The sequence below is a fragment of the Melospiza melodia genome, chromosome Z, assembly GCF_035770615.1.
Source record: "Melospiza melodia melodia isolate bMelMel2 chromosome Z, bMelMel2.pri, whole genome shotgun sequence".
In the NCBI taxonomy this organism is placed as follows: domain Eukaryota; kingdom Metazoa; phylum Chordata; class Aves; order Passeriformes; family Passerellidae; genus Melospiza; species Melospiza melodia.
In genome coordinates, this window is record NC_086226.1 from 17,924,021 (window position 1) to 18,068,199 (window position 144,179).

The window sequence follows — 144,179 nt, forward strand, 5'->3', positions numbered from 1 at the left end:
TATGCAGACACCTGGAAGTGGGTCATATAAGTCCTAGGTGGCCAGGATGGGGGGATGTAATACATGTACATATATAAACAGCAGTTGGTGTGATGCAAACAAGAAATATTTATATGGTATGGGTTAGTCATAAATTACTTACTACAAGCGCACAAGGGTTATTCACACCTCAAATATACAAATTTTTTTTTTCCATAAATTTATTTATACTTACTTGACATAACTAAAATTTTATCAAACTTAAAGGAATTTGTTATTTACTCCCCAAACATGATTTTCTTAACTCCTTTTGTTAGTTGTTGTTTGTATTCAGCTTCATCTCCCATGGCATTTTACAAACTCGGATATGTTTCCTTTCCATTAAATCATTAAGAAAATGCCCTGAATTTCCCATGAAACTATCATTCTCACCTAGGAGATAAATATCTCATTTCTCTGATTCTGCAGAGTAGGGCAACTGCAATTTCAGATTTGTCCTCTTTTTCTGCCCTCACCACTACATCTGGGTAGTAGGGTCATCTTGTGTTCAGCTTTTTTAATACTTGCCAAATACTTGTCTGACTTGCCAGTCAGACCTGGGAAAACATGGAGAAGAAAGATGTGTTGGATGCCAGCAGCTGGAAGACGAAGGTGTTTGTGAGGAGAAAATGGATGGGTGCACTAGCAGTGAGGTAGAGGAAGTCTTCCTGAAATGGCTGAAGTAAAGGCAGAAAAAGGCAGAAATTGGTGGGCCATGAGAACAGGTCAGCTGAGATCAGTGTGTGGATGAGATGGAGCAAGATCACAGCCAGGCACTGAGCATGAGTTCAAAGAGAACTGCCAGGTGAGCAAGTTATAGAAGAAGAATTCAGAATTGGATTTCCTGGAGAAACAGGTGTTCTGGAGAAATAGATGTCCCACGTGGATGAAAAACAGGCAAGGAGTGGGAAGAGATTCATTTGAAATGAAGCCTTAGGAAGGAGATCAAAGGGCATTCCTGCCACTGTGGCTTGGACACATACTTAGCATTATGGGGCAGGAGGAGAGGGGGACATGGAAACACTATATCTGCCTGAGACCCTTGGGAATATTTTCACTGCCAAACCTGATGTGTTTCTGTGCATGTACAGAAGTGATATCGTTATAAGGTGCAAACTTTAAGGTCAGGAGTTGAGGTGTTTGTGTAGCTTAGACACCTCAGGGTGTGGTGAGTGACTGAATTGGGATTTTCAGGATCACTTGGATTTAGGCTCTTCAGTTTCACCTCTCTTGATGCAAGGAAGTGATTCCTTTGCAGCAGGTGGTGGCTCCTGAAGTTGGTCTCCAGCAAAAGCAGGAAAGCAGCCCCATCTTAGCCCACCATTTGCTACCCCCATTTCCACCATCCTGCAGGAGCAGCTGTCAGAAGGGGAGGATCAGGTGCAGATGAAGGAAGGTTTCCCACAGGACCAAAGTTGGCACTGTAGAGGTAGCACTTGGATTCTTGAGATTTTTTCATTTTACCTATCACACGATTAGCCTCTGAAGACAAATCAAGGGGAAGTGCCTTTTCTGTGACTGCTCCAGGACTAGGGAGAGGATGAATGGTGCCAGTGGCACATTGGAGGAGTTTGTGTTGAGTTAGGTTAGGTTAGGTTAGGTTAGGTTAGGTTAGGTTAGGTTAGGTTAGGTTAGGTTAGGTTAGGTTAGGTTAGGTTAGGTTAGGTTGGGGCCAGCCAGAGGCAGAAATCCCAAGATGAAGCAGATGGGTTAGTGAATACCATTGTACCTGTGAAAGTGCTCTGGACTTGGATTGACTGTAGTCTTTTGTCTACACAGATACAACAGGACACTATAATCAAAGTAAAAAATTCAGGAGGAAAACATGCTTTTGAACTATTTCTTATCTAGAAGATTATAAACATTTTCCACTGTGGGAAGGGAGAGTTAGTGTATTCATTCAAGGCTTGCAAGGTATGAATTCAGATTCTCACTAAAATCATAAAAACACACTGGGTTTCATGCCCTATGCATGTTCTCATTGCAGCTTGTTCCTTAGACACAGGCTCATTCCTGTCCCCCAGAAGACTTTATTTACTTCCACAGCTGCTGTGTCAGCATCCGCACCAGTCTTCAAGCTCTGTTTGTGGTGTGAAAGAACAGAAAATTATATTCTGCTACTTTATTTTAAAATTGCTTTAGTGTAATTTGTTCATGTGTTCAAAACTTCACACGAATTGTCAAGTAGTATGTGCTTATCCTGCTAGTGATTAAGAACCTTTTTACATCTTCAGTGTATGGGGTGTCTCTTCTGTCATGTTAACATGTTTTAAAGCTTTGCTGCCTCTCCTAGCTGCTCTTTGGTGCCCACATTGCCAGCCTAACCCATTTCCATGGTGTTGCATTGGCTGCTGTGTTTTTGGAAACTGCAAAACTGTGTTGGTTTATGCATATGCTGCTGGTACATCCAGATGTTTGATGGCACAATTACTATTTAGAAACAAATAATCATAAAATATCATTACAAAGAGGAGCTATTTTCTAAGCAGCTGGTTGTTTCCCTTGTCCTGGTATCACTGATGAATTTCTTGCATTAGTAGAGTTCTCACAAGATAGCAAGAGTGTGTATCCTTCAGGTCTCTGCCCCATGGGCAGTAAAAAGCTGTGGGATTTTGGAATAAACTCAGATTTAAAAATCAGCCTATGGGTATTTAAGATTAAAGTAACTTGCAGGAATTGCTGCAGAATGTTTTAAATTAGTTTAAATATAGTTTATAAAACCTGTATGCTTGTTAACATCGGCGGCATTGCTGCATGAACAGAGCCCTGCTGTGGGCTCAGCAGAGCTCAGGTCCATTCCTCATTTTGGCTGAGCCACTTGGTTTGCAAAAGCATAGTAATGATGACTTCTCCCTTACAAAACTCTGTTAGATGTGTCTTTGCAAAGCAGTGAGGAGAAGGGGGTATTACTGATGGCTTGCATTGTGCTGCAGCATGTTAATATCTGTCAGGTATATTAGTATTTTTCAGGTTTATAACCTGTGGAAGCTGTGAGGCTTGAACAGTTGGTTTTCAGTGGTTTCACCCAAGAAGTCTTGTGGTTGTAAGTTCTCTCATAAAGTGATGAGTTCTGAGCAAGTTAAAACTTCCTTTATTTAAAAGCCAATTTTCCTTTCTCCTGATTGAGAAAATAATTGTTTCAAATGCTATCTACTTTATTTGTGCTCTTGCTTGCAATTTTATATAGGTGTTTTTCCTAATTCATGATAGAAAATATTCATGGGCATTTAAAAAATTGTCTCACTCACATGTATTATTCAATTGCTTCAGACTTACTGTGAAGTACCTTGCTAAGACAATCAATTTTGTTGCTTAGATAAAGCCAATGAAGTCACAGAAGCAACGAGCCTGGATAGAAAGAAACTCAGGAAGTTACTTAATTTGTCCATATTGCCCAGGGTGAGGTCAGCTATACCCATAATATTCCTAAGACATGGTTGTCTAACCTATTCTTAATTTCCATTGGTGAGATCCTGCACCTACCATTGGTATGTTCTTAGCCCAAAAATATCTTTGTAAGATGTAACCTGAGTATCCCACCTTGCATTTGTCAGGTAAGGAATTTTTATACTTGAATTACATACAGTAAGGGTAAAGTTACAGGTATGGATGGATAGATGGAGGGATAGATAGGCAGACAGACAGACAGACAGTGTTGTTGATACACATACTATGTAGATGGAGATGGATATATGAAGATTGTATAGAGATAGGGATAAAGATAGCAGTAGAGAGGTGAACACATATATCAATATAAATACAACTTCAAACCCTACCTTCTTCTCTCTGCATGGTACACCATTTTAACACGAGTTTTAAAATCTATGGTTGCATAATATTGCACACATCTTTACTGGATCTCTTCTTCAAGGAAATGGCTTGCTCTCCTGCTAAAATTTATTGCATTGGAAATTGCTGCCTCTGAGAATGTTGTTCAGACACCATCTTTACCTTCTTTAATATATACTCAAAAGAAAATTGCTTGGCTCTGGTGAACCAGAAAATGACCTAACTTTGGGTAACCTGTGCTCAGGAGAGAATGACCTCACAAGTTTTACTTATTTGGCCAGTTCACATGTAGAGGAACAATCAAATGACCTGTGCTCATAGGACTGCCCTTAATATTAAATAAAGGGTAGTGAAAAATAATGATGGTCGTGTTAGAACTCCTATCTTTTTCCTACTTTGCAGACCTTGCTTGCAATGAGCTTTTGTTTGCATCTTTGCATCTTGTTGCTCAGAGGACAAGAGAAATTTACAATTTGTTTTTTTACTGTTTTTAATCACTTGCTTCTTGTGGGAAGTTGGTGTGCTGTAAACAAGGAGTGGAAGAAAAGTGAATTGCAAGTATGGGAGTTCAAAGGTGAACTTTTTTCTCAGTAGGATGCTTGTTGCTCTGTTTTCATCATCCCACTAAAGATTATTATAGATAATAAGTGTCCAACAAAAATAAGAACTGCTTTGTGTCACAGTAGATAATAACTAAGTAAAAAATTTCTTTAGTGTGTGTAGTCTAGTTTCCAGCATTGCCATGATTTTTCTTTTATTGAGTCTTAACCAGTTTATTGTGTGTCTAAGCCCACTTAATAAGCTGTATTTCATGTCTTCAAATGGTTCTGTTTCTTCCCTCTTGGCTTCTCTAAAGAATTCATGTTCCTACAGTTACTTTCAGATTATTATCATGTCCATGACTACACAAACGATTACTTCTTAGCCAAACTAAACACATCAAAGCTTGGGGATTGTTTTGAGGTTGAGTTGTTTTATGTCCCCACAGAAATTACTGTTTTCATTTCATTAGTTGGTGTTTAGCTTATGTCTTAATTTTGCCTAAGTTTTTAATCTTTCTTTACCATTGTGACATCTAGGAGTGCTTAAAGACTCCTGAGGTCATTGAATCTCAATGTTCTTGAGCTTATGGACTCATTCACAGTTTTTCCTGAAGCTCTTCTTTTCCTAGTCAGAACTATTGCATGATTTTAGTCAAGATGTATTTTTTTAAAATCTCCTTTTCTGTTAGCTTTACTGGGGATGCTCTGAGAGCTTCTTCTGTTTTGGATTTGAGACTTGGATGTTTACATCAGTAGACCAAAATAGTCAAAAAGACACAATAATTTCTTCCCATGCAGATCAACAGGGTAAAGGAATTTTCACTAGAGAAACCTTACAAATTAAAAGTAGTTATGTCATACTTGATCGTATCTGATTTACTGGAGAGTAAAAAATTGAAATTCCTGTTCAGAAATAGCTTTGTGATACGAAGTAAGTTGTTAGCATACAGAAAGATGGATGCAGGACAGGCAGGTAGCATCTCTTATTCACACCTCAGTGCATATTTGAACAGTATTGTTATGTTGGTACAGAACTGAATACCTAATAATTAAAGTAGTTCCTCAATGCGTGTGTGGATAATATGATAAAGGAAGAAATTTCCATTGATTTATAACTTTCAGGAGAAAAAATCCTTTTTGAAAGGTTTGTCACACTTGTCTACCGCAGTCAAATGGAGTTGGCTTATCTGTTAGTTTACCTATAAAGGACAAATTAATTGTGTTGCTTTTCGTGTTTAATAATGTTTAAAGTGTTTCGTTCCTGCAAATGCCCACAAAAGTCTATATTTCAACCTCTGTACCATTTGAATCAAGTTCTGATAAGACTGAGTGCCTTTTAGATACCTAGCTTGAATCATAAATGTAAAAGCAACCTGTCTACAGACAAGGTGGCTAAGCTACTTGCATTGGCATTTTGCAGCATGACAGGATCTCAGCGTAGATCATGATCACAGGGAGCCAACTCTCTGCTGAGCAAGATCTTGTTGAAGAGCAGCAGAATTCTCCATCCCAATGGGGACTAAACCCCAAGGCGTGGAACACCCTTAATTCATTTTGAAGTCCACGCTATTTAGCAATGAGCTGTCACTTAGAGAAGCAGACCTGAGGTCAGCCCTGTGGCTAGTATCTGTGGAGAAGCTTTTCAACCTGGAAACTTTTCTCTGCAGAAATATTTCAGCACTAAGGCATGTATGAAGATCTCTCACAGCTCCTGTGCAGCAGGAAACCTTTGTCCCACACATCTTGTAAACGCAGTGGGGGGCCACCATTGTGCTGTGCATCTTCTGAGCACCGCGGGAGGAGGCTTTTGTCTGACACAGTGGGCAGGCACTGTAGGAGGGCACCTTTGTCCTGCACAGCCAGTAATCGCTCTGCAAGAGTGAATTATGGTGATTGCAGAGCTCTTCTCTCTCCAGACACTCTGCTTTCAGATGGAGGAATTTGTCAGCCTTGCTAGGTGAATAGCTGCTTTTCCTGAATGGAAGTGGAAAGGAAAGACAGTGAAAGTGCCTTTGCATGCGTGTGTGCAAATGGCCATCAGGATCATTCACATAGTCATATTGCATTATCACCCCTGCAGGCACCATTCCCAGTTTCAGTCTTTGCTTTTCCTCTTCCCTGTTTTTCCTACCCATTTAGGCTGGCCTTTTGATTATTATTTCTTTGTTTCTTCCTATGTTTGTACTATCTCCTATTCAATATACTATTCTTATATTCAGTATCTATATCCTCAGTATTTTTTCAGATTACTAATAACCACATTTAAAAGACTTGAGCCCAAATAGCAATCTTCTGGGACTTCATAGGTATCTTTCCAACCCCATATTACTTCTTATTCTTTGTCTTCTCAAATGCTTTAACCACTTATCTAAAAGTGAGCCAGTGCCCATTTTCTAGAGTCCAAGATGATGTACAATGGGAAAGGCATAACGTGACATCTGTGAGATGGGATGGGATGAGATGAGATATGAGACAAGATGCTGAGTCTGGACCCTGTAGATGTGTGATGTGTACTGCAGTTTCTGGTGGACATGCTGCTGGCAGCTAGAGCCAGTGCAGGTATGGCAGCATATATTTGGGAGCTGCATTACTGTAGATCTCAAGTGATTGGGGGCCCCTTGACTGGCATAAAGCAACTAATTTGCAAGTGAGAGGTAGGAGTGACCACAGCCCATTAGAGCAGTGAGGGTCATAATCCATTTTAAGTGATTACATTGGTTCCCACTGCCTCAAGGCTGCCACGTTGACCTATGTCAAAAACACAGCAGTGGATAAGTCTCTCACCTGCTGATTTTTGTTATTCAATTAAGTTTGGGTTTTATCTGTTCTTGTCAAATTTGAGCCTGTTGCGTCTGCTGTTATCCTAGAGGTGTTTGTGATTTTTTATAATGTTGATCCCTTTCTTTACTGGTATTCAGATATGAATTTTATGTGTGTTAGTTAGTTTCAATTAATCCTCCATTTCTCAAATTAGAAATTTCTTTTCTTCTCATTCCCACCCCAGTCCTCTGGTGCCTACCTGATTGTACATGAATTCTCAGAAATAATTGCCAGTAGTCCAGCAAGTTCATTAACTGATTCCCTGAAGACCCACATATGCATGTCATCCAGACCTGATAATTTGGATATTGAATTTTTAAAAGTATTCCCTTACCTGGTTTTTTGTATCAACAACTGTATTGTCAAGTTTTCATTATTTCTAGTTATATATCTCTTTATGGTACTTGGTAAATTGATTCTGGAACTTGTTCATTCTTTTACTGTCGTTACTCATTTCACCTCACACATTATTGGTTCCACCATCTCTTTGGAGCTCCTTTCCAATGATGTTATGCACATGTTAAAATATATATTCATTTCTCTCTACATCTCTTCATGCTGGCAAGTGGGAGGCTGGTTTGCTTTTTGATGTTTTTGTCATTTATTTCAGTGGAGCTAGGACTAGGAGGGATTTATACTTTTTTGTTCTGCAATTGTTGCCTTTGCATATTTTAGAGTATTCTTGCTGTTTCCCACACTTAACTGGGTTTTTATATCTTTTCCATGCTGCATGCTTCTAAGATTTCTCAAAGAACTAATGTCTGAAATCACTACATGCTGTGTAACAGCCCGTCAATTAATACAATATATAGAATCATGGTTTATCATCACAGCTGTTGAAATTAGTGAGCACTAAGAATATCTGTCTCGGAGGACCTTGTCTTTAGAGCAATTGCTTCTTATTATCTGTCTCTTAAAAATTATTATTTCTGTTAAAAAATAGATGACTGTTCATGCATTTAATTTAGATCTGTGTACTACTAAATGCACAATTGAGATTGCAGTTGTCAATGGTACTTTGGCAAAAATCTTATGGTCAAAATCTGTTGTCACCCTTAGGACATAATTCCACTTGCTTCAGTTGAATTTTCCAAGCCTTTGGTATATAAATCATAAATACACAGTGTGTGCAATGTTAAATTTTTAGAGTCTCTCTTTAGTAGTAGTTAAATGTGAATATGTAAGGGCAAAATTTGACCTTTAGAAATGACTGTAAAGGTCCAAGGCAGATACTTAGCAAGCTTTTCTTATTGCAGTATTAATCAAGCAAAGAATCATCATAATCGTGGAAACTAAATATCCATTGTAGTGATTTTATCACCAGGGAAATTGTTCATCTGCCAGTAAGATTGTTACTAGGAAAAGGAAAATAGGGAGTGTTAAAATTGCTTTAGACTGCTGAATCATTGAGTCCCTCTAGACTCAAAGCTTGAATTGTTTTTTGAGAAGAGTGGGTTGAGAGGAGTTGCCACAGGAAAGCTGTAGGTTAATCAGTTTCAGTAACACTAGTGCATATGAGCATGATCTCTCTTGGGAACATGAGGAAAGTGCATGGGAGAAGGCAGGATGAAGAAAGACACAGGGAGGTTTCAGAAACTTGTTCTTTATTTTTGTTTTGTTTTGGCTTTTTTTTTTTCCTCATTTTTTCTGGATGACCCTTTTACAGAGGAGGAAGGTTGTTGATGAAAAAGGAAGAAGGGGGAAAAAACTTATATTATTCACAGCCTATATTTTCATCTTAATCCAGTGGATATTAATGATGACTATTACAACCAAGATGGAGAATGCAGACAGGCAGAAGTGAGAAAGATGTGATTGTGTGGGAGATATCTGTGTAGGGACCAGAAAGCCACATGGAAAGATGTTTTGCCTTCAGGGCTCAAAGAGGTGTTCACCATATGCTGGGAAGGAGGTGAAACCCCTGTGCAGGAGTGTCCTTACAGTGTGTTAGGACAGCCTATCCCTCCCTAAAATCAGCTTTGGTAGATGACTTTTGTGTGCCTGGTGGCAGTGGGCAGTCACAGTATACCCAGCCAAGCCGTAACCTCAGGGATGTGTCTGTTAGGCTGCAAGTTTTGCTAGAAGGGAAGCTTTATCCTCCTGCTGTGGTGGGCCACTTCTGTGTTTCCCAGGTGGGGAACAATTCTTGACGAGTATTGCTGTGAGGAATCTTACAGGGGATGGGATGGGTGATCTGTATTGAAAGCCACCTGCAGGATAGAGTTAGAGAAACTTCTGTGTTGGACAGGACCCTTGGGATCATGGAGCCCAACTCAACACAGCACTGCCAAGCCCAGCACTTGATAGGATGGACTACCTCTCAGCAAAAAGAATTTCTACAATGATAGGTGAATTTAAAGGTGGAAAGCATTTGTATAAAAGGAGCATGTGGGAAATTTCTGGAAGATGTCATGAATTATCTCTGTACAATGAATATGAAGAGGGAGAGGAAAATCTGTGTGTGCACATGACATGGATGCTCTTTGTACAAAAACATCTCTTTGCATGAGAAGTAGTATCTTTCTAGAGAGGGCTTTTTTGAGGGTTGGTTTGCTTGTGTGATGGCTGCCTTTGAGGGAGCAGGGACGTGCAGTGTGGCAGATAGTGCCTCCATCAAAGACTTTCTGGGGAGGGGGGTGGTGTGGTGTGTGTGGACCCACCAAGGATGCTCCATGGATGGATGCCTAGAAGGTTCTGACAGGGATGTGAAGCTGGGAATGCAGAAAATGCCATGCCACAGCAGCCATCTCATATCCCCAGGTACTGATGGCCACCCTATGTCCTGCAGGGACCATCATCCACCCTGGACTGCATCCCTCTCCATCTGCCAGGCTGTGGCCACTGTGTCCCTCATTGTTGTCACCCTCAGATTGTGATCCTGTCGCAGAACTGTTGCTAGGCAACAAATGTGGTTGCTGGGTCTCAACGAATAGGTGAAGGGGAAAGTGAAGTGTTGCACCATTGTAGAGTAACCATAGCAATGACCTACTATCACAGACTAAAGAATTATCATTAGCAATGTTAAAGTATCAAACAGAGGCCCAGGATCCAAAGACTACCAGGCAGCATCTCTGCATAATTGGGTTACCCAGGAAGAGGTCCCAACTCTTTCACACCCCTTGGCTGCCTATCTCCATTGTCTTGGTTTTGTTTTGGGGGTTGGTTGTGAGGGGAAGGAGGAGGGAGTGTGGTTGTTTAAATATAGCAAATGTGTTGAGGAAGGCACTTGCAAAACAATAGAAGCATATAGCAAAATAAAATACAGAGATAAATCTGTGTGCAGAGGGAAGATACAAATAGGAAAGGTCCACTTTACTGTCTCAATATTCTCTGTGGGAGCAGGTGCACAAAGGATGCCTTCATGATGCATGAGATGTAGTTCAGATCAAGTGTTACCTTTCACTTGAAAACAGATATGCCAGGCTAAAAGTAGTATAAAATGAAAAATAAATAATATAAAGTATGTCTGAAAAGCAGACACTTTCTTTCTTCCAAGGTAGGCCAGATCAGGTGGTGCTTCAGTGACCTTTTATTAGCAGAGTGCTTTCGGACCTTATTTTCCCAGATACGAGACATGTTGAGGATCTCTGATTGTGATGTGGGTGGCTGTGCATGTGCATATATGTATGTTTGTGCATATGTCTGTCTGCTTGTGTGTGCAGTTGTTCTTGTCAGCTGCCCCAGAGCTCAGCAGCAGGACAGCTCTGACCCTTCCGAGGCTCCCTCCAGACCAGCTGCAGCAGCTGGGTGTCTTCTGTGAGTTTTGCATCTTTGCATTTTATGGAGCATTTATCCTGTGAACACCCAGTAAGTCAGAGAACGACCCCTAGTCAAACTGTCACCTTTGTGTTTTGCAGGTACAGAACGCCATGAACTAACTTCTTGGAAGAGTTTTCCATCTATTTTCAAATTCTTCAGTGAGGCTGTAAAGGCGAAGAACAGCTTGGTGAAACCAACCCCAACAAGGCGCTCCAACAGGATAAAATATGAAGAATTCTAAAAGGAGGGGAGGAAAAAAATCCACCACCACCAATGTCTTTGCTGCTTGTTTTCTGCAAGGAGTCTCCCAGCCCCTCATTAGATTGTTTTCTTCCTAGAGCACAGGGTCGTGATATATACATCTAAATAGCGTTTTGCATTATTTCTAGATGAGTGCAACTGTCAAAGCAATATGGGTTCACTGGTTGTGCTTCCTGTGGGCTGTAACTTGGATTTTGTGCTGCCCATCAGTGTGCAGATTAAGGCTGACAGCGGTACTGCACAGTGCAGCATGGTGCAGCTCTAATTGCCCTGACATGGCCCTGCACCAAGCTGATGCCAGAATTTAACAGCTTCTTGGCAGTCCTGTTGCCTGCAGGATATTTTGCAGCTTCCTTCTATTTTGAGACAGAACAAAATACAAATTACTCTTTTCTAAAAGATGGACCTTACTCAAACATGTTAACCAGCCTATGATTTTACACCTAGTAGCCTTCTCTTTCTCTGGGACCAAGTGGAATTGACTTCTAACTCTCTCATTTTTCTGCTGGCAAGAGTGTCCAAGAAGTTTGGCCCAGAATTCTAGAAGGGCTCTGTTGTTGAAGAGTTTTTCTCTTGCTAGATCAACAGCATTATCTGTAGATCTTCTCTTCCTTTGGAAAGCTCTACTTTAAAAAATGTGTATTCATTAACAGGCTGGATCACACTGTGAAATATGACAGGAAAAATAAAAAAAAGACACACTGCATATTCTTTTTGTTTATTGTTAAACACAAAAATGCTTCCATTTTCATATGCTGAGTTTGTAATGACTTGCCATCCCATGATTATTCCCTTTTCCCTAAACTCACAGGTTCCTCCTCACTTTTCCAGTCTCTCTGATAAAGGTTGGCCAACAGGGCTCTCTGTGTGGGGATTTCACACTGTCATGGTTTGACACTGCCGCAATGCCAGTGCCCCCATGAGAATACCCTCTCCCTGGTGTCTGCTGTGAGATGTGACCAGGAATAAGCAAAGCAGGCTCCTACTTAGAAATAAAGAAAACTTTATTAACTAAACTACAAGAAAATAACTAAACTACAAGGAAAGAAAAAAAACACACAAGGAAAATGAAAACTTCACAAAAGCATTTTCCTCCTCCCCCCACCAAATTCCAATATAATACATCTCCCAAATCACCAACTCTTGGTCCGGCACCACCCTTTAGAATACTCAATCCTCAGTTCATCAAGATGAGAAGGAGTCTTTCTTTGTGCCATGGACTTCTTGTCACACGTAGCACTGCCTGGAGATCCTTTGCCATCGTCACGTCTTCCTTCCATGCCAAGTGCTCTCACCACTGCACATGGACCAGGGCTGCTTCTAGGGTTCCTTTTAAAGATGCCTTGTCTCCTTCCAAAAAGGCACAGTCTCAGCTTTGGGACATCTGTCCCCCCCATGTTTTTTTCACCCCCTGGATTCTGAGGCATTGACCCCCCGGAGGCAGTCTCTGTATCACAAGGAAACAGTCCATGGCTATACAAAAAATAAGAGTCCAGCAAAAAATGCCCCTCCATCTTCTCCATTCTTCCAGCATCTCTCTTTCTGCCCAGACCTTCATCACTCTTCTAGGAAGGGTTAATGTTCTGTAAAGTTTTCATTGTCCACAAAGGGGTTAAAAGCTCCCACAAGCAGCTGGACATCGCTGGACATTGCTGCCTCCTCTGCCTCCTTCCCCCGCCTTTTCTCCTTCTCAGCTGTGCTGCCTGCTGCCGCACTTGTTTATCAAGTTTCAAGGTAACTCTCAGGCATGGCTCTGTTTCTCTTTCTGTCTCTGTCTCCCAGAAGTGGGAGGGGGGAATACTTCTCAGTAGTTCTTCGATGCTTCCACCCTTGGGCCCCTCAAGGTCAGGCCCACCTCTCCCAGGCCGCATGGCTCTCCCCTCCGCTCAGCAGCTGGGCCAGGGGAGGAGTTGAACTCTCTCCCACCAGAAATCCCAAAGAGAACCTTCCAGGGGGGAGCCCTGCTTTTAACCCTGTGATCTCAGAGGCGGATCCAAATGTCCCAATGGCCACATCAGGTGCCAATACTAAAATCTGAGCACCCATTGGTTTCACTACAGCATCCCAGAAATCCCATTTCCGGTCAAACCACCACACACACCATGCATAGGGGGGTATGTGGTTGTAGCCATAACTGTGGTGTTAGGCAGGTTTTCTGCACTAAAACTAAGGGAAAAGATGTGCTTGATGGCACGCCCAGTGAACAAGCACTAATTAAGCTCCTTTGGTGTTGATAATACTGAATTAAAGTTGTCCTTTCTTTAATGGCCATGCCCACCTGGCCTCTGATGCTGTTAGTGACAAGGAGGTGCCACTTAGACATGACTTTTGGACCCAGTCCCACCCTCTCCTACGCAGTGTGTCCAATCAGTCCTACAGCTGGGGGCCAGAAGTGGTGGTGGGGAGCATTAAAACAAGACAATGTCAAAGCAGGGGTACCCTTCTATGCCACGGAGCAAAAGCAGAAGCGCTCATAGTGACGTGTAAAGGGAAACCCAGCTGGGTTTGGGCCTAAATCCTCCCGGTGGGGGGCTCTCAGCACCAAGAGTGCTTACATCCATCCCTACCTGCTCATACTGGCAGCAGGGCTTCACTTCCCCAGCTGCTGCTTCCTGTCACCTTGCTATGTTTAAGCTCTGCCCTTGGGGAAGAGCAAACTCCTGGAAGGGCCACTACCTATGTGGAGGGAAGTGCAGTATCTGTCCCTGGAGGATTTTCTGCCTGGATGGAGGCCTGCTGCTGAAGTGAGAGTACTGTGCCCATATTCCTGTGGCGTCCAGTCTCTGCACTCACTCCCAGTCAGAGGATGCTGCTGCCTGTGGCCAGCCTGACCCTCTCCGTGGGGGTCTAGAACCCTCCCTCCCCAGGTCCGTGTCTACCCCAGCCCCCTGGACCCTGTGTGTTCAGGGACAAGGCAAGCATTTACATGGTGTGGTTTGGCTGTCCATGCTTCATCCCGCAGCCAGGGAAGACGCATAGGCCAGGGAAGTTTGCACATGCACACACCAGACCTGCCACTCTCCATCTCTGTGGAAGTGAGATGGACTCTCTAGGGTGCCCAAATATTGGAGGAGCAGATCTATTTTTTTAACTGTTGATGAGAAACAAACTACATTTTTACTGTAATGCTTATCATTTTCTAAAAAATTTTTCTTTACTGTGCCCTGGGCCCAGCTCACATTATCACTCCTGTGGGGGGGCTGTAGAGCAGAGGGGATCCTCACCACTGGTACTGCTCTGCTTGCAATGAACAAAAAATAAATATGCTCTCTTCTCTCCTTCTTGCACACTTTGTGTCCTTGTGTTGCGCTCCACAGGAGCCTCTGTCTCTGGTGGGTAGGGTGGGGGCTGCGTGGGCAGTAGCTCCACCAACCTCAGAATACATGCCGGGGGGGACAAGTGTGTTTGCAAACCGGACCCCATATGGTTGCAGGGTTGGGGCTGGAAGGTGTGAGGGGGTTGAGGTTCATTTGTTCCATGGAGTGGGCTGCATGTCCAGCCCTGTGGCTCAGCCCACATGCGCATGGGCTTCTCTCCACACACCCCACATCATCCATAGGAAGCCACATAGCGAAGTGGGCTGCACCCTCCTGTCCTCTTTACTGTTCAGAAACATGAAACCATAAAGTTACACCAAGGGAGGAGTTTGAGCAGTTTTTTGGGGAGGGCCTTTTGCAAGGAGCATGGGCTAGACACGGAGGAGGCAGTGTTTGCAGCCTCAGCTGAAAAGGGTGCATGGTCTGCAGAGAGAGAGGAAGGTGTGGGAGCATCCCAGCATGTGCCACCACATTAGTGTCACCTGGAAAGGTGACAATGGTAACGCTCCAGCACACTAAGGAGGGATGAGTGTTGATTTAGCCTATTCCTTTGGATTGATGTTTTTAAAGATGCACGCCACTGGCTCCTCAGGCCATGATGTCTTTAGGAGACAGAGATCTGACATCGATCTCCTCCTAGTTTCATCACAGCAAAGCTCCCTGACGTGTGACATGGTGCACCAGCCTCTGCCCTAGGTAGCTTTGGAGCTATGAGTTCAAAAGTGAACAGAAAAAAAAGCCCCAAAACACAACAAACCCCCAAATGGAAAACAACAACAGAAAACCAACAAAACCGACCCTGCAACAGGATCTAGCAAAACTCCTAGATCCTTGCCACCCAAAAGGTTTGCACACCATTGTCCAAGTCAAAATGCTGCCGTTAAAGCCATGGACCAATGAAAGCCATGCTTCGTTGTCAAGAATGGAGAGCAAGAAAGAAATGTCCCTAGCGAAGACAGCCAGCAGGCCCCCAAACACAGTAGGATTGTGTGGAAAAAGAAAGAAAAAAGGCAGGGGGGAAGCAAAGATATCCCTCACTTTCATTGTGCGTACATGGCAGCGCACTGGTTATAGTTACAGTTCTCACAGTGTGATTCTCCCAGACTCAGAAGAAGCCGCTGCTTTTCATGGAAATGTGCATTTTTCCTCTGTCTCTGAGAAACATCACTTACTGTGGGTAGTGGAGTATTTCTCCCCTCTAGAAATTTCATTCAGAAGTACAAATGAAAAGTGTCACATCTAAAACTGCATGGAGCCACATATTGCACCATTCTCAAGTCAACCAAACCAAAAATAACCTGCCAAGAATGTGTACATCCCTCGTACACCAGGGTAGAGCTATCTTACAGAGTGGAAGGATGCATGTGTGTGTGTGTGACTGCACGCATTCATGGATATCTCGATCTCACAGGGATGTGTGTGTGTGTGCATGTGTGTGTGCGTCCGCATTATGTTGATGTACTCGACAAAGTGTGAAAAATGTACTTCTATAAAAACTTGAAAGGAGATGTCATTTATCATTGTATCATCATAATACCACAAATTTCACTTTTCTGTTCCATTTTGGATTGCATGTGTTAGAGAGTATTTCACTAGATCAGTGACAGCTCTTTATTTGCATAATTATATGCTCTGGTCTGAAGAGAAAACTAACCCCCAAATTTCATGGGTCACCAAACTGCAACAATCAATGTTTTATCACATATGCTAAGCAAAACCTAAGGAGCCATATGAAGTTTCTTGTGGATTTTTTGCTCCTCAGAAAATTAAAGATGTGCCTTCTGAATAGATGCAAAATCTTTCCAAGCTCTTTGTAGCTGAATTCCATTTGAAGGGAAAACTAGAGATTAGCTCGTAGATCTGGATTTCAAACCCACTAGCATTCTTACTTCAAAGTGAATTCAGACAAGAAGATTTACTGCATCTCTAAATTTTGCCATTCTAAGTAATGTCATTTAAATTGTGACAATCAAAAAATTAAACTAAAAGAAAAAAATTTGATCAAATGTAAAAAATACAATCACCCCCTCTCTTATCAGGCCCATAGTGACCAGTGGGTTTAATTCCATTCATTCTGTGCAGTTTCCTTGTTTCAGCTGGGTATTATCCCTGTATACAGATATATGGTATATGTAAAAAACTCTTTCCTGGACTGCAGAATTTGTTCTGGTCTATCAGTTGCACAGTAACCACACACTGCAGTTAGGACATATATACTCCAAGTTTCCTTCTCAATCAAAATGTTATGAGGAGGAAAGAACCTGGGGGTGGGAACTGACTGGAAGATCAGTGAAGATCCCCCACATCCTCCTCTTCCCTCCACTCTAGTACTGCTAGAAAGGTTTACCTCTTTTTTTAAAGTCAATTTAATACAATATAATAAATATAATATAATGCAATGTAATAATTCACACAAAGTACAGGAGGACCTCTTAGAAGTGTAGGTGAGGTGCACCTATCCCAGGGGACATGCCACCCACACTTAACTTCACTGCAAACAACACAGAAAAAACCCCAAAAGCTTCTATGGGCTTCAAGCCGTAAACTGGTAGAAGTTTGCATAGGTTGCTGCCTTGCAGTTTGGCTCCTCTAAGCTCTTGGGAAGAATAAACTTCTATAAAGGGGCCTATTTCAAGTAACATGGCCTTCCGTGATCTTCTGAGCCCACGGTGGGAAGAGCAGTACCTGGGAAGGAAGGAGTGCATGTTGTGTGGGTTAAGAACCTGGAGAGAAGTCCTTCTGCTATCCTATCTGTGGCTTCTTTTTTTCATTTTTCTGACTAGCATCAACTCCAGAAGCCTTCCAGGGGTAAATGGGTTTCCAGCACCTGGGAAGTTCAACTTCTCACATTTTACTCCTGAGTGATCTCCAAACACCTGCTCCAGGCAGACACCAGCTTTGCGGCGCCTCCCCGCCTTGCAGGAGGAACAAGGTGAAACATGAGTGGGAAATAAAAGCAGTGCTAAAACACACCTCCTCACCCCCTTGTCTGACTGCTGTCGTGGGGTTCTACGAGATGCAGGGACAGGGTCTGCCCAACGCTGTTCACTCTCTCCAGGGAGACCCAAAGAGAGAGGAAAACCCACTCTGAAGCATCTTACCCCTCCACACTGTCTGTATTCCTCCTCTGGAGTCAAGTAAATATGAATACTCACAGACGATTGGTCTGCAGACTGGTTTGTTCCAGTGGAGACAATAGCATCAGTTATTTCCCACTGAATTGCAGCACAGGAGAGAGCTGACCCCTCTGAGGAGAGGCCTAGGTCATCTTCTTTTGTCATTTCCATTTCTCTTTGCCCATGCCCTACCTAATCCCCTAATGCCTGGTAAAGGGCTGTCTCCAGCTTCTGTCTTCTTTAAAAGTGCTATCTCTGCTACAATTACATAAGTAAGCTTCCTGCTCATCTCCCATCCTTCTGGGACTGCTTTCTGCTTTCTCCTTCCAAATCAACTTGCCAAGAAATTATGTTTCCTATAGTAAAGCCTGTGATGTTGAGGGTCATCCACGTCTCCCCACAACAAGCAGGTACAAAAATAACATACCCCATAATATAGTGTCCAGGCCTGCTCGCCTGCGGTTTGTGGAGAAAGGGACTAACATCACCAGGAACCTGCAAACACTGATCTCTCTGTTTACAGTGAGCCAAGTGTTGCCTATTTTGCCAATGGCTGAGGGCAATCTACCTCTCATACACTTCTTGATAGGTCTTTCAGGTGTTGGTGGGGTACTTTGTTCTTTGGGGTTGTTTGGGTTTTTTTGTATGGGGATGGCTGTTTGGATTATAAATCGTTTCCTTTGTACTTTCTCTCAGTTTAGCATGTATCCTCTTGGAAGGGGGCAGGGAAGGGGGAGTACAGAACTGCGAGCAAGGAGCACAGCGGGTGCTTATTGCAGTGTTTCCCGTGGGCTCCCCACGCCACTGAGCAGGTGCTGTGATCCAAGCCGGGACGGTCCCGACAAGCGGCGGCGCGGTGGGCAGACACCAAGGAGCGGGGTGCCGCTCTTGCCAGGGAGTCTCGGCGCTCCCACCCCGCGCTTCCCGGCGGCGGCAGCGCCCGGCGGCTCTCGGGGCGGGCCCAGCACCAAGGACAGCGCCCGCTCCGGCTCGGGGGGCCCCGCGGCCCCTCAGGCCCCCCGGGGAAGGCTCACTGCCCGGCCGTGCCCGGCCCCGACCGCCCTCCCCAGGAGCGCCCAGACCGCCGCGCCCCGCCGGGGAGGTTCCCGGAGCCCCCCTCGGCGGGGTGGGGGTCCTGAGGGGGACATCGCGCCGCTGCTCGGCCACTTGGCTGTCGTGACATACCTGAAATCGTGGGGCCGGCTAGGGAATAACTATTCGCTCGCCTGCGGATTCCGGACAAAGGGGAGAGAAAAAAAAGGAGGAAAATGTTTATTTCCCGGTTCACTTCTCCACGGTGGCAGAGGGGAACCAGGGGTGCTGGGGCTGTGTCAGGTCTGTGCCCCCCGACAGGGCCCGGACCCCACGCACAAGGTTTTCCCCACTCTTCCTCGCTCCGGGGAGCACGGAGCATCGCTCCCGCGGCCCCGGCTGCCGGTGTTGGCTCTGGCAGGGGCTCCTCACGGGCCCCCGCGACTCCGCTTCCTGCCCACGCAGGGCGGGGTGCCGGGACCGGGAATCCCTCTGCTCCCTCCAGCCGCCCCGCAGTCCTGCGGCCGCCGTCCCTCTGTGCTTTCGGGGCACGCCGGGGCTGATCTCGGGGGTAACGCCAGCGCTCCCCGGCCCGATGGAGCCTCCATCAACTCCGGCCGGGCGGAGGGAGTGCGGGTGCCCTCGGGGCCGGGAACCGCGGCGGAGACACCGGCGGTAGCTGTGGTGCGAAAGCACGGCTCTCGCTGCGGGAGGCTCTGGCTTGTTTTGGATACACAAACCCCCTGCCCCAGTTCCCACAGCACGGGGTCCTTCGCTAGGAATTTCGATACAGCGGAGACGCCTGCGCCAAAGCCCTTCTCCACTCACATGCGAAATATTTGACAGCACTGAATATTCTCCTAGATTTGTCTTTCCTTTCCTTTCCTTTCCTTTCCTTTCCTTTCCTTTCCTTTCCTTTCCTTTCCTTTCCTTTCCTTTCCTTTCCTTTCCTTTCCTTTCCTTTCCTTTCCTTTCCTTTCCTTTTTCTCTTTTCCTTCCTTCCTTCCTTCCTTCCTTCCTTCCTTCCTTCCTTCCTTCCTTCCTTCCTTCCTTCCTTCCTTCCTTCCTTCCTTCCTTCCTTCCTTCCTTCCTTCCTTCCTTCCTTCCTTCCTTCCTTCCTTCCTTCCTTCCTTCCTTCCTTCCTTCCTTCCTTCCGACACTTCCTTCCGACACTTCCTTCCGACACTTCCTTCCGACACTTCCTTCCGACACTTCCTTCCGACACTTCCTTCCGACACTTCCTTCCGACACTTCCTTCCGACACTTCCTTCCTTCCTTCCGACACTTCCTTCCGACACTTCCTTCCGACACTTCCTTCCGACACTTCCTTCCTTCCTTCCGACACTTCCTTCCTTCCTTCCGACACTTCCTTCCGACACTTCCTTCCTTCCTTCCTTCCTTCCTTCCTTCCTTCCTTCCTTCCTTCCTTCCTTCCTTCCTTCCTTCCTTCCTTCCTTCCTTCCTTCCTTCCTTCCTTCCTTCCTTCCTTCCTTCCTTCCTTCCTTCCTTCCTTCCTTCCTTCCTTCCTTCCGACACTTCCTTCCGACACTTCCTTCCTTCCTTCCGACACTTCCTTCCTTCCTTCCTTCCTTTCTTCCTTCCTTCCGACACTTCCTTCCTTCCGACACTTCCTTCCTTCCTTCCGACACTTCCTTCCTTCCTCCCGACACTTCCTTCCGACACTTCCTTCCGACACTTCCTTCCGACACTTCCTTCCGACACTTCCTTCCGACACTTCCTTCCTTCCGCCACTTCCTTCTGCCACTTCCTTCCTTCCACCTCTTCCTTCCTTCCTTTTTTGTTTTTATTATTACTTAATTATTGTTATTGTTGTTATTACTATTTACGTTATGATTGCTTTTGTTATTGATTTTTGTGTTATTTCCTTTTTCAGATTAGGTGGAAAGAGAGCTACCTTTCACTCTGTGCTGTGAAAAAAGAAGCTTCCAGATCTCCAGCAGGCCTAGAGCTATCTTGAGAGTTTTGCAAGAAAGTGCAAATGCTGAAGCTTCCTTAAGTTCCGCCCCAACTTCTTTGATTTTTACCTTAACTGCTTGTATTTAGTTGTATGATTTTGGTGGTTTGTAGTATTTAAGTGTTGGGGGTGGGTTGGTTTTTTAAAGATCTCTGTTATTCTCTCTGTTCCCAGCACCGTGTTTTCCCTGGCTGTTATCCCGAGCCGGCGCTCCCGGCCCGGCCCGCTCGCCGCTCGTGTCCGTGACCATGGACCGGCTTCCACGCAGAGCCCGAGCGGGGCTCGGAGAGGAAAGAGCTCTGCGGCAAGGAAAGCGCAGCTCAAACGCGCTTCCCCCCTCCAGGCTTCCCTTCTCCCTGGGGGCACAGAAAGTTTCCTGTACAAACAGAGCAAATGTGTTTTATCTTCCCTTTTGGAGATTTTCTCCTGCTGCTGTCTCTTTGGAAAAATGAACATATGTTCATTCTCCGACCCTAGCCCTAGGAGGAATCTGGAGTCCCCCTTGTCCTCTCTTCCCGTAACCTTTCAAAGTCGTTTAAAATTACTTTTTCTGTCTTTCGGCCATCTGTCAATGTCACATCCACGCCGCCTGCCCGGGGTGGGGGGAAGCAGGAGGCGGCTGAGGAGGGTCCCCCACACGCCGCTGCCTCGCTGACAGACCCGGCACCCCTTCGGCACGGCTCCGGGGGCCGGGCGCGACAGCGGACGGGGCTTGTCCTGTCGCCGGGCGGCGACACGAGGCGCCTTTGGGAGGCTCCGAACGCGCATCTCCCCAACGAGGGGAGCAGCGGGGCCGTCCGCTCGGAGGGCTGGGAACAGGAAACAAAGTGTAGAGGGGGCTTAGGACGTAGCCTTCCTCCTGAAAGTTCACTAGTCGCCGTAATCTTCCTCGTCAGCGTAGGGGGCACTAAGTAACCTTGCCGTGAAGATTTTTGTGCTGCGGAAGAACGAGAAAGAAGGGAAAGGAAAACAAATCCAAACTCCTGCGGTGCTGACAATGCTTCGGGAAAAGGGTTGCTCGTCTTTCTGGCGTGACACCCGCGATAAGGAGCGGGGCTGTGCCTTGGCCCCCGCGCACCGCCTGGCGCGGCGGGAGAGGCTGGGGCGCGGGGCCAGCGGGGAAGCTCCGAGCCCTCTGCTAGCTCTTCCCTGAAACGATTACGTGGCCGAGCTTCGCTGGCGACAAATTCGAAGCTCAGGACAGGCACAGCTTCGGTAGAAGGGCAATTGTCAAGGCTCTCTTCCCAGCTGGATGAAATTTAGAAGACTTCTTTATTTTTTTTTCTAATTTCCTGGGAAAATAGGAGGGATGTGTTAGCATGTAAGTAAATGGAGTTAGAACAAGAGCCAGACTCTTCTGCATATAAATTCTCATTATCAACTTTCAGCCTAGCAAAACTAGAGCCATTTGCTTAGCTTAATCTGTAACATATGTTTGCAACAGTAGCAGATTTTATGTGCGTGTGTGTGCGTGTGTGCGCGTGTGCGTGTGTGCGCGCGTGTGCGCGCGTGTGTGTGTGGTTTGGAACTGACCAAGTCGTAGATTTTCTGCCTGACGTTTTCAGCGCCTCCTAGTTACAGCGTAACACCTATTGAGAGAGAGAGAGACCACAAAGATCCCACAGCACCAAATCTGAATAATCCGACCCAAAATCGCTAGTAAAGTTTATCAATTAGGCCACTCCAACTCCTTCGGATTCATCCGAGAAAGGAGCTACCACGTTTCTGAGAAAATTAAACAAGCAATTCAGTAGCATCCCAATCATGCTTTATCTGCATGATTCAATGTTTACCATTACTATTTTTTCCCATCTCATATACCACTTCTCCTTAAAGTCTCGCAGGAAGGATAGAAGCAAACTGTGGTAGCCTCCCTGATCCGTTAACAGTAATGACAGCAGTGACAGCGCCCGTGGGGATCCCGCAGAGCACTGGTGGTTTGAAGCCTGATTCACTCTGTTGGCGTTATGTCCCACCACAACTTTTAAAACATCTGTCCTGCAGGAAGATATTTATTTCTGTACTGAAGTGACATTTAGTCTTTAAATATGGGGCTATAACGGAGTCCGAGCAAGATGAGGGGAGATTTTTTTGAAGTATAAACACACCTTCACACACACATGCACACCCAGTTTAGCATTATCAGTCTTTACATCGGCTATTGACGCTTGCCTTGAAAAAGAAAAGTAATAAAAATTACACAGAATGGCTCAGAAAGATCCAAGGCCCGTGATTTTTTTTGCATCTGGGTTTGGGATGCATCACGATTGTGTGGATTGGTTAGTGGCAGAGAGATACAGGGATAATTACAGAGGACTTGTTGGTATTCCTGCCAGACGAGTCCCCGAGAGCCTTTTCTGCGGCACATCACCCCCAGCCCACGGACCCGCGCCCTCAGCCGTGGGCCACCAGGGCCTGAGGCAGCCCCTTCGGGGCACCCGTGAAAGGGAGAGACCTCGCCCGTGCCTTCCCCGCCGCGGGGCACCGCGGCACAGAGGGCGCAGCTCCCCCGTCCACTACCGACCGGACCCGACCCGATCCGACCCGACCCGACCGGACCCGACCGGACCCGACCGGACCCGCTCCGCTCCGCTCCGGTCCCGCCCGCTCCGGTCCGGGCGCTCCGCGGGCGGCGCGCGGCGGTGCGGCGAGGCAGAGCGCCCCCTAGCCCCCGCCGCGGGAACGGCGGCCGCGGGGAGCGGAGCGGAGCGGAGCGGGAGAGGGAGAGGGAGAAGGAGAGGAGCGGGAGCCGGGAGCGGGAGCGGGAGCGGGAGCCGGGAGCGGGAGAGGAGCGGCGGCCCGGCGGGGCCGGGGGAGGCGCGGGGGAACGCCTCTTCGGCAGCGGAAGGGATGGCTCTGTTCTTCCTTTTAAAAATTACTTTTAATTAATTCCACCTGAACACTCCACGGGCTGTGGGATTCGTGGAGGGGAGAGCGGCGCGCACCTGCCTGTTCACCCCCAGGACTCGCCAACCCCGAACGCACGGAAAAAAAAAAAAATAGACAAAAAAAGCAAAGCGCCAAAACGCCTCCTCGGTGCTACCGTGAGGAGCATCGGCGCAACCGGGGTGCGGGGCGAGCGCGCCCAAAGAGCCGAGGAGATTTGTCAAGGGGAACCGAATAGGCTGCTTTGAATGTTACTTGATAGCAGCAGCAGTGCCCTGCGTGAAACTTAGAAACTCCAATGCCCTTATCTTCAGACAGACAAACAGGCGAACAAACTTTACCGGGTGTTTAGATCCTCCTCTCATAGACAGCTAAACAAAGGCAGGGCGTATTAAATGACCGCTGCGGCTCCCATCCCATCGAGTGTCACTTTTGTTTCTCACACTTATAGGTATCCCAGGGACAAAACCCCCTCAAACCAACCAACAAACAAATAGCTTCTACGTCGTGTTCGAATTATTTCTGCAAAATAATTCAAGTCGTGGGTGGTGTGCAGACACCGAAGCATCGTCTGCAAGCTGGACAGAGGGTTCCACTGTCGAGGAGTCGCCACAAACCATTCGCCCGAACCATCTCTAGAGTGTTTTGAAAAAAATTACTAACACCAATTCACGCCTCCGTGTAAAAATATCTTTATTTTAAAGCCGTTCTAGATTTTGCTCGATTATTTCAAAATCTTCTGTCATATTTCCTAACAGAAAACCATGCCGGTTTATCTACTGCGATATTGCTTTTTATTGTTCAGGGGGTTTTAGTATCTTATTGATTCATGATGTATCTGTATCATTCATGTTAGAATGTTACTGCAGGTCGCTAACATTTTCTTTCTTTCTTTCTTTCTTTCTTTCTTTCTTTCTTTCTTTCTTTCTTTCTTTCTTTCTTTCTTTCTTTCTTTCTTTCTTTCTTTCTTTCTTTCTTTCCTTTGTGGAAATAAATCTCTCATTTTTGTTCGTTCTCTCTATCTCTCTTGCTTCCCTTCCCTCCCCTCTCTCTTTCTTTCTCTCCTTTTCTCATTCTTTCTCTCTTTTTCTCTCCTGCTTCACTCCTTCTGTCTATCATACTTTCTCCCTTCCTTCTCCCTCTCCCCCTCTTCTTCTCCCTCCACCTCGCTCAGCATTTCTGGAAACAGAAAGCAGATGTGATTAGACAAGCGGCGCCCGGGGTCCCGTGGCGAGCAGGTGCACCCAACTTCTTCACACTCACTGTGAGCATTCTCAAAATGGAAAGTTATGACTGCAAAGGCAGAGATTCCTGCCCCTTTCGACCGCGGCCACCTGCATGCCGTGCAACTGCCTCGTGGTGCGGAAATGATGAAATTAGCATTGGATAATAACAGTTTGGGGCTATTTCGACAGGTCGCGATGCTCGGCGCGGGTGCGAGTCCCCCGAGGGCTCCTGGCGGGCAGTCCCCGGTGCTCGGGGCGGGGCGGGTGTGAGCGCCCCCGGGCTGCCCGCGTCCCTCGGGGGTCCCCGGCCGCCCGTCCCGGCTGCAGCGCAGCCAGCGGCGAGGGCACGGAGCTCTGCGCCCGAGGGAGCGCTCGGCACCCGGCGTGTCCGGCTGAACCTCGCTGCTGAGGCTTGCCCAAACGGAAAACCTCCTCCGAGATAGCAAGCCCAGCTGTTAGATTACCATTGATTTGTTGCTTTAAAAATAAATTTACACGCGCGCCAACAGCGCTCCGTTTTGTTTCCCCGGACTCAAGCATTTATTTCCACTTGGTGCTCATCTGACAAAACATTGTCCTTTAATTTTATTACACATCGATGAGAAAATTGGTCTGGTTTTTGGTTGAATTTGCCGTTGTGCTGCTTGTGGAGAGTTTTGTTATACAGCAAAAGCAAAGTCAGAAAATACACACAAAAATGACAGCCAGACACAGAAGCAAATATCAAAAAGAAAGCAACATCTAGTAGATGCTATTATCTAGAGTCCATATGCAACCAGGATGACAATTAGAAAAGGAAAAAAACCTTTGTAGCTTGGAGTATGCAGGTAGTCTTCTGGGGTTATTTTTTCTTTTTGGTTGTGTTTGGGTTTTTTTTTGTTTTATTTTTGGTAGTTTTTTGGTTGTTTGCGTTTGTTTTTTGTTTAGTTTGTTTTTTGTTTGTTTTTGTTTAGTTTGGTTTGGTTTCGTTTGGTTTGGTTTGATTTGATTTGATTTGGTTTGGTTGTTTTTTAGGTTTTTTTGGTTTTTTTTTTTTTTTTTTGTTATGGTGAAGACTGGGTCTTCGTTTATTTGCAGGAGTAAGAGATCTCTAATATCCCACGGTTTTGTGCTAATGCAGTCTGTGAAATATATCTACAGCTTCTGAAGGGAAGAAGCACAAGGTTCTCCATACCGTGCTGTCTTGCTTCTGTGCAACTCCCAATTACCAGATCTATCTGATGGCTGAACTCAGCGGAATTAGATTGTACTTTGAAGCAGCTTTTGCGGTACATTTCAGCTACATTTTGGTTTTCTTTAGTAGTCATTAAAAGGCAACTTCTTCATGGTGGCCACCACCATTGTGTCCTTCATTTCACACTCTCAGGGGGAAAAAAAAGAAAAAAAAAAAAAAAAGGAAAAGTTTTGACATCTTGGAATTGGGTCAAAAATATGATTTTTTAAAACCTGTGTACTGTATTGCTCATTCTTTCCTCCCCCCCCCCCCCCCCCCCCCCCCCGCACCCCCGGCCCTTAACCTGGTGCTAATCTATAATTTTAAAGCAGGGGTTGTTTACACTAATGAAAGCTCATTGACTGAGAGTGTGGACAGAAGGATACTCCAGCAGCATTAGGAAAGTAAAATAAGACGTGGACAGAGTGCAAACAAATCCTTTCCTTTCCCTTTTCCTTTTCCTTTTCCCTTTCCTTTCCCTTCCTTTCCTTTCCTTTCCTTTCCTTTCCTTTCCTTTCCTTTCCTTTCCTTTCCTTTCCTTTCCTTTCCTTTCCTTTCCTTTCCTTTCCTTTCCTTTCCTTTCCTTTCCTTTCCTTTCCTTTCCTTTCCTTTCCTTTCCTTTCCTTTCCTTTCCTTTCCTTTCCTTTCCTTTCCATTCTTTCCTTTCCTTTCCTTCCTTTCCTTCCTTTCCTTTCCTTTCCTTTCCTTTCCTTTCCTTTCCTTTCCTTTCCTTTCCTTTCCTTTCCTTTCCTTTCCTTTCCTTTCCTTTCCTTTCCTTTCCTTTCCCTTCCCTTCCTTCCCTTCCTTCCCTTCCCTTCCCTTCCCTTCCCTTCCCTTCCCTTCCCTTCCCTTCCTCCCCTCCCCTCCCTCCCCTCCCTCCCCCTCCCCTCCCCTCCCCTCCCCTCCCCTCCCCTTTTCCCCCTTTCCCCTTTCCCTCCCCTTTTCCCCCTTTCCCCTTTCCCCTCTTCACTCTTCTCTGTCCCCTTTCCCCTTTCCCCTTTGCCTTTCCCTTTCCCTTTCCTTTTCCCTTTTCCCTTTCCCTTTCCCTTTCCCTTTCTTTTCCCTTTTCCCTTTTCCCTTTTCCCTTTTCCCTTTTCCCTTTTCGCCTCGGCATGTTTTTTGGTTGTGTTCTAGACTCATTCCCACAAAGTGATTTTTCAGAGAAGTATCTAACAATCACTTTAGAGATGTCCAAATTAGGGCACTCACGCTTCTCTGGCACTAAGTAAAGACGTGACAGGTTTTGTTATCCACAGTAGAGTCAGACCTTTGTAAGAAGCTCCCTTTCTTTTCCATAAATACACCATCTACAAATAAAGACCTCCTGTCCTAAAGGCGTGACTCTTCTCTGTGTCCTCTGTCCACTGGCTCCACATAAACTCTGTTTCATTTAACATATTTAAAGTTTTTTTTTTACAGATAGTTAGGGTTATGGGTGGTTTCGGTGCCGTATTTTTTTTTCTCTTCAGAAAACTGTACTATGCTTTTCCTGCTTATCCCCAAGTCCACATTTCCCTGGATAAGCCTCGGTAGCAAAGAAACCCAATGAACCCGCTAAAGCAGATAGCAGAGGATCTCTGCAGATCGCTAGAAACTCCACTGTCCGTGTTAGCAGTGGTTTTCTGATCGGGCTCTGGGGGTAGAAAGGAGGGGAAAGGACAGAAGAGGGGAGGGGCTGGTGGGGGGGTGGGAGGAGAGGAATTTTAGCAAGCGCCCAGACGCCGAGAAGGGGCCGCTTCCTGAGCCCCCCTGCGCAGGCCTGCCTGCTCTGCCCGCCCCGCACACGGGCATGCGGGAAGGCTGCAGGGACCCTGCGGGCCGGCAGACACCGCACCTCGTCCCCTACCGAAACCGGCTTCTGAGGCAGCCCAGGGCAGGACAGCAGTGGGCCGCTTAGAGGTTCCCTCCCCAAGAGCCGTGTCTGGGTCCTGGGGGTGGAATGGGCTGGGGTTTGTGTTCCTCTCATCATGCCCAAGCCCGTGCGGGTGCAGCTGCATTCCCAGAGGTGCACCTCCCCTCCAGTGCCTCAGCCCCGCTGGGGTCGCCTTGCAGTGTGCCCGCCCTTCCCCAGACTTGATCGGTTTTGTCATCTCAATTTTGAGGACGCAAGGAGAGGGGAAGCACCTCGAAGCCCTTTCCGGGGGGAAACAGTAGAGGCTCCTTTTGGGTACAGAGAACATTTGCAAAACACTCCGGTGGCTCATCCGGCAGTGGCTCTGGCCTTTTACTGCAGACAGAGCGAAGAGACGTGGGTGCTTGCAGATCCCGTCCCCCTCTCCATACGAAGGACAAAGCTTGGTAAAATAGCCCGTGTGTGAGGATCGCCGGGAAGCACTGGCTGCATCCCCTAGACAAAGGTGGAAGCTGAGGAAGGAGAAAGAGGAGGGATCGCACCTTCTGGGCATCCGATCTGAAGAGAAGAGGAAGACTCTTGAGGACGCAGGAGAATAAAATCTGAGTTGGAGCAGTATTAAACACAGCATCCGAGGTGGCCTAAACGTAAAATACCTGCGCACATTTCCGTCTTGATACGCAATTAATTGCAGCAAATTCCTCTATAAATAATATCGTTGGGAATCCTTTAAGATTCAAGAATGCCTGAGGTTAAGTAGCTTTTAAAACGTCGGTTCTGAATGGCTTACGCAATGAATGACTACCTTCAAATCTTAAACCCATTGTAAATATGCTATACATATGGATTCCAGTTTATCTCTACCTATTTCTTTTTAAATGAGAGAAACGTTCTTTAAAAGTTACTTGTAACACTTTATTTTAGGAAAGCAGATGTTATTTTTTTACATAATATATTATGACCAAGTACATATGTAAATTGGAAACCATCCAGAACGCCTCTATTATTTGCTAAATGATTTTTAGTAGAGGCATATTATTCCTGGCACAACCAAGGTATAGGTTACATCAATAAAATAAACATCTGTGATTTTGCAGGAGAGGAAATAAACGTGAGTTCCTGTAGAAGCAGAGAAAGCATTCGTGTAGAGGGAAGCACACCTGCAAAGGAGTAAATCGGCTATTTACACAGCCACGCCGTAACAGGCGCTCTGCCGTAGAGGGAAAAGAAAAGGAAAAAAAGAGAGAGGGAAAGAAAGGTCTTGGAATTCCAGGAGAAAAACGAACGCGACCCTGGATGTAGCTTTCTGATATACATATCCCGGGCAGTGAAATAAAAGCCTTGGAATGTTTTCTAGACAAGGATTGTGCTCTGTCCCTCTCTCTCCTCTCCTAAAAGCAGTGTTAGCTCGGAGAAGATATTAGCCACAGTTTCTTCTGTCAATATTTAAGAATTCCCGGAGACTTCAAGGGGCTGAGTTTTTCCCTTTTCACAGCAAAATATCTGCGAGAGACGTTTGTGTTTGCGAGGAGTTTTACGAGGGGTCTGAGTACATAGGAGGAGCAAGGCATAATGCACGGCATGATAATTAACCGTATGCAATATTTATTGCCCTGTGTTGTTTGTTATCATGCAGGCGAGTGCACTCAATTGAGGTTTAACAAATATGAGCGTTATTGATCAAATATAATGAATAAATATGCATATGTATTATTTATCTCTGCACACATGTATACACACAGGAGCATCTCGTTATTGAGGTTGAGGAAAGCTGTCTGCCGCTGCTTCTGCCTTCCTGTCCCACCTTGCCTCTGTGCCAAGGGGCTGCAGAGAAGTTAGGTTTTGAGGTTTTTTGTAATATAAAGTATTGCAGATATGTGAAAAAAAAAATGTCACAATAAAATTGGTCTCAGCACCGAGTATAATTGTAACAAAACACTGCTGAATTAAAATCAAAGATCTCACTGGCTGGGGCAGCATCGTCGTGAACCATCTGGTGTGTATTAAAAGCAGTGCTGTAAATATTGCTGGAAACTAATGTGGCACCCGGATCCTATAGGCGCAGGGGCCTGCCGAGCTTTCCGTATGCTAGAAGTGTGGATGGTGTGGCACACGGAGGGAAAGGGGTCGCATCGTCCAGGAGCTCTTAGGGCATGATTTTGCATAATGCTGATGGAAGTTTGCCCCGACAGAGAGGGGAGGCAGAGGCAAGGGCGGCAGAGGCAAGGCCTCTCTGCCCGTCCTGCTCCGTCTGACGGCGATAGGACATGCAGCTCCTGACGTCACTTCGCATCAGGACCGGGGAGCAAACGTGACCCAGGCAGGAGCTCATCTGTTTCTCATCACTTGGGAAGTTTCTCTCGCTCCCCTCCCATCCTTCTTCCCTCTCCCTTTCTGCCCTCCCCGCCCCCCCGCCCTTTCTTTTTATTCCCTACATAAATTGGGGCAGGCCCCATCCTCACCCTCGTCCCATGCCCGTGCCCGTGCCCGTGCCCATCCCCGTCCCGGTGCCGGTGCCGGTGCCGGTGCCCGCTCCCCGCGGGGCAGCAGCGGCGGTCGCGGCGCTCCCACGCGGGTTCCCGGCCCCGCCGCCTCCCGGCCTGGCGCTTCCCTTCCCCCCCATTCCCATGCATTGTTCGCGCTCGCAACCCAACTTTGGCTGCCGATTCAAAGCTCGGCGTCCCCTGGCTCCTGCATTGTACTGAGGGTCACTTACTCTTTTCTCGGAGTTAGACTCTGCTCCTTAATCTCTCCTCTTCTCTGACTCCTCATGAGCTGTCGCGTTCTCCCCACGCACCCGAGCTGCCACAGAGGCTCGTCTTGATAAACCTGCTGCTAATCTCGGCCCGGTGCAACCAACACAGAAATAAAAAATCCCTCTCGCTCTCTGCTTCCCCACACACCTCCTTTTTTTTTTTTCGTTCCCCCCCTTCCTCTTTCTTTCCTCCAGGCTTCATTCCCTCAGAGTGCTGCCGCCTTTAATTATGGGAGATACATGTCTTCCCTGGGAGTCATTCATGGTTTTTAGGTGGAAAGGCGTTTTGGTGGAGTTATTTTTGAGCAGGGACCAGTGCCCTATATCCAGAGGCTTTGACTGAAGTGCAGATTGAGACATATCGGGTTCCTTATAAAAGGATCATTTCTTGTGGGAGGTTGGACACGAAGTTTGGACTCGTGACTTGCATTCCTGAGAGACATGCATATTTTTAAAAACAACAAAGCAAGCTCGGAAGAAGGCTTAGAAGAGGGGAGGGGGAGAAATAAAAGAAAAAACTTCAAGAAGTTACTAAGTTACAAACATCTGTCAACATGGACAATTTGTGTGGCTCTCAGGGGGAAAAAAATACCTGGTATTTTTTTTTTAATCACTTCAGGGAGTCTCAGCTACTTGCTGGAAGTTGATGTGGCTCTCCAGACGCTAAGAAATGCAGTTTGGCTCAAAACTGGAGCTTAAAGCGCTTTAGTGGCCTGTGAATTTAAATCCCAACTCCTTCTTTATCGCCTCTTTGCGTGGAGCTGGTTAAGCGTTTCAAGGGTGTCTCACCTCTCAAAAAGAACCACAGGTGGGGAAAGACAAAAGGAGAGCAAATGGGGCGACTCGTGTGTTTGTTGAAGGAAACCACTGGCGCACCCGATCCCGCAGTGCAGATGGAGGAAAAGTGAGAAAACAAGGTGAAAAGAGCAGCCCTGACTTGCTGTGAACCCTGAGGGGAGTGGGGATCCTGGGGTCCGCGGGAAGCGCCCCCCACTTCAATCTCCATGGGGAAGGAAGGGAAAAAATGATAGATAGATAGATAGATAGATAGATAGATAGATAGATAGATAGATAGATAGATAGATAGATAGATAGATTAGATAGATAGACAGATAGATAGACGGATAGATAGACGGATAGATAGACGATAGATAGATAGATAGATAGATAGATAGATAGATAGATAGATAGATAGATAGATAGATAGATAGATAGATAGTAGATAGATAGATAGATAGATGGATGGAAGGACGGACGGACGGACGGACGGACGGACTGGCGGGGCGGAAGGGCGGCGCTGGCCCCGGCAGGGCAGGTGGGCCGGCAGCTTGCTGCCGGACGCGGCGCACGGAGCTCGGGGCTGCGACCGCCGCGGTGCGGGCAGCGGAGGCGCGGGGCTCTGCGCTGCTGCCGGCAGCTCGCAGACAAAAGGAGAAGGCCTAATGGTGAGCTGGATATCTCTGTTAGTTGTCAGCGCTGGTGCACGGCTGCGGGAAATGCTAATCAGCGCTCGCCGAGCGGGATGCAGCCGGGGTCGGCTCCTGGCGCACACCCGCACTCGGGCTGCTGCGGGGTCTGTGGCACGCACACACCACGCAGCTCGCTCCTCGCTGCGGTCCACAGTGACCCCCACGCTTTGGTCTGGGCTTTGTTTGGTCCAGCGGTGGTGTGATCCACTTTAAAACGTCACATACAGCAAATACCTTCCTAAATAACATAACAACATAGCTTACAGCCAGCAGCCCCCTTCTTCTCTAAGGAGCTTCCCCCCACCTGCTCTTACACCCTTCTTCCTTCTTTTTAACAGCTGGGGATATTTTACACCTGTAGTTTTGATTTGGTCCTCTGCTTTGAGTTTGGTGGAGGGTTCTACAGAAGAGGAGGTTATTATTGTATGTCCAATGATGGATTATGCAGCTACCATTGAAATGACTAACAGCAAATCTAATGTCAGCCAGACAGTCCACCTTTGAAATGTTACTCACATTACCCTGATTTTACAAAATTTGGGCTAAGAAAAAAGCGGGAAGATATAATTTCCCACCATCCCACAATTCCTTTGCGAGGAATTGTTGTCATTCCTCGCAACTAGTTTTATAAACTGATTGGGCCCGTTATATGTAGTGTCTTTGTATTTCCAGTGGAGACCACGTGGAGTGGATGCCAGAGAAGAGATGCTGACATCCCTCCTCAAGCCTTCTTGGAATACCTCCACCACCCGCCTCCGCACACCAGCCCTTGCATCCCAGTGACCACCAAAACTGGTCTGGCGAGAGTAGCCAGGGTGCCCACCCTCCTGTGCCTTCGGCAGGTCTCAGGGAGGGGGTGTCTACAGTCCTTTCTCACAGGCAGAAAATGCAATTTATTTTCAGGTGGCCACAGCTCACACCGGGACCGCCGTAGAAAAATGTCCGGCACGATGCCCTCACTTAAAAAAGAGCGGAGGGTGACTCCACAGCCCTGTCAGAGACACCTTGGGAGAAACGGGAGGGAGGGAAAAAAGGGCAGGAGCTGTAAAGTGGGACCACCTTGGAAAGTGGTCGCCTTTCTCACCTTCGCAGTTTCAGACTTGCTCCCCGGCTGTTTTGCGCTGAAGGTGCTCAGACTGGAGAAGGAGTGGGTGCTGAAATGCTTAAAGGGAGCATTTAAACCCTGAGCCTTCAATGAAGGAAGAAAGAATGGGCGTGGAGGTGGAAAAAAAGTTGGAAAATGGATTCGCTGACAAGTAAGGATAATAAATGAGAGGCGCTTTCAGATAGATATCTCAGTCGTGAAATTGCACCCAGCTGGTTGTGTAAGCAAACAAATAGTTTCATGTTAGGGACTCTCGACTTGTGGCTTGATGAATAGAACACGACAGAGGTAAATGGCTCTTTAACTCATTTAGGAATAAAACTCTTTGGCTTCCTAAGTAAGAGACCTTGTGACGCCATGGATCCTGAGCAAGCACTTTAACAAGAATTTTATTGGTTTCCACTTCTGCTCCTGGATCTCCCCTCTCATTGTCCCCTCTCGTTCTCCTCCTCCTCACACCTCTGTCCTTTCCCCCCCCCTTTTTTTTTTTGTTTGTTTGTTTTAATGTTTTACTCTTTTTAATCTTTCCTTTCTTTCATCCCTCCTTCTCGCGCTTTGTTTCTCTCTCTTTCTCTCTTTTTTTTCCCTACTCCTCTTCAAAAGCACCTCGTAGAAGAAATTCTCCCACGTCATCAGCACCTGGAAACCCGGCAGGTTTGCAAAGTACCCGGAGATATCACGTCTGTCCATAGCACCTTAGAGCTGTGGCTTGTGAAATGTATTTGTTTTTTATTATTACTGGGGGAATCACCACAGAAAACTCATCCTCCCTCTCTCTGACTCTCTGCGGATTGAACAGGGAAGGGTGTCCAAAAAACATCCCACATCCAAGTCAGTGGCTGTGACCCCAGTGAGAAAGCGAACCTTTAAAACAAATATATAGACAGGTTTCGTGGAGATCATGCAGTATCCGAAATTAGTTCCAAAGATATAAAAGAAACAGAACAAGCGTGGAAAAGGGCAAGGGAACCTCAATTTCTGCCTGTCACAGTGAAACAGAGAGCAGAGAAGACAGATTTGTGGATCTAAAAAAATAAAGAGAGGAGAGAGAGAGAGAGGAGAGGAGAGGAGAGGAGAGGAGGAGAGGAGAGGAGAGGAGAGGAGAGGAGAGGAGAGGAGAGGAGAGGAGGAGAGGAGAGGAGAGGAGAGGAGAGGAGAGGAGAGGAGAGGAGAGGAGAGGAGAGGAGAGGAGAGGAGAGGAGAGGAAGAGGAGAGGAGAGGAGAGGAGAGGAGAGGAGAGGAGAGCTCTACCCGCTATTTCAAGACTTATAAACTAACGCTTTGAATAGTCTAAATGTCCCATGAAGCCGGAGGAAGCATGTCGACCGTGCCTGTAGCAGCCGTGCACACGCGTTCGCGGACGCTCCCAGTGAATGGCTGCGCGCCGGGGACGCTGCTGGAGGGGGCGGCTGCACCAAGCCCTGACATCGCTGTGGAGCCCTGCGTCCCTCTGTCCATCTGTTGGAGAGTCCATCCAGGCCAGCCAGTGCCACCGTCCCTGCCAGCCCTGCCTGCTCGGGGCTGGTCGCATCTGCTGTCTGTTGGGAAGGGGAGTCTGGCTGCCACACCCCCACAGGTAATGAGAAGGAACCAAACCGAACCAAAAAAATCAAACAAACACACTCCCCTCAAAAACAAACAAACAAAAAACAACAAAAAACCACAAACAAAACCAAAACAATCAAACCCAAACCACAAAAAAAAAAACAAAAAGAAAAACAAAAAAACCAAAAAAAACCAAAAAACCCAAAAAACCCCCAAACAAACAACCTCAACGGACCAACCAAAAAAAAAAAAAAAAAAAAAAAAAAAAAAAAAAACCAAAAAAAACCAAAACCGAAAAAACTACACAAAAACACCAGCAAAACGGAGGTCCTATTCAGACCCTTTCTGTCAGATAAAAGACATTTCTGTCTTTGTGTAGGTAACCAACCAGTCTCCTGCGAGTGGACCCACGCAGAATCCACCTTTTCTTGTATTACTTCTGCTTGACACTTGCAGTGACCCCGAGCCAGATTTTCGTGCAAGACCCTCCATTTACCTCAGTAGGAAAAAAGTCTTTTGCATCTTGATCCGTCGATTTTATTGTGGCGATGAGACAGGTCACTCGTGATGGAGTCCCACACCCACGCTCCCTCCCAGTTCCACTTTATTTCGACGGACTCGGGGAGAGTGGGGCTTATCCTTTACCCCCACCCTTAGAGGGGCTCACCACCCTCCTCCTGCGGATGAAGGCGGTGGGTGGAAGCCGAGCCTCCCAAAGGTGCCTCCCGGGGGCAAGGGCGTGTGGAGAAGCCCCGGGAAAGGGGAAGCCGCAGCCCGCGGCGCTCGGGGCAGCCCGAGGAGGAACGCACACACACACAGCGACCCTCGCCACCCCTGCCACCGCCCGCAAGCCCCCCTCCTCCTCTGCTCGGGCTCAACCTACCACTTAGCAGCATTTCCAAATATTTATTCGATTAATGTATAGAAAAGGCCTAATTGGGCGGTGGGAGGAGGCAAGCTAGTTAGCGAGGTGCTAAGAGGAGTGGGAAGGAGCGCTTTGTTAACTGCCCTGCCCCGAGCAGGTCCCCTGCGCGGGCTGGGCTGCGAGGGTCGCCCTCTCCCAAATTCCGCCGGCCCCAGCTTCCCCCCTGCAAGCGCACCGCGGCCTTTGAAGCGCTGCCGCGGCTGCTGGGGAGCGCGGAGGGGCCGCGGAGCCCGGCGCGGCAGGATGCAGGGATGAGGGGATGCAGGGATGAGGGGATGCAGGGATGAGGGGATGCAGGGATGAGGGATGCAGGGATGAGGGGATGCAGGGATGAGGGATGCAGGGATGAGGGGATGAGGGGATGCAGGGATGAGGGGATGCAGGGATGAGGGGATGCAGGGATGAGGGGATGCAGGATGCAGGGATGAGGGGATGAGGGGATGTCAGGATGCGGGGGTGCAGGGATGAGGGGATGCAGGGATGCGGGGTGCAGGGATGAGGGGATGCAGGGATGCAGGGATGAGGGATGCAGGGATGAGGGGATGCAGGGATGAGAGGATGCAGGGATGCAGGGATGAGGGATGCAGGATGAGGGGATGTGGGGATGCTGGGATGCTGGGATGTGGGATGCAGGGATGTGGGGATGCAGGATGCAGGGTGCAGGGGTGCAGGGAACTCCCTGCCGATCCCGCCTCCTCAGGAGCCTGGGGAGCCGAGGAGCCTCCGGGGACAGCGCCCGGGCCCCCTGCAGCAAGCCGGCAGAAGAAATGTAGATGGGGCTGGTTCTAAAGCAGTGTATTGTAGATGACGAATACGTCGGCAGAAACTTGCTGAGGGACCCCAGCCCGTCTCCACACCCACATATTATTTTTTTTCCCGGCAAATGACGCGATGATACAGTAGTTTTAGCTGCCATATGAATGCCCGAGAAGTTGCAGCGTGGCAAAGGAAAACATCCACTGACACAACGCAGACTGGGTAGTTAACACTTCAAAACACAATGCCGTCTTATAAGCAAAGTTTAATAAGGGATTGAAACACTTCTTTCTAGGCACATACATGGAAATAAGTGCATCTCGTACACCTCCTCTACACCTGCAAGTTTCTTGGCAATCCGTGGGTTATTATTATTCATAAATATGAAAATTAATTGAAAAATATCTAAGAAAAAGTTTATCTGTTTTCATCAAGGGATAACACTGTAATGAATTTATTTACATCTCATTGAAGAAACCGAGACTGTTTTTCTCTTCCGATATCCCCGTTTGCTTTGTTTATTTTAGGTAGAGGGAGGCTGGTTTTTGTTTGTTGGTTTGTTTTTTGTTGCTATTTTTGGTTGGGGGGTGTTTGTTTGTTTGTTTGTTGTTTTGGTGGGTTGGTTTTTTGGGTTCGGGTTGGGTTTTTTGTCTTCTTTGTTGTTTTTGTTTTTCTTTTTTTTTTTTTTAACTGCCAATTCATCTGGGTCCCAAATCACCATCCCACCGTAAAGCAGTGCTGAAAATGCTTCTTTCAGCACCTCCCATGTCTGAGCGTTCCCTCTCACTCCTGTTGAGAGCCCGGAGGGGCTGCTGGACTCCCTTTCTCCAGGGAAGGCCCCGGGGAAGGGGCAGGAACAAAGCTCTCACTCATGGCAGTGTCCAAGTGAGTGACAAAAGGGAGGATGTCTGTCTGTCTGTCTAACTCCCAAATCCCTGTTCTTGTGTGCTCAGGTCTGGAATTATCCAAGTCCCCCCACTCCCAGCACCTATGAATACAGGCTGTTTCTGCATCCTGAATGGGTGATAGCCCCATAAAGGATCTGCCCGTAATCTTGATTATCCAGCTAGAACTGTCTACTGTATAGAGCTGCTCTCACCTCAGATCTGCTGCGTCTAGAATATTAAAAACCCAAGCGAGTTGAATTGAAGAATCTTGTTAAAGAAAGAAAAAGGGGAAAAAAAGAAATCAAGAATGAAAAAAAAAAAAAAGGATGGGAGGATTGTGGGAGAGAGGGAAGGAGAAATAGGAGAGCATGGAAGATAGCAAATTAAAGGGAAAACACTCCCCATGTCTTCACAACTGAAAAGTCTACCTCATCTAGACTTGTTTGGAGGGCACAGGAGGTGTCTGTGTGAGGGGGACAATGTTATTTTTAAAGATCCAGCTTTATTAATACATTAAGAAAGAGCTCCCTTGGTAGTATGTGTTCTTACAGCTCTGTCTCAGATCTATAAAACATTATGCACTGAAAGCTGTTACAGAGATCTGCACCACCAGCTAGAAGCTTTACCTTCAAGGAGCTCCATTACAAAAACGATTTTAATTTTCTGGGAAAAAAAGACAAGCTGAAATGAAAAGGGTTTTTGGCACAGAGCTCAGGCCCTGGCAGTGGGTGGGCCATGGTGTGGGATGTCACAGCCTGGGTTTTTTGCATGGCCATGGCACATAAGCACACATGAAATGCACTAGCTCACCACCCCCAATGAGCAAGCATCCAGCTGGATTTCTATATTAATGGAGTGGGATACCCTCCACACACAGCAACTAGATTTGGGAAAAGAATCAAGAGATCTGTTCTGGCTGACAGCAAGCACAAGGCATGCACACTGGAGTACATGTTGGGGTCTGCGAGCCCTTGGAGTGGAAAAGAAGATGAAACCAAAAAAGCCAACCCAGCACAAGCCCCCAGAAGCAGAAAGCCATCATGCCTGGAGCAAACAGGACCCGTGGCTAGAGAATGCCTCCTGCTGCACAGGCAGAGACGATGGCATGTGGTGACTTCAATCCATGCCCATGGCGTCTGAGAGTAAAAAGCAAGGTGTGAACTCAGCAGAAAATCCAGGTGATGGGAACAGGTGTTTCAAAAAGGGGCAGGCCAGGCTGACAGGCCATCAGCCTTGGTGGAAGGTCAGTGGTGCAGTCCCAGTGAGGCGAGGTCACCTAAGGCATTACGCTGCAACTCCTGCTCCCTTTTCCTAGGCCTTGACAGCTCAGCCCTAAGCTTATACAGTCAAGTCCATTTTGGAGCATCCCATAGTTTGCACGACTTGGTTACCCCTCCCAAGTATTTTTTAAGTTCTCCTTTTTAGCACCAGTAAAGGAGTTAAAAATGTGGGGAGATTTTTGTTGTTATTGTTTATGGGTTTTTCCTTTTTTTTTTTTTTTTTTTCTTTTTTTTTTTTTGTGAATTGTTGGCCATGTTTCAAGCAACAAGACTCATGGGTTGTGGGGTGATAAGTTGGGGTTTTTTTGCTAAATTCTTTTATTTTTTTTAATTCTCACTTCAATTTTAATTCTTGAAGAACAGCTTTGACAACATATATCGCACTCATTATAAGAAGCAAAGGGTTATATCAAAATTATTAGTATAGAATCACAGGAAACTGGTTTGGAACCAGAAAAAAATACAAAACAGATATAGATACATAGACACAGACAATTCTTTTATAATTATTTGGAAAATGTTATTTTCCCCTAATTCTCTTTTTTTTCCTTTATGCGCATATGGTGTTTTAACTTTTACCAAAATTGAAAATAAAGACTAATATATTACAAAAGGAGTAACAATGTTCATGGTAAGTGTTTGCGCATGGAAATTTTGTTGTCGTTTGCTTGGTTTTGGGCAGTTTTGTTTTTATTCTACACAAGGTTCAGTTCAGTTTCAATGCTTTTTTTGTTTGTTGGTTTACTGTACAGCATATATCAACAACAGTCCACAATAAATCCTGGAAGATCCAGTATCCCCTTCAGGTTTGATTAATATCCCTCAATACTCATTTTTTTTGTCTCTTTTATTAATATTATTTATTTCTTTTTTCCTCCTCTCCGAAAGAAAACGAAACGAAACAGAATAAAAAACCAAAATAGGCCAAAAAAAAAAAAAAAAAAAAAAAAAAAAGGCGAAACATCACAACCTCCACGGACGACAGGTCCGTCCTTCTCCCCTCCACGGCCACATCTGTGCTCCCTCGCCCTCTCTTTTGTTCAGTGTCCGCCTCCCGGGCCCCCCCGCGCCCCCGAGAGCCCCGGGTGCGAGCGCTCCCTGGCGCCGCTCGGCCGCCGCTCCGCCGGGGCTGCGGGACGGGCTCTAGGAGCACTGGATGGACATGTAAGGCCAGTTGAAGCTGCTCCCCGACAGTAGCATATCCCTGATGAGGGTTTCGATGGGGTTTTACCTACCAAGCGGACGAAGAAGAGCTGCTCGATGACGGAGGAGGAGACGGTGCGCAGGGAGGGCAGCCGCAGCAGCAGCTTCCCGAAGCGGCTCGGCTGGTTGGGGTACTGGCTCCGCACGTACTCCTCTAGCGCGCACTGCGATTTCTCCTGGAGACTCTCGATGTGCGCAGCATCCGATAGGCCGCAGGCGTCTGCCCACCGCAGCGCACCCGCGGAGGCAGCCGCAGCACGGCGGCGGGCGGGAGGAGAGTGGAGGAAGGAGGTGGAGGAGGAGGAGGAGGAGGAGGAGGAAGCGGGGGGAGATGGTTAGTGGCTGGGAACCGCACAGGGAAACTCTGCGAGGATGGGGGGCAGCCCAAAGGCGCACCCTCCATCCCATCCCATCCCATCCCGTCTCATCCCATCCCATCCTATCCCACCCACCCCACCCCACCCCACGCTACCCCATCCCATCCCCGCGCACCACTGCAAATAAATAACGCGACCTCGCTGTGCCTCGTTGCCACCGTGGGTGTTTCCACCCGGGATGCGATGCGGGTGCCAACATCCCGCTCGTCCCAGTCACACACACACACACACACACACACGCGCCCCCACGCTTCCTTTGCACATCCCCCCACCGACACTCCGTGCTGCCGAGCGTGGTTTCTGCTCCAGGGAGCCCATCACCGGGATGCTGGAAACCTGGACCAGCCCCCTTAAATAACGCCGAGAGGAAGACAAATAAGGTATTGGGGATAATAGTAATAATAATAATAATAATAATAATAATAATAATAATAATAATAATAATAATAATAATAATAATAATAATAATAATAATAATAACTAGCAACAATAAAAAATAATAAGCAGAGTGGCACACAAGCAGAGTGAGACACAAGGAGTTTGTTTACATGGCTGCACATCACAGAGAGGCAGCGACTGGGTCCTGCAGCGACTGGCAGGGAGCCGGCTGGGGGATGCCGTGGGGCAGGGGAGTCTCCTCTGCTCCTGCCTCGCTGCCAGTGATCGCAAATTTGCGATGTCTTTGCAGGCTGTGTGATAAATCCGGTAGCAAAGGGCTAGGTTAGTCCCAGCTTGTGCTCAGCAGGCGTCTGTAGCTCTCAGACACAAAGCTGGGAAGAGCTGCAGCAGCTAAGCCTTGCCTAAACGAAACCAGGGAGACTCCTTCCTCACAGGTCCTTCTGGCACCCAAACTGTCACAAACATGCACCTTGCACCTTGCAGAACTACGTGACCTGGGCAAGCGCGCACTAATCCGAGGCCAGAAGCCCCTTTACATCCACGCATTGTATCTATACACCTTATTCTGTTCATATAGATACGAGCAGAGAGGTATGGATGCATCTGTGCATTTGCACACACATAGAGACACTTACAAGCACATATCCTATCTCAAAGAACATATAACACAAACCAGAGAATAATTGGGCACCAGCTGCTTGTGGAAGGACTTGCTCGGGACACTGCAGTCATGGAAAAGTGATGGGTATGCCCAGATGGTTGAAACCATCCACATTGTTTCAAAGATTCAGCATAGATATTAAAAACACCAAACCAAAAAAAAAAAAACCTGAAAAACCTAACCAAAAAAACCAACCAACAAACCAAAATAACCCCTCCAGCCATCAAGATCAGAGCAAGGGAGTCAGCTAGCAGTGCAGGTTAACAGATCAAAGCCAGACTTTACTAATATATAGATCCATATATGAATTAGTTAATGGCCTCTAAAAAGACATTATAAAAATGTGTATGTAGAGTTGTGACCCTGGAAAGACACAACAAATCAACAAATTATTCAAAGCTAAAAATAAAATAAAATAAAATTTGTTGCACAGGCATTTTTGAAGCTTAAGTCTTCCTTTACCGAGAACTGACTTTACAAAGATTTCTGAACACCTTCATCTACAATACTATGGCCTCAGGCAAAAAAACAAATAAAACAAGCCATAATTTAGGAACTTCTGAGAAGGAGAACCTTTGACCTGAGCTGCGGACTTGGCATCCCTCAGACACACAATTATCTGAGCCAGGCTGCTCTGCTAATCCATACTTTACCTTTAATGCAATGATATTTTGCAACATCTAAAGCACCAGGTTGCAACATACATATCTATCAAAAGCTGGGGCCTGTTCTTGTTTGCAATACATATCAAAAACCACAGACCTGTTCATATGTTGATTGCCACAAATCAGATTCCATATTTACATATATCTTGCTATTTTACATGCATTATCTGCCCATTATGCATTAGGATCCTATTCAACTTCCAAACAATGCAATATGAAAGGGTCTTACTGACACTCTGGCAGAGTTTTTTTCTTTATGCTCCATATGTCATACCCTTAAGGTTAGTAAAATATTTATCAGACATTTACAATAAGTGCACCTAGTAGTGCAGGTCACTGGACAATGTGGATGGGGAACTTGCCCTCTAAAAGGGCATCAGCCTGATGTGTTTTTTGAAAAATTGCCACGGGTTTTGCCTTAGACCTCCAAAAACTTCGAATTTTCTCATGCTGATAGTATCTGTTTGGCTTAAATTATTTTAAATGGTCTGGCATTTGCCTTCACTTGGGTTTTATTTCACAGCCTAAAGTGGGGGTGGGAAGGCTCAATTCTCCCTTCAGAATGAGATTAAAAATAATAATAATTAAGGGATCCACAACTTGATTAGATTATGTAGTCCAGAGAGGCGCAATCCATGGGAGAAATAATGCAACCCATGTTTACTGAAGGTAAATTATTATTCCATCTCAGAAAGTGGGCTAATGTGAAAATCCTGTGTGTGCCTTGCTTTTTTATATGGCAGTGTGTCAATAAGGGAAAGCTCTATATTTCTTCTTGCAGTCTATGGAAAAGAAATTATGTAAATAAATAACCATTACTGTTCAACACACTCCAGCCTTCCCTTTGTAGTGGCGGCAATGTATTTCATGTTACATGTTCAGAAGAGTTTAGTGTTCAGAAATATAGACATAATCAGCTGGCATCTAACTAGAAATCAAAAGTTCTTATTGCACTGCAAATAGATTTATTTGATTTATGTTATCTGTCTCTGTCTGTTCCCAGAAACATTTATTTATGACGATGAAATGGTAGATGCAGGAACTAATAATGCCAAAGTTGGCAGCGGGGAGAAGGAGATGAGGGCAAGGAGGAGAGGAGGGTATGCAAGAGAAGGGTAAAGGAGGAAAGAAGGGAGCTGGTTTTGGGTTACTGCACAGCTTTTGGATGGTGTCCAGAATTTTACAGAATAAATACATGCTCTCTGGAGCCCAAATGTAGAAACCACAACAGGAAAAATCCATGCCAGTTTTAGACACTTTGTCCTCAGTGAAGGACTTTACACAATATGCCTAAAAATGTCTTTTCTGTCACTTAAAGTTTGTTAAAAGTTGGATGACTTAGAGAAAGGCTTCTCATTAATTCCCCTCTGAATATGCAACGAAAACAAGTTTAGTGAAAAGTGGAAATGTGCGGATGGGGTAAGGAGTAGTGGATTACTCCTGACAGCAGTATTTCCATTTTCTGAGATGCCCTGTGTGATCCTGCTCTGAAATAATATTATTGTTCCCTTCCTTCATTCTCCACTCCACTGTGGCAATTCTCCCCTCACAAATGTTATTACCTTTGGTTTTATTATATGTAATGAAGGGCTCCTTTAAAGCCACTTACCCTTTTCTAACCAAGGTCAATTGTTTCGGAAGTAAAGGGGGAAGATTAGAGGGAACAGGGAGAGAAGAAAAAGAAGAAAAAAGAAAATATTGCCTCAACCATGTCCCTATCAGGGGCAACTTCCTTCACAGGGCCTTGGACGTGTGGAAGGGCTGAGGCACAGGCCAGACATTTTCCCAGCTCTGCTTGGGAAGAATCTCTCCAAGTTAGGTCCGGGGGAAAAAAAAAAGGTCTCCTTGGCTATCCGTGTGTATTGATGAGCCTCCTGAAACGAATGGGAAAGGAAAGTCTGGGAGTCTGCAGGCAGGCTGTGGAGTTAAATCACCCTGATAAATGCAGGCAGGTCTCTTTGTCACTCTTGAAAAACATGTTTCCATCAAGAAGACTTATTATGATAAAATACATTAAAATGTCGAGTTGGCTATTCAGTAAATCTTCCATTTGTTTAAGATTTGCACATTATCCTTTGCAAAGAAATATTCTCTCCAATGCTGCGAGACTGCATTTGCACTGGAAGTAAAAGGGGGCAGTCACAGTACATGTCTCTGACCACCCTGCATACAAATTAGATACTCCTGTCTAAATAAATTATCTGATGTTCAAATCGATATTAATACTACATTTGCTACATTACAATATAGTGCAAATTTAGGAGACATTTTAATACAATGTAAATACTGTCTTTCGTGCTTGAAAGGCAGCAAATATTGATGGATTATAAACTGCTCAGTGTTAAACAAGGCCTTTGAACGATTTGCCATCTTTGTTCAGGAATGCTTTTAATTTTGCCTCGGCCTGGTTTTAAGTCACATTTATCAGAACTGTTTAGTTATTGCTAATGGGGAAAAGAGGAGAGAAGCTCATACAAGAGAGGAGCTAGGGGATGGGGAGAGGGGATATAAAAATGAAAAAGGAAAAAAAAAAAAAGAAAAACAAGTAGGAAAGGTGGCAATTAGTCATATCGTGATGATAATTAGAATAATTAAAAAACTACACTGCCCAGACTCTTATCTTGCCTTGTTTCCATTTCCTATATTTCCTTCACATAGTTCCCCTTTGATGTTTATAAATTCTCCCTTGCAGGTTACAATAATAGTATACGTATTATATTCTTATAGGCTATGACCAGAGCACTTCAAAGGCAATGCTAATGCAACTTTCCTGCTAGTTAATTCAAACCATCTATCACAGGGAAAAATTGTTAACATGCATGTTTCCACCGCCTACACTTAATTTGATTTTGGTTTTTCGTATTATTTTTTTGGAGGGGCTGTGTGTTAAAGAGCCAGTATCAGTGGCAATGAGGATGATCCCTGGACCAGAATGTATCCCCATCAGGTGCTATGCTTCCTCGACCTCCAGTATCTTTCCTTTAAAAATAATTCTATTTAAATTATTTCCTTATTTTCCTGCATGCGGTTTGGGGTTTTTTGCTTTTTTTATTTTTTCTTCCCAGACATCTCACATCCCCTACCCGTCCCCTCACCTGAGGTGAAGAGGACGATGGCTTTCAGGCAGCTGTATTCAGCCGAATCGACGTGCAGCGCCTTCAGCTTCTCCACCTGTTCTAGGAAGATGCGGATGTGGTCCATGAAGGCGACAACGCGGTCTGCCGACATGGGGGAGGCGTGGAGGCCAGCGGCGGCCAGGAGCGGGGCCACATGGAGGGGCATGGAGCACTGGGCAGCATTGAGGACGAAGAGCTCGCTCCAGGTGAGCCGCAGCAAGGCCACCTGGTCGGTGATCTGCAGGTCGGGGAAGAAGGGAATATTGCGGGCCCACTCGACGGCGCTGAAGAGCAGACGGGCGGCCAGCTCGCAGATGTTCTCGATGCCCATGATGTTGTTGGGCTGCATGCACTGGCTGCCGTAGCGGGAGGTGGGGTAGGGCTCGGCCCGCAGCAGGAGGAGATGTATCCCGAGAGATAGCAGTGCCCGTTCAGGGGGTCGCCGTTGGTCAGCGCGTACTGGCCGGGGTTGGGCTGGGTGGGCGGCATTCTTCCTCGCTGAACCGCTGACAAAAAGAAGGAGAGAAGGAGAGGAAATGTGCATCCAGGAGGCTCGCAGGCATCGCCCCGGCGGCGCTGCCAACCAGCCGGAGACAATGCCGGGCTCCTTCCCCTCCCCGGCACCGCCTCGCCCCCGGCACACGCACAGGCACGGACACACAGAGGCATGCGGAGTCGGGCAGCTGCCGCCGGCCTGCCCCGAGCCCCCCGCCCGGCCCCTGCGCGGCCCCGGCCCCGGCCCCGACCCCTGCTCAGGCAGCCTCAGCCCAGCGGCAGCCAAGCGCGTTCCGCTCCCCCCACCCCCGGCCACAATGCAGACAGGCTTCACAAAATAAACAGATTAAAAAGAAAGGGAAAAAAAAAAAAAAAAAAAAAGCCAAGGCAAACAAGACAAATCCGCACACAACCCCCTCTTCCCCCCTCCCCTCTCGTAACAAAAGAAAGCCCCGTACGTAAAAAAAAAAAAAAAAAAAAAAAAAAAAAAAAAAAAAAAAAAAGGAAAAAAAGACAAGAAAACAAAAAAGAAAGAAAAAAAAAGAAAAAAAAAATCAAAGAAGTCCTCCGGGTGGTAAGAAAGTAGAGTTAAAAATCACAGCCAACTGTAAAAAATACAGCCAAGCTCAGTTGTGAATCCCAGCCTATTGCCCTGATACTACTGAAATTTACAAGTAAACTGATGTATAGCTCTTTAGAATAAAATATTAAATAAAATAATTCATAAAACCAAATGTGTCCATTTTCTTTGTCCATTTTCTTCAAAAATACCTCGTCGTTACCCTTCAAGCTGGAACAGGTCGCAGCGTTCCAGCTCCCCACTGCTAACTTTATTACCAGAACCAGCTTTCCATCGAGTCCCCCCCTCCCCCGCCCAGCAAAGTTTTCCCTGCTAAAAGGAAGAGAAAGGTTAAATATTATCAAGGGAAAGGGGGAAATAAAATAAAAATGTCCAAACTTACAATAGCCAAACATTCGTGGAAAAAAAAGGGGACGGTGTAATTAATATCTTTGGTGAGCTGTTGCCACCGCAAAAGCCTGCAGTCAGCGTTGCACAGTGAATGCACAAGCTTGCAACTGCAAAAACACTGGATTCATTAACCATCTCCACACAGAGCGTAAGCATGCCTCGAGTCCCGAAAGCTGACCAAAGTTGGGGGTTTTTTTGTTGTTCTTTCTCTCTCTTTTTTTTTTTTTTTTTTTTTAGTGTGTGCATGTGTTTTACTCCATCAGTGCCAGCGTTTGCAGCCGCTTGCCATGTAAACAAATGTAACTTGAGGGGAAGATACGGCCACTCAGGCTCGTACCCTGCACACACAGGCACCCCGCACACCCGCACACGCTCGCTGGCACACACCCGCACAGGCAATCACTCATGTTTCCGGCGTGCCACATTTTTCTCAACTTTCTCTTTTCTTCCCCAGCGAGCCCTCCTCGCCACCCGGGCCAGACCTCTGTCCTGCTGCCCTCCAGCCTATCTCTCCCTCTTCAATCTACTTGCAAACTTGGCAGACATTTTTTCATTTAACTGCATGCACAATTCTCACTTTTTTGTTTATTTTTTTCTCCTCCTTCCATTTTTTAAAAAATTGCTTGCCTCCACTCTCCCAGGTGCCTACCAACAACCCCTGCAGCTACCAATGAAGCCATCATATTTGTGAGCTCTTTTAGACCTGGAGCAGCCCATTTCAATTCCTTTTCTTGTGGCATATAAAATACAATTTAAAAATCCCTGCTCCGGAGAATCAATTATTTCGCTGATGTGACATCTTTAGAACATCTTTAACGATAGTCACGGGGTAAACTTTAAACCGAGAGAACATGTTTCAAGGAGAAAAGAGGGCAGGAAATCCCCCATACACGAGAATGAGTCTGAACGCAAGGAAAACCACAGACAACTTTTGGAAAGGAGGAGAAAAAAAAAAAAAAAAGCAGAGCAGTTGGAAATAGTGGGGACCCGGGGCTAGATGCAGGCTGTGGATGTTGCTAAAATGAGAAGAACCGGTAAAGCGGTTATAAATTGAGATTTGTAGGAAGACTTTAAGGAGAGGGTGGAGTTTGATGAAGAAATAACATGAGCAGCGCACTAAAAAAAAAAAAAAAAAAAAAAAGAAAGAAAGAAAAAGAAAAAGGAAAAATCGAAAGAAAGAAATGACAGAAGTACAGAAACACGATTCAGTCACAAACTTTCCTTTGAACGCATGGAATGAAAACAAGGCCAGATCTCTCACAGAAGCACACTCCGGGGCACCGGGAAGCACAGGGAAGCGAAGATAGAGTAGCACATTTCCTCCCCTCCTTTTTTTTTTTTTCCCCCCTTTTCTCCCTTCCATCTTTTTCACGCCCTTTCCTCTTTCTCTAATTACACGTCTTTCATCTTTCTTTCGGGAAAAATGAGCCTGAGAGATGAATCTACCGAGAGGTATTGCAGTTTTAAAAAGAAATGATGGGGTGGAAAGGGGGGTGGGGAGGGGGTGAGGGGGAAGGAAGCTGAATGGAGTCACATCTCGTACGGGAGAAAGATGTATCTCCCCCCACCCTCCGGTCTCATGCCAACAATAGACAAAACCACATCTAAAACACGCACACGCACACACGCATACACGCGCGCGCAGGGGGAAGTGGGGATAGCGGCTAAATGATAAATATTTAGCAAGCGATTGTAATAATAGTAATAGTAGTAGTAATAATAATAACAATAATAATAATAAATTCTCTGCACAATTATGAGGAAAGGGGAGAGTGTAGCAGTGCCGGAGAAGGGGGTGGGGAGAAGCGGGAGGGAGGGCAGGAGGCACAAACCGAAAAGCAAAAGAAAACACCACCAACCACCATCGACAATAACAACAGAACCTGGTGCAAAGCTGCCAGATGGAGTGCAGGCAGAGGAAGAGATTGACATGTGCATGGAAATATATAGAGAGTCCTGGCTGGATTGCTACCGAGAGCCGTAAATATATATATATATATATATATATATATATATATATATATGTGTGTGTGTGTGTGTGTGTGTGTGTGTGTGTGTGTGTATATATGTGTGTGTGTGTGTGTATTTATTTTTACATATTTATATTTATGTGTGTGTGTGCTTGCACGCCGTGCGTGTGTGCGCGTGTGTGTGTGTATGTACATGCATATAGGTGCGCGTGTGTGCGCGTACGGACAGGCAGACACAGACAGACGGAGAGCCCTCGCACACGCACGCCTGCACAGCCAAGGGGAGAGGGGAGCGATAGCATAGTAGGGAAGAAATATTCACCTTCCCGCCTCATGCCCACTTTGAGGCACTTCTTGAGGCGGCAGTACTGGCACTGGTTGCGGTGGTGCTGGTCGATGGGACAGTTCCTGTTGGCGCGGCATGTGTAAGTTAAGTTCCTGCGGACGCTCCTCTTGAAGAAACTTTTGCAGCCCTCGCAGGTGAACTGGCCGTAGTGCTTGCCGCTGGACTTGTCTCCGCACACCACACATTCGATGTGCTGCTGGCTCTGCCCCGAGCCCTGCTGGCCCGCTCCCTTGTCTCCGGCCGCTCCCGGCGTGGAGGGGGGTCCCGGCTGGCTGGGGGTCTGCGGGGTGTGTGGGGTGGCCGAGCTCCCCTGCTGCTGGGGCTGCTGCTCCCGGGCCGGCTGCGTCGCGGCGGGGTTGGGGCCGCTCGGAGTGCCCCCGGCCACGTCTTCCTGCGGATCTCGCCAGCTGCTAACTACCATTGCCATATCTCGGGCCCAAAAAAGTGCTGGGGAGCGGCGCGTCTCGCTGCGGGCTGCCGGGGAGTGAGGCGGGGGGCGGGGGGGGTGGCGGCCGCCCGGGCGCCGGGGGCGAGCGGAGAGCGAGGGGACCCTTGCTGCCGCCTGCCTCCGCCTCGGCTGCCGCCGCCGCTGCCCTGCTGCCGCCGCCGCTGCTGCCGGCTGGAGCCGCTCCTGCCGTTTTCTTTATTTTATTTATTTTTCGCCGCCGCGAGCCCCCCTCCTCTCGCTCGCGCTCTTGCTAATTTTTTTTTTTTTTTTTAGAGAGGGGGAGGGGGCGACGGAGGATTTTCTCCCTCTCTCTTTTCCCCCCCCTTCCCTTTCCTTTTCCTCCCTTCCTTTTCCTTTCCTTTCCTTCCCTTCCCTGTCCTTTCCAGCGCCCCCCCCTCTTTAAAATACCCCCGCCTGACCGCTTCTCCCCTCTGCTCCCGCTCTCCCCGGCTCTCGCTGCCTCTCCTCGTCCTCCCCCCCCCCCCCCCCCACCCCCCCTCCGCCGCCACTTCAAGTTGCAAAATCAGAAACGGCAAACAAGGCTGTCGGGAGAGGCATTCAGGAGAGTAACACGCCGGACACGCACACGCAGGAGGCAGACACGCGCGCAATCGCCCGGCACACGGCTCCCCACTCGCGCACACGCACACACGCACGGGCACAGGCACACGCGGTCCGGGCGCTACGAGCGCGGAGGATGTGCAGGCATAGAGGAAGCCGCGGCGCCGCCGAGGAGGAGGAGGAGGAAAAGGAGGAGGAGGTGGAGGAGGAGGAGGGGAAGGAAGAGGAGGAGGAGGAGGTCGCCGCTCGCCGCTCGCCGCCGCCGGGGCTCGGCCGCCGCCGCTCCCGCGGAGGCTGCTGTCGCCGCCGCTGTCGCCGCCGCTGTCGCCGCCGCCGGTGCCGGTGTGGGCTCTCGGGGAGGCGGGAGGTCGAGAGAGGAGCCGCTCGCCGGCGATCAGAGTACGGAGGTGTCCGGGGGCCAGGTCCAGGGCAGCGCGCCGTCAGCCATTCAGGGCGGTGGAGCCGGGGAGCGCGGCGGAGGCGGGCGGGGAGCTGAGGCAGTTTGATCTCCTGTCGCGGCGGCGGGGAAGGAGGAGGAGGAGGTTGCCGGTCGCTGCTCTTTCTCTCCCGAGCTGCTCTCTCTCGCTCTCTGTCTCTCTCGCTCGCTCGCGCTCTCTCTCGCCTTTTTTTTTTTTTTTTTTTTTTTTTTTTTAAATCGCAGAAAAAAAAATCGGATGTGACTAAATTCGCAGAGGAGACGAATTCACGGCGAAGTGTAAAAATAGAGAACGGGAATAATAATGACACTTGCAGGAAAAAAGAGAGATCCAAAGTAGGTCGGTAAATAAATCCTCTTCTTCTCCTCTTTCTTGCCTTTTCGGTGTTCTTCTCCTGTGAGAGCGCACGATACTGGTTGCGAGGAAAAAAAAAGGAAGAAAAACGGTGGAAATCGCCCCAAAAATATTCTTTTTTTTGTTTGTTTAGTTGCCTAAAAAAAGTATTTCGTGTAAAAACTCATCACCCAGAAGAGAAGCCCTCCCCCAAAATAAAAAAAGAGGCAAGAATTGTCAAAATAATAACGGTATTAAGATGTGAACGCGTTCTCTCTCTCTCCGGACTTTCCCCCTCCCCCCTGTTTCTCTCTCTCTCCTTTCCCCCTTTTTTCTTTCTTTCTTTCCGAGTTTGTTTTTTTTTTTTTTTCAGTTTCACCTCTCTCCTCTTCTCCTGCAGGAATGAAGCGAAAGACACAAGGAGGAAGGGTGGAAAAAAGAAGAAAAGGAAGGAGAAGAGGGAGATGAAGGGGGGGCACACTAATAGAATATGCAAGAAAGGGAAGGGGGGGAGAGAGGGAGAGAGGGAGAGAGGGGGAGAGAGGGAGAGAGAGGGAGAGAGAGAGAGACCCAAAAAATGAATGCGTTTAAACGGGAAGCCTAGCAAAGCAATGTTTCCGAAAGGGGGATCTGCGCGAATGTCTGTATATAGTGAACTTTGACACTACTATTGAAACTGACACGTTTCTATGGAGATCGCTGCCTTATATGGAGCTCGTGTCAAGGAGCCAAGAGAAGGGCTGCTGGCAACTGATAATCAAAGGCGACTGACTGGTCAGAGCCCTGAACTGGGGGGAGAGAAAATGGGAGGCTAAGGTTAGCCAAGCCTCCTTCACTCCATTGGTTACCCCCCAATTCCCCCCCTCCACCCGCGCTTTGCTTTCTTTTATTTTATTTTCTCTTTTCTTTTCTTTTCTTTTCTTTTCTTTTCTTTTCTTTTCTTTTCTTTTCTTTTCTTTTCTTTTCTTTTCTTTTCTTTTCTTTTCTTTTCTTTTCTTTTCTTTTCTTTTCTTTTCTTTTCTTTTCTTTTCTTTTCTTTTCTTTTCTTTTCTTTTCTTTTCTTTTCTTTTCTTTCTTTCCTCTCTCTCGCTCTTTCTCTCTTTTCTTTCTCTTTCTCTGGTTCTTTCTTGTCTTTCTCTCTCTTTCTGTCTCTCTCTCTTTCTTTTCTCTCTCTTTCTCTCTCCCTTCTCTTTCTTTTCTTTTCTTTCTTTTCTTTCTTTTCTTTCTTTTCTTTCTTTTCTTTCTTTTCTTTCTTTTCTTTCCCTTTATTTTTAAAAAATTAAATGAAAAAAAAATTATTCACTACTTACTGAATGGGATAGGGAAGGGAAAGGAAATGGGAGGGGGGAGGAAGGGAGGGAGGGAGAGAGGAAGAGTAGAGAGAAGGAGAGGAGATTCTTCTGACACAATTTGCACTGAGATCCCCCTGTGCTGCTATTTACTTTGGGACCTGATTAGTATGGGTCGTCTATGACCCCTCTACCCCCCCAACCCATGACACACATGGGCCGAGGAGGATGCATTGTGATAGGCAGAAAGGTGCAATTAAAAGGACACGATGGATATGGGCTCCCTGTGAAAAGTTAGTGGGGGTTGGTTTTTTTTTTGTTTTGCTTGCTTGTTTTTGTTTTGTTTGTGTGTGTTTTTTTATTGGTTGTTGTTTTTGTTGTTTTTTTCCCCTACAGATCTGAAAGAGGGATTTATCTTCCGCTTGCCAGTTGCAAAAGCCACTCCAGGGGTGTTAATGATGGAGAAGGAAACACGCGCTGCACGGAGGAGCAGGCGCCCGTACATGCACACCCTTGCACACACACGCGGCCGAGTCCACACACATATTCAAATCCCCATATGTTCCCATCCCACTTCGGGCTATTTCTGCAGCCTGTCCCTCGTCCCTCACCCCTCATTCCTCACCTGACATGTCCACCCGCGGCCCCGCAGGGCTCCACGCTTCTCGCGGGGGTTTCACCCCTACCCTTTAATTTCATTTTGGGGGTGTGTGAGCAGTCAGCATCACCCCCTCCGCTGCCCTGCCCGCCGTGCGCTCCCCCTCGCTCCCCTCGCCCGGCTCTCCCGGTCTCTCCAGGAGCCCCACGCGGGAAGGGGACGCGGGGGTGTCGGTGCCCCCAGCCCCGCGCTCCCCTCCGCTCCCGGCCCGGCGAGCGGGAATCGCTGGCTCCGGCTGCCATCTAGCGGGCACGGAGCCGCGGCCCGGGGAGCCCGGCGAGCAGGGGCTCCGCGCCTGCCTGCAGCCCTGCACCCCACCCCCGGCTCCTGCCAAAAAATGAATGTCCCCTTTCCTATTTCAAATAGAAAACTGCACTGAGGAGAAGACCCTCTTCTTTTCAATTTCTGTCTCTCTCACAAGCCGGCCTTAGAAGGCAGCTTCCCTTTTGTCAGGGATCGGAAATTTGCCTTGGGTTCGAAAGACTGCATGTGACAAAGAAGAAGCGGAATGTAAAAACTGAACAGCTCCCCTCCGCAATAAAAAATCCCACCAAAACTAACACCCCAGGCGCCTCTACTCGCCACCATACCTTTCTCTTAGCTCCCAATCAAGTTTATGATTATGATAATCTAATCAGATTAGAAGGTGGATGGAAAACCTGCAGAAGGAAAGTGAATTAATAGGTGACAGAAATTTTATTGTTATTATTTAGTTTTGTAAAGTGATGCTGATTAATTAAAAGTAAAGAGAAAAAAATAAGCGCCTCAAATTTGACGCATAGTGATCATGATATTTTTTTCTTTCCCTGTCGACTCTGAAATCTGAGGCTGGGAGCCGCCTGAAGAAAAGATTCCTTCATCATTTCTAAGATCAGAATAAACGCTTGATTTTGTCCCGAAATAATGAAGAGATTTTCAATGAGCCCCTTGCCCAAGCCGTCTCTGTTGTATATTGCATTGATAAAAAGGATGTTATTGACTATGCAACAGTAGGCTTCTTTCCTCTCTCTCGCTCTTTCCAAATAAAGTCTCCGTCCTGTCTCTTGATCAGTGAGAAGGTGAAACGAATAAGATTAAATAGGACAAAAAAGCAAGCTCCGTATGTGTATCATCTAGATTTTACTCCCCAGACTGTGAAGAGACAGGGAGTAAAAGAGGCAGAGCGAGGCACGGAGGGGGGGGGGGAGAGAGAGAGAGAGAGTGAGAGAGAGACACAGACACAGACACAGACAGAGGCAGAAAGCCTGAGAGGAGGTGGACGGACCCAGCAGCCGCAGCCCAGCTCCTCCCGGATCGGGCACTCTGCCGACGGCCCCGAGTCCCCGGGCCACCCCAGGCAAGTCGCCGCTTCCTTCCTCGTGGTTTCGGGGCAGAGGGAGGGGAGCAAGGCCGCGACACTTGGCAGGGAGACCTTCCCCAGTCCTGCCCCCCCCGGGCCACCTCCTCCCCTGGCGTCATTTGGGCATCCCGGCATTTGGGAGGAGTGAAAGGCGCCTAGTCCTCATTCTGTCCGAGGTTTTTCCTTCCTCCTCCCTTCCGTTCCCCTTTCCCCCCACAGGAACATGTGTGGGAATTTCCACGGCTCCCCTCCCCACACAAGGCGGGTGTCTCGCAGGGGGACCCACGCAGGTCCGGCAGGCGCCGACCCGGGGGCCAGGGCCGGCTGCAGCCGCAGGGCGCCGGGCTGGGGACGCGCAAGCATTCCAGCGCTCTTCTCTTTCACCTGCTTTGTTTGTTACTTGATCACCTAATGAAAAGATCGATGGCAGCTTGTTTATCTGGGTGATAGTGTCAACAGATTACAGGGGCAGTAATCAGATGTTTCCCAGCCGGGCTGGGCACAATTGTAATACAGAGGGAGCCTAAACATGCTCAGACTGCGCTAGTCTGGGCAACGGGGGTTGTGCGGCGGGGAGAAATTTTTTCCCTTCGTCTGGCTGGAAGCGCTTGGTGGTTTTCACTCGCTCCGTGATGAGGAAAAGCAGCCTTTAAACGGGATTTATAGAAATAGATGATGGGTGAAGGGCCGGTGAAATTTGCGGGAGTCCCGAGGAGAAATCCATCTCCGACGTCCTGTGGCTGTGCAGTAGCCTGCTGGGGAGGGGAGACGGGACTCTGGGCATCCATCAATAAAAGTCTCATGCCTGTGTTGACCAGGTTAAAGCAGAGATCAGTCGACGAGAGGCATTTCCTCTCCTCAGCAAATTACAGGGACACGGTCACAACTCACATTTAATTGGGAAATGAACTTTGATTCCTTTTTTAACCTCTGTGGATCTGGAATGTGTAAAGGAGATGGAGCTGGGAACTTGGAGAATTAATTTTCCCTCTGTCGTACTAGATGCTACTTTCCCCGGGCCAGAGTCCAAGGCTGGGATCTGAAGGTGGGAGAGTTTTGGGAGGCTTTAGCGAGTGGTTTTGGTTGTTTCTGTTTGTTTGGTTTTTTCTCCTCCTTTCTGTATCTCTCTTCTCCACCCCTGTCTCCTTCCTCGTGTAACCCAGCCTGGAATGGCACTGGTTCCTCTCTCGTCCCCTGCAGAAAGGGAAAGTTCCTCTGGAGATTTGTGAGTGGCCCGGGTGCATGTAATTTGGGAGCTCGGATACATAGCCTCTGTTTTCTTAAGCAAATAAGTGCCTTCTTCAGCTGCCAGCTCCACAAGGCACCACACACACACACACACACATACACATACACACACACACTGAAAAAAGTACTCACACGGGGACGTACACACATATACCCACATATGTATGCACACACCCATGGAGTGGGGTAGACGGAAGGCAGTAGGTGCACACTTACACAGGGTGCAGTGAACAACTTTGACTTGCAAAAAACATTTCATTCTTGCTTTCAATTTTTAGTGTGTTTAGTCTTTCTCAGTTCTGACCTGTGGACACCTACAGGCTGTAAAACCAGAGTGTTCCCCTGGGGTTTCCCCCTAGCCTCTGCCTTCATCCCTTGGTTGGAGTTTTATGGCTGCCCCTCTCCTGGGCCGGGCCTGCTGCAGAGCGAATGTGAACAGTCACATTGGACCCCCCAGTCTGAACTGTGTGTCCCAGCCCCGCTGCTCCCCAGGCCCCCAGCCAGGCTGGGGGTGGCACTGCTGTTCCAGGCCTCCACAACCCGTGGTGCCCAGCCAGGCCTCATTTCCCAGCAGCAATGCTGGGGGTTTTCCTCACAGGCCTTTTCTCCATTTGCCTTTTTTCTCCCTTTCTTTTTTCCTTCCTTTTCCTGCCTCTGCTCAAGCCAGACCTGAAGGATAACTAAGTTTCTTGAGGAACGCAGCATATGGTGTGTGTGCGTGCGTGCGGGAGGCGGTGCTGCTGGAGGAGACGCGGTCACCGCTGCCCTGGGCAGGTGGTCTCCGGTGAGTGCCATCCCCCGGGGAGACGTGACCGAGCGGGGCCAGCTCCCCCGGGCGCCCTGCGCTGCTCCTCCGCTGCCTCCTGCAGCACCCACCGCAGCTGTGCCGAGGGACGCGCGCTGGGGCGCCTTGCGCCAGCCCTGGTGCTTTCTAAAGGAAGCCTGATGCCGAAGGTGGGCCCATCCCGCCCTGGGCGTTCCGGGTGCGTGTCTTTCTCCCCCGTCCCGGTGTCCCTATCACAGTCACCCTAGCCCGTCGCCCAGGACGTTTCAGTACTTCCCACCGACGGCGACTGGGCCTGGGAAACAAGGCCCTCCACCTTTCCCTGCTGGACTCCCCCTCCGCCCGTCTGCCGCACATGCCCCGGGCCACGCCATCATGCATAACCTGCTTTATTTATTTATTTATTTATTTATTTATTTATTAAAAAAAACCCCAAAAAACCAAAAAACCCGCAATCTTTGGAGCGTACTCCTTCCCCCCGTTTCCTCTGTGAAACACCATCTTGGGGTCACGGCCGACATCCCCGCGGTATCCAGATCTGCTGCTGGGTCTCGCAACCCACGGGGCATTATTGTGTGTCCCACCCCGCCGAGGTGTGCCCGCTCTCCCTCGCCTCCCGCGTGTGTTTAACCCGGAGGCGCGATCGCCCTTCCCTTCCGCGCACACCGCCTGCTTCCCTGGAATTATTTTAGACGGGATTGGCAAAAAAGCAGTGTGACAGCGGCCCTCGCAACTCCCCCCGCCACGCCCTCGAGAAGGCAATCTGCCGCTCCCGCATCCTCCCCGGCAGCGGGTCCGCGCCGAGCCGGGGTTTGTCATTTATTAGCACTCAAAAGTACCGGGCTCCAGTGCCAACCAGAAAGCAGGCGCTCGTTATCCCTACAGACAGAAACGCCTGAGCACCCGACAGTCAGCCTTTTTTCCCCAATTAAAAAAAAAAAAAAAAAAAAAAAAAAAAATCTGTGCCTAGGAGTAAAAACCAAACCAAAAGCAAAACTAAAAAACACCACAGAACCCCAACCAACAAGCACACAACAAAAAAAAAGCTGTCTGTGTGAGGACGGGAGAGAAGGCACCCAAAGCGAAGGCCACTTTTCTAACAGCACAAAGAAACATAGCAATTCCCAAGTAGAGCTGCAGGAGCAGAAACTGATGACCTTTGGATGGAGATCAAACTTTCCTGTATAAGGAAAATCTGGGAATAATTTTCAACACACTCGTGAATCCAGGACCAAATATTTACATTCGGCACAAGTAAAGCTGCGGTGATCAGAGCGCTGAAGCCAAGAGAAAAAAAAATTACAAAAACCACTAGCATAATGTTTTGCACTGAACAGTTCCGACTGTATTTTATGCTTTCAGCTTCTGTTAGGGCTGAATTTGGTGTTTTTATGATTCTGAGTTGCGCTGGAGATTTTGATAAAGAGCTGACGTTTGGAAACGAGTTTGTAAGTCGTGAGATTGTCCTGACAACGCCATCGACGGCAGTATATAATAATTTCCTTAATAGTTACCTGTCAGAGATTCCATTTCTTTTACTGAGGGGATTAGTCAGTCAGGAGTAGATTTGAGCTGGACTTTCTGCAGACCAGAGACCGGCTCCAAGATGTTTAAGTATTTAATGTCACTTTCTCCCCTGCATCCGAGATAAAACTGTGCAAAAGTATGTTTGCCGGGAAATACTCAGCAATGGTAGAGTAGTAGCGATATAATCATATTTATTCATCAGAAATTGATCTGAGTAATAAACCTTAGCATTTCCATTGAAACTGTCAGGAGCAAGATATGTTTATTACGGCATATTCTGTCTGCGTGGGGAGGACCGGGCTGCGCTTCATATAAAGTTTAAATGAAACAGAATAAACACAGTAGATCGCTCCAGCCCAATACAAAAGCTGCAAATGACGGCTACACATTTTATGGTGCAAAGGCTTTTTTATTATTTTTTAAAAAATATAATTATTCACACGTTTCTCGGGGTTAAGCCCAGACATATCCAACAGTGTTGTTAATAAGTTACACAAAATTGCCTGATCCTATCAAACGGGTCTAGAGTTATATGTTTTATTGTTAACCCCTTCCACCGAATCTTCTGAAGCTGAAAGGGAAAGGGAAAGGGCTTTTGTCCGAGTTGATCCTTGGCTATTCTGGGGCTCAGGTTGGTGTGAAAAGGACGAGGAGGTCTCTTGAAATCTCCTTTTATCTACTCCTATTTTCTCTCTGGATCAGCAAATTTGAATAGACACCATCTAATCGCTCGTAATGGAAAATGAAAAAAAAAAAAAAAAGAAAAGAAAACCAAGCCACCCAACAAAAAACAACTGTCTGTGTGCTCTGGGAGCTGCGAAAATGCTTTTGCGCTGGGCTGCCTGGCCGAAGGGGTGCGTGCCCTTGAGCGCGCCAGACGGGGAGCAGCGTGAGCAGCGCCTGCAGCCGCAGCCCGCGGTGCGCGCACCCCGCGGCTCCGCGGAGACCCCGGCATGCCCTGTCCCTGCTGCCCCGGCCCCCGAGCCTGGGCATGCCCTGCCCGGGCCCGGAGCTCTGCGTGTGGGTGGGCACGCTGGAGCAAGCAGCGTCTCAGAGACTCCTTCCCGGTGCCCGGGCTGTGAGGAGCTTTTTTGAGGAGTGATAACACGGAGTCGACCCGACACTATTTTCTCTCTCACCCTCAGACTCCTGGATTTTCGTAATTTGCTCTTATTGCGGATACCTGGACTGAGTGACAGTCCGGGCCGCCGGGAGTGGGTGACCCCAAGGATCAGTCGCCCTGTGGCGGGCAACCAACTCCGCACATCAGGCAGGCACCGACGGAGGTGTCCGCAGCTTCCTGGGGATCATCTTGCCAAGGCTGGTGTTTCTGGTTTTTTTTTTTTTTTTTTTTTTTTTTTTTGGGGGGGGGGTGGTGTTGGTTTTTTTTTTTTTGCTATGCGTTAAGGGGAAAAATAAAAAAAAAGGAGGCGGGCAAACTTGGGGGCCTCTGCCAAATAGAAAAAGTTTTGCTCTTGAGGCTCAATCCAGGGCACTATCTCCTCCTTCCTAGCAGCTCAGAAATTGGCGTTTCTTTCTCAGTCTGGGACACTTTTGCTGAAAATTCCTTCATGTGACCCCTTTGTTGCTAAGGCTACAAGTTCCTATCCCGACACACAAATCTTTTCCACTCCAGGAGCTGCTCAAGTCCTGGGCAGAAGTCATGACTTAAGAGACTTACTTCAAACTCCTTGGAGTGCCTCCCTGCTAAATACCTGCTTAAGTCTAGAGGTTCAAATGAAGTCCTCCCCCCGCCATCGTGTGTCGCCCCCCTCCTCCTCTCCCGAGGTACGTTTTGCTGGGACTTCTAGTAAATAGATGGCGAGAAGGAAACACAGTCGAATAAGGATTAAATTAAGTAGAAGAAATCCAGGCGATGTATATTTTGAAGATGCGATGGGGCGTCAAACTGATGTTTAACACATTTTTTCCACTCACTGTGCACAAGTCCTCAGCCCCCATCGCCTTGTTTAATTTTTTCACCCCCGAGGAGGCGGCAGTCGTGGGAGGTGGACAGAAAAAGGCTCCCTCGACCCACAGATCTTTTTCTATCCTCAAATGCCATGTCCCCAGGCACGGCTGGGGACACACTCACACACACTCACACTCACACTCACACACACTCACACTCACACACAGAGAGGGGCTCTTCCAGCACCGAAGGACCTGTGAGGTGGAGTACTGCGGGGTCATCCAGGCTGTCCCTAAATGCAGAGCTCAGGTGGAAAGTGGTTGGTTTTAGTTTGTTTTTTTTTGTTTTTTTTTTTTTTTTTTTTTTTTTTTTTTTTTTTTTTCCCTTAGCAGAATTACCCATCTCCTTCCTCCCCACTGCCCTTGCTGCTCTCTAGGTTGCACCGGTCAGGAAAATACAATTTTATGTCCCCGGCTCAGCAGAGTGGACACGTGTTTGTGCACCACTGAGCCCGCCAGCACCGCTGAGACAGTGGCTCTCCTGGATGCAAAAGGAGAAAAAATCTCAATAAAACCCCCTCAACCTCCCTCCCTACCGCCCCCCGCCCCCCCAACCCCCAAGAAGCCCCAGAGAGGCTCTTCTCCTGGAAAAGTTAAGCGTGACTTAGTAAACATTTGTAAATGCAAATAGATATGAATAAATAAACCTCAAACCAGGTAGTTTGGGTGTAATAGTTTAGCAGGACTAATTGCAGACAATGAAGCTGAAATGACTTCTCCAATTAGCTGCTGGTTGGAGCTTATTTGGAGGATCTGTCAGCTCTAGCGATGGATAATTGCTTTATTGCTCACAAAACTATCATCTATTTAGAACATATGTGCTAATTACTCTGGATGGGCGTCGGAAAAGAGACCATAAATCTATTAGCCCTTTAAAAAGTCTAAGGTACTTGTGAACGACCAAACTCCCTTCCTTGGAGCTTAAGGGCAAGGGTCTCGTCTGGATGGTACTCTTTCCATAAAATAAAATAAAATAAAATGAAATAAAGTAAAATGAAATTAAATGAAATAAAATAAAATAAATTCAGCCATATATACACGTGTATTTTTCAGTGTATATTTGCGACTTCACAGTGGGAGGGAAAATAAGGGAAATCATCCTTCTATAGACCAAACTGGTGCAATAAATCACTGTCATAAAACCGATTTTCCTCTTCAGCTTTGCACTATTTTTCCCCCCAAAAAGATTAGTTTAAAAATCTTTTAATTGGATTACTCTGGAAAATTAATCTCCTTTGGGCTCACTAAGTTTGTGTACCAAATATCTGGAATTAATTCAGTGCCACAAAACGCATCTGCGATGCCTTTTGTTCAAACTAGCTAAAAAAGGGACAGGTAGGGAAAGCGGCATTTCGCCGTACGCATTCATGTCCCCTCGCAGCTCTCTATGCATATTCATTGCTGTATGTGTCGCATTGTACCGCATAAAATTGCTATTGTAAAGGACATAAACAGAATTGTTTGCTGGACTGTGCTGTGGGTCAAGACACCAGTGAGGGGTGAGGAATTCGGGGGGAAAACGCAGAGAAAGGAGAAAGCTTTGGCAGCCGCAGTAGCAGTCTGCCGGGCGTCGCGCACCGAGGGTCATGCCCGGGTCGAAGCGGTTCCGCCGCCGCCCGCCCCGGCCGCTCCGCGGGCGCGCTCCGCTCCGCGCTGCCCCGAGCACGCCGCCCCCGCCCCGCCCCGCCCCGCCCCGCCCCGCTCCTCTCCGCTGCCGCGCTGGCCCCGCACCCGCGGCGCTTTCGGGGCCGTCTGAGTGGAACTCCCCATCCCCGGCACCCGCTGAGATTCAATAGGATCCCTTAGTTTTCAGCGCAATTTGAGCGTGAGCAGCACCCTCGTGAGGTGCGGCTAATTGCGGGGGCGGCGGGGGATTAGAGGCGTAATGACTTGTCGGGGCGGCGGTGGTGGCTCTGTAACACAGCGTCTTCTTTCCCCCCCGCCTTTTACAAGTACAGGCTGTCTCGCTGCTAACAGAGCAATAAAGCTCTGGGTTCATCTCTATATTTTTACTTGCTTGTTTTCCCGGAAGCAAACGAACCTGCCGCTTATGCCCGGTGGTTTATATGCAAATTGTGACACTTCAGAGAGTCTTGGGGACCGAAGGGGCAGGGAGCGGTTCCTTCCCGGGGGAGGAATGTGGGAGGAGAGATCGTGAGCGGGAAAGTTCCTTCTGGGTGGAACAGGAGGCAAGGACCGCTTGTGCGAGTGTCTGTACGTGTGAGCTGAGATTCAGGCTGGGTAGGTGACGGGGCAGCACGGGGTGGGCACGAAGCAGGCTGGACGATGAGGTTGAGGAGTGCGAGGGTGAGGATGAGGGTGAAGGTAGGTTTTGACCCCTTGAGCACTGGTCTAGCTCAGCGCCCTATAGAATAATCTCTCTGCCCAGACCTAAATCCCAGCCATTCTTGCATGCTTGTCGCCCTTCATAAGCTGTGTGTGGCATTTCCAAGTCAGCATTAAATTTCCAGTGTCAGCCGCTGCTAAACTGCGAACCGCGGAGTGGGATTGCCCGTGTTTAATAACACGTGACACAAACAAGTGTGGAATCTCATGGAGGGAAAACACGCAGAGCAAGGTGAACATCCCATGCTACAGGCTGGGCATATCACACAGGGGTGTATCACACAAGCCCAAGCCCCGAAATCCTGCAGACAGGTGTCACATGTTCTCACATGCAGCCAAATAACTTCCACTGCAACACGCGTGAGATCCTTGCGTGGACGTGCACAAGTAGATCGCTATTTCCAGGCAGACTTTACGTACTTGCTAAAGAGCCCTGTGGTCTGCAGCGAATTAATTATTGCACCTTGGATCTCTGCTGACCATGCATCACCCTCGTGTTTCTTCCCACCGTGCACAGGTAGAAGTTTTTCAGCCCGTGTGCTGCAGCTAAACAGATGATTACACATTGACAGAATCTTTATCCCTAATCACATGATGTTAAATGAATCTTAAAGTCCCTTCTGAGACAAATGAAGAATTCTCTCTCTTTTTCTCTCTCTCGTCCTCCTGTCCATCTGCCTGCACCGTGGACGCGCTCTGTGGAAATTGTTTACAGTTTGGAGGACTCTAACCTTGATTTTCCAGCTTTGAGCTCCCTCTGGAAGCGGTAAGAGCAACTACTCCATGTTACTGCACAAATTCCAGCACCATTGTGGGTCGCAGGTGTTGCAGCCGCATTTGTTTGCATCCCTTCTGCAGCCCCGCGGCCAGAGCCCCGAGGTTGCACCGACCTCCGTATGCTGCTCCGCACACCCTGGGAGCCCGGGGCTGCCCGTGCTGAGCGGGCACGGAGGTGGAGAATTTGGAGGCGAATTTGGTCCTCACCCAGCCCCGCTCCGCGCCGCCCTTCGGCCGCCCGCTGGCCTCTCGCACCAGGGCTCAGCATGGAGACTCTTACTTTCTCCCACAAGGGGAATAGACAGCTCATGTGTGGACAGGCATCTTTTTCGGTTTTATGTCAGGAGTGCCGAGCGCCCAACGCAAGGCGGGAGGCAAAGACCTCCGAGATAAACTGGGATTGCCCTTTAGCCCCAGGCTGGGAGTGGAGGGACGGCGAAGACAGTCACCGCGCCGATGGTTCCGAGGCAAAAACTAGGCAGAGACGGCAGGCAAAACCACTCCTAAACAGGAAAATACCTAGAAACCCCGAGCTGTGCACACTTGACCAGAAAGCATCTGGGACGGTTGCTTTTGGTTTAGGGGGTGCAATGATCCTTTGGAGACGATGCAAAGGATGCATTTGTAACCAGCTACAAAAGTGAGGCAGGTGGAGGCAGGATGCTGCGCTATGCCAGAGCATCCCTGAATAGCATTAAACTGTGTCATGAATCAGTGTCATCATGACGTATGACACACCACAAGGGATCATGATGAGTGACTGGCATAATAGACAGAGATAGTGGACCAAAGTCTCCTTGACAATTCTTAGTCATATGTCTTGGGGGGATAGTTTTACATTCATGATCCGTTTATTTGGAGCCAATACAGGGAGAGAGACACATGAAGCACACGGCTGAATCTGTCTGAGCAGGAGGAAGACGGGCTTAAATGGCACAAAGCACTGCCGAGGGGAATCTGAAGATGTCGCAGGTTTAGCAGCAAAACACGTGGAAAGCCCCACCTGCTATTAGGCTATACATAATTAAGCAGGACGCCCCTGGTTTCTCCTGCCAGCGCAGGGAAGGGCTGGCTCACCCAGCGTGTTTCCGTCAATAATCTGCAGAGCCTCTCAAGCACCCCGCCCCGCTGTCCCGCGGGCTGATAACCTCCTGTCCCATCGCAAACTGGGGGACGCCGCTCGCGTCCTTTTCCTCACGCTTGAGCTTTGCTGCGGGCTGCGGAACTCCGAGGCTCCAGTGCTAGCAGGGGCAGGTCTGCCGCTCAGGCAGGAGGGGCACCTGTAATAAACGCTTAATCCGAGAAACGCCCCCAGAGTGCCTCTCACTACGAGCTGGGGAGCCCGAGTTGCTGGAGCTGCGGGGTTTGTTTTGTTTGCCAACTTCCCGAGCTACCAGGTAGAAGCGCCTTTGCTTTTTTCCCTTTTCCTCTCCTCCAAACTTAAGTCTCCCTTTGGCGGTGTCTCCAGAAGGGCAAGAGGGCCCCAGTGACTCTTTGAAGGCGATCAGCGCTCCGAAATCCGCCTGGGCTGGCTGGGAATGCTTGCCATCTCAGCGGAGATCACTGACAGGCTTCTTCCCGAGAGACTAAGTTCGCGAGGCTCCCTTTTCACATAGAGCCTTCAGGAATACTGATAACCTCTAGAAATCTCCATAGGAGGCATTCCAATGAGCAAAATGAATGACATACGCCCAGAAAATAAGTGTACAAGAGTGGAATCCTCTTCAGTCTGAACCACCGCCCCACTCCCCTCCCCCAGAACAAACAGACAAACAAACAAACCCGAAAAACCCCCACAAAAGTGATGGTCCAGATACTAAGAAGTTCACTAAGTGTGTGAGTATCTAATGAAGGGAATAGCGACATTTAAAAAAGAAAACGTCTAATGACTTCATTTGATTTGGAGGATGAAAAAGCCTTTTTAAATCAACCCACATTCACTGGCCTAAACACAGCCAATTTTTGAATATGAAGGTTGTACTGAGTCTGCCTTCTTTCAAGAGGTCATACGAAAGGTAATAGTATAGGTGAAGTAATGCAGTTACGCTATAGAAACTTTCGTTTCCCTTTCTTGGCAATTTAATTCGGTGCTTCTTCACTTTCCTAGGAACAGACTGACTCTATCAACGGCGATCTTCATGTTTAGACGCATGTCTGTTCAAAGCATTTAGGTTCCCCAATTTGTATATTTCTCCCGACATCAGCAGCATCACTGGATCCTTACGTTATCAGCCTTTTCAAAGTAGGGGAAATTCGGAATAAAACATGACTCCTAAGTGTGCAGGGTAGCGAAGCCGATAGGGAAGCGGGCTATCAAAATCACCTTTTTGCCCTTACAAAGGGAGGAGTGAAAAATTAAAATAAAGAATTGCTCCTCCTGAGAGAGTCCCGGTGGCCGAGTTTCGGTAGTTCAGCCATTTCACGAGTTTTCCGCTGACTTTTCAGCGTGTTGCCGAACTCCTGCCCGTCTCCCACCGCCTTCGGAGGGTCGCCCTGAGGGATGGGTGATGCCCCCGGTTCTGTCCCACTTTGGAAAGAGGAGTCACATCCGTACGGGGAGAGGAGAACGACCGGCGAGGGTGCGGGAGCCGGACCGCGCAGGCACTGCCGCCTCGCCACGTGTGGTTTTGTTTTTGTTTTTGCTTTATTGAGGCGGCGCCCGTGACCGGCAGCAGGTGTCGCTCCCAGCAGCCCCCCTCCCTCGGAGGGGTGGGGGAAGGTGTGCTTTTGGACACCACCAAGTGATTTTTAAGCACCTGTCGATGGTATCGACAAATCCAGGTCCGTTTCCCGAAAAGGGACTCGCAAAAGGGTGCGAGGATAGAGGGGGAGAGCGGGTCTGACTCTGCCCAGCCTCTCCGCCCTCACAGCCGGTGACAACTGAGGTCGCGGACAGCGGGCTACTCCTTGCCCCCCTACCCTGCTCCACATGCATCCCATGGAGCTGAAGACGTGGGAAAGGATCAGGGTACTTGCTGCCTGCGGGGTCCGATCCTGCGAAGCCCGGAGGACCTTCAGCGACCCTCCCCTCCAAAAGTCAGTTTCTCAGCCACTTGCCCATCATGGGTAAAAAGAATAATTTCCACACCCACTCCTGGAAGTCCACGGAGGGGATCAGGGTTGCTAGTGCTCAGCAGGTAGGGCCGTCCGCCCAGAGCTTTGCAGCAGCATGAAGAAAAATATGAAACTAAACAGGCAATCAGCTGAAATCTATCCTCTTTAAATAAACTGATTCCTTAGTATTTTCCCAGTACTGTTGTAAGTTGTTGTCTGTGATGTCCCCGAGGGCTCTTTCCTCTGCTCTCTGATTTCGTGTATAAAAGCACCTCTGAGTGATGGATTACTGTGTCATTGCAGCCTGTGAAGGATTAATTTGTTTCATTGATTTCTCTTTAGGCAGATTGCCAGAATTCTCTGCTTCCACCCTTCTCCAGGACTTCAGCAGTAATAGACAGTAACAGCCTAAAACAAATCAGCCCATTCTTGTAAAAATAGAAACACAAAATCCTGAAGTCCCAGGGAAGCTGTAAAGAAGTTTTTTCCTTATGTTGTAGAGCCACTAATTCCTTAAATGAGTCCATCTTCTCTCGTTTCACCACTTCTCTTTTAAAAAAAGGTTACCATGTCTTGGTGGGAGTTGCTTAGTCTCAAGAGCAATTTCAACAAGCAGTTGGATGTGAGCAGTGGGCATTTGACGGTCACAGAGAAATGTTATGTTCATGCTAAACAGCAGGGGTAGGAATTACAGGAGGATTGCATAAACTTCAAGGTTCATTCTTAAAATCACCAGACCACCTACTTCTAATCAATTTTCTGTCCATCTACCTGTCTGGGATATTAAATAAGCTGTAGTTTATGTCAGGTCCCAGAGTTGCTGGTCTGATGTATGTGGGGGTGGATGGGACTGAAATCTCCCAGATCAATTCATCTGCATGTTTTCAGGATAATCTGATAAAAAAAAATCAGACCTTGAAGTGTCAATCTGTGGTGAAAAAAGGCAGCTGGGCGCTCCTTTTGGTGCAGATTGTGGAACCGTGAGGGGAAGAGAGCAAGATTTGCTGCTGCTACTCTGACCACAGCACTGCTCTTTTCAGACCTGCTTTATCTGCAGCAGAGACAGGTCAGCTGTGCTCTTCTGTTTGTTTCCACAATGCAGCACTAAATACTGTATTGATTTAGTCTCCAAAAGTTTTAAACTTTGGGTGCTTCTAGTGCGTAATGTTATCATAGACTACTGTCTTTACACCTTGGGCTTGTGGAAAGCTGTGTCGTGCAAAACCGGCACTTTTAGATATCATGGAGAGCAGAGAAATGTTTATTTTACCTTTGTATCTGACTTGTGATGAGTGTAGTTCAATAACTATTTTCAAAGGGACAGTAAATTTATTGTACTGGATAGCACAGATCCACTGCATAGCAAATCTAGGAAATTTTGAAGTTACAGCCCGACTATTTTTTCCCCTCCTCTCTCAGAGGATGTTAGCCTACTACTTTCTTTTTTAATTTTCTGTAATTTCAGGTGAAATCCAAATACCAGTACTAGAGTCACAGCATGATTTCCTTGTCATCCCACAAGAAATTATGCCTTGCCCTGCCTGAGTAATGCTCTTGTGTTTTCTTGCATGCGATCCCTCTGTGGTCTGTCAAGTCTAACTTTCCCTTCTCTACCTGGCAGGTTTCAAAGGAACTTTAAAAGTAGTCATAAGGAGTTCGTTCTTGTTTCCACTTCTGGGAATCCCTTGAAATCCCTATTTTGTCTGGGGAAACCCTGCAGTGTGGGTTAGCCTGCAGAAGGAAAAGGGTGGCTGCCTCCTGGCATGGCAGCCTGGGAAATGCTGTTATCCTGGGGAATGCTGCAAACTTTCCTTCAAAGGCTTCTGTGGTGTAGCAGGGACCCCCACTTTTCTGGCTTAACACTGCCTGGCATTCCTACTCCAGATAGCTTTTCACTGTCAAGTAACTTTGAAAATAAAGGCACAAAATGCAACAGTTCACATTCTTCCTGCTTGGATAGCCCAGCCCCAGGGAGGCTTGGCTCTCAGGGCAGAGTTTGTCTTGCTTGGAAGCAAACGCTCTCATTCCCTCTGCCCCTTTCTCCTTGCCAATACTTTTCAGCTTACACAGGGGAATCCTTCTGCTCCTTTGCTAGGCAATAAGGAAAGTTATGCTCTTGATTAATAATGATAACAATATTCTTGGCTTGGAAAGTCTGAGTTAGGAGCAGAGACAGATTTCCACCCCTATTCCTCCAGTTTGTAATAAAACAGGCAGAATCCATCACAGACCAAATTTAAAACGCTTAAGTCAAGCTCACATCCTTTCATCCCTTCAGATCTGGAAAGAAACAGAGTCTGTTAGATTAGCAAACATTAACCTCTCGCATAGTTCTGAAAGTAGGATTAATGCCTACTGAAGGGACAGCTGTATGACCCTCACACACACTAACTATACATTAGGGCTGTCACGCTATCGATCGGGAGAAGTTTGTGTGAAGAAGCACTCCCCACCAGGGAGAAAAACAGACTAGAGTGGGGAAAAGCCACTCTAAGATGCATCCACTCCATCTGCTAAGATGCACTTTTAAATACTCAGCTCCCATTTCTGGCATCAAGTGCAGATGTGCTGGAATCTGCATGCTCCACCCTGCCGTTCTGGTGCATACAGACCATGCACAGTTTTCAGCTGTGGCCCTGGGACTGGCTCATCTTTGGACAAAACAGACCTATGCCAATGCTGGATTTGCACATAAGTAGAGTTTTGCTTGGACTCTGCCCATATGGGGCTTTGTGGCCTTGTGGGGGTCTGACTGGCTGTACTTTAGCATATCTATTCCCATTTAGCTAATTTGGAAGAGACTGGTCCCGAAGACATTTCTCCCTCATCCCATAAGCTAACAAAAAGAAGAAGTAGTGATGAATAATGTTTGTCAAACTTTCTTTTCACTGAATTATGAATTCTTTACACTAAGAAAGTACAAGCTGATTGTTTCCTAGGGTTTGCTGGGTTAAATACAAACTCTGGATTTGACTTTGGTCGCATCCAATTTTTGTGTCAATCTAACTCTTATAACATTGAATTCTGCAGAAGCAACTGCAATTTCAGTGCATTTCTGAAAACAGACATTTTAAGGGCTGATCAAAACACTTTGTTAGAGCAATCCTGAAGTCTCATCTGTCACTTAAAATTCATATTTATAAGGGACTCATGACAAAAGTGAGACCAGCTGTTTTAGAATTGAATCTTCCAGTCAAGGTAGTTTTTTACTACATTAAGTGCGATGGCTCACAAGTTTTAAGAGTATGGGACTTGCTCTTAGCAGTGCTGAAACCCTGCAATATGCAAATATTTGCTTTGGTCAGCCTCAATCATAAGATATAAAGAAAAATAAACCTGCAAGGAAGAGAAAGAAAGAAATCCCTTCTGATGGACACAATGGGGACTTGTGCCTTGCTAAGACAGGTTCATATATTTTGTACAGAGCAACTACTAGACCCTGGCCCAGCTTCTGGAAAATATAAAAGAAAAGATCCTGACTGAAAAGGTAAAAATTTAGCCAAAGCTCTGATAGTTTTTTCCCTTGTAGCAGGGAGTAACTTTTTTGTTTTAATTTTTTTCCCCCTAAAGCAGTAGGGAGTAACTTTCCCCTCCCTGCATTATTGGAGGCTGTGCATTCATAGCTGTATGCATAGGTAGGTAGAGAACTGCTGGATACATGAAAGCTGGAAGTTAGGTGCTAAAGGGCATCAGTACTGCTGCTCTCAGCTCACCTCTAAGTCATTTAGTTCAAATAGACAGGTGAAGAGTTAGAACAAAATATCATGTTATAGCAAGGAACCCAGGAACTGGACACCATTATTTCTCTGGAAACATGCTCTCCCACCAAGTAGATTGATATTTTCCTCCATTAAATTTATTTGTTTTAAATTCATCTAGAAATTCATACATGCACTTCTCAGCAGTATTTGGGAGTAGATCTCTTGCCTACACATTTTGTCTGCTATTATGAAGCTTTAAAACAGCAGCAGTAAAACTCATCTCCCTGCATTAGATGTTGCTATATTGCAGATCAAAATTTTGCTGTTTTTTTTTGCAGAACCATGGAAAGAATACCATAATTCAATCTGGTTAGAACTCAGCATTCAATGAGTAACAAGTTTCTGTTTTTCCACAGAAAGCGTGAATTAAAACTCCAAATGAATGAGTAGGACTTTCTTGCTTCATATTTCACAGCCACTGCTGTATTGATAATTCATTTTTTCCAAGTAAGTAAAAAGTATGGGGCTTACCACTCTAGCATCTCATTACTAAGATCATTATGTAGCTATTAAAATTAGCTGCACCAGAACTTCTTTCAGTTTACACCATATTAAAGGAAGTTCAAAAATTGCAGTTTTGGTTCTAATCAGCTTTTCAGCTTTACTATATTCCAATGTATCAAGAAGACCATCACTAGTAAATCGTAATTGTGTATTGGTAGAGATCATGGCTCTAGAATGGAAGTACGGTTGTCTTATTTCAAAATCCACTGATTTTTAACATGACAGCCATTACATTTTCTAGTCACAAGCTCATGCTTATTTTTGAAAAGCTCAGCATGAACATTCTTGAATAACTGCTATGGAATTCCTTGAGCTAGAAACACTGACAGTGACATTAGTTGGAAAAATGCGTAGGTTTAGTCCACAATGTACACTGCACTAACGACACATCTTGACCTTGTGCACTCCATCATCTGTGGATTTTAAATAATTTTTGAAATTATTTCAGCAGTCAGAAAAAACATTAAAATTAACTATGATACTTCTCTATCAAAACTGTTTTTTATCTTCTGAGAAATGTTTTCAGGTGCTTCCCTAACATTTGAACAGTAAAGACAAAATTACCCAAGATTTTATGGTGCTTTTTGTATTTTTTCTCAGCTTTTTAAACTGAGTTAAAAGTGTCTTTTCAAAGTTGCCATTTTGGTTTTCAAATTATTTTCTTCATCCACTGTCACAATGGCACCCTGTCTGGTCTGTGGGCATTTCCACAGACCAGAATGTTATGTTTTCACTGGAAATAAAAAAGTATCCTAAAACATGAGTTTTGCTCATGGTTACACTTCAGTTGTAATTTACATTTGATTTGATGCTGTCCCTTAGAAATGACAACAGCTTTAGAGAAGGTTTAAAACCCATACTGTGATCCCTTGCAATCATTACAAAATAGCATAGGAATGCCTACAACAGTAGGAACACCACCCTGTCTATAATTCAGTTTAGCTAATTACATCCTGCTTTTCTAAATTCAAGTTTATTTCTAAGCTTGATCCAAAACTTCCAGAAATAACTGTTTTCTCTCATTACCAATTTTGGGGTGGGATAGGTTGTATTTCACTGCTAGATGAAGTTCTCTGTTTTTTTTTTTTTTAATAAGAAATGACCTTTGAGTTTATAGGGGGGTGTAAGCCTCACACCTGGATGATCAATAAAGTAAATTCCTTAAAATCCTTCTGGCTAAAATAACATAAAAATATATAATAAATTCAATTTTATCATTTCACAATTCATTCTTTGTCACACAGACCCTCACCATTAAAAAAAAAATTACATCAGTACAAATTGACAAGGGGCAATTGTCTGTCAATGGACTTGCTTTGTAGGTAGGGAAAGAGGTCAGGAATAAAAAATCTTACAGCATAGATGCACAAATCAGTCAAAAATTGACTGATTCAGTTGTCAGGATATTGAAAGCATATGTTTCGAAATGCACGAGATAACAATGAATAGTATAGCAAACAATAAATTAAAATTTCAATGTAAGAGAAACTGCAATTAAGGGACTTCCGAATTAATGCTAGTTTCAGGGCTCAGAAGTTTTGTTTTGCAGCAAAAGCCTGGAAGAGAAACTAAACATTAAAAATCTGCACTTCTGAATATGATTAACACATATTAAACTCCATCTTCAGCACAGTTTCATATTTAAGATGGTTGTGTCTTGTTTCCATCTCGGTCTACAAATATCTGATTCTGCCAGACTATGGTAAAAATACAGATTTGGATGTAATTCCTTATTAAATAAGCATACAATGTAAAGATGCTTCTCAGCTCCAGAAAGAGAGTAAAGCAGTTGCTCTTTAACAAATGCCGTGCTATATGCATTATGTAATTTCTATGGTTATAAAACAACTTGAGAAATTGTACTGTAACAATATGATATATGGTAGGATTGATTACTCCAAAAATCCTTTCAAGAGGAAAAATTGCAGGGGAGATGGGGAAGGGAAAAGCTTTTTTTTCTGTTCAAGCTCCACTTCCTAAAGATTTATCTTCTGTGGAGAAAAACCTCACATTCAGTTGTTACATTGAGTGGTCACTCAATTTGTTTATTAAATAGTCAAATATATTCTTTTCAGTATATATGAATAGTTTAATTTATTCTGCTGAAAGAGAGATAAGTATCAGAAATAGCAATAGAAGTCACATATGAGATAAGAATACTAGAAAATCTGAGGATTTTAGTACAGTCCATTATTCATTCAATTCCTGGCAGCCTTTATGATTACAAATCACTTGATTGACTAACTAGACATTCTCAAAGTGAATTATGAATCAGGTTCATTTTTCCTGGTTGAGAGTTGGTACATGTTGTAACTCTTCCACTTTGTGATATATCAAGCTCTTGTAACAGTAATAAGAGATATAATCAACTCCTATTTCAGGACAAATAAATTGGCTTTTCAAAAATGAAATGTGGTTGCTAACATTTTTATAGTGTGCAATTTAATTCCTTCCTGCTATTCTCAGAGCACAATCTGGTGTGATGACACAGCTTTTGAATATTTGACTTTGCTGAAATTCTTTTAGGAGTCTCACACCCTCAGTCCAGGCATACTGATATCAGTGGAAATTTGGTGTTGGGTCTAAGACCAGTGAGTGGTCCCTTTACTTGTTGAAAACAAGCCTCAGACACTGAAAACCTGGGCCACAATTTGCCCTTTTGTGCTGGCTCTGATCTCAGCTTGGGAATACTGAACAGTTTTAAAGCTGTTTAAGTTTACTTTGAAACACAAAAAAGGAAAAAAAAAAAGAAGAATCTCTTCTAAAGTGTGCTTGACCCTCAAGTCCTCTTTCATGAAAAAGTCCCTCAGGCTTTTGTGGAAATTATGCAAAGGGAATGACTGGCAGGCTAGGGTAGGACTCATTTGTAGAACAAATGCACAATCAGATCACAAATCCCCCTGGAATAGGTTTAGTGAGAGGTGCATTTCACCTTCAAATGACTACAGGGAAAACAAATTTTAAAAAAAAACACTACTCAAAATCTGTGTGAGTGAATGTCCAAGAAAATCACTATGGAGAGCATTTGTGCCATGCATCTGCATAGCACAGGTAGCCCATAGTGCTGGTTTGGCTCTCTGGGGTGTGGTGGTCTCTGGATAATTATGTCCCAGTCAGCAGAGGCAGCTCCCAAGTGTGGTGATATGGGCTGGGGTACATGATAAAGTGTTGGGTCCAAGGGACAGGGTACATCACCTCCTGTGGTACATGTGCTGAAACAACATCTTCCCACATGGGGTTCTGTGCAACACCACCGCCACAGGTCACAGCTTTGCAGGGAGGAGAGGATTTTTCTGTTGCTTAGCGAGGTTAGCCTAGTGTTTGTGTGCTTATTTTAGTTCCAGTAAAGGGATAGGCTGATATGCAGTGGGTTGGCATTATTTGTAGAACAATTTTAAAGACTTCAACCCCCTCTATTTCCCTTCTGAAACACAAAAGCATTTCTCTTAAGCAAGACCTTTTGGGAGAAAAGATGTATTACCACTTTAGTTTTGGAAGGCCTTAATGTGGTAATTCATTTTAGAAACAACGGTTACAGACTTCAGATTTCTTCTTTAGTCATCTTTCTTTCTATCTAATTTCTGGCCTTCTAATAACCTTAATTAAATGCTGAGTAGTTTAGAATATTATGAAATAGCTTTCATAGGATTTAAAAAATTTCTGATTACATCACGAGTACAGATTATTAAATATTCCATTCATTTTAAAATTGTGATTAAGAGGATAATACCAAAAAAGATGTTTGTAGCGATTTTAACTAAGCTGTGTTAATTGAGTTAGGGGATAAGAAATGAGATTTAAAGGGTGAGAAATGACTGAAACCAAAGTCTTCATAATTTTGAAATCAAGTGGATTAAGAGAACGGTCAGAATGAAGGAGGTAGGGAGTCAAAGTCTGAATGAATGGTTTGAATAGAAAATTTACTTACTTTTAGGCCACGTGTGCTATCTTTCACAGAAATGGTTTGCAATGGTGCCTGATGTCATGCGGGTAAACATGAAAGGTAAAAAATGCCTGCTAGCCACCAACAGGGTACATGTTGCTCATTGTCAGGCAAAGGTATGCAACAAGAACAGACACAGAAAGTCTGCTCAGAAGTTGCTACAGCTGGCAGCTCTGCATCCACTGATGAGCAGAAGCACAGCAGATCAACCTCCAGCACGCCTGGGTCACACGGTTGGGATCACTGTCCAAAGTGGTGCATGGAGTGGCAATGACTTTGTTGCCTTTTGTTTAATATCTCAAGTGTGGGCCACAGTTCTCCTGATCTGACATTTGTTTGTAACTACTATTTGTCAGCACAGCATGAATTTTTGCTAGGCTATTTTACTTATTGCTCTGAAATACTAGTTGGGAGTTAAACACAACTTTTCTGGTTGCCATGTTCTTCTTGGTGGCCCACTCCCAGATTCTGACCTTTCAGAGGGCTTTACTTGGGATGTTCACACCTCATCCCTTGTAGCAAGAACGTAGCTCCAACCTGCCTTGAAAACAGGCAAGATTTTTCTACTTGTGCTCCTTCAACATTAACCAGAGAGTAAATGAGTAACCAGAGACATTCACATGCTGGAGGCTAGGAATCATCTGTACATATAAAAATTACAGCATCCTTTGCAGTTTCCTTCTGGGGATGTGAGAGGAAACCAATACTCATGAAACAGACTGGGGAGAAGAGTGACAGGAAAGTGAATGAAAAGTAGGATGCAGAACTTAAACTACCAGTAAGGGATGATGGAGGCAATGTGCCTTTGTTTAAAAGATTGACACAGGCAGCCTGTTAAGGACAGGCTAACTCACATGACCAACATCAGGTTGGCTATCACATGTGTCTTGCTTGCACATGGATTCCTTACACTCAGTATGTGCTGCCTCCTTCTTTGGCATGTTTGCTAGTTTCAGAAGTTTGCTGGTTTCAGTACTGATTCAGGGCATAAAGAGAAGCCTAAAACATCATATGCCCAATGAAGCTGGGGAAAGACTGCAAAAAAATCAGCTCTTGAACCCCAAAGAGAAAAGCATAAAATGAATCTGAATTTAACCAAGAATAATAAATACTGTAATGATATACTAATGATGGAGACATTAGTATTGCAGGCTTAGTTATGTAGGTTGGGATTTAATATGTACCTCTTTCTTTCAATCTTAACAGCTTTAATTATTTTCACAAATAAACACACAAGCAAACAAACAAACAAACTCAATGCTTCCTTAAACATTACTAATAAAAAAATCGAGTCATCATGGATATTTGAAAACAGAATCAAAAAGAGCATATTGCATTCACACCAACTACATACCAAGCAGAATGTTAATAACATTAACCTTTACTCTATCAGATATTTTCAAGAAATACCACTATATTTTTTGCAATGGCTCATATCTGTCATTTAACTGACATGTGAACTTTTCTAAGTTTGCCAAATCACTGAGGCCTGAATACCATTCAGCAATGTTAATTTTGTTTTCCTATTCGAGCTTTTACACAATTATTCTCATGGCAATCATTCTAGCCTTGAGTATAAATAATACTTCAAGTGGTTTGTTGATATCCAAAAAATGATGTGTATCTACATTAAGAGACTCTGGAATCTAATGGGAAAACCATGCATATTATTAAGCTGAAATGCCTATTTCTTTCCTCCCAGATGGGAAGTAGTACAGGGTAGTGCCATGGCATATGCATTAATTTTATTCCTTCCGCAAATTTTAGCACATATTATTTTTGCAGATTTTGAATCTTTGCCTCCCACCCAGTATACAGGAGAGTTAAAACGAATTTGCTGCAGAGAAGATCTCAGTCTTAACAAGGGCCCTGGATAACTCTTAGGTGAGCTGAGGAAGAACAGCATGGGAACAGTTCTGTTTTGGAGATGAGTAAGAGAAAAAAAATGAAGTTTGGTAAGAGGAAATCCTGAGGAGGATTAACAGGGGCAAAAACATAGACAGAGAGTATACTATTTTCCTGGCTTTCACATTTCCATCTTAGAGATTGGGTGTGCTGGATCTGAAGGTTCTATCAATAAATAAAGGGCATGTTTTAAATGAAGATTACAAACAAAGAATAATGAAAAACATAAATCCCAATATCTGTTCATCGGTGTTGCTACCCAAATTAAACTTAGTCTGTAAAAGATTTCTTCCTAAGTCTATGGATTTCTTGCACACTATTTTCCGCAGTTTTATTTCATATTACTTGTTTTTCAAAATTCCAGGGCTTTTCTTAATTTTTCTTGCTTTTCAGTCCAATGGGGCTTTTAATTTCCTCAGGATCTGAGAAAGTGGAGGGAGCACACTGTATTGCAAGCTGAATGTTTGTGTGGGAATGAGCTGTGTGGGAGCATTTTATGCAGGCCTTTATAAATACTCAAAAGAATAAGTTTAAAATTGTGATTGTTGATGTTTGCAGATGTGCAAGTGTAGCATGGCATCATCTCTAAAGACTGATGGTCTAAAGAGAGGTAGGACAGTAGAAAGTGAGGGTTTACTTATTTGAGCAGTGTTTTTCTTTTTGCTGCTTTACTCTCTGGTTCCTGTAAGTTGATCTTTGTATGTGTTTAGACTTCACAACCTGTACCTATCACTTAAAAGGAATTTTAAGCTAACATCAGTTAATGGCTGCAGAATCTAGAGTGTGTGTTGAGTCTTGAGGGGAGCCCTGGGTAAACTGGCTCAGAGGGGGAGTGTGGGTTCAAAATGGTATCACCCTTCCATGCTGGCTCAGCCAAAGGCTGCCACAAAGCACCTCCTGTGTTTAGATGAAGTTATTCCTCCTATTCCATAGAGGAAAATTATATCTACAGGTGAGCATGGGTGGGGAGAAAAGGCATGAGTGGTGCTCCACAGCCCACCACCCAAAGCAGCTCCTGGGAGAAGCCCAGCCTGGCACACATGCACAATGCAAGATGGCTGCCTGTGCCCCTGCAGAACTGCAGTGAGGGTTGTGGTCCTTTCCACTCTATATAGGCTTTTTGAATTGATGAACACATCTGTCTCCTGAACAAAAGGAGGTATTATGGCAGATAGGCACACACTGCTTGATTTGAGCATCACAGTGCCCAGCCAGGTCAGTGCCAGATACATAATATATTCTAAAAACACAGGTCTGGTGGCCAAGCACAATACTGCATGCCTAGTTGCAAATCTACATAAAATTTAATATTTTTAGTATCTGCCTAATCCATCTTAGTTTTAATTTGATGCACATATTGTTATGAAATATCTTGGTCTTCTCTCTCTCCACTGAGTAACTATGGTCAAAACATCTCTATTAGACATCTAAGTGCTACCACTAGATGGGAAGAAGTCAGCCTTTTTTTCTGTAGTCCTTTTTTTTTGTCTTCTTTTTTCCCCTCTTCTGATCAGCATAGATGCAGTTTTCATCAGGATAACTTCTGTTGTGTTTGAACTCCTCTTTGTGTGGTTCTCAGCATTTCAGACAGTGCAGCACTGCAGTACCGCTCCCCTCTCTGGTATGCTATTCCCTCAAGACTCTCATGGCAGAGAAAGATGGGTAATGTTTTCTGAGCTTCTTCCTCTATTTTTATTCTTCCTCTATTCCTCCTTTTCTATAGAGGATCAAAATGGATTATTTTCATCTTGACATGCAAATGCCTAGGCTGTGCCCTTGGCTGAGATCTCAGCATTGACTACATAAGTGAAAGATATGGGAGCAGTAGAGTTTTAATATCGCATATGGAAGCAGCAGTCTTATTTCTTAAGAAAAAAAAAAGAAAAAAGTTACTGTAGTCCTTTGTGCCTTGAAAAATAATAAAAAAGCCTAATAAAAAACATTTCCTCATGCACTACTGAATACTATATTCATATGCAGTCATTGGTCTGCACAGAGGCAAACGAACATTGTGTGCAGCTCGGTATCTTATTGTTGTACTCAGATCTGCCTATTTGCCATGCCAAAAGTATCAATGGGAGTAAAAGACACATGAATAATTTTACCAAGTCAGATTATGCCTCCAAATATGAACATTTAATAAGGGATGGGATTATAAAAGAAATAGGGAGGATTTCTAAGACTGCTTGAGGAATGCTTACAGAGATAAAAAGGTCAAATTCTTCACCTATTTTCACTCTGCACCACAGCAGTTAAGTAAATGAAACAAAATGACCCGCAAATTGGTGCAGGATACAACTCTCAGAATTCATTGATACACCATAAAAGTCATCATGTGGTTTCATGTTAACATGAAAGAAATGGTATCTGACCTCGAAAGCATGCACACTGGCTCACTGTTTCTAATTATTGTAATATTTTTTTTTTTCTGAAACAGCAGCAGCAAAACACTATCAAGAAACTGCCTCCTGGCTAACATTCTCAGCAAACCCTCATGGCTATTTACGGAAATGAGCAGCCCAACAAGTAAGTTGTTAGCTTAAATGAAAATTACAGCAGATAAAAATTGTCAGCCTGGGAACTGAACTAACAAGGAAAAGGATTGCATGAAGCTGATGGCACCGTTTTGAACTTTGGGAAGAATAAAAGAAAGCACAGCTACTGAAATTAACTCATGAGACTGAGGTAAACAGTCTCACGAAAGTCCGCATCCATCGTTACGTCGCACATAGCTGATGAGTGCACGACTCTCAGCAGCGATGGCTTAACCAAGCTTTCACACACTAAAACTCCAGTGCTTACGGTAGGCAGTGAATTAAGTGCGGACTGACAAGGTAGCAGCATGGTGCTACTGTTAATTGTTCTTGCTTTTTACTTTCCTGCAGGAAAAGTGACTGGATGGGGTTAGGCAACCTGGGTGTATTTTTCAAAGCATTCCAGAGGAGTAAACAAGGTATTTGCAAGAAGCTGGGGAAGCGCTCTGGCACAAGGTCCTAAGCTGGCTGAGTGGGGTGAGGAGTTGGAGGGGAAAGGTGATAAGCCATGCTGGGCTTGTTCTGCAGTGTCCCTGGCTGGTGTTCAGACTAAAGTCTTGGACACAGTCCACTGACAAGCCTTCTGCCAGGAGATTTGTTACTACAAGAGTTTTGCTTAGGCAGGATTTTATTATAAAATTGTCTCAATCCTCCTTTTATAAAAATCTATCTCACCTTTCTCTTCTACCCCAGGAGGAGGAATATTTTGTGTATCTGGGTGAAACACACAAACAATATATCTGGGTGAAACACACAAACAAATTCATTTCCCATGGATAATATATTCAGAGTGATTTGCTTTTCAGAGTCAGAAGCTCAAAATCATGAATTTATTATGCAAAGTAAAAATTGCAAATTATATTGGCAAACTCGATTCCAGAAAAAAAAGGGAGTATTAATATAACTAAAAGGATTTAAAAAATACTGGCTCTTAACTTGGGGCTACTACAGATATTTTAGGAGGTTATATATCTCTGTTCCACGTAAACCACCAGAGGCAGTAGCTTTCATTTTAAAGGTCTAGTGAGATACTGCAATTAATGGGCCCATCTAACAGCATATGTCGTGCTTGTATTGAGTAGTAAGACACGGAAAGAAAATGAAAGAAATGCTTAGTGCCATAAAAATTTGCATCTCTTTCTAGTTCATTTTTTAGTGCAAAGAAATGAAATATATCAGGGTCAGAACATGAAAGGATTTGATTCCAGTTTTTGGGTCAAGCTAGGCTATGCCTTTAGTGGGATAACTGGACAGCATATTTTGACTTTGTGGGTCTTAAAGAATCTGAAATGCCTCATTAACAAACCCTTGGAGATATATAACACTTCCCAAGGATGAGTGGAGCAGCCTGGCTTCTCCATGTGAAACTAAGGGCAGGTGGTTATCCATCCTTCAGGACGCCCACATGTTCCCTGCCTGGCTTGGTCCTTTGTGGTCATCAGCAGAAAGGGGCACTGACAGCTGCCAGAGTCAAGATCTTTAATGCAGTGCTTTTCAGCTCTAATGAGATGCATTTATTCTGCTGGACCTGTATGTTATATCAGGAGTGCTCACAGGATTAATTTGCAGTCATGGTCTTCACAACAACCTCACAGCTCTCTGCTGCTATAAGAGCATTTTCCTCTCTGGCACAGATGTTCCATGAGAAGGCATTCTGTAGTAGATCATACTCTCCAGGCTAGTTGCGATTTGTGGGTAGTTATGACAAAAATAATGTGCTTGTAAACTTTGCAAATAATAATTGCAGTACTTACAGTGTAATTCACAGATGCTGCACCATTAGAAAGTAACTTTAGTTAAGCTAAAGTTACTAAAGCTAAAACTTTAGTGATATTTTCAGCATTTCATAAAAGCATTGTGACCTGAGTGCAAGGATGGTATTCAAGTTCTCTACAAGTTTGATTCTGTCTCTGTCACACATGCTGGCTGTGCTCTTGAGAGAGTATAGTGTTTCCCTTCCCAAAAGGGAGGTGCTTGAGAATCACTTGCTGCTACCAGCCCAGGAGGAGCTTATTCAGATTGTGGTGTGCGAGTCTCCATGTAGCTACGTTTCCAGGCCTTACATGAGGTATTTGGGGCATTTAAAACTTCACCTGATTGTAGTTAAAGCCTTAAGGGATGTGCCTTTGTGAGGTGGGGAGAAGAGTGATAGTTGTTTCACATTTCCAAGGGACTTTGAAGCTGTGGGAGTTTACAACCCACTGCAAGCAGAGAACAAACTCTCTAACCCTTATTACCTTTTGTCATAGTGTGCCTTATTGATAGTGATTACTGTAAAAGGGTTCCAGCTTGTTGGAAAAAGCTCATTAAAAAAAAAGATGTGACTGAGATGTTTAGTGTGTAAACACAGAATTAGTTGAAATTCTCCTTAACTTAACAAAAAACTATTTTGCTTTTCAAGCAGAGCAAGAGAGATCATGATTCACAGATCGTTTACACAGACCCGGAGACCAACACGTCTTTGGACAGAAAAAGAGGAGCAGTCTGCAGCCTCCAGCCTCACCCAGTTGTGTTATCAATCGCACTTACAAAGGTAAACCTGCTTCTTAGATGCCACAGCACAGTTCTTCCAAAAGGAATCATACTGTAGCATGGTCTTGGTCTTCCTCATCAGGTGAGGACACAGACTAATAAACTCCTTCAAACATTCAGTAAATCAAACTAAAAGCACAATTAAAATTAGAAAAGGGAATTGGAGTTCAGCAAAACTCAAAAAAGCTGAATAACTACTCAATTGAGTCCAATTCTTGTGGTATTTGTAGAGTTATTCTTGTGAGGAAGCTGTTTTGGGAATTACTTTGGGTCATCCAAATCATGCTTGATGTGGCAGTGTTTTAATATGGTTTGGGAAGTTCCTGTCACGTTTTCATGTTCTCAACGAAATTACTATCATGACTGATGACCTCAGCAGCATGAGGGGCTCTGTATCTCTCCATCCATTGATCCAAAGAAACTTTGCCATAAGGTTTAGCAATAAGTCTGGAAGTACTACAAATAGTTACAACCGATCTCTACATGCCAAATAAATGAACATCATGCTGAAGTGCGTTGCTATTAGGCAAAGCAAACAACAGAGATTTGAGTGTGAGCTGAAGATGCTCATGTTAAAAACCATGTTGGTGGCCCGCAAATTGCATCATAATAATAATGTAAAAATGCAGAGTCAGGTCTGTATTTCCTTGCTAGGGTCTAAAGTCTGACTTTGAAGCTTCAGTTGGCCCTACTGCCTTGAAAACTAAAGAACAGTTGGATTTTACTCTATTTTAACCTTCAAAATGTTTGGCAGTCTGGACTCCTTTTTCTGCTGGTGAAGGAGGCAGATCAGTCCATCACTGTGTAAGAGAGGTAGGCTCTGGGTTGCTGACTTCTGAAGACATTGAGGTGATCCTGGACTGATATGCCTCCAAAGCTGATACCATGCAGGTGGCTCCAGCATGCAATCCACAATGCTGAGTGAGCAGTTCAGGTTTCCTACCCTGCCCCTCAAAACACGTTCAAAACAGCAGACAGAAGCATCTATTCACTCAGTAGACAAACAACCTAATGAGTGTAGGTCTTACAGGCTGTTTTTTGTCTGTTTGTTTCTCATCAAACTAAGAAGGGAAACACGGTATTCTGTTAGAATACTTTGGAAAGAGGACAGAAAGTGATAGCGCCGGCCAGCTTCTTGTAGTGCAATAGCCCAATTGTCAGAGGTGTCACAGAGGAAGAAGGACACGTGGGTCCCATTTCCCCTTCTGCCTTGAGCTGCTCAGACCCTTGTTTCCTGCCCTTCAGAGAAAAGTCTCTAGTCAACGGGAGGATTCAGTATTCACCAATGAGCCAGTGAGCAAAGATGAAAGGGAGCTCATGGCTTCAGGGGTCAGGGAATTCTTTCAGTTGCACTCTCTACTCCCAGGATAATTTCTGTTTATTTAAAGACTCCCTTGTGTAAGCATACACAGTCCTGGCATGACACAGTGACATGGTGTCACCGTTTTCTGCTGACCCACATGAACTGTGCCTTGCAAAAAACGTATGGAACACACATGATTTTGTTGAATAGAAATTGAAGATATTGGGACTATTCAATTGACAGAAATTAGTAAGAAGGAATATAAAATAGCACTATTTGAGATAAGGAATTGTACTGAGAAGGTAAAACAGGTTCTTTGTTTATCCAGTCAAGAAAATAATGAAGTAGAAAGGAGGAAAAAAAGGTAATCAAAGGAAGCTCCTTTTCTCTCTCTCTCTTTTTCCCAAACAAAAGCTGCAATTAGCCTGTTGAACTAATTACTACTAGGTTTAACTTAGGCCAAGAGATTAGTAGGATCTGAAAAGGATTACACAAGTATATGCATAATGAAAATATCCATAAACTACAATAGGTAGAATATTATCTCAAGCCCTTTTATAGAGTAGCTCACCTCTAAATATCAAGTGAATCCTGTGTACCCCTGTCTAGTCAAGGACCTTGTGAAATACTCCTCATTTTATCCAGGGTCTGTACTTATCTTCCTTACTAAAAAAAAGACAATAAAAGAAGTCAGCTAAAATATAATACATGCTTCTGCATTAGTTCTGTTTCAGGGGAGCAGCTATTTTATTGCTTAGATGGAACAATGATTGTACAAAGTTGGGTGATACTTATACTTCTTATATTAGCATTTTTACCCTATAATTAAAATTCAGCCCTGGTAAATAAAGGGAGAAGCATAATCTGACCACCCAGCTAGGAATGAAATGTTGGAGCCATTTCTGTAAGAGGAAATCCACAACAGTGGGGATGTAATTTTCCATTATAAGTGTACTCCTACTTGCAACAGGAGTGAGCTGACAACAAAGGTCTTTGCAGAATAGCTTCATACCAATAATGCAGTGTGAGAGATGGACATCTATCAAATTCTGTATATGGCATTTCATGCAGGCTGAGGACAAACCTTTCCCCTGCACTCTGTTATTAGATGCACAAAGATGCTTGGAGAATCAGGGAGCATTTCAGGGTTGTGCTCTTCTTCCTCCTCTTCCTGGACTTAGTTATTTAGAAATGAACAAGTACAGGCAGATTTTAAAATAACTGTCAAGGTTTTATAATGAAAATAAAATAAAATTATACAATTATAAATATATAGTATTGGTTATATAAATATATAACCAATTATATTATTTAGTGTCTGGGAGGCCATAGAAGTTAAGGGAAGACTAACTCTTGCGTTATATTAAGTCAATAGTTATTTAGTGTCTGTAGTAAATGTCAAATCAGAATTTCATTTGAATTTATATAGTATTTTCCTCTCTGATCTCTTTTTTGCTGGTCTCTTGAGCCATCTAAATTTTCCCATTCCTGAGGAAGGCTGCCCTTCTAGCCTCCTAATGTGACCCTAGGGGTGAGAAGACCAACTGGTTTTCTGTTTGCAGCTGAATATGTTGTTTTACTGTTATGAAAACACAGAAAGGTCTTGCCTTGCTATCAGACTGGTTATCTCACATTGTCAAATCCAGAGAAACAGTCCCACAACATCCACCAGACTGACCTGAGCATTGAACACTGGGTTCCTGAGTGTTCTTGCGTCCTCAGGTACTACTGAAGTTTTTGCAGTCCAAAGGTGTTCACTGCCTTAAGTGTCCAAGACCAAAGAAAGCTCTTTCTACCAATATAAGTGTATCAGCTAAATTCAGTTGTGAATGATATCTAATAAATCCAGAGTCCCTTTACTCTTTTTTGATAATTTGTCACATTACTTTATTACTGTTTGCAAAAGTAACAAAAGACATTGCAACAAGGATTCATTTGGGCAAATTAAACCTGCAGAGGGATTTCAAACACAGTTTTTTGTTCTCTGAGATTAGGCATCAGCAGCCTGTGGAATTATTTCTGACATTTAATCCATCATACACTCAGAATAACTAAACAAGCTGGTGATGGTCTCTTCCTGTTCAAAGAACAACTTTCACAGAACCTACCCAACCTATTAGTGTCAGGAAATTGTGCTTGGAAAGGTCAGAGAAAAAAGAAAATTCTTCTACAAATGAAAGGCAGAAATCGTATCATGTGTCAATAACATGCATTGGGAGGTCTGTTCATACACAGACCTTTAGCTGGTGTAAATTGGAATGACATAACTGGTGTATGTACATTGATTTACTTCAGTCCTGGAATTTTCACACAGGAATGTCTAGATCCACAGCTGTCCAAATCTGCACCTGGTCTTCTAAAAGTAAACCACAGAATTGGTAGTAGGTAGAATGTAAGGTGGACTGCTTCTTTTCCTCTTATTTGTTAGGAAAAGTAAATTCTGAAGCATGTGTTTTCAGCGTAACCTATTGCACTCTGCAATTTTCAGTCTTTTCTTGAATTTCTGAGCACATATTTTAGTGGCCTAAGGTTTTACTTCAACCAGCTGCTTCCAGGCCAAACATGGTCAAACTAGATTAACTGTATTATGTAAATACTATAGCATCAGTGAAAAAAACTATGGGCTACCACATAATTAGAGGATAATAACTTTTCAAATTATATTAATTATTTTTTTCCTAATGCAGCTCAAACAGGTTTCCCATTCTGGACAGGACTTCAAGTATTTTTTCAATTACAGGAGGTTTCCCTCCTGGCTCCTTCCCTCCCCTTCTTTAAAAATGAATATAATGTGCTTTGATGTAACATGGTGTCACAGTGAAATCTACAATCATACCTAAACTTACAGAAAAGGTAAAATCACCAAAAGGGAAATTTTAGAAACATAATGCCTAATCAGATAAATGACAACAAAGTTTTGAAAAGCATTACAGAGGGGTAATATAAGATATTGCTGGTGTGCTTCTTACTTCATCATTGTTTTCCTTCAGTAAACATTCTATCAGCTGGGGAGAGTTATTCACATGTTTGAAGCTGGGTCTAGTTTCTCTGAAATCAGATGCCTTAATTCCCAAGACTCCACTACACAGTGCCAGCACAAACACACATCAGCAGCTGCACAGCACTTTAAAGAGTTAGCAAGGACCTATCAAGCATTTACTCAATTTCAGATCTTTGTCCCTTATTTTCACTGAGCAAATCTGAAGTTGGGGGAACCAAAGTCAAAGAAAGCAAATAAGCGTTTTGGAAATCTGAGTATCTCATCTAAGGAGTGAAACTCACCTACTGCTTAACCTTGTAGGTAAGAAGTACTGTTGTGAAGAATGATTCCTTTTCCACAAAGAAAGTTTAAAAAGTACTTGGATCTTCACTGATGAAAACAGTGAATGCTGATACACTGAGCTAGTGTCAGCCTTACTTCTGTCAGGGACAAGTGCAATTCTGGTTGCTTCCGCACTTGGAAAACTGCGTGCAAGCTGATTTCACCCCTGGTGGAGTCCCCTTAGAATTAGTAGGGCTGGCCAGTGGGCGAGTTGGGTAGAATGAAGTGAAGGAATAAGCTAAATTTGAAATTCTCAGATTGCTTCCAAAATTAACTTCTTTCTGTTATAGTTGTTTTTACTGAGACTAGATTTATGCTGTTTTCTAGTGTGTGAAATACAAGCTACTGTAGACAGATATTGACATTTTGTACAAACAGGTGCACACTCATTCTGTGGCCTGAACTTGACAAACAAAAGCATTAACAAGCTTCTCCTACAATAAGCAATAATGTAACCATGAGCCACCTTTTCTTTAAAGGTGTTGCTAATAATACTTGTTTGACGCCAGCAAAGCAAAAAGCCATCACAATAAAAAGGCAGGAAAATCTCAAGCAGATCTCATGCAACTCATCTCATAAAACTGTATGAGAAAAATCAGTCTTTGCTGTTTACCCATGAGTTGTCTTTTGGCTTGTATGGTATTAGTTAATGCCAAAAGAAGTGGTACACTGAATAATCTGAGAAAAAAAGGAAAAAAAAAAACCCACCTGAACCCATACAGGTACAATTTACCATAATGAGGAAGTCAGAAAGTTTCAGAACAATATCTTGATGTTTTAGAATTTTCTAATATTTTAGCTGCTTAAGCTCCATCCTTCCTTGCATTTTCCTATCTGAATATAAAAAAAAAGTCTGAAATGAACAAGAGAGAGCTTCTCATATATGCAGGTAGATATGTCTATGTTGTGGATGTAGGATTTTGTAAATTTTGATAGAACACATGGCAGTTTCCTACAGCTGTCACTGAAAGCAAAGCTGCAGGACAGTGGATGAAGAACCTTTACCCTTTGCTTCTTTTCCTTCAAAGCAGTGAGATTTATCCTAGGTGAGCATCCAGGGTGAATCTCCCTACTTGTCTCCTGCTGGCAGAGGTGGCCAATGTTACTGTGAGATAGATCACTTGAACTCTGCCACTGATTTTCATCCTGGCTCTTCATCTATCCTCCTTCATGTAGGCGTACATAATCATTTAGGTGTCTCCCATACTAAAATTTCAGGAAATTGTGCCTCAGTAGGAACAAGCACTTTCCCACCAGAGCAAATTATTCATTTTGCTGAGTGTAAGACTTGTGAGCAGGTCCATGAGCAGTTCTGAACCCAAGCCTATAATCGCCTTTATAGTGTCTTTTCCATCTTTGTCTTTGACATGTTTAATTTATCTGAGAGCATTTTTTTTTGAGCTGAGACAGAAAGCAAGAGGAAAACAAAGCTGGGTGGGATGGCTTTGAAATACCAATGCCAGGCTTTGCATAAAGTGTTATTTTAGACATTCACCCAAAACATCAGAGGATCAGCCCTAATCTCTGAGTCACTAATAAAACTCCATCAGTGCAGGAAACAGCACTGAACGTTTTTGGAGAGATGGGGCTGGATGTCAGCTTGAGGGAGACATGTATAGATCTGAATTGCTGCAGAACAGAGACAGGCATCCTCTCAGGGCTAAGGATTTCCCAAGATGCTTTAAAAGTAGGTTACTTTATTTATTTTTTATCCCTCTAGAATTTTGTTGAAAATCTGGTTCTGCTTCTGAAACATTCACAAGCAAAGAATTATGGAAGATATCTGCAACTGAGTACTTTGGAGCAGACAGCTTTTTAAATGAATGACTTACTTAAAATTTCTTTTCTGCCTGGATAAAGAGAAATTATTTTTTCAATCTTGATATTGGAGCCATAGAGTCTAATGTGTGGCTCCTATATGGCGGCAACAACTTTTTTGATTTACACAAGCAGACATAAACATAGCCTGGAATAAAGAAATCTTGAATAACAGATAAAGGTTGGTCACTTTGATTTCCAAAGTGGCTCTGAAGATAATGAGAAAATACAGCAGCAAAGAAGCAGTCCACTTCCCAAACTGATCACATAGTTAGGATGTGAACCTATATACCAGACTTAACATCACTTGCACAAGGATGGAAGCTCAAAAAGGATCTGTGCTTCATTGCTTCATGGTGACCCTTGAAGCTCCATTTCCTACATGAAGCAAAACACAGCATAGAAGTTAGGCCCTCCCTTGTCTTATATTTCTCAAACTGCTCTCTAGCTCTAAACTGTTTACAACTGCAAATTTTGAACAAGGTTAACAGTTGAAAAAAATGAGAAAAGGCAAGACACCTACAACATACTGCATTTGTCTTGGCCAGCAAAAGAAATCTCTTTTAAAGAAAAAGGAGTTGGTTGGGTACCCAAACAGAAATGAAGACGCTGACTAAGCTGTACTATTCCTTATTTCCCAATATATCCATTAAGGTAAATAAATACTTCCAGATGACAGGAACTACCTTGTAGACAGTCAAACTTGGGCGAGTTGAATCCCAAACATCTTTTACAGCTAGATATTTCAATGAGCAGTATAAAACTGAAGTCCCTGTAAAACAAAAATAAACACTTAAAATATTTTATAAAATCTATAAGTGTATGCATCTGATTAGATGTCTCCAGTGCTAAAATTTCAGTAGTACCTGGTAGTACCCATGCATTCCCCAAAAGACATGAAGTTTCAAAAGATGGTGATATCATTTCATGTATGACAGTGGCTGAGAGAGACAGCACAAGGCCTGGGCTGCAGATAGTGTCTTCATCCTGTGTCTCTGAATAGCCTTAAAAGAAATAGGCTAGGTGTACTAAGAACTCTAAGGAGAGATATTCGGCTGGGCTTGATATACTAAAGTTTCTCTTAAGAGAGATATTACTCTCACTAGAATTCTTTCTAGGTTCTTTTGTGTTTCTGGTTTGTGGTCAAAGGTTAATAAATGTATGTTCAAATTTACTTTTGCCACATACATGTGCATTATGGAGTGAAAACCTGACTATTTCTACACATCAAGTTACACAGCACTGCAAGGGTCAGTTATGGCAAAATCAAGCAAATTTGAGGCCCTGATAGTGACAAGCGCAAATTTGATTTGATGTAAATTGGGGAAGATTTCCAAGTAAAATTTGTAAATTTCTTCATTGGACATCATGTTCTTTGTCTCAAGCTTCCAAAGTCATAAATGCCTCAAATCAACATGCTACCAAAAGGCATATGGAAAGGTAAGTATTCAAGCTGTGTTGCTAAAACTATGCTTGTCTTTCAAGAAAGGTTAGCCCGTACCTGAAAGTCTATTGTGTGATGCAATCACAAAGACCAACAACCAGCACCCAAAATATCATACACAGAATTTAGAGTAAACTTCTCTTTAACCTGCCCTGAGGCTCAGCTGGTGGTTTGCACTCTACACATCTGTTGACATCAACAAGGCTAACAGAAAAGTATGTTAGTGATTGCAAGTTCTGCTTTGATTAATTGACTCTATAATTTGTCTCTTTGAAGTGGGAAAAAAGGGGACTATATAATTAACGTATTTTCAAAGAACTATATCTTAATCAAGCATAAATATTTTTCTAGATTGAATCATTACAACCTCTTCCTATACTAGCATATACTACTGTCTTAGACACTACTATCTTAGCTCAAATTTGTTTTCAGTAAGAAGGTATTGAAGTATTGACCTAAAATAAGTTGTGGTAGGGCTTGTTTGTGTGTTGTGCGTCATGGAAAGTACTGTGCCTCCTCCATCAGAACAACATACAACAAAGGCTACACGCCACAAAGTATTGAGTTCCTGAGTACCCTGGCTTTCTAAGTTAATAAATTACCACTAGTAAGTCACTGAATATTTAGACAGAGTTGCATGCAACTCACAAATGTCCAACTATTTTTAAAATTTAGCTTATGAAATAACAGATTAGACAAAAAGACAATAAATTTTTTTAAAATGATAACTTATATAATAAGTTATATTATATTAACTTATATAATAAGTTATATATATTATATAACTTATGTAATAAGTTTTTATTATATTATAATAAGTTATTATAATATTATATAACTTACACAATAAGTTTTTATTATATTATAATAATATAATTTGATGCTTCATATAGCTATATGAAGCATCAAATTATATTTAAATACATCCTAAGAACTGTGTGGTCTTGCCTTATTCTTATCAGTGTATAATTTTACCCAATAAGAACATAATGTTCCTTATTATGGCTATAAGACTATGCTATTCACACCCATTTTCATGTATGACAGATTCCAGCTCTGATACCACAGTGACTACTCATTTTGTACTGGTGATCACCCCCTCATCCCATGGCTGCAAAGAGAAACACAGAAGGATCACAAGACCCTGTAATAATAATGTACAATTTACATATATTCACATTCTAGCATTGAAGCAGAAACATTGTGTTCTGCTTCCTTAATTTGCCATTTGCTTGGTGAAAACCTTAAACATCGATTGTAGATCAGTATTATTTCTCAGGCTATTGTCAACTTTTTTTTTAATCTTTCTTGCCAAGATAATTTGTGCAGACCCTCCAATGCCAAATATTAGGTACATGTGATACAATATAATACATAGAGATATGTGTAGACAACATGTTGGCAAAGTATTTGAAGTAATATTCTTCAAAAACAATGAGTACTTTCCTCATTATGCACATTTTTGATTGTATTAATGCAATTGCAGGTGCATGCACTTCGTATTCAGGCTCTTAGGACATCTTCATTTGTTAGGACATAGCTCTGCCATACATATCCATCTACTGATTTTCCACTACTCTTTAAAAGATCTTGTCTCTACCCTTGGTTGAATGCAAGAGTTCAATTTGAAATGTGCAGATATTTTTCAGAGGCTAGGTAGAGTGGGATTAATGTTTCGTCAATGAATGTACATGGGCTCTTATTTGAATATATACACATATACACCATAAATATGCAGACAATTAATAGATCCTCAAAAGAAAAGGACATACTTTCCATAGCACTGAGAAACAAGACATTGACATTAGGGCTATCACTTCTGCAGTATATGCAGACATAGGGGGGGCATCTACAGTATAAACACAGAGAAAATTATTGCTTTACATTCCAGTTTAATGATCTTCCACCCACACACTGAAAATGGGGATGCATCCTCTCTCCACCTGAAACTAGCTACCTGAAAGATTGGCAGCTGCCTGCAGAACAGGTACACCTTGCATTTAGTACCAGGTGGGCAAGGTTTTAATCATGGCTGTGGTGATAAAAAGCCTGGGAAGGCTTACATTTCATGCCCTGACCTAGACAAACACAACATCACACAACATCTTTGCTGCAACCCAAGCTAGTTCTCGGATTCAACTTTCCCTGCACACAGAATCACAACAAGTTGGAAGAGGCCACAGTGGGACAACTGGTCCTACCTCCCTACTCAAGCAGGGTCCTCCTGGAACAAATGGCACAGGATTGTACCCAGATGGTTGTGGAATATCTCCAGTGAGGTAGACTTCATGTCCTCTCTGGGCAATCTGTTCCAGTGTGTTGTCACCATATAGCAGAGAAGTTCTTCCAAATATTTAGGTGTCACTTTGTGTCCATGAGTTTCTGTCTATTGCCTCTTGTTTTATTGATTTGCACCACTGAGAAGAGCCCAGATCCATTCTCTTGATTCCCTTACTTTAGATAACTATACACATCTATGGCATCCCCTCTCAGTCATCTCTTCCAATGCCCCAGCTCCCTCAGTCTTATGTCATACGACGCATCCTCCGGACCCTTGACCAACTCAGTAGCTCTCTGCTGAACCTGCCCCAGCAGCTCCATGTTTCTCTTGTACTCAGGGGCCCAGAACTGCTCCTCCAGAGTCCTGCAAACTGGTGTAAAATGTCAAAGCTAGAGTTCGTCTCCAGTAAGTTATTCTCAGTAAATTTGGTCTGTTCGTTACACACATACATATATAGATCTGTCTTTATTTATGCTTTCTCCTTGTGAAAAGCATTCTGGCTACTTAACAGGCATGTGGGATCCTGCATAAATTATGCTGATTCTATATGATTCAAGCTATAAAATATAAAATTACATCCCATTTTCAACATGTGAATACAGAGATTATATAGAATGTGAAAGATCAAACTGGAAATTCTTCATTCTCATCTGTTAGGTTTTTTTCAATCCCACAGTCCCATTGGTTTCAACCGGGCTGAGTAAGGTCTCACATAAGACCTCACATAAGACATACTGGCCTTGTTTTAAAACCACATCAAGTCTCTAATCTTGCAGTCTGATCTGTGCAAAGACAGTCACATAATGCCAGTGGGCTGTTTTTCTGGTGTGGGAAGACATTTCATGGATCAAGGCCATAACAGTTAACTACCCAAACAAGAACATGACAAAGCTTCACTGTAGCATTTATTCTAATGTTTTTGAGGTTATATTAACTTTTAATTTCAGAGATATGCAGTTTCCAAAAGCACTTTCCAACAAATGTAATATTCTTGAAGTATTCTTACATCTTTAAGATGACAAACATCACACAAATGTTAGAGAATGGCAGTGTAGCCACTTCTGTAAGTCTGAAGCAGAAAAATAGCAATGCCTGCCGGAAAGGTGGTCCTTCCAGGACACCCATGCCTCCTGCTGAATTTTTGCATATTTCTTTTCCTGGTGTTTTATACTGACATTTCCAATTTGCTTGTGAGCAACATGGGTATGTGTCTTGGTTTGAAAGGACAGATGTCTGCTAAGGAAGGCAGGAATGTCTCTCGAAATGGAAAATGTAAACCCCCTCCATCCAAATTATTATAATTTTGAAATTAAGGGGGGGTTTCAGGCAAAGACATGGGAGTAGGAATAACAGTTATTTATTAGGAAAAATAAAGCGTCAGGAAAAATAAAAATATAAAACAACACTGACAGAGTCAAAAATCTGACCTGACACCCTGTGGATCAGGATGCTGGTAGCAGTGTGATTAAATGGTGGCTGCAATCCTCCTGAAGTGACAGTTGTGGTTCTGTTGGAGCAGTGATGCTGTAGAAGGGTGTAGTTTTCTCTGAAGGTCCAGTGGTGGTGTAGGTGGGCCTGGTCTTCTTCTGGGAATCCAGTATAAAAGAAAGCTGCTCCCCTGGGAATCCAGAGGGAAAAGGCTGCCTGTATTGTTCCAAATCTCAGATTCTATCCAGGTAGGAATGCTTGGCTCCTCCCCCTGGGTGGAGCACCTCCCAAGGGGATGATGTAATTTTATCAGTCATGAAGTGAGACTCAATGGCCCATGAACAGAAGATATCTCCCCTGAGGGAGGATGGATTGTGGAAGAGATAAAGAAAACTGCCCCACCTGGTTTTAACAGGTGGCCCAATTAACAGAAGATAACTGCCCCACCTCTAACACATGGCAATAGAATGCACAGCCCCAGCCACCCAAAAAGTTTAACACACCCCTAGACAGAAGTGATATTTCTGTGACAGTGAAACAGAGGTACCTGCCTATTTTAGACAGCTTTATAGTGCCCATCTGCTTTCACTGCTATCTATTTCAATATTAATAGTGATCAGAAATATGAGTACTCTTGACAGGGTACTTTTCATAAACTTTCACTGGACTCTGATGGGCATATTCACATCTCTGCAGCACTTCAATGTGTTTTCTTTTTACTGATATATCAGACATTTCACTCCTTTAGTAAATGGCATACAGATAGATGGATGCACCCACTTGAACCATGTTGTATCAGTGTGCAGCCAGGTGTGCATTACAAGTAGAAAAAACTGGGCTTGACATGAATAAAAATGTCCTATCATACTGTATATGAATTGACTTTAATGACTTTATCTGACCACTGTTTTTTCATGGCATGAACAGCACTGTAAGATTTGTTGGTTACCAACTGTTAAGCTCATATCATGAAGTTCCTATGCATCCATAGTTTCAGTTTTTAAATATATCTTCCCCGAGTAAAAGAAAAAATGGTGAAGGACCCAGAAGAAAAACTTTGCCTTTGGGCTTCAGAGTGTAAAATAACACAGGTGGGCTACATCTAGAGCTGCTTGTCAGTGTTAGAGTAGGACTGGAATGTCTCAGATCTATGAAGAATTGAATTCTTTCTGCATCTCCGTAGCTCATGAAAAGTCATATTGCTGCCCACAAAGGTGCAAAGGTTGAATAAAATTTCATTTCAGACAGTGTGAATCCAATCCATCACCTGATTTTGGATTGCCATTTTGATAATTACCAGGAGCTGCATAATGGCTTGAAGAGCACCCCAGTAGGATTTATCCTTGCTGGAGAGGAGAGCTGCAGAGGTTAATCAAAACCAGTACAGCCCTTCTTATCTTTTACTGCTTCTGCTCATCTCCCATTCAGCATCTGTCTAATCTGTGCATATTCAGTACAGTATTCCCTGTCTGTGCACTCAGAATGATCTGAATACAGCTGTCAACATCTCGATCAAGGCACAGCTCTAATTAGCTTTCTCTGTTGTAGTTGAAGGAAACATACTTGGAAAGTTGCTCCATGCTATATTTCAACTGCCAACAGTAGATGGTTCTGTTGAAACTTATGTTATGTTTACAAAAGGATATATTTCTAGTTAATTACAAGCTTTCACTTAAGAAACACTTTTGAAGCATAGGTAAAGACCAAAAGGCTTTGCCCAAAATGTAAAGGCATGAAAGCAAAGATGAGAGAAATTTAAATACTTAAATATGGGAGCTTAAAATGGAAACTGGTGCTCCTCTTTAACCATGGTTATTTTCTGTACTAATCTACCTGTCTCTATGAAACACACAAAGGCTGACTTGTTTTTGCAGCCAGACAAGCGGATGTCTTTAACAAAATAATTATGTTAATAGTAATATAACAACAACAACAACAAAACAGCAACACAACAACAACAACAACAACAACAACAACAATATTGCCAGAAAAATTAATGCCACTGAGTACCAAAAATATGCAAAACAAATAAGTGCCAGGATCAGGAACACTGAAATGTAAATATTCAATTAACAATAGCAGAAATGATGTGGGGCATGATATGCAAATGATGAGTGCCTCAGACCAAGCATTCTCAATAGCAAAGCCAATAAGTAATTTGTTAAAAACAACCCACATGACTGTTTTTCAGCTCATGAGGAAATCCATGTTGAAGATGTTTGCTGTTTTACCATCAAAACCAAACATGTTCCATAATGCAAGCATTAAGAAGATGTATAACCCACACAGTATTCACAGCTAGGAAAATTATAAGAAGGAGAGATGATTGAGGAAAAAAAACTTGCAAACCACAGGTTTTTACATTGACCACAGCACCCTATGTCCCACATGCTAATTTCTCAAGCAAACCTCTTGCCAACTGAAATTTTTTCTTGAACTGTAAAATTCATGGGATGTGCTTGGCTTGCATCAAGAACACAGCGGTTAATTCCCCACACAAACAGCTCTGTCTAGCTCGGCTAGATATAAACAGAAAGACTTCTTCACTAATTATTTATACAAACATAGCTGCATTCTGGAAGATTCATAGGAACTGGAAATTGGTTTACTTCTGATTCTTACTGGTCTTTTGATTTTCAGGGCTGTCGACTACTGAAAACCATCTAGACCTTCATCCACAGGAAGGTAATCCACAAGTGATTTTTCTCCCCCTGAGAGTACTGATACTGCTTATATAGTAACAATAATCATAAAGTATTTATATAAAGCACAGTCTTTACTTGTACAAAGAATTTGTCTTCCAACCTGTCCAACTTTGAGAGTACTTGCATGAGTAAGGAGTACATCAACCTTGCTGCAGATGTTTGCACTGTGAGAAGAATATTCTTACATGTCCGGAATTGCATTACACTTACGTGTCCTGGCAAAGAGTGGCTTTTTCAAATCAAAATGACTACTTTTATGAGTCAAGTGGAACTTATTCATAAGTGCTTTCAGATTCAAGTCAACTGTTTTTTATGCACCTCCCTCTTTTCCCTTTTCTAACCACTGGTAGACCAAGCAGTTGAAATACTGAAACAAGCTTAGCAAGGGGAGTGAGAGGAAAAATATTTTATTGGTGCTTTGCACCAATCATCCACATCCTCTCACTTGTTCATGAAATGCAGCCACAATAGCGAACATGTGAAATAAGTTCCCAGCAGTTTAAAGCAAAGCTCCAATGCAAGGGGGTGAGAGAAGAAAGAATACTGCAGCCAGTGGAAAAAGAACTATAATTTTGGACAGGCAGAATACTGCAGCTCTGCAGCCATCTAGGACTGTAAACCAAATCTTACCCTATTTTAAGAATATTTGAAAGGTTTGTGGGACTGGTTTAGGATCTGAGATTAGCATTCCACTTGTGCAAAGTACCATGGAATTTTAATGAATAGAAGTAGCCAGATTTTCTGCTCTCTTCCTGAGATCTCTGTGTTTGCTAATTTAGAGACACATTTCACAATTCACCATTTCAGTGGTGCATTTGTACTAGCACCATACTGAGGCAATGGTTAAAAACCCTGATGCTGAGAAAAGTGGTATCTGTGAATCTTATGTAGTCCTAGATACACACATAAATGTTTCCACACCTTAGATAATGAGATATTAAAATACTACAATGAACACAAAGATCTAAGAGGCCAGTCCACAGTCCACTTTGCTGTTGTGAGGAGTTTCTGGATTTAAAATAATGGAAAAAAAATTAGAAATATTATTTAAATTTCTGTTCTAAATGCATGACTATTTTTCCTTAGGAAATGACTCTCTAGGACCTGATTATCTCTGCACTTGTTTTTGTCAAACAGAGTTACTATATTGAAATAACACTTCAGGTCCTTTATGGTGGGTTCTCAAGGGGAGTTAAGTATTTAACTCATTTTGGTAAAACCAAACAGCCATTTTCCCAGGACTCTATCTTAGCTACTCCTTGTTTTATTACATATTTTCTGAATTATTTTTGCCTTTAAAATGTTTGTGTAGAGTTGCAGGGACCCACCAGCAGCAAAAAATGAGAGGAGCTGGATAGGGAACTTCTTGATATCATAATGACCATCCAAAAACCTTGATCTAGCCTGAGAATCAAGATGCTTGACCCAAATCTAAAATTTTGTGTAAGTAATTTATTTGCCTTTAAGAAGATTGTTCAAAAATTTTGTTTTTAGCCTTGAGATAAGGCATTGTGCGATGTGTAGCAGATGGTTTGGGACAAAGTTTTAAGGCTTTTATTGACATTTGCGTTGGAAAAAAATTAGGTAACTATCTGTATAAAATCTGGTGACACAGTTCTGAAAATCTGGCTGCATTCTTTTTGTTAATCAAAACCATAAAGTAGTATGCAATGTGGTCTTTTTTATTTCAATAGCATGAAATATTTTGGATATTAGCTGCTTCTTTAAATGACTATAAATTTCAACAAATACCAAGAAAGACAACAGCCTCAAACAAAAGTGGAAACACCTCACTGCAACACTCAAGGTTTCCCAGAGCATTTCATCCAACATTTCTGGAGGTTAACTGCACTCTCTAGTGCAGTTTCTGGAGCTATAAAAATCTGTTCATTGTCACTTAATGTCACAAGTTAGAGTAAATGCTTAATTTTAATATTTGTGTTTTTGTTGTAATATAAAAGTCACATAACATTGTTATAAACTGCCGGAGCACAGTCAAGTTTTGGTAAAAATCAGGTTAGATAACATATTCTCTTCATATGGGTGTGCACCCATCACTGGAAGCAGCTGCTGGGTCTTGAACAAGGTAAAAGAAGAGGCTGATAGGAGGCAAATCCTGTGAGGGGATATAGTGATTTTTATTATGTCAATGTCCTCCCGTACATAACGGGTCAGGTGTGAAAACTCCACTCCAGGAGAGTGCAGGAAGTTCAAACTAGCCTGAAGGTATTAATGCCTTTTGATGGACCATAACTGACTCAACTGTGCTGACAGGAGAGGCATCTGTAATGTCTTAAACAATCAAAGGCTCTTGAAGTGTTCCGTAATCCACATCATTGCATCATTCACTGTGAAACTTCCCACCCCTGACGAGGTGCCTGGGCATTCCCACCTGACCATAAGTGAATACAAACACAGTAGATTTTGATGTTTTGTGGGCTCTCCCCACTCCTAACAGATCAAGCCAGTGACCATCACTTTGACCAACAGACATCAAAATGGCAACCACAAAGTCTCCTTTCAGCATCCAACAGGTGGCAACTCTATACCTTTCTAGTTTCCTTTTCCCATTTTTTTCTATTTCTGCCTCATATTTATTGTTAAATAAAAGTCCATTCTCTTGACTTTGGCATATGGTCTTGTTTGCAATAATCAGATTTTAACACTATATATTACCTTTTAAGTCAATTACTCTGTTGTTTCTTCTCATGACTCTATCCCCCCCAAACTGTATCAGCTGAGTTTTTCATTATTATTTACCAAATAAGAAAAAAGCAAAATGAAAAATCAAGAGCAAAGTTCGCATGCAAAGATTATAATCTTCTGCAGAGCTCTCCATATGTGAGCATGTTGAAGATAGCATTCTTATTGACATAGGGGTTGCTAATTTTTGTGATGCTTTCTTAGTTAGTAAAGTCAGTAGCAGTAAAGCCTTGGACTTGGTAGCAAGAAGTCAGCATTTGAATCTTTAATTTTGTGGCTATAAACAGCCACATCATATTTCCAGCAAAAACAATGGTGTTGTTTTCAGCACTGCTCTACCAAGGAAGCATGTTTTTTATTTTCTTCTTGTATATAGAATTAAAACCATTCCAATCACAGAACTCTGCTCCGCATTCACTTCTGAAACAGAGCATGAGGGATGTCACTCAAAAGTGAAAATCCTGCCCTTCCTTGGGCCAAATAACGAAAGAAAGCATAGCAGTGCACCATTACTCATTGGACTTCTATTAAAATTTTGAATTACTTGACTAATTACTAATACTTACCCCAGTGTGCAATAAAAAAGGAGACATCTTGTCATAAGCAGTCTTTTTTCCTTCTGTGTGGGAAAGATGGAAGTATTACCTTTGTCCCAGTTTTGGCCAGGACCTGGAGGTTATTCTATACCACCTCACAGAGTTGTTGGGGCCAGGGGGAAATGACTCTCTGATTTCCAAGAAGGGCACAGTTTCTGATTGAAAAGAAGTGGTAGCATTGTCTGCCATTGTTCATTTCCTTGGATTCCTTGGTGAGAATTCTTGCGAGTGAATCACCCTCTCTTTTACATGCTTTTTTTCCCAATATTGTTGTTTTTACTGCCCGTTTTCTTATCTTATTGCTGTTTGCAATAAACTGTTCTTATCTCAACCAGTGATCTTCACCTTTTGTGCCTCTAACTCCATCCTGCTGGAACAGGAGTGAGCTGATGACATATGGTTTAGGAGAGTCTTGGTGAGAGCAATGAATTAGGGAGTACCGTTCCTAAACCATGACAACCTCTCATCAAGCACATGATAAGGAGCTGCATGCTTGGGGTATAGGCAAGTTCTCTTCTTGCTGTAGAGGATTTCCACCAGTGCCTGTGTTCTTGTTGAGTAATAATGAGATACCATAATGAAACTGTAGAAGATGTATGTCAGATGGTTCTCCAATAACATTAGGAAAAAAAAAACCCCAGCTGATATATGGGATATTGAAGGAAGATTAAGTTGTTAATGCATATTAGTATATTCTTAATTTCCTTTTAATTGAAAAAGACATATTGACTTTAATTAAAACCATTTCACAGGAACTGTCAATTAGCACATGTCAAACTAGTTAATTCAGAGCAGAATTCTTTTAATTAGGGTCTGCTTTCCTTTAACTGTGGGGCCAATGAAATCAGCCTTTCCTTATCAAGAATTTACATATCTCAAAGAAATACAATACAAATCTCTAAAAACTCTTATCTATTATTAGAAGCCCATATGGATAACATTAAAATGATGGAGCTGGCATTGTTCATGCCACAGACATCAGAATTTTCTTTATGACTGTTTGAAAAGAAAGAAAAAGAAAAAGGTGGCTTTGAAGAAAGACTATTTTAAATACACAGATTTATCTACATTAAAGAGACTACAAAATTTATGACATAGATGCTCACATTTAAATTATTTAATATGTCTGCCTAAATAAATGGGCCTACTCAAGTGTGTTGTGTGTTCTGTGAGCCAAAGACACATAAAGCATTTTCAAAGCATGCAGTATGCAGTTCTTCCCTTAAATGAACTATAATCAAAAGGAAAAGAGAGAATAGATTTTTTTTTGGACAATACCATATTGTTAACTTTCACTGCATGTGAAGATTTAACAGTGATTGCTAATCCAGTGGCTGTGAACATCAGTGCGCTAATGTCATCTCAGTTATCAAATAGTATATAGTCTTTGTCTTGACTTTCACATACCCTCTGAATATATCTGTAGCTTTCTGATGGGTCTCCGCCTCTTGGCTGATGTACTCCTGTAAAGACCTTCTCCATGGTTTCTGGGAACCTCCATGTGTGACATCTGTAATGTCCTTTCGGGAGTAAGAACAGCTGAGAAGAATATAACAAATCATAAAAGGAATAATTGCAAAACCTAGACTTAGTCTAATCATACAGGGTTTAGCCACTGTTTTACTGACCTCTGTCAACATTGGATTACAGAGATTAGTGAAAGGAATACTTAATAACTGAACTGTGGATTCTAAAGAGGATTATCTGGTAAGATATTTCATGTATCCTGATGGTTTGTTGAATGTATTAGGAACCTGATTATAGGCCTGACTAACTCAACCATAAAAGAAGAATCATTCCCCAAAATCAAGTGTAACTTAAAATTTAATGTGTCCTAGAAGTACACTTTACCTAGGATCCTATCCATACCAATTTTCCCCCCAGGGAAACTCTCTAGTAGGGGTGGGTGTAGAGCTGTAGGAGTGCCATGTGTTAAAATCTGTGTTAAAGTTTCTATAAAACCTTGAAAATTGGATGAACTTTAACTAGATGATCTGCAAAACCAAAATATTTTGCCCCAGGAGTTCTTCAGCTCAAGCAAGGGGCTCCATAGAGATGTTACTTCACTGCCTAGTCTCCTGTGTAAAGTGTACCCTGAGTATAACTAATAACTATGGCTCTACTTTTAAATGTGACTGTAAATGTGATTGGTAACATAAGACCCTAATATTTATTCATTAATCCCATTGCAGTCCATATTATATCTGTGCTTATCAATTTAAATGCTTACTGTAATTTAGAACCCATTCAGCTGAACTAAGTCACTTTGGCACTGAATTGTGTATTTCAACTTCTTTTATGACATAGCAGAAAAAGTGTTTTGCATTTTGATCATCTTGCTCAATATATTATTTGCTTCAAAATGGAAATTAGCAAAAACTTTTCTTTTAAAATCACTCCTACAGTGGCTGTGCATAGGAAGTGTGGTTATGTTCACCACAAGGGTTGTAAAATTGTAGGTGACTGCCTTTATTGCTCTGTTATACTGAACTTCAAGCTGTAAAAATATTTAAATAGTTGAAATGATAAGAAATTCCCAGATTATGGTGAAATTTTTAATCTTTGCAGTATTCCAGCCACATGGTTAATTATTGATGTAGCTCATACATAATGGCAGGGACAATAGAGAAACAGCTTTATGAAGGGAAAGTGAGATACCAAACCCTCATACAAAGCCAGTTAGAAAAGGAATTAAAAGCAGAAGATCCTCCCTGCAAAGATACCAAAGCACTTCTCAGCATAGCTTACTATGTGCCATGCTGTCAAAGCAGTGCAAAGTATTCTTTTTTTTTCCCAATTAATACTAAGGTGACTCATTGCTTAGCAGCAGCCCTAATATTTACACCCCTATGGATCTCATGACTTAGTAGCAAGCTTTGACTTCAATTAAACCTGTCAGTTTCTGATAGCAAGAAATCATTACAGAACTTCAAAAGCACTTGAACTGCATCAAGATCTTCACAATTATCTATATAATATCTTTCTGCTTTTGTTGGCTCCTTGATCTTCTGTGGCAGCCCCAACCTCTCTGTCAACTTTGTTCTGTAAGAAGTTGAACCTTAAAGTGTGCTATTAAAAATATATATGAAAATGCTGCAGTATACAATGGATTTCACCCAGTCTGACATTTTTATTGGGATAAATTCTTAATAAAAGTTGCTCATTTGAATCATGTACTGTTCATGTATTGTTCATGAATCAAACAAAGAGCCATTTAAAAATTACTAGCATTACAGTAATATCTTTTTAACAGATTATTTAAATTACCGTAGCTCTGATTTCCAATAATTTCATCAACACGGCTATGGCAGAACTGTCCCAGAAAAGGGAGGAACTTTCTGATTGAACTCTTTTCTTGTTGGATTTAAGAAACATTTTAGAAGTGAGAATTTCTTAATTATGTATCTGTCCTTCAGAGCAGGACCATAGAGGGTATAGGAACACAATCCTACAACCATGGATGAAAACACAAAGACTTTGGAGGATTCATTCTGTCCTTACAACCACAGTGAATAAAGCCTTATACACACACAGAGTAGAAAAGATGAACATATCAGTGTGAAGTTCGCTTCCTCAGGAGTCTTTGGTGCCTTCAGCTTGCCTTGCCTGGCACTTCCTCCTATTCCAAGGAGGATTTTGAGTCACGACAGCTGTGCTCAGGTTAAACCATGATAGCAACTGGTTAGCAGCACCCAAAGATGGAGCCCCCACCCATCAAACTGTGAGAGCTCCTTGCTCAGTCTTCTAGACTGATGTTTTTTGCTTGCTATTGTTTTGAAACACAGCCCAGATTTTTTCAAAAACCACTGTCTTTTGGACAACTGTCTTCTGCTAACTATTTTTGAAGAAATCAATCTTTGTGTTAAGCAGTGAAAATGGCATGGTCAAAAAATAATGCTAAGGCACCTAATACATGCCTAATTATTTGCAATGTTGTTTATTAGCTCTAAACAAGGACAGTCAGATGGCTGTCCCCTCAATTTGAACAAGGGACCTATGAACCATCAGCCGTTCACTGATCATAGATGAAGAGCTCCTGGCTTTGCTCCCACTGTGAGCACATTCTTTCAGGTCATATCGCCTCACGCTACAGCAATATTACCTACTAATTTATTAAACAATTCTACAAGCATAACTAAAGCATTTGGGTTGTCAACAAATCTTTAAAATGGTTTCAAATCAGCACATAGTATTTTGCAGTGAAGTAATGAAAATGTGCCAACATGAACATATCTAATGATGAAAATGTTGCATGCAGATATGTTTCCCTATTATCCCATAAGATAATTGTGTATTTTTATTTATATGAGTAATTTTAGATACAAACATTTTACCAAAACCCCATTCATTTAGGAAGTATACAAACACAATGAGCTTAATATAAGAAAGTGTTTTAGAACATATTTTAGTGATTATAAAATGAAAACAAATTAAAAAAAAGTCCTAAACTACTTTTCTTTCTTCCTCATGATGAGAAAGAAATACAGGTTATCATCACATAATTTATCATGTGGCAGTGAAGTGAAATTTGTGCCTCATACCATGTATTCTTTACATGATGAAAAGGAGTATAATTTAATTTTTTTATTTGAAAGTTCTGTCTGGGCACATTGGCTACCAATTTTATTTTTATTGCAGTGCATGGATAGCTAAGTCACATATCCTTATGTTAATGCAGAGTACATAGGAAAGGAAAGGGAAAGTATAATTTTTGTTGTTGCTTTCGTCGTTTGAAATTTCCATAGTGTCTATGCACATTGGCTACCATTTCATTTTTACTGCACTGCACTGATGGCAATGTCACATATAATAAACACCAAGGTAGGAAAAAAAAAAGAAAACCAGATTTTTCCCCCTGCCTCTGCTATGCACATTGCTTGAAATTTTTGTATTGTGTGAATAGCATTTCCAGAGGGTGGTGGATGTACTGAAAGATCTTACCTCCATTGTAAAAGATCTTACCTCCATTGTAGAAGAAGTATAATGGTATATGTGTACATTTCTTATCAGTGGGATACAAGTTGGTTCAATATCTAGGAATAGTTAACGTAGAAACAGCCATTTCCCAGGAAAACTGGAATAATAACAGAATTTAATTTCCCCAAATCAGTATATTTTATTAAAGAGCTTATCCATGCATCCCAAAATAACTCCCATGTCCACCTCTCTGTCTTTTAGCTTCTAAGCAGAGAATGTGACACTGTCTTTAGGATATGTAGGGGTACCCTGCAGCTGTGGTGGACTCATTTCTCATCAATGACTTGTATAAACAACAATTACCAGGATGGACTTGGTGCCCACCTGCATGGGGAGCACCAGACAGCTGCACGACTGGTCTCTTTTCCATGATGTGTCATTTTACAAGTTAGCACCAACAACAGGAAGGAGTACGGCCCTTGGATTAACTTTGGGAAAATTGTGTCTTATTATGGTGGATCTATTGTGAGCAATTGCCTCCGTTTTGGAGAGTGAAAGAGGTCAGCTTATTTTATTTTATAATTTATTATTAGAATTTGGGTATCATACACAACATAGCCTCTTTGTCCTTGACCTTTGGAGCAACTGTGTTGAGGTACTGAAGACTGACTTTAATTTTTTAGGAGCCACCCAAACAGAAATAGAAACAGGAGAAGTCAAGTTCCAGTACAGTCCTTCATCTACAGCTTGGGTAGTTCTACTAGTTTGAGATAGGTCTTGTGCATTGCAGCTTGCACCCTGCTCTTTAGGCAGAATACCACAAGCTGGTCAACAAAACTGCTGAAAAGACTGGAAGGCATGTCTTTGAAGAGCAGCTGAGCACTCTGGGTTTATTCAGTTTGGAGAAAATGGGGCTGAGGGGTGAACTCATTACTGTCTACTACTTTCTGAGAAAGGGAAACGGAGAGGGAGGGAAGCCAGCACAGTCTGTGGGAATGGTTCAAACCTTTTTCAGGGAAGGTTGGAGCTTGCTACTAGGAAGCATTTTTTTATTGAAAGGGTGGTCAGACACTGGGAATAGGGGGATGCTCCAAACCTGTCACTGTTTTAGAGGCATTTATGTTATGTGCTGAATAGCATGATTTGACTTGCTATTTAGGTAAATAACTTCAATCAAACCTGAAGTGGTGAGGCAAGTGGACTAGATAAGTGTTGTAGGTCCCTTTCAACTGAAATATTTGTCCTCCCCTCTCCTCAGGCCATAGAGGATGTTCTCAGACAATTTATCCAGCATCAGTAATGTCCCTTTCTTTTTCGTTGAACAATATTTTGAATGAGAACCTTTTTGGAACATATGGCTTTGCCCTGGCATGGACAGACAAAAAGCTATCCCCAAGTTTGTTCACACACTTGAAGAGACTGTTAATAAGGTGGAATAAAACAGTTTCCAGGCTCTTCCACTCTTGCCAAAGAGTAGGACAATAAAGGAACTAGGCTGAGATTTGTGGTGTACATGAACTAACCTGAATCTGGGAGGTAAGATAACCTTTGCCAACATACCTTTAATGAATTCTGCATGGCATTAAATGACTTCAGATGTATGTAATAGATTTTGTGGTGGCTACATGGCAATAAGCCACCTGAAAAACAGAAATACGTGACAGCACAGTGTACATTTTTAATGCATTTCCTTGTGTGGGTCTTGGAAAAGCCTCCTTCTTACCCACTGCAACAGGTTACTTGTGTGCAACAGCAGCAGCATTCCTTCTTCAAAATATCATGTATCATGAAAATCATAACATGAATGCTGGACAGAGGAATCCCACAAGTCTTCTCATTCATGCTGAATTTGAGGTGTCATCTCCTGTACTGCTGCTGCTGCTCTTGCTTGGATGGTGTCTATGAAAATTGGCACCCTCAGTCATGTAACACAAGGGCAGAGGGATGGCTTGCTTTCATAGAGACATTTGCAGTGTTGGGCACAACTTTTGATGATGCTGGTGTTCTTTTCCCTCCTGTAGCTCAAATGAGACTGAACAAGTGTGAAATATTATGTAGCAGGTGTTAGAGAAAGAGGGATAATGCAGCAGTTTTGGAAGAAGAGCTGGATGGAAATAAACAGCTAAAGTCTTGATCTGGAGAGGAAACCCAGAACTGTCCTTTCCTCATGAGATCCAGGAAAAACAGGGAGTGTGTATTGGGGGTTAGTAGAAGGCAAATTTAAACTTGCTTCTAAAGGTCTCCATATGTTTTTATTTTTGTTTTCTCTTTTCCTTTTGGCTGCACTGGAACTTTGTTTTATACTGGCACCTCCCAGGACATTTTTAAGTTATGAAAAACATACTTATCTTAGAGCTCCACAAATGAACTATGACTTTTCCCCTCCTCTAGGTTTTTATTAATTTCAGTGGGACTAATTCTCTATTGTTCTTCACTTTGTGTAGGTCTTATGCATCAAATGAGTGTGAAATGCTGGCTAAAACTACATACATATCTTTGACTGATTAGCCTTGAAGTTTGGGATCACATACCAGAAATTTGTGTCCGAATCTTACATCTCCAATGTGGGCTGAGCTTCTTCAGATGGCAGGTGATATCAAGGTATTAATAAACCACTTTCTCTTCCATGATTATTTCTGTAACAAAATGCTGGTTTAATTTCTAATCTATATTTCATCACTCTATTCCCTGCTTGTTTTTTTTTTTTTTTTTTTGGTTTTTTTTTGTTTTTTTTTTTGTTTTTTTTTTTTTGTTTCACAGCCACCATGAACACTGGCAGGAGGCTGACAATGGAAAGCAATAGCAGGAAAAATGGATTTTTCTCAACAGGTTGAATACACTGCCAAAATCCCTTTGCAACCCACCTGCAGTCTGCAGACTTGCTGTTACAGAGAAGCTGAAGCTAAATAACCAACAGTGGACTTTATATGCTAAAAATAAAACAGCCCACAAGACAAAAAACCAATTTCTAAATAATAATCAAACTTATAGTCATATTAGAAAGGATAGATTTCTTTCTGTGATGAACTTTCTCCATGAAGTATTAGTCTTTCTCTGGAATAACTGTAATGGATGGTGATAGATTCTGGTGCTCAAATTTAGGTTTTTTTTCTGTCAGAAACTCATCCTTAAGGCCTTCTGCTTAGCAGCTCTTTTGATGTGTTATCAACCCACATCTCTCATCTCAGAGACTCTTCAATGGAGTGGGTACTTCTGGAATAAAAACTTCAGAACCTTCAAAATTTTCAGAATAAAATAATTATTACTTCTCCTAATTTGATCATTTGACCTGGTAGCTGAGATACAAAGAGTCCTCTTTCTTTACAAATAAGAAAAACCAAACACTATAGCTTATAAACATTATCACGGTCTGACAAAGTCAATTTCAAATGCAGCCCAATATTGAATAGTAAGTGTCTTAGTAACAGCAGGAAAAGAGAATTTTTTGAATGCTGTGTTTATCAAGTCACCTACTTATCTCTAACTCAGGCAATACTACATTGAAAGGAAATTTCTGTGAACGGGAGAAATGAGGATTTGATGACACGCAGATAAACAATTTTCCTATTTTATAAACTTATGCACCAATTAAAGTTTTTCACCAGATTAACTAAGTTTATTACAACCATTGTCTGATATTCTATACTGTTAAGTTATATTTAATACTTGTTATGAGATTAAGACACAGAGGTATATCTAGTTTAAGGAAATATCTTCAAAATTCATTTTTAAGAGAGCTGTATTAAACCAAATATTCAGATTAATGGTGATGGGATCATTTAATGTCTAGTATGTCTAACAGCAGAGAAGAAATCACTAAGACAGTGGTGTCATCACTGTCTCTTTGCAATCACTTCCCCAAATGTTTATACATGTAAGCACTTACTAAAAATCACTTAAAATATTTAATCTGATGCTATTAGAGCTTTTGCTGGTTGTTTACTATGTTTGACCGGCTTATGTAAGTACTTTAAACTAGTGCATTGTCTGAAACTAACTTGCAACACTTGAGTTTAAAGGCTAGTTAAAAACATGCGTGTTGATTATGAAATGAACAGAATAATTTAAAATTATTTCAAAATTTATGTAAAAATGAGTGTATCAAAGTACACAGAAGCATCTGACTATTCATACTCAAATTTTAAAATCATAAATATATAATAATTAACCAGTAATTTTGAAATAGATAATTTCCCTCTACATTTTAATGCATTTAATAATGGAGATCTTCAGGCTAGCATGTTCTAAAGAAGACATGCAAATGCTTAGTGAAAAAGAAAAAAAGAGAATGCATGCTGGTACTCCCTTGAAAGAAACTTTTAATGTGAAGACACTATTAACACATTGGATCTGTCATGATGAGTAGCAGAATATGATTTTACAAAAATTAAAAGAAACTTTTATTGGAAGGGACCAGAAATTTAACAAAAAAGTAATTGATAAGGGTTATATTTCTGGACATCTAGTACAGGCAATTATTGGTAATAATACTATTTCCTTTCATTGACAACTATCAGAGATAGTAAAATGGTGTTCTGGTAGTCTGTTGATCATCTGTCATTTTCCTGGCATACCAAAGAAGGTAAAATAAAATTGTTTGGGAAGAACACTATTACTTTTCTGCTGTAGATTTATGATTATATTCAGCATAGGAACAGATTTCATGTTGCGCCACCAAGTGCCTTTGTGTATTACCCAACAGCTTTCTTCCTTGCCAATCCAAAGATGGGCCCAGAAGGAAAAAACTGCTCACTGACCCACACAGCTCTCGCTTGCTCTCAGAACATTACATCAGAGCATTCATGGTAGAACCCCACAACCAGATGTGGAGAAATTTTTGCAGCAGAACAAGATGCCAAAGAAAGATCTGCAGATTTCCATGGTGTTGTCTCCCGTTCATGGTGCTGCAGCTTGCTCTCTGCGGATGAAAGTTACTTCCCATTAATAATTGATGCTGAAATACATCCTAGTCTGTTTTAGTGACAGATAGTGTTGCTTAGTTTAAAGAACCACTGCCAGAAGCTTAATAGCCATTGGGTTTGATGAGCTGAAAATGGGCTAACATTGGCCTCGGTTTATTTCAGAAACACTTGAAAAACAACTATTGCCATGACCACAAAGTAGTAGCAATCCCTTTTCACAAATGCAGTTTGTTCATAGCCTTGTGACATGGACCATAAATAGCTTTCTTATATTTCACACACATGAACATTAACATGAAGAGTATATATAATATTTACTTTACAAAAAAAACCCAAACTAAAGTGCTATATGAACAGCCCATCTATTAGCAAAGGATTAATTTCCTATTCCACATTAAATCCAGACTGCATGCCTGGCTAACTTGTGTGCTATGACACTGTACTGGTTGCAGGTATAAAGTGGTAGCAAGGAACCACATACGTTTTCCAGAATCCCAGTCCTTGAGCTTGTCCAAGTTTCTCTGGATGGCATTTTGTCCTTCAGACAGATTTGATTTATGTTATCAAAATTTGAGTGCAAACAATGAAACAGGAAATAAATACACAGTCAATAGACTTTAAACTATTACATGGATCTCCACAGGTATAATTGACATTACTTAATCTCATTTGGCTCTACCTTTCAAAGAAGTTTGAGTTTCTAGCCAAATGAAGGCCGCTCATGTGGGTTGAGATACCCATAACTCCTTTGCCTTCATGTTTCCCCTAAAGCAGTTGTAAAAAATATCCTATTTTTTTTTGTTTTCATAGGAATTTAGAAAAGTATAAAACTAAATTGGGTCTCAAAAACACAAAGAAACTTTGGAGATGATACTCTGCCACGTAACAGAAAGAGATGAGAGCATACATTGACAGACCAGGAAGAGTTAGGAATGAAAGATCAAATAAGATGTGAGAAATCAAAATACTCGGAGACTTTTGGGAACAGATATCATATTACTAATTTAATTACCAGTGCAAATGGTACATGTGTAGAAAATATTGTGCTGAAGAGAGGGGACAGAGAGGTTGAATGCTGAATTTCTTTCTTTATTTCTTCCTTTCTCTACTTCATTAATCCTGATGTCAAAAGAGTGCAATTTCTGTCCATACATTTCACTGGAGTTTTATTAAGCTGATGGGTATTCTGCAAATTAATCTGTGATATTGCATCATAATTCAGTGGACAATGCTTTAAAAAATTTCAGACCTATCCCTGTATTTTATTTTTCATATTTTCTGGTAGTTGTGATTAAAAATTTTAAATCAACACCTGTTGCCACACCACAGTGTCTGAAATACTATTTTCATTTTCTCCTATAAGATAGACACGTCAGGATAAATATTCTAATGTCAAAGCAAATATTTCTTTTTCCTCCACGACTGCTGAATTGTCCTAAAGATGATAAAAATGCAGAATTTGAAGGAGTATAACCTGAAAGGATTAAAACTATGCCTCTTCTGTAAAGAGGAGCTGAATTAGAGCAAAACAGGTAAAAGTAAGAAAGGAATAAAAAAACCTGGACTTTCCAAAATCTTATGGTAAGAGGTAATTTAAATAAACTGTTTAAGGAAATAAATTTCTTTGTAGGAAGGAATGAACTCCTACTTTGGATTAAACCAGATATTTATTATTTGTATTGCATCAGTTCTCTTCTCCCTCCCCGCCCCACCCAGCATGAAGGTAAATTAAAATTGTACTAACGCATAGTTAGGATGGATAATAACTCCTGCTGTGTTTCTCTGCTTATGTTGGTACATGTTGACTGGAATGGAGAAAGTAAGAAGTAGCTAATATCAGTGAGGTGATTTGAGTGGCTCTAAAACTGATACGGCCAGTGGTGGGATGCTGGGATAATGGAGGCATCTGCTGAACTCCCGCTCTTCCTGCCAGCTCTTGCAGGGTCTGACACTACACAGCCACCTGTCTGTCCATGCCCAAGCTGTGGCTGTGTTTACTCCTGAAGCAAAGCTTGATTCTTCAGATTTGTTCTCTAGGAGCATACTACAGAGACTGCAAGGACGTTGCAGTGTCAGTGGAGACTCATGCAAGGTTTGCTTGTGAGGAGCAGTAAGGCGGCTTGTGCTCCCTCATTTAAAGGAATAGCAGCAACACAACCAGCCAATAATTTTTTTTCTGCTCTAAACCCGTAAATTATACAGAAATCAATGTCATATTGTCACCCTAACCACAACTTGTTGCTTGTAGGAGCACATCCAGGTTTGTTCATCTGACTTTGGGAAGGACACTTGGTGTCACTTGGGTAACACACTTTCAACACAGGTTTTATTTAGTGTGTCAGATTGCAAAGCAAGTAGTTAGACCTCAGCCTGAGACTGACTCACCTTGGACTCACCCAAAGTCTGTAGAAAAGAATATTAGTTGAGTGCATATAGGCATACAACAAATGGCATATCTTCTGCCCTATGCAGACCCACAGACAAAAAGTAGAAGGACATATTGATGAACAGAAATAAGATTAAGTCCTCTATCTGGCTTGAAATCAAAATGGAATCCAGTCCTATTCAGTCAAATATTTTGGCTGGATTTTTAAAAAGTGTTGGATCAGTGCATTGCTGTTATTCACTGTAACAACTCATATAAACAGATAAATATGTGACTTTTTAAGCCAAATGCTGTTCTCAATCTTTGAAATGTTACTAGTGTGAAAAGTTTGGCTATCTAAAAGTAATCAAATGTAATGCTTCATGTTGTACAGTAACTTTTCTGTCTGAAGAGGTTAGGAAGGATATATCTTCCCATGCTAAAAGGTAACCTCACTTTTATGTTTTCATGAGCGGATATGTTTTTGAGGTACTTATTAACGTTGGAGACACAGTGTGCCTGGCCCAATTCTTTGTGCCAGTGATGTTTCTTCTCCAGCTGGGAGAAAGCATTTAACATCGCAGAAAAAATGGAACGGTTGCTCCCTTTGTTTCTCATGGATTCAGCTAAATAATTCCTTTGTGGCCATCCAAATTTTGGTCTACTTTATTTCTCTTTTCGTCAATCAAATGTAATTTTTAATGTGTCCAGTAATCTCTATGCCCAGGCTTTACTTATTAAAGCACAACTAAGCACAAAAGTGATGCAGGGCACTGGTTAATGGCGACTTTCCCTCATACATATGTCAAAAGCTTGTCAAATACACCTCTGCCTAATGAGAGAGCACAAGTGTTCCAACAAGCAACAGCAACAAATTTAAAAAATAGTCACTATCCTGTCAAATAATGTTTGTATATCAAGGATCTGGAATACAAAGCATACTTACCAACAATCACATTTTGCGTAGAATTCACTTGAATGTAACACCTTCTCCCTCTAAGGTTTTGAATGAGGCATATTAAAGAAGATCATACAACTTACTTATCCCAGGAACAAAGGTTCTTTTTTGAAAGCTGTCAGCTTGCTGACAGATATGATGAACATTTACTTCAGTCTTGTAGAACATTTAATCAAACTTGTTCCTATAGCTTCAGTCCAAGGAGGGTTACTGTTTGCTTTAGAAAAATGTACATAATTGAGGAACGATGAATACATGTATAACTTGAATGCAAACCATGATCTATGACATTAATTTATTTGTAATGAATACATACTACTGTATAACAGGCTTAAGGGAAATGTAAGCAGTGTATGGAAATCTGTTTAATACAAGGCTATTTGCCAAAGATCCATGCACCATTCATTGAACTTTAAAAAATTTTTGAAAATATAGGTTGCATTTGCAAACTTCCATGTATGGAGAGCTGGCAAGCTCCCTGGTTTCTACTTAAAGGATTGTCATCCTTGGAAAAATAAATTTCTCCAAATAGATAAAAGTCAGTGTTTTCATATTTTACTGCAATCAAACTGATAAGGCTGACAATTTAATGTCTCAACACCTAAAATACCTGTGGATAACTAGTTACTTCAATCATCAGAACTACAAATTCCTCTGTTTTCAAAGATTGCAAACATATGACAGAGATATTTAAAAGTATTACCAAAAGCCTTCCCATCCTTAATCTTTAGTGATTTCTCTTAAGCTGTGAAATTATTTTTTTCCCAAATGAAAGATTTTATAATTAATGGGAAAAAAATCCAATCCTGCACTGTAATCAGATTTTTAAATGTTTGTATTAATGTCCTGTTTTATTTAATTTGATGTATATTTCATGGCCGGCTTGCCTGTTCAATGTATGTGGAAAGGTGCTGGCATTGCAGCTGAAGAGATCTTTATGAGTGAGAAGATGCTCAAGACTTTTTCAAAGTAGTTGCTGAACATATGTTTCTCTTTGACTCCAGAAGATGCTAACAACTGTCCCAGCAGACAGGTATCACAAGGTTAAAGGCTAGCAGAGCTGTGCACCTTCAGGATCTGAATGTCTGCAGCAAAGGAGATGAGTAGTTTCTCAAAATTAATAAAGAAAATGGCAGTAATGATGAGAAGCAGAAGGACCCAATAACAACAACAGCAACAACAACAATAAAAAAAAAAAGAAAAAAAAGAAAAGAAAGAAAAGGAAAAAAAGAAAAGAAACAAGCAAAAAATGAATTCTGGGTAGTACAACACCTGGCAGAGCTGATTTTAATATCTGGAGGTTGAGTTCACTAATCTTTGCTATTCATATTGATGTGAAACTTCGTAGAGTTTTAGACATTTGTATCTATTAATATATAAAGGAGTGTTGCTACAACATGGGAACAAGTTTGCTAGCATCTGCCATTCATTCTCATGATAAAAATTGATATTAACTTTTTAAAATGCCTAACAGATAATTAATCTCAACACTCAATAAGAAAAGCTGCATCTTTACAGAGTATCCTTTATCTTTAAAAAGTAATTTAAAAAAAATAGACTAAAACTCACCAGCAAGGCAAACAAACATTCTTCCCCCCTCTCTTTTGGTACTTTGATTACTTGGAGCCTTGTGATCAAACTAAGCTTAGTTTCAGGACCCTTGGGGCAGTATCTCTTAGTTCTCTGTCAGGCTGTGTTGGAAAACAATCAATCTTGTTCTTGCTCTGGCTTGGTAGAAGTGCCACAACACAGGGAGTGCACTGCTTTGCTCTTTCTGTGAAGCTTCGATGACAAAAGTTTTTATCAGAAGCTGACTGTATTTAGGATTATGAATATGCAATGACTCTCATTAGTATTGAAGCACAGGAACATGGTCTGACATCCCTTGCCACTTTTAGCTGCTGCAGAGTTGTCTAATGAATTGTCTTGCTCTTTCACTCTCATAGCCTTTGCCGTTATGGCCCAGTTTGAGAATACTATTGACGGCAAAAAATTAATTGCCAAAAACTACTCTTGATTTTGTTAAAGAGTGTTGAGTCAGTGTTTAAATTGTCAAAACAGAAAACCATTTAACTCTACAGGAGACAAATCCATCGCAAGTGGAGAGGATGTGCAGAGCTGCATGCACAGCCATGCGCAGGCATAAAGGTGTATGGCACAGGTATGCAAACAGTCTTGTAACTGCACTTATACATAAAAACAGGTGTGTGTGTGTCAGTGATGGGTCTCAGAAACCTAATGTCCTGATGAATTATTTATTTTATTTTTCCAATAAGAACAAATGGAGATAATGGAAAGTTTTCAAATGAGCTTGACTCTGATACACTGCTACTTGATCAACCGTTTTATACTCATCCCATTGGAAATATGCCAAGTACTTTTCAGCTCATCTGCAATAATCTGTTACTGATAAAGAGAGTTCCAACAAGTGAGTAAGATATATGGCTTGATTTGTTGTATTGAGGAGGTGTGTAGGCTTTCAGAAACAAGCAAAAATGACCCTTTCCCCCCAAATGGTTAAATTCAGTAATTTTTCCCTTATTCATCTGAAATTTCTTCTGACATTAAAGAAGGTTTAATGGCTCTCTGCAGATTGTGAAGGGTAAAATGACTTGAAACTGCTAATGTATTCAAAAAAGCTTAAGCAGCATTCTGAAAGGTGTGTGTGTGTACTAAAAATAATAAATGATATGAAGTCCTCCCAGTAAGATGTCAGTCCTCTGGAGCTCTATATCCATTTAATCAGTAATGGAAATCATCCCAGTGCAAGGAAAGAGGATCTCTTTAATTTTTACTGTGATTTTTTTGGCACTGTTGCTCTAACACAAGCTTGGCTTACCTCTTAATCTAGCCTCAGGACTGTCTGTTCTTATCAGCTGGATTAGAAAATAATGAACATCTACATCTTGTGAGTATCAAATACAAGAGCAGTTTAAAATAAATGCGGTTCTGACAAAATTGGCTCAACTACCATACATCAAACACTTGTTACCTCTCTTTGCCTTAGTGACTGCACATGACTAAGAAAGAGTGAGTGATAAAATCTGAAGAAAGATGAAACCAATCTGGACCTTTTTAAAGATCATCAATCATTCTGCACAGCCATGATATTATTAGTTCCAGTAAGCCTTGTTCTCCCATTTTATGGACATCTCAAGCCCCCCACGCCAGGACCAATGCTACCATGGGAAATCATTTTTATGGGCAGCATCTCAGTGTGGGCGAATCGGATCTAATCACATAACAAGCTACTGAATTATTCAATGTTCTCCCTAATTTTGCATTCTTTCTGCACTTTGCTGTCACTACAGGGTTTTAAAAGTATGGATTTTTACAATATTTATTAAGAAGATAACCATTTGCAGAAATTTTTCTTTCTCTATGTCTTTCAATAATCATCTTTCCCTTAGATGGTTGCAGTGTACACACTACTATACACAGAATATTTTTTCTAAAAGAATAACAATCCACAATGTGGCACTCAGCTTTAAACACTCCCAGTTTTTAATATACCAACTGTAAGGACAACAATAGCGAAACAATTGTGTTGAAACATAAAATATTCATATTTACGGAGAAAACTATAACCAGCATGTCTCTTAGCTGTTGCTATGAATACAAGGCTTACATTGTATGTGAAAATATTTCAGTTTTAATTGCAAATCTGTGCAGAGATGATTTGGGGTCTGTAATTAGCACATAAATTTCAGACTTTGCAACTGCTGTGAAAACACACATTATTTATGGAACTATTATCTAAATATAATTCAGTGTTTTTTGCTTTCAATAACTACTGTAAAAGTCTGATTTAATAAAATGTGAAAAATTTCCCATCTCTTGCACTTCTGTTCACATTATGGAGCATTCATTCCTCTGCACTGCCATTTCCCACTCAATCTGCCATGGACTTTGCTTTTATCCATACTTCACTCACACCTCAGGGAGATTTCTTCACAACCATAAAGTGCCTTGCACTTAATTTGTTTAAAATGAAAGCCTGGATTATTCAAATAGCTCTGAACTGCGCAAACTGAGTAGTTTTTGTGGCCTCTATCCTCATGCTTTTCATCATGGCTAGAAGCAGGAATAGAGTGGGGTCTAGTCTAAGCTGGGTTTAGGCTCCTGTGTGCAGATTTCCAGTTATCCAGAGAGGGTTAATGCAAGGACAAAGTGTTGCCTTGTTATCACCACTTATTGTAAACTTCAGGCTCGACCACTTCTAGCTCCCATCAGTATAGGGCACAACCAGTACAAAATTTGCTTCTTCCTTGCCAGAAATCCCATTTATTTTCAAAACAGGTTACTCACAAAACCAGTTTTACAGCAATAGCTTCAGAAACCTTTTACTGTTCTTGAGTTTAAAAGTGTATTTTAGGTCTCATAGAGCTGAGTATTTTTCTTGCCAGCTTTGTGCTTGTCTCTAGGAATGGAACTGCAGATGAAGAGACTGGGCACCAGGTATACACAAATACCACAGTGTCAGGTTAAACAGCAAAACAGAGCTTGCAGTAACAACAATGACAAAGTCCATAATATGGGATTAAGTTCCATCAGAACGTGACACATTTTTTCCCTATACCCTTTTGGGTCTCTGTGTATATAGCTTTGCTCTCTTTGAAGGAAAATACTTGCCCAGTTTCTATCTGCTTTCAAACTGCAAGAAGGCTTGCTGTCTCTGGCTGTTCCACTACCTATATTCAATGGCAACTTCAACAGCCACTGCAGTGATAATCAGAATAATGATCATTAACAGGGCTGCCTTGCTTCCCCCAGAGCTGTCTACCCTTACATAAAAAGCTGTATCTGCAGGAGCATCACCCAGTCCACTTACAGGGTGGGCTGAAAACTGTACCAGTGCCAGGAATGTGCAAATTTTTTGGCATGGGGCTACCAGGATTTTTTCAGACCTGGGAGCATTACCTTCTCATATGTCTGTCCAGTTGCTAGCACTGGAGACAGGCAGGAGCCCTGCATGGCGTACACCAGTATAATATTCTGTTTGGACAGTGATATCAATGTCATAGTGCACATGCTCCAGAAAGAGAATTAAAACGAGTAAATGAAAGATTAAGTGGGAAGCCATTGAAAGCTGTATTTTAAAGCGCCAGTATTACTATTACCATTAAAATTTAAAGTGACAGAGGCCAAATTATGAGCAGTTATTTTATTATATAAAATTACTTTTTCTTGGCCTTTGTAAAGCCCTCATTTTTGCTTTGCCATCACTGCCACAGGATCTGTCTTTATGGCTTCTGATGTCAGGAGGATCCTCAGCCACCCAATGAGGAATGGATGAAAAGGGCAGAAAGGCTTGAAGCCTCATGGGGAATAGCAAAACAGACTCAGCCAAGTGGTCTAGCCTGCTCTCGTGGTAATATTAGACAAAGCTTCAGTACCTGAAGGAGCACCCCAAACCTGCCTTTGACACTTAAAGTGGCATCTGGGGGCCGAGAAGACAGTGCGTACATTTTTAGGAAGATAAAAAAGGATGGGTGAGACAGGAGAACTTTTCTGATAGACAAGTGAGTTGATAATTGCAATTGCATTCTTCACAATTTTGATGCAAAAATTTGCTGGTTGTTTATGCAACAAACATTCAGTATACACAATTAGCATTCACTATACCTGATAAGACTGTCTGCTCAAATAAAAAAAAAATCTTCTGTATCTGTATTTGGCTGGTACTACACTGACTACTTCAGATTGATTCATTATGCCATCTTCAAAACCTTACAAATTATGTGCTTGCAGTAGTCTTAGAATACTGGTATATTTTTCTTAGTGTCTGGCATGATGAGATGCCATGAAGGCCTGAGCTTTCTAATGAGAAGGAAGGTACTGCTTTCTGGGAACAGGGAAGATTTTCCTACAGAATGTATTTGAAAAGTATCAGAGTTGTGCAGCATTTCACACAAGGATTTCCAAAAGCAAAAGCGACATTTCACCCACAGGTAGCAGAACTGTAGTCTAAAAATTCAGGAAAGTAGACCTGTCCTGATATCAGCCAGACCATTCAATGCGCAACAATTCAATTCAGTTTAATTTGGTTTTTTTCACATTATTAATGCAATTCCAGATGCAGAACAATGAATCCAGTTTTCAGATGAGATTAGTCGCACCTGAATAATGTGGGAAATCCCTAATAAATGCCCAGATAGAAAGAAAATCAGAGCGCTCTTTTCAAATCTGACAGAAACAATTATTTCTCTTTATAAGTGATAGAGTATTCGAGTGTTTTTTCCTAGCCACCTGTCAAGCAGCTGCACATAAGACCATGACATATGATTCTCACCTTCAGCAATGTTGCTGAAGGAATATAAGATATTTTCCATACACTGATCATCATCAGCCCAAACATTTTTCATTTTTAGTCCTGCATTTAATCAAAATGGAAGTGATCAGAAGAAAATATCAGAGAACTTGTTCAGACCACACTTGAGAACGTTCACCAAGAGGGGTGTAAAGAAGAGGTAAAAGGATGTTCTCTTTGAAGGTACTTCTGGGGCAGGGCAGAAAATGATTCCAAGAGCAGAAGATACAAATACACCTTGCCAGTTCACTCTTTTTAATGGTCATAAGTATATGTGTTACAAAAGAAAGCTACAAAACAGTGCAGGGAGACAAATTAGTGATGCAGTCAAGCTTTTACCTGCCTACTCCCCAGAGCAGAAATTAAAGCTATCAGTGAAAAAGCTTATTAATTTTCAGCTGGTAGGCCATTGTCAGCAGTTGCTTTCTACAATACTGGCAAGCTCAGTATTTGTTGCTCATGCATTACTTTAAATATTTGAAGTGGGACACTGTGCAGCAGCTAGAGGACAGCATCCCTCTGTGCTCAGTACAGTACAAACGCAGGAACAACACATCAAGACATCTCTGTGTCTAGGAGATTACAACGCAGGGAACTGACTGGAGATATTTCATTGTCCTGTTAAGGCCGAATTAGCACTGACGCTGAACCCTAGAGGAAAAATTCATCACTTATGTCACTCCAACTGTACCTGTATGCTCATACCAATATGTATGTTGTTCTGAGCTTGACCTGGCCTGGGCTGGTCTTGCACTTCAAGGAAAGAACCACCATATGTCACACCAAAGAGCTTGCTCCCATCACCATCCTTGCAGCTGGCTGGATACTCGAGCTAATGGACCTTTGGGATTCAGCCCAAATCTTTGCTGCAAAAACAGGTGAAGGCTGGGCCTAAAGAAGGCTATTTAGTGTCGATTTAGCAATACTGGTGAAATCAATCAAGGAGGGACACACGATCTCTGCAGATGGACAAAGCAATGGGCAAAGCTGCGATCTGCTGTCAGATTGAAAGAAAAATAATTATCTTATGCACTGTAGATACTCTTCACCTGCTTTAATTTTTAATAGAAATGTTCCTCTTTAAGTGCTATGAGCAATACAAGTTTAATGTGAACTTAGAGGACACCATGCAACACAAGTGTAATTGACTCACTATAATCACTCTTTAGATATTTTTTTTCTCTTTTTCTTAAGTCTTAATATGTCATTCTTAATGGAATCAGAAAATGACAGAGAGCTGGAATGTGACGTAACTGTCAACTAATGTGAATTCAACCTAGTAGCCAATATTGAAATTGGATTTGAATTACTGCATAAGTAATTGCAGGCTAGAAAACTGGAATCAAAGAGCCATGGTAAAACATTAACCACCTGCAGGTCATAGGCAAAGGAAACCAGAAATAGTGTTTACAGTGGTCAAAGGTTTACATTTTTAAGTATCACTATATCGGGGAACAGAGGTCACTTTTTTTGTTTGTGGAACTGCTCTGTAAAATTTGAGTTTGTTTTACATGCAGGTTTGGTATCTTTCCACTAACTGGTCTTACAACTGAAACAGTTTATGAACATTATTTACACTGAACACTTGAACTGTTGGTCTGATACTAACACTCTTTTTAAGCACAAAGTAGCTTACTTTCATCTTCTCGCTCTGCTTGTGCTGCTTTTCCCCATCAGTAGTAAACAATGAGGAAAACTGCAACAACCTGTAGTGACAATAACACATCTTCCCCTTAATTACAGGTTTATGTGGTTTGCCAAAGTCCATCATCTGAATGGGTAAGACTGGATTCCATGACTGCTGAATTGGACATACTTTGAGCTGAAATAAAAGTGGCGAAGTGTCTGTGCTTATTAGGGCTCCTGGTAGAAATGTTGGTGTGTTATGGAAAGGTAGTGTTACTGTCATCTGTAGTGTTTTCTGGAGGTTGAAACTGTGAAAACAGGTGAGAAACAATATTTGCTCTATCAAGCAGACTAAACTTCATAAAACTAATGTAACTGGGAGAAGAACATTACAATTTAAAAAATGTGGGCCCAGTCCCAGTTGTAGGGAGTAGGTAAGGGGAGATGAAGTCATCACACCCTCACACAGGAAAATGAACAATGTTATATATTTCATATAAAGCTCCCAAACTGATTATTTTTCTCTTAAAAAAACCTCAGACCCAGAAGCTTTCCTATCTCTTTGAGCTTGTAATTTCTCTTTCTGACCAAAGTTTTTAGTCAGAAAAACAGAACAAACTTTGTAATTTTTTACCTCTTTTGTAAAGAAATATGGCTTCACAACTGTTTCTTGATTCTGCAAACAGGTCTGATTAAATGCATAGGAAGAGTATTACTTGGTAATTTTGGGTATTAGTCCTTACCCACAACAGCGTGAAACAGAAAAGGAGGGGATCTGCTTCGTAGCAGTCTGGATCTGCTGTTCTATTTTCAGCTTTAGTAACAACATTTTGTTATTCTTGATAATGACATTAATTTTTTCCGTATTTCAGTGTATTCACCTAAAAACAATCGTAGTAATAATACTTTTCCATTGCAGAGCAATGCTAGAACTACTGACTTATATAAGCAAAGTGTTTTGAGATGCTTTTAGGGAAGGAGGTAGAGAAAAGGAAGGTTGTACAAGAAGATAGCTGGCAAGAAACAGGCAAGAAACACCAGCTTATGGTACCACCACCACCTGTGATGCCATCATCTCACAGTACACCCTTTTCTCCTTTCAATTAACACATCTTAACCTGTATCTTATAAAAATATTTGCACAGATGCAAAGGTGAACATGGCCCTCAGAACTTTCTTCAAGGGAAAATGTTTCCTTGTGGAGAAAACTTATTAATAGTCAAAGTAATGATGGAATCAGCATTTGGGGCAGCTCCAAAACCACCTACTCAAACTCACAAGGAAGAGAGTTAGACACAGATCCTGGTGGCATAATTAGTATTTCCTCTGGTTTGGCTCTTATTTCTGTTCCCATCTTTTGAAGGCAAAAAATAGAAGTTTTAAAGCTATGATTGTGTTCCCCAGCAAAGCTGATTTCCACTTTGCAGGAGATTTTAGTTTCTCTTATATCCACTACCAGGCTGACAAAACCAAATGACAACTCCTAATTCCTATTTCCCTTTGTTGACATCACCAGCAGATACAAATTTGGGAAAGCTGCTTACATAATTTGATTCAATTGATATGCTGGTGTTGTCCCTGTGCTGAAGAATTTGTGTAACTATGCATCTTATCTTCTTACTGTCCTTTCAGAAAGTGAGAGGAGACTGGAAAGAAAAGAAATTTTTAACCTATTCATCTACTTCCTTCTTTCTGTGCAGTCTTTTCTGCCTGAAAAGGTGCCTGTTAACTCCTTTGTGAACAACAAAAACGTCTGTATATACTAGCAGGTGGACACTAATCACGTTTTGAGTTTATGTTTTGTTTATGCTTCTTCTTGAATGAAGAGAATTCCTCTCTTCATTCTTTAATTTGTAGAAGCATGTAACACAAAAAGAGCACTCACACAGCCGGCCTCCCCGTGCATATGGTGTAGAAGAGAATGAAGAACTGATCACTAAAACACTTTCCATTTAGTAGTGTCAGTATTTAGGAATACCTTGTTAGACACACTCACAACAATACTGTCAGGCACAAAAGAAAGTTACACAAATCTACTTCAGTTTGGCCCTAATTTCTGAGAATTAAGTATGTATTAAAGACTCTGAAAAATCCTCCCTTAAACTTAATTGAGAAAGGACACGAGACATACTTTTATAAATATAAGCATATGTTGTTGCTGATAAACACATTTTGAATTTTGCGTATTTGATTTGCATCAAAAAAGAGGAAGAGGCACATGCTGCTATGTGACTTCCATTGTAGCATCAGTATCACACCCTCCACTTCTTCAGATATAAAAGGTAGTTTAGGCTGGTTTTTGTAAACATATAGGTGGGCGGTATCTGTGCTGATATTTTGCTGTATGACTGAATTACATAAGGAGCAGCTCCTGGCTGCTGATGGGGCAGTGCTGCATACGCCAGCTCCACCCATGCATGGCTCTCACTGGAGGAAGCAAGAGGCATCAGAAGGTCTCAGAACAGAATACTGGGAATGGGAACATACTTGCTCAATGCATTTAAGGGGATTTAGTAGCTTTCATCACAAACTTAATCATATATCTTGTTTTATTGCAATAGTGGAAACCTTGGAGTAAGTTAAATTGTCAGATATGGTGAAACTATAACAGATCTGCGCATAGACACCCAACTGAAGGTGTCACAGAGGACTGCAACCATACACTGCAAGATGGACACACAATGGGGAAAAGGAAAGAAAAATTCTCCATCCCTTACTCTCTCAACCCACTATGCATAACCTCCCATAGCTTGAAGCAAGACAAGAAAGTCAGCATTTCGCACCCTCCAACAGCTTTGACATGACAGGTATGGTATTTTCTTACCCACAGAATTGCCAAGGAAATCCGCCCTAGCAAAAGTGCAAAAGTTTTCAGTATAAGGAGGTGGGGTGCAAAAACTGGCTTCTAGGCAAAGGTTGAAATGACTCAATCTGAAACAAAATGTAAAGCAATTACTGCCTGGAAAAAAAAAGATCATGCTGACATTTAGAGGCTGCTGTGATAGTATCTGTCCCTTCCCAGGCTGACATAAGCAGCCTTGATTTCATCCCAAAATGATTTTATTTTTGTTTGTTTGATATTTAGGATATCCTTTATTTGGATGTGGGGGGCAGCAGGATGGATTGCCTTATCTTAGCTTTTATGCTGAGAAATAATTGCCACCCCAGAAAGGTAATTACATACGCCATTGTTTATATGCATAATAGGCCTGGAAAAGCATGTTCTACAGATAGAAAAAAAAAAGAAAATCCTGCTTTCACATCAGGGTGGAACACTATGCAAAGTGACAGATTGCCACAAATAGCATTCAAACCCTTGCTCAGTAGTGGTTGATTTTTCTTCTGGGGAAGAGGGGGAAGGGATGAAGGCTATGGAATAGGGTGGAAAGGGGGGAAAAAAAGGAAGACAATTTTGTTCAACAGCCATAGTAACATTCACAGTGGTTTTTACTATCTTGATTGCTGCTAAATGAACCTGATTTTTAAGTTGTTTTTAAAGTCACTGCCTCAAAGGGACATTTTCTGTTGCCATCTTGTGCAAATACCACTTCTCCTAAAGTGGCCTTAATTTGAATTGCTTTGAAAGCAGACCAGATAATCTGCTAGAATATGTTGTGGCACGATGCATCTCCCCTTTGTACCCTCAGTACCACATAGAAAGTGAATTTAGCTCAGAAAAGGACAACTAGTCTCTTTTTCCCCCTTCCATCATAATACAATGAAAGAATAAAACAAACAGTGTGCTGTGATATCAAACTCATTTCAGGTTTTTTAAAATGCAAAATATGTATTTCTTCAAAATATTGAAAGTTTCAGGGCTGAACAAAGAAAAGAAATGCATATGTATTTCAATATTGAACCAAGCATTGTTAGGTGCTGAAGCAATTCATAGCAGGGCTATTCTCTGTGGCAGTGTCCAGCAAATTGCATGAGCTGCTTGTTAGGCTTGACAACAGTGTTTTACCTAACAAAGGCCTCAACAGCTCAGAGCAGCAGAGGAATGTCAAAATGAGCACATTTCACACACAGATGTGTGACCATTATAGTCTATAAGAAGATGCATGGGGTGGAGGGAAGAGGCTGGATGCTGGGAAGGCTAACAGTTAGCAGTAGGGACATGGCCCTACTGACCACATTTAATCAACCTTTCTGTAAACAATTCAACATTTTCATTGTTCTCTAAAAACTAATAAAGAGAAACAAGCACTTTTCATTCATCTTGAAGTAATTTTCTGTCAGGTTTGAGCCCCTTGTGGCTTACAGCTTGTGCATTGCTAGCTGTGTGATACAACAACTATTTCAATTTATTTTACAAATTAAATTTACAAATTTATTTTACAAATTAATTATTTTACAAAAAAAAGATGAGTTTTAGGTTTGATAGATTTATTTGAGATAAAGGAAAAGTCCATAACTGATTTTTTGTGTGACCAAAGACTTGATGTTTGCTCCACTGATTTTTCATGGCCATTCACATGTCAGTTAGTGCTCACCAAGCCAGCATCTGAAATTGTGCAGTTAACGAGTTTTACAACATTTCTATCAAGAGAAACTGTTTAGCATAACTGACTCTTAAGGAGTTATTATACCTCTAAAAATCCATTTTAAGGGGCATTATTTAAATAAAATAGAAAAACGGTTCACTGCCTTTTAAAGGGGCTACAAAAAAAGTCCATCAGATCCAGTGCAGTAATCCTCAGCTTAAAGCACTCTTGAGAGCACTTCTGGGAATTATCAGCATAATGAAATGTTTTGTGAAATGTCCAGATAGATTCCTCTACTCAACAATTTTACTGCACTATATTTATTTTCCCTCCAGTTTTTAAAGCAGTGAATACTTTTTTGAGGTGATGACTCTACATTGTGTAGATTAACTTAATGCATTTTTGTCAAGGCTGTAGTATAACTGAGGGGTTCAGTCCGTGTACAATCTAGATACATATGCACAGCAAAAAAAAAAGTCAAGCCCTTTATGTTATTCTCAGCTTTAAAAGGGTTAAATCACAATGAGGCTTATGCAGATTTGCATTTCTCTTGTAGCACATTTTTCTTATACTTAACAACTTTCTTATCCAGTGGCACCTATAAAATGCTATATTGAAAATAATTCTTAAATTGCTCATGAGAGCTCATAAAAATAAAATTTATTCTGAACTGCTCTGAAAAGGAGAAATTTATAAATTTTAACTTAATTAATAGATACCTTTCAACTATGACAACTAATGATCCAAAACTGCTAATACCTGGAGTCTACAGTGGTAGAAACACTGCAGGATTTACGTGAGTCAGTCTCAGTATCTTAAACCGCCTAATGGAGTAAACCCTATGTTTACAATTTAAATTAGTCACCATTCCTGCCTAAAATGAGCAGTGGTAAGAGAAAAATTATATTACGGTACAATTACAGATACAGTAGACACTGTACGCAGGTGTACATATACAATATGCACGCAGAGAGAGGCAACACATATGCAAGGTTTTATTTGTTCAGTAGGATAGCAAAAATGGTAAAGAGTCTTGAGGGGAAGCCGTATGAGGAGCAGCTGAGGTCACTGCGTCAGTTCAGCCTGGAGAAGAGGAGACTGAGAGGAGATATCATTGCAGTCTACAGCTGTGTCAGAGGAAGAGGAGAGGCAGGCACTGATCTCTTCTCGGTGATGACCTGGGGCAGGACCCAGGCAATGGCCCGAAGTTGTGTCAGAGGACGTTTAAGTTGGATATCAGAAAACAGTTCCTCACCCAGAAGGTGGTTGGGGACTAGAACAGGGTCTCCAGGGAAGTGTTCACAGCACCAAACCTGACAGAGTTCAAGCAGCCTCACAAAGTTCAAGAAGGACAATCCTCTTGCACATGGTGTGACACCTGGGGATGGTCTTGTGCAGGGCCAGAAGTTGGACTTGATGATCCTGATGGTCCTTTTCAATTCAATATATTCTGTGATTCTGGGATCAGTTGTATCTAGTTCCACTAAAAGCCTCAGTATTATGTGTCAGCCAAAAAAACTTGACTTAGTTCTTCAGAGGTTTTACACTCATTCTAAGACAGAGAGACTAACACGATCGTCCCTTTCAATAGCTACTCAGTAACTTTCATGCACAAGACATCTAGACAACAATTTGTGGTCTTGGTGCCATGTCAGAGCAAAGGTTTAACCTTTCCTGAAGGTATAAGCTTTCCACAATCACTGAAGGCAGTACTACAGTAGTAGTGCCAAAAAAGCTGCCTCTCAGAATCTACCGAGACAAAAATGCATGTAGTATGACTTCCAGACTGGCAAATCTATGATTGATCAACTATACTAAGTGAGATAATGGGCACTTTCCAAGCTACAGCTCAGTTTTGTAAGATGTCAAACATTTGGGCACTGTCTGTACATATTAAGTTTTAAGCAGTCACTGGCAGAGCTGGCCAAAGCAGTGGGCTTTTTTGATGACTGAAATCTTTATTGGAGTGGTGTCATGCTCCTTAGCACTCTGCTTAATGCCTTGGTATAGCAAAACACATAAAGCAGAAGAAAAAGGAGAAGACTTTAAAAATATACTCAAATTTATGTTAGAATCAGTGGAAAACTTAACTACACTTAAATAATGTACGAATGGTTCTGCTACTGAAAGGCAGGGAGAGTGAAAGCCATAAGATTTCGAGATACTAAAAATTTTGGATGGTGAAACTCGAAAGCACCCACTGTACAAAAAAAAATATTGTATCCAGGTCTAGAGAGAAAACTAGGGAGGAACAAACAGAAGTGAATTTTGTAAGACTGATAACACAGGCAAACCAACTAAAGGAAAAAAGGAGTTAGCTGAACTTAATTCCAGTGACTCTTTACAATTGTATATGTTCATGCTTAGTTGTTAGCTTTCTGTGTGGTCAACCAGTAGATGCTGCAGTGGGAGCACTAAAGGTCTGCTGGTGAGAGGTAGAAATTAGGATAGGATACTATTCACAGTCCTCCCATATTTATAGGATATGACTTCTCTTTATAAACCCCACTTCTTTCTGCTCCTTGGCCTGAAGAGGGTTTTTTTAGGAAATTCAGAGCTGCATTGTCAGTCAAAGGCAACAGCAGGAGGGAGGTCTGAAGTAAAAGAAAGAATGTGTAAGACCTCTTCTGCTATGTGCTGAGGAGATGCATAAGAGGCAAACACTTCAGTGAACAGGAGATGACTTGACTGCAATCATATATTTTAGCACAGTTAATTACTGTCCTGCATTTCCCATGAGTTTAACTAGTCTGGCAGCAGGATTTTTTGTCACCTGATTATTTATACATAATGTTGACCAAAATGGAAGCAATATTTTTTGACCATGCACAGAGATTTTTTTGTTCTGGAGTGAAAATCTTTCTATTTTGGGGAAACATCTATGTAAAATGACAAAAAAAAAAAAAAAAAAAAAAAAAAAAAAAAAAAAAAAAAAGATGAGTTTTAGGTTTGATAGATTTATTTGAGATAAAGGAAAAGTCCATAACTGATTTTTTGTGTGACCAAAGACTTGATGTTTGCTCCACTGATTTTTCATTTATTCATACAGGTCCAACTTTTTGCCCAGGAGTTGTTTCATTTTTCTCTTTTCTAAAAGGCCTTTTTTGCCCCTGCAATAACATGAACATCTAATTTACAGGACATTCTAACAGGTCTTGGAGATATACAGGCCTGAAAGGGTCTAAGCTGGGGTGCAGACAACCTTTGACTATTCCTTTCTGCATGCCTGTGTGGGGTAAAGTCCCTACAAATGAGCTGCGGGTGGGAAGCACCTGGTTCATTAACTATTCATTAGCTACTGAGAACTAGCTTGGTTATCCTTCAGCCCACACTGAAGTCTATTGAAGTTTGGACATCTCCAAGCTCTAAAATATGAGAGAATATTATTATTTTAATCCTGTACTTACAGGAGCAGCCAGTCTTTTGGTCCATACTCCTCTGCACTGTTGGGCTAGCTGCTTTCTGTTCTATTTGCAGAAAAACACTTCCATTATAAGGAGGCATGGTCAGTCAGGGAGCATGGTCAGTAGAAGGCTGCATAAATGTGCTCTACCTCTCTAGGGAAATTGTTGTCCCTTGTTAAGCCTTTTCCCCTTCAGTGAAGACTTGTGAATGTTTTGCAACACCATGACTGATTAAAAAGAATAATGTTAATGGCAAGCAAAATTATTGAGACACCATAATTTAGGCTTAGGTAGACAAGTCTTCAAATTATAATTTAAAAACATTAAATATCATAGAGAAATAACTCAAATCTGAACACATGTAACATCAAAGATAATATTGCATCGTGAAGAAGACATCTAAATTCACAGTTTCTGTCCCTAAGTTGGTGACAATCAAAACGCCAAACTCCTTCACATTAAGTGGAGCTATGTATCAGGATAATGAGATGCAAGTGCACATCTGTGTGGTACCATGACTAAAAATATTGACAAGCTTTGTTTTAAATACTACTGACCTGTGACAGGGAGAAGTACAACACAATGAAGAAAAAGTGGGAAAATTGCATAAAAAAAATCAAATGCTTTCTTTCAGCTAGTCTTTTATATAACATCTGGTGACTTAGGCTGGATTTCCTTGACCTTTTGGGACATGATGATGCAATTATTTGCAGTGAGTCCAAAATTTCATTCACAGACTTTTAACACAGTCGAGTCTGGTTGATATAATAATCTCTGTTAGAGCTGGACATGCAGCCTCCCTCTATTACTCCCACAGATGCATATAAAAGTTAAGACATTACAGCAAGATTAGCCTTTGTTGTTTTTTTTTCTACCATGGCTTCCAAGAAACAGAGATTATTTTTTGGTCATGGAAAGGTTATGCACATGTCCAAGTAAGTTTGCACTCATTAGGTAATTCCAGCTGATTTTCTAAGGGAATAGAAGGGATTGGGAACCAAACAGCAGAGCAAGAAACTCTGCACCCTATCTTACAATGGTCAGATATATTCAAATGACACATGTGGCAGGTCCTTTCCTATCCCATTGACTTATTAGTATCAATGTAAATTGCTAGGAATTCTCCCATTTCTTCTGAATAATTTCTGGATTTCTCATTTTGCCCTTGGTCCCTTCACTTTCTCTTCCTCTTTTTAGCCAAGTCAAGCACAACTCAACAAAAAGACTAGTTTCAGCCTCATGCTATCAGTTGCTGTAAAACGCAAGATTAAGCTTGAATTCACAAAAAATCTTGCTACTTCATAGGCATGGTGATCTGCTTACTTTTAAAAGGATGGGATAAAAGGATATAAAACTACCCATACTTCTGTAACCCGTTGCACCAACCACAGACAGCAGAAATAATGTGTGATTATCACTTATAAAAAAAAGTTCATGAGCACAACCTACCACAACAGGCTGCTGGAACCTGTTGAAACCACCCTATATAAATACCAAAAAAAGAGCACAGTGGATTCTACATTACAGAATGAAGAGGTGGGGGAGTAGTAGAAAGAAGAGGAAGAAGAAGAAGAAGAAGAAGAAGAAGAAGAAGAAGAAGAAGAAGAAGAAGAAGAAGAAGAAGAAGAAGAAGCAGCATTGGAGAACCTGGAAGCTGGAAGTTTGGAAAAGATCAACACCTCAGTTAACACAAAATGTGCAGAGCAATGTTAGGCAAACTCCTCTGAGATACAGTGATGTAGTACAAACCCTCTTCTGCCATCAACTGCTCTTGGGTGATTTGTGATGGATTGGGCATCATTAGGCAGTCCTGGGGTGGGGTCAGCCCTGCAAGAACACTCAGAAATGGAATTGGGTGGAGGAGCAGAACTGAGGCTTACAGGTTGTGCTTTAATAGATTTCTGTCATCAAAGAGTGTGAGAAGCTTTTGACAGCACACTGACAGGGAGATTGAGCCACACATTTCTGAGATAGACCAGAGTCTTTGTAACCTCTGTCTCATTGGGACTGCTGAGACACATTTCCTCAGGGAGGGGAACACCCTGTTTGTTTGGTCACAGCCATTTTCTTCAACTAAACTAGTATTTCTGCTTTCACTGAGTGCAGGATTCACATGCTTTCATCTGTCTATGGGGAATTTTCTTCATATGAATTACAATGGCATGACTGATACAGTGATTTTCTTGGGAAAGTTTGCAGTAGGTTTGCAAGGCAGACAGAAGCCCCAGCTAGCAATCACTTGAGCAACAAATAATAACTTTAATGTCCTGGAATGCTAGTTCTTGATGTTTCAGGAGTAGATTTTATTTATCATTCTGCATGTCACCTACATATCTCAGATGATAGTGTTAGCTGTTCTATACAGATGAATTGCAAAACTAAAAGTCTTGCACTTCAAACAGATATTTTGGCATTGTGAAATCCACAATATCTTCAAAGTAAAAATTTTAAACAGAAGAGAGTGTGGACACTTAGCTTGACATTGCTCCCATCTTATAATCAGTCAAAGCGTATAATCACAGTCACATTGTGCCATTGCTCATTGAAAAATTCTCTTCTCTGGGACCTAATCTAAAGCTGGGAAGGTATCTATTCCTCTGCTCCTGAAGAAGCTATGGTGTGAGCAGCAGTAACAGGAAGTGCAAGGGGATGTAGGATCTACCACTCATTGCCCAATTACAGAAGTTCACACTAAATAATCAGATGAACTGAGGCAGATGTCTCAAGTGCTCTGATCACACCAAAGCAGGCACATATTGACTTCAGTGGTTTTGGACCAAATTCCTTCTTCTCTGTCAGTGGAAATCTGAAAATGGGTAATTTAGTAGCCTCCTAATGACCTATGATCTCCACTGTTCCCAGACAGAGGAGAGAAAAGGGGAGCAGAAAGATTTCCTGCAAATCATTTGTAAGCGTGTTGTCTTCACTCTGCAAGTCCTTGCAGTACTTTGTATGCTTAGGAACTAGTTCAGCTGAAGAAAAAGATTTATTTACAAGATTCACCTGTGGCCTAACTAACATGAGAACTGAGTCTATGTGTTAGAGCTTGAGAAATAGACCAAATTCAGGTTTCAAAATTTCATAGATAGGTACTTCACAGAGGTAACCACAACACAAAATGTCAGGAAAACCCAAGAACCAGACAAAATCAAATAGTGATTCATTCTGTTAAAACAAGTGATTTAAGTGACTTGTAGTATGCCTTTTTTTTTTTTTTTTTTTTTTTTTGGTGTAATTTCATTTGTAAGGCCAAAATTTAGGCCTTTCAAAAATAGGGAAAAAATTGACCCTTCAAATGGTAGTACATAGATCTGTGACACAGGGCTGTCTTAAAAGTGATTTGCCCAGTTGTCTTGAGTATGTATTCCAGCTGTAGATTAAACTACTCACAGGTGCAAGGTATGCTACAAATTTATCACACCATATGGTTCTGTGATGCTGTAAGTACTTATTAATGCAAGTTTTTTTAATGACCTCTCAAAGAAATAGGACTAACTTTCTTAAACATCTTGATGTTTTACAGAAATATTGTAGTCCTGTCTATCTATAAAGTGTGCATCCATTTGCCTGATTAATTTTACATCTATTTTATTGCAATGATGTGAATGCTTCATGTACATTCTTAAAGAAATATATTCTGTGTTTATACTAATTATCAACTTGATTAATATATTAAATTTTGCATTATAAGCTTTATTAAGCTTATTAAATGATAATTTAATTTTAAAATGGCAGTTGCGGTAGTGTAGCTATTGTTTAACTTAAAACAGTGCAGAAAACAGTATACATCTAAAAAGTCATGGGGTAGCAACCAAATGTGAATCGATTACTGAAGTAACCCTTTTTAAAAATCACAGCTGGTTTTCTAATTATCTCTGTGTTAGATGCTAGATACAGTTAAATATTGTTTACCACAGAATAGGTCCACTCAGGGTGTAAAAGGTGAATGTTTGTCTTTCTCAAAGTCCTGGGCAATAATTCCTATACAAACTCTGAAAATGGAACTGATAATATGTCAATGATTACAATACAAAGAAATTAAATATTACAGCTAATTTTCCTTACTGAAATCTAATCCAGGGATTAGCAACAATGGGAAATCTGTTTTATTTGCATTTAATTTGTACCTTCACACTATTATCTCCCATGTTTTAGTTTCAGGAAATGTAGTTCAGGCTATTATAACCACATTTCATGCTGCAGTTGCACTGTTATTTGAGCTCTATGCTAGGAAATGACTTACTGAAAAAATAAAGCCAGCATACTTTATTTTAATTATAATAGAGCTGTGTCTAAGTACAAAAAAATAGTACAGCATATATTTAATATGGAGCATGGATTAACAGTTTTATGAGACATAAAATCTATTTATATCATTTTCTATTTACAAATCAGTTATATATCTTTCAACAAAACAAATGCCTATAGTGTAAAAATGAATAAGGAGAACATCAAACTAGCAATCATGTAAGCAGTAAATAACATCTTAATTGGCCTGGAATGCTGGAGCTTGATTTTTTTGGAACTAGGTTTTATTTATTGATCTGTATGGCATATTTATCTTTCCAGTGATTTGTACAAGTCTATCCCCTTTCCTCAATATTAGATCCATGTATGGCTTTATGCTGCAAATGCCATTTTGGGAAATAGCTAAGTAGGAGAAGAATCGTTGCTTCTGGAAAAGCCATCCATTTAAAAGCTTTAACTGAGGCAAGAATAACTTCACCGTTTTTACACTATGTCTTCTGATAAAAAAGAAGGGGGCAGACAGAAAGGGAAGAAATGCTGCTGTTATGCAGTTGCCACCCAATGGACGTGGCATTTACTCTTTGCTGGTTTGGCAGTGACAAGAAAACAAGGAAGGATCCCCCGTGCACTGGAAAATGTCTTTTAAATGCTCCTGCCTATGTTCCCTCTACCAGTGAGACTAGCAGGCAGGAATGGGTATGGTGGGCTTTATATATACATGGTCTGCAATCTCTGGATTTGGTTCTTCTCAGGAGTGTTTGTGCAGATTTGTTCTTAACATCCACACTGTATTTCAAGGCACACAGAACTTCACCTCACGCGTCGCACAATACCACGCAGCTGAGAACTGGCAAATTCAATCTTCCTCCACCAAGGTGTCTGCTGGGAAATTCTTCTTCTTGCTGAAACATAGGTGTCAGCTGCTCAGTCAATATATTAGAGGAAGAGGGAAATTTATCAATGACTCTCTTCTTTCTTATAAAAATGTAGCTGAAAATGTCACTGTGGAGATACTGCTCAGTTGCTTTGCTTAGGATTGTAAAAGTCTCATCCTTAAAACTGCTTCTGCTGTTGATGGTGGGAAAAAAAGTTTACAAACAGCACTGTTGCACTTGCCCATCTTCTGCTTTTATGAAAATCGTGATATAAACACAGAAAAGATTGTGCTCTGATAGCTGTCATTGCTCTAGTATAACCTTAGCTGTCTGAAAATGAACTAATTAAATTTTTTGGTGTGTCTTTTAGAGAATACATTTGCATTTGACATAATTAGTGGTAGGCAGATCCAGCTATATCCAGGGGGAATCTCAAGACAACTGCTTTGCTGACTATTAGTGCTTAATTTCTGAATGTCAAATCCCGCACATCTTAATTTCTAGAGAATAAGCTCAATTGAACTTGCTCCCCAGTTATGCAAAAACTGTTCAGATAAAACCAAGTGGACATGAATGTAATGAATGTGGTTATTAAATTGTTTCAATTGAAAGAACCCTATTCTTATACCATCATAATGGGAACAATTTATCCCCACTGATCAGCCTGTCTCTTTTTTCTGAGCTCTCTTTGATCTTGAAGCATATTGCAGTGGTGTGTCCTATTGAAAAGCAAAACTGGGGCAATTTTAATGCTTTTGTACCTTACCAGTGCTCTATTTTTTCGTTGTTTAAAAATAGCTGTTAATTATAAGTGCAGTTTAAATGTCTCAAGTGACCCAGAAATGCAGGTTGGAATGAGACAGATTGTGTGTCTCATATAAAACAGATGTACTTTCACAGAGCATCCTGAATTCAGCCCTCAATATGTAACCTTCCCTAAGGTTATTTCAGTCAGGTATTGAGCTTGTTTAGCTTTTAGATATAAAATCCCACACATTTTGAACAATTTCATCTATATTTACCTCAAGAAGAAAAAGCCTTTTTTTCTGTGTGGGTGTATTTTGCTGCTGGGGGTTGATGGGATGAGGGCATTTCCCTTCGACTCCAGAGACTCAGGAGACCGTATACCTCATTTAATCTCCACCTCTTCTGCCTCTTAATGTAATAAACTTCATGCCCTTAAAGAACATTTAGTGGAAATAAACTTTCAGGAGATCATATTATTTTGACTGGATTAAGCACTGCACAAGTACTGGCCATACCTTCCAGATATAAAATTTCAAGCTTCTGTGTTTTGAGGGGCTTAAAGCAATTTTTTATTTTCTCTTCTGCCAGCAATTGCTTTTAATTTCTGTCTGTGATGAGATTCATCAAGGGAAGTCTGAAAAGTAGGGTGCAAATAAATTAAGGCAAGAAAATGATTTACTGGAGGGCCTGAACAAATCAGTTATTTATATGTCTATTTATTCATATGTTATTAGACAGCGATTTATAGACATTTCAATTCATTGACAAGAGTTGGTTTCAACTTTCCATTAGAATAGGCTGTCAAGTGCATTGAGTTTGCTGAGCTCTCCCATGTCCCTGAAGATCAGTGGTATACACTTCAAGGCCACTACCACTTCATGACACTGAATGAGCTCATGGTGAAGGAAACTCAGGATCAACCAAGCTTGGATTGTACATTGAGACCTCAGTCATTAGGAGAGACTGTCATCCAGCTAAGGTCTGGAAACTGCAGGAATAATTAGTCTGTGGGTGTGGAAGAACCTACCCGCTCTGGAGATGAGCAGCAAACCTGATCCACAAGAATATTTTAAAATTTTTCTCTCTTTTTGGCTATTAAGTATGATATACATTTTTTTTTCTTCATGTCAGCTAAGAATAGGGGGAAGAAAAACCCCAAAGAAAAAGGAGATAATAATCCTTCAGGATATCCAATTTCTTTGGCTATTAGAGTTTCTTCTTAAAAGACCTAGAATTTTATGGCTTATGTTCAGATGCATCCTCACGTATCAGATATACACACAATGAATAGAGAAAAACCCTCATTTGGTAGCGGGAACAAGTACACTACTATGTTTTCCACACTCTGGGAAAGAATTTTCACTTCAATACTTAGAAAACTTCTCCTGAACCTCAGAGGATGTTAAAAAAATATCATATATTGTAATACTGTTAGTTCAACTTCAAGAGAAGCAATAGACCTCACTGTTTTCTAACATCAGTCCCTCAAACAGCTCATTAATTATATCTTTGGAGCTTTCTATAACTTTTGTTATGGGAACAAGAATGCTTCCTTTAACTATTCCCACTTTTAACACTTAATGCTATCACACTGGAAAATGGCAGATTTGATAGCACATCTATATTGGAAATAAGAAAACTGACATCTGGAAAATTTTTTTATCAGTTATCACTATCTTTCCACCTTTTGAGGACAATATTTTGGTGCATAAAGGACTATCAAGGCAGACATGTGAAAAGAAAATTTACTATTAAAACTCCATGGGCTTTGTTTTAGCCTCTGCATTTTCACATTGATATTTTGTGAAGCACAAGACAAGGACTGAGCCTCAGTTTAAGCGCCTGCAGGAGTTAACCACCCCTTTGACAAAGCAGTGCAAATGCAGACTCAAGCATATACTTAGAATTGAATCCTGATGTGGGATAGACACACACTTCAAAGTTCTCCAGCAGTGAAAACTTTAATTTGAATTTAGATGAAAGTACTTTAACTGGACTCAATACTTTCTAAAATGAGTTAAGCAGGGACAACTGTACTGCTAGAACTGTGCTCAGTTCAAGAAAGCTTTATTTCAAGGTGATTTGGGCCAACATTAATTTTTGTGCTTTAGTTTTAAATTTCCACTCTCTAATGGGTCACAGTGACAATGTTAATATACTAAAATGAATACAATTTGATATATTAAGTAACAACCATTAGTTCTTCCTAGCCCCTCCCCAGCCTACCCCCCTCCACGCCCCTACCTCTGCACACAAATGGTAAGGCAATCAACTTAAGAAAGGTCTTCATGTTTGCTTTTCAAAGAAATTAGCAAACCAGAAAATTTGTGTCTCTGAAATGAAGGAATAACTTTATAGAAGTTGAGTGGGTCACCACACGTGAGGAAAAATCATGGAGCAACAACTCTCTAAGGAGGCAGAAGTCACAAAAACTTTTCTGAAATCCAGGGAAAAGACTGTACAGGTGATCTAAATAATAAAGAGGTAACAAAAGAAAGCAGATGGAAAGGTTAACAGGCAGCAGTGATAGAGGACTCTGCTGCTTTACATCTACTTTCAGTCCCAAACTGGTCTCCATTGAACTGCTGAGCTGGTTTTATGGACTAGTAGTTGTATTCAGATTTGGAAAAGTTCATGTCAATATACTGAGATTTTGTGTTGGTAACATTAATTAGATGTTTTAAAAGTCTAAAAAGATAAAAAATGTTTCAGTAAATTCCTATTTGTTAGGTAAAAAATCCCACTGTGTCACTTACTTGCTGGGAATAGAACTGTTATGTTTTCTCCCCTTAGTTCAGACGTAAAACAGAGCAGCTGTATGTTGCACATCAGACAGAAGATATACACACATATAAAGGCTTTCTATATTCAGTCTTTGCATTTGCTTACATGAACTGCAATGAGTGAACCTAAAATATCCCTCAGTTTCAGAGACGGATCTAATGATTTAAACATCTATGATCCCTCCAATGAATCCATCTTTCCACTCAGGATTAACAAAGCTTTTGCTTTGTTAATTCTTTGTCTCATTTCAGACACTACATGACTGAGGGTCTTTGGAGGAGGTCCAGAGGAGTGGAGCAAGAAAAAGGTCAGGGAAACATGATCCATGCAGAAACCCCAAAAGAAGGTGATCAGCCTCTAGAGGTGAAGACTGTCAACAGATATGGTCACAATGTTCCCCTGCTGAAAATTCTGGTACCAAAGAGTAGAGAGATTTATCCTCCCTAAACTGAAAAATCTGTAGAAAAATTACTTATGGGATTGAGCTACAGGAAGGTGCAATCAGGCTGGATGATGCACTTTTATAGGGGAATGGCTATGGAAAGACACCACAATTAAAACATGCTGAGATGTTAAAGGCAGCTTACACAGAAATAGCTTGGGAATGCATTTGAAGTGTTTACAAACTGTCTGAATTTTTTCTCTAACTAGTCTTTACATTTCCCTTCCCAGTAATTCATTTCATTTCTTCCTGCTCTTAAGACTTCCAAATAAAGGTTTATTGTCTTCCACAAAACTGCATTTATCAGTGTGCTGCTCCTTTCCACTCCTTCTCTTCCGTTGCGCAGTTTTCATTACTTTGTGGCAGCTACCCGTGCTGAGCTAATCAACAAACCAAAATAAGTTGAAAAACTATGATGTAAGGAGATAAATGTGACTTTTTTTGGTGTTTATAAGTCTCTCATAATTAGCAATTTTTTGTTTTACATTCTGTGCTTAAACACAAACTTGATGATCCTAAAACTGATGCCAATGTTTCAACTGAAGTTATATTCATCTGAGTTTTGTAATTGTAACTGCTTTATGCTATATTTTCCTAATGAGACTACTATTTTTCTTTTATTTTTTGCCCATAAGTTCCTTGGTGTGCAGTGATGAGAACCTTGGAGCCAATTTCATGCTTATGTTATGGTAATTCCAAAACTGTTTCATGTAAACTGAACAAACTCTCCTTACAGGAGATACAGAAATAAGATCCTTTCCAGACAGCATCCTAATGGGCAAACTTCTTTTGTCTGCAATTCCTACTCTTTGCTTTCTTAGTCATACTTTGCCTCTTAGTTTGTAGTTCAATGAATTTTATTCTTGGTCATGGACACGCTTCAATAAAAATCAAAGCAAATATTTTGAATAAGGGTTTGCATAGTAGATAAGTATTTTTTTTCACGGAGGAGGTCTTTCAATACTAGATGTAGAAGACAGATTTCAGATGGGACAGGCTTCCCATCACCAAGCTATTGTGGAAACAGGAGGGAAAACCACCTCTCCATTGGCCCTGGAAAGAAAGAACTTACATTACACACATTTGTTAGTTCATATAGGCTGTTTGTTTGTTTGTTTGTTTGTTTTAATTTAGATGCATGACTGAAATACTGGTGATAGTAACTCACATCCATAGAAATTCAAGGTACTGTAGCTGGAGGAAATACCTTCTAGGAGAAATCAAGTCAATGACTATCTGTTTACGTGCTCAAACATTGTTGCCTCAGGCACTGAATGGAGATCAAGTCAATGGATCTGTGACATGCTCTAATACAGGACCATACTGAACAACTTTGATCCAAAAAATACTTAGTTACATGCATATTTTTAAGTTCTTATATGAAGTGGATTTATCTCATACTTCATAGTCCCATTTCCCAGGGCGTGTGCTTTGTGCTCCCACTAGTTGCATCCCACGGCCACTGCCAACACTGGTACCCAACTCAGTGCTATCATCCACAGATTTATCAGGTGGTGTTTGTCATCACGAAGAGAGCTGTAGGCAGAATTGCCAAGAGGATGCTGCTTATTACATCTTTTGCTCTATTGGGTCTATTGGAGAGTAAAAGTACAGAAAAAAACCTTCAATAAGCTGCATAATTCTCCTGTAAATAATATTACATTCAAAATAGCTAGGAATTTTTTGCTGCCCATATTTTGTGCCATGCTACCCTTTGAGACAAACTGGTATAAAGCTCAGGTTATTTTCTTAGGTGCTAAATCCACACTAATTACTGAGGAGGTAGGAAAGAAGAGATTCTTTCTGAATTTCTGTGATTCCTGGTCCTTTACTCCAAATCCATTAATACACAGGGATTTAGCACTATTGGACCTGCTGGTAGCCAATTAATTGACTGACTCTGTAGCTGGTGATAAGGAAAACGATTCCACTACAATTCAAGCACTTCATGATATCCTGCTCCAAGTCAACATAACATATATTTTCTAAATTTCAAGGGGGAAAACATGTTTTCAGTCAAAAGATAAAAGCTTTGTGCACAGAAAATTGTAATACAGTCCTTTATATTTTTATGTAAACTGAAGTTAGAAGAGAGTTTTCTTCTGTCACACTTCCTTGCTGCCACAAGGGAAAATTTACTTGGTGGCAGGAAAAGGAGTCTGTTCTCAGAGGTCAGTTCAATTAATACATCATTTTAAATTAACTTACTTTATTTAGTATGTGTGTTACTTGTGAATTTCATTCATAAAGTGTGTGTGTAAAGATGCAAGAAACATTCCTGTTTCTAAAAGTGTAGAGAAAATGTGATACAGTGAATTTGTTTCAATTTGATTGCTGACTTGTGCAGAAACTTTGGATCAATGATGCAAGTCTTCTGCACCTTAACTCTTTCTTTAAAATTATGATAATTAAAGCCCAGAATATCTTGTAAAGGGGTTCAGACAGAGATAATAAATAAAAACAAAGTGATGTTAGTTCCAAAGAACCAATTGAACTTGGATTACTGAACTCCCATAAGATATAAATCAGATTTTTTTTTACTTCTAATCATAGCTAATTGCAAGTAGGCTGTGATGAAAGTGTTGGAAAGTTTAGGAAGATTTGATATGACAGTGTGAGAGGAGACTGAAATGATCAAATAGATTAGAGGAAAATGGAATTAAAACTTGATCTTGTTCTCCCTGGAGTCAATGGCAAAATTCTCATTGAGTTAATGCAGTATAAATACCCAGACTCAGAGGATGACCAAACAATATAAACATATATATATATATATATATGAATAGATGGTTTGGAGGCAGTCAATTCCTTAAGGTAAAGAAATGTCCCATCAGTGAAACTACAGTGGAGGGTCCTTAGAGCAAGCAGAGAAATTCCTGTCCTTATGCAAAACTTCCAACAATTTGGCACTGTACAAAGCTGAACAGATCAAAAAAGGCAGAAAAGTTTTAAAGATATCTACAACAGCATAAAAAGAATTAATAAAAGCTAAGAAAACTGGCATATTATAGGGCATAGCTGAAACCTAAAACTGTGTGGAAATTAAGCCTAGAATTCTGTAGAAACTATGCCCAAGGTAAATCTTCTGTCTTGTGATTTTAATGCAGTTTTGGCCATCTTGCCACTATCAAGGCCTGAGAAGACAATTTCATCTATCTTCTGTTATCATGCATCCATCATCAGGCAGTGTTCTTTTCTGTCCTTTTCAGACAGGTTATGTATAATGGATTTTTCCAGTTGTTGAGAGCAGGAGGTATGGCAGATATTGTTAAAAGGAGTTACTATGTAATTGTTTCCTATGTATTACTGTTTGGCTCCTACATAAACTTTTAATTTTTAGAATAACTCTTGGAAGCTGTTGGCTTGTGTTGGTGTCATAGGAAGTTGGACCTTACATATGGAACTGCTTGAAGTGTGTGGGATTGTCACAAAGACAGGTACTTCCATAAAACCACTGTTGCAACTTCTCTCAACCACAGGAATAATAACAACTGAATCAGAAATTTCAATCAGAGTACAGGGAAACAGATGTGTGCTCCAAAATATTATATTATTGTCTTTGGATCTTTCCTTTTTACAATTGCTCAAAAAATTTAAAATATTTTTCCTAAGTATTTAACATCAAGAAATAGTTTTTCCATGTAATTTGTACATTGAAAGGATTAAAAAAAGATTCTTGTTTGGATGACACATAAAAAGGTGGTGATAATGTCTTGGAATTATATTTTTTAAAATGTTACTGTGAAAGTTTTCAAATTGTTTGTGTGGGAGGAGAAAGGAAGAATAGTTAAACTAACAGTTAAATGGAAACTACTAAAGCATCTGAATTTTACAGTATTTATCTTTACCACAAAACTCTGGAACTCATTGTCACAGAGTATAATGTCAAAGGTGTAACTGAAAACAGACAGGAATTTGATAAAATTTGTTGGAGATCAACTTGATAATTGAAAGTTGAAATATGCAAGTCCAGATGATTCTGGAGTCTACATCTGGTGTGCAAGTGGTGGAGGATGTCCTTGCCCCGCTAGACTCTTCACAGGAGACTGACAGCTCAGGAAAGAAATAGCACAGTGCTTGAGTCAGTACGGGCCTTCTGAATCACTTACACTGTGCTGACTCTCTGTCCATTGAAACCTGAATATTGAACAGGGAGGTAGGTGCAAGGATGTCTGGGGAGAGAGTGAGTGGTGGAAAGTAATGACATCCTGAAGAATTTGGAGGAGACAGAAATCAATGTCCACTTAAAGAGTGGGTGGTACCTCACGTGAAGAAATAAGCTAGAAATGATAGAAAGGACTTTAAATAACTTGTTCACTGATTTTGAACAAGGTATCTCCTTCCCACTTCTCTCTTCTCACCAACAACTTATAGAACATGTCAAACTTTACAAGATAGGGGAGGAAATACTCAAGGGAATAAAGGTGAAGTCTCTCAGAATAAAGCATGGCATGCAGAATTTTACAGATGAGGCACAGTTGAAGACACACAAACAGTGTTTAGCTGGAAATAAACACCAGCCTGCTCTAAGGGAGCTCAACCAACCATAGGAAGTATAAGACAGAAGCAAGGGCAACCTTTTTCAGAGAGTTCTGTACGGCTGCCAGAACATTAGACTTGTGCACAATCAGAAAGTAGAGGTGGAAAATACACCTTCACAGAACTGCCTAATTTTAATTAGTCTTAGATGAAATAATACTTATAGTAAGGAGGCTTTGACTGGTGTAAGCAAATCAGTAGTTTAGGAAGAAAGTTATCTTAGATCTTCCTAAACATGCTGACATAAGAACCTGAGCATCCAAGAGCACACATTTTGAAAGTGAAGGCAGTGCTTAACATTGATTCTAATATTTGGAATGCTAAATAATTTGTTTTATGGAACTCGGTTTATGAACAAAAAGAAAAAAGACCAAAAACTACCTAGAAATAATAGGAGATGGTAGGCATGAGGGGACTGATTTTGCAGTTTGTGAAATAAGTTTCACCAAGGCCATGTGAATACACTGAAGATTGCAAGTCTGGGTCTGCATGAAGAATTAGAAAAATAATGTGAAATCCAGATATAAATGGTCCTCAGTGCAATTCTCAGGCTAAAAAATGATGGAAAAAATAGTAATTTTTTACAATGGTACCAGAGATATTTTCTGATTTAAAATTTAAACCCTGACCCATCAGGAATATATCAGCTGACCACACAAACCTTCTCAACTTCTGCATAGTCCATTCCTGCATAACCATTAGACCTGGCAAAGTCTCACATACTTCGTTATGGAAAATGCATGGGCCAAAACCTCACCCTCCCAAACAGTGAGAAAGTTTCCCACATTAATAAATGGGAAGGATCTGTTCAAAACTGGGGGAAGAAAAGACAACTTAAAAAAAGGTAATCCATGTTATTTGTGAATGAACAGGTTGTAAACAAAAAGTCATCACTCATCAGAACACTTGTCATTCTAATGTGTCATTTCTCTCAATTAAAAGGAAGTTTGACTAAAATACAGGTTCAAACTCTGATACACCCTGTGGCTGCACTGGTTTTACAAGGCTGCAAGTCACCCGAGTTAGCCTAGGATCAAAGCTGGGCCCCTGACTTTTGCTTTTCCTTTATCCATGAAAAAGAACTATTTCCAACTTAGACTTAAACATTGTAAGATTTGATAAATGAGTTTTAACCGGAGGTCTCTTGCTAATTGGGATGTCTGAAACTTATTTGTTTCAGATAAAACAGACCTCTTCTGAAGATATTTGGGGACTAAGACAAATTCCAGGAAATAATTAATTCAGTGCCTAACTACTTGGAGCGTAGAGTCCGCTGTTAAAAGTGCAAAAACTCTTCTCATAAAATACTCTGTCCTTAAGCATCATAGAGGTTGACTTGAATGAAGATTTTTTTTTTTTTAAACAATGTAGTTCTTAACAAATTCTTCATACCATTCAAATGCTGTTATTGCTCAGAAACACTTCAGTTTAGGAGCACTGTATTCCACAAGAGCTGCTGTGTGCAAGCTGGATCCATGGTGGAATCCGACTGGATCTCCATTCTTACCCAACAGTAAATGGGGGAGTGAAGAATTCCCTTCTTCACTGGGGAAGAAACAACTCAAATTAGCCTGTATATTATTCTGAGCACATACATGGTTGTGATTAAGTGATTGTTGCATCTGAAGTTCACAGGAAAATCTGCTTGGTGAAAACTTGTTCATACACTCAGATCTTCAGTTGTTGGCATTCTGAAGATGAAGATCAAAATAATTTCAAGCTGTAAGCATCTCAGTCAAGTTAAAAGTGCATTTTGTAAGATCTTTGGTTTTTTATTGCTTATTTAGCTAGTTACTTTCACTAAGTATTAAGTAAATGATCAGATTTAAATTGAAGGACAAGAAGCTAAATGCTTTCAGTGAGAAAGTCATTTAAACAAAAGAGTCGCAACTAGAAACCAGAAAAAACCATTACTTTCTTTTATTACTTTTTAGGAAGTTTTAATTCCTTTCAGCCATTCAAATTTAAACCAAAATAGAGCTGCTTAAAACAGTGCAAAGCAGGGCAAATACAAAACTTTTTGAAGATATACTCTTTTAAGGATAATATCTGTTAGTTCTCTCTATGAAGAATCCTCCACTTCCGAGATATTTTCTGTTTTTTTACAGAAGGGTTGAACTTATTTCCAAGTGACCTGTAACTTTGTTAAGGATATGAAGGTAATTGGATAATACATTTACCATTTAATAAATTGAGAAATGTATTTTAGCAGTACAAGTATAGCTTACTCAGCACTTCCCTCCCCAGCTTAATAGCCTTTTCACTTTCAATAAAAACACAGAAGCCCTGGTTTCATATTATACTACAACACGCTTCTTGCAATTGATTTGAAAACACGAGCAGGACAGACTGTTGCCGGAAGTGATGAGCATAACCAGCCCGGGTCTCACTGCCCTGCAGGAAGCAGGAAGGCAGGCATGGCAACAAATCAATGAATATGATCTACTGAGCCAGACCTGTCTCAAATTGCTGGCCAAATGAAACGCATATAGAAGCCTGACCACTGGAGAAACAGGCATTACTTAATGCCAGTTTTTTTTTTTTTTTTTTGAGAATGCAACCTAAAACAACTCCTGTGGGAGGAAATGTGAGAGGAAATTGCTTGTTATACAGAAAAAGTGAGAGAGAATTAAGCTACGAAGGTGAGGATATGGCTGGCAAGGAGAAGAAGGTTTGTGTACAATACATGGAAAGGAGAAGAGCTGCTGGAGTAGGATGTATCAACAAGCCAGCGCAGATACGGAGGAAGCAAAGCCTGTGTAAACAGTTCATGATTGAAAAGTGGAGCCTTGCCAAGAATAATAATTTACAGATAATTAAAGAAAAAAGGGTTAGCATAAATATGGGGAAAACTACAAAAGCTCAAAGCAGACTTAAAAATCTCCCTAACCTTACGATTCAGTGCATTACAGCTGACAGAAACCAAGAAGAAGGACAGACATTGCATAATTAAATTCCAGACAATCTACTGTCCAGTAAGTGTTATCAAATTTTTAGGTTGACTTGGGCACTAGATGTTGCTTTCATCCCAGAACGATGTCACAAATTCAGTGTTTGAAGCCACAACTTGTTAAGAAAAGTTGCTGAATACTACTGGTTCCACCAGCAGTATTAATGGAATCAGCAAAGAACTTTAAATCCTCAGATTTTAATGTAAAGATTCCAAAAGAGACAAAAGTATTACAGAAAGACAAATCTTGCATAAAAATATGTTTTCTAGGTCGATATTAAAACACTGTGAGGAAGCTTCTAATATTGTACCAGATGCTGCAGATGA

The 144,179-nt window shown here is 42.3% G+C and overlaps 3 protein-coding genes and 1 long non-coding RNA gene across 10 annotated transcripts in view; 3 read left to right on the plus strand and 1 right to left on the minus strand.

Annotated features, from left to right (window-relative positions):
• ARB2A (ARB2 cotranscriptional regulator A) overlaps positions 1-14,470 on the plus strand; it is a 261,677-nt gene extending 247,207 nt beyond the window's left edge. For 5 of the 6 annotated variants that reach the window (XM_063179805.1, XM_063179806.1, XM_063179809.1 and 2 more), the window contains one exon: positions 11,027-14,470. In XM_063179805.1, coding sequence (XP_063035875.1) covers positions 11,027-11,169 — 143 coding nt within the window. In that variant the 3' untranslated portion in view covers positions 11,170-14,470. Of the gene's footprint in view, positions 1-10,831; positions 10,926-11,026 lie in introns of all 6 variants that reach the window. The other variant, XM_063179808.1, reaches the window with a different exon arrangement.
• Positions 14,471-39,587: 25,117 nt separating this feature from the next.
• NR2F1 (nuclear receptor subfamily 2 group F member 1) lies at positions 39,588-49,239 on the minus strand. Its single transcript, XM_063179625.1, is given in 5 exon segments — positions 39,588-39,748; positions 39,751-39,951; positions 44,929-45,351; positions 45,354-45,455; positions 48,707-49,239. Coding segments are annotated over 5 exon segments (1,254 nt in total). The 5' UTR covers positions 49,158-49,239; the 3' UTR covers positions 39,588-39,671.
• Positions 49,240-49,683: 444 nt separating this feature from the next.
• On the plus strand, positions 49,684-53,503 carry LOC134432034 (uncharacterized). Its single transcript, XM_063180413.1, has 2 exons — positions 49,684-50,138; positions 52,195-53,503. The coding sequence occupies exons 1-2, from the start codon at positions 49,876-49,878 to the stop codon at positions 52,700-52,702; spliced, it is 771 nt and encodes a 256-aa protein (XP_063036483.1). The 5' UTR covers positions 49,684-49,875; the 3' UTR covers positions 52,703-53,503.
• A 5,266-nt stretch (positions 53,504-58,769) lies between these two features.
• On the plus strand, positions 58,770-108,049 carry LOC134431985 (uncharacterized). 2 transcript variants are annotated; one of them, XR_010031175.1, is made up of 7 exons: positions 58,770-59,142; positions 62,387-62,437; positions 78,053-78,141; positions 80,551-80,682; positions 94,918-94,962; positions 105,643-105,799; positions 105,959-108,049. It is a non-coding gene; the product is annotated as an uncharacterized LOC134431985 (long non-coding RNA). The 2 variants fall into 2 exon arrangements; XR_010031174.1 differs by having other exon boundaries at positions 58,774-59,142; positions 80,554-80,682.
• Positions 108,050-144,179: the final 36,130 nt, after the last annotated feature.

Bases quoted from the DNA above. Each gene is read 5' to 3' on its own strand.
- LOC134432034 (XM_063180413.1), top strand. From the start codon at position 49,876: ATGTGCAGGCATAGAGGAAGCCGCGGCGCCGCCGAGGAGGAGGAGGAG. The intron at 50,139-52,194 runs GTACGGAGGTGT...TTTCCCCTACAG, and splicing joins GCCGCTCGCCGGCGATCAGA to ATCTGAAAGAGGGATTTATC.